Raw genomic sequence first — 144,179 nt, forward strand, 5'->3', positions numbered from 1 at the left:
CCCAGACTCTAAACCCCTCTACCCATCGAGGAGGGGTCTCTAATAAGAGACTCCCCATTTATAACTTGAGGAAAGGGGTTAGAAATAAGAGCACTGGGTTTATCATCCCCAGGCCACTGTCACTCACCGGAGTGTGAGTGCCTCCACTCTGGTACGTGGTTCTCCATCTTTCCCGCTCACACCTGTGTGGAACTGCGGCCGTCCGCCATCCTGTTGCACTGGGCATGCGCAGGTCCCTTTAACAACTACACCTGACCACTAATGTGATTGATGGATCAATCACCCCTCCCTACTTAAGGCACCTGCAGCCTTAGGTAGGGGCCTGATCTTGAAGTCTCACTCCCAGTGAACTTCTATAGGTGTGTGCAGTTTCCAAACTGCTTCCAGCTCTACTCCTGTGTGCAGTTTCCAAACTGCTTCCAGCTCTACTCCTGTGTGCAGTTTCCAAACTGCTTCCAGCTCTACTCCTGTGTGCAGTTTCCAAACTGCTTCCAGCTCTACTCCTGTGTGCAGTTTCCAAACTGCTTCCAGCTCTACTCATGTGTACAGTTTCCAAACTGCTTCCAGCTCTACTCGTGCTTCAGCTTCCACGCTGCTCCCTGCTCAACTCAGCGGCGGTTCCCATACCGCTACAACGCTTCACTTCTCAGCTTATTCCGGATCTACACAACTGGGTATGCTCTACTGACTATTAACTATTGCCTATTGCTCGCATACCAGTTGCATCCATTGTTGTTTGTTGCACAGGGTACAAGTACCCATATAGACTGTGTTACTGCATTGCTTCATTTAGGACAAGCTTTCACTCAAGCTACGATATCTCCTCACGCTACTACTTAGCGTTATTGTGCATATCTGCTGTGACCAGCTTCTCACTGCAAGGCATCTACTCCATACACACTATTTATTGTGGCTTCCATCCCTGCCTCACAAGACATTGCTCTACTCGCGCTGTTTCCATACAGCCACAGTTTGCCTTTCAACTTCACTCTCCTGCACCTGGACAAGTCCTCATTCCTTCTCACAGCAGTGGTACAACTTGCTGCACGCAGACCACTGACTTCCCTGCTACCTACCCGCACCTGGACAAGTCCTCCTATCACAGCGGTGGTACAACTTGCTATACGCAGACCACTGACTCTCCTATTACCTACCTACACCTGGACCAGACTCCTCACCATAGTGGTGGTACAACTTGCTGAACGCAGACCACCGACTACCCTGCTTCCTACCTGCACCAGTACTATTCTTCCCATCACTGCAGTGGTACAACTTGCTGTACGCAGACCACTGACTCCTCCTCTACCTACCATCACCTATCCACGTCCACTCCTCGTGTCTACATTATCTTCAGCCTCCAGTTTACTGCTCCAAGTCGCTGACTTTCCTCTAACCATAGCTGCAAGTCGCTGACTTCCTCAGACTATCTCTACTCTCCTGCTGTTGTGTCGCTCCAATCATTCACCTGCCTGCTTTGAGGTGCATGCCATAACCCCGCCTCTCTAGCAGAGTTCCATCTGGTGAAACTCGGGTAAGCAACTCCTAGTGCCCGTGGCAGCCACCCTCTCTCCTCGATATATAGGTCACAGTTCGATTAATTAGGTTCATCCGGTTCCCCCACAAAAGCTGGAAGAACACGGCATAAACCTTAGCCCATAAAGATTCCGGCAAAAGCACACATAGCTAACGTATAAGAAAACTGGCAGAAGGAAGGTTTTGATCAGATCTACCCTTTCCCTCAGAAACAACTTCCACCTCTTCCAGCTCTCTACTTTCTGGGCGGTTTCAACCAGTCTGGCTTTCCAATTTTGTTTGGCATAGTCACCAGGGCCGAATCGGATGCCTAAGATTTTGATCTCTTGGCTAGCCCGGGGGAGAGTATCCACCCCCATCCAGGAAACCTCGCTCTTCTCCTAGTTTACCTCAGAACCACTGGCCTTGGAGTACCCGTGTAATAGAGTTGCCACCTCTAATGCCTCTGCGAGACTCGACAAGACAACAGTGATGTCATCGGCGTAGGCCACGACCCTCAATGGATGACCTGGGTCCAGTCACACCCCCGCTGCAGTGCCTCCATCTAGCCTCTGGATGATGGAGTCAATGGCAAACACATACAGAAGGGGGCTCAGGGGGCAACCTTGCCTTACACCCGAATCGACCACGAAGGACGGACCCACCCAACCATGCACAAGAGGAAAGCTCTCTGCCTGCCTGTAGATTGTGTGAAGCCAATTAACCATCCACACTGGGAGCCCATACCTCAGAAGGACAGCCCACAGGTACTCGTGATTTACCCGGTCAAAAGCCTTCAACTGATCCAGCGCTAGCAAGTATTTCCCTAACTTCTCAGCATGGCAGCGCTCATTGACCCCAAAGATAGCAATAAATGTGCTATGGCCCTTCACCGTACAGTGCTGAGAGAGAGAAAGGATCTGGACGGAAATTGACATCAGCCTGTTGAACAGTATCTTTGCCAGAATCTTTCTGTCTGTATTAAGAAGAGCGATGGGGCGCCAATTCTCAATATGCGACGGGTCCTTCCCTTTGGATAACAAAATAAGGGCAGACAGCTTCATGGTGGGAGGGAGAATTCCTCTATCCAGGCTCTCATTAAACATATCCACAAGGCGGGGGATCAGAAGGTCCTTAAAGGTTTTAAAGAACTCGGAGGTCAAGCCATCAGCTCCTAGTGCTTTCTTCATAGACAAGCTGTCTATGGCCACTCTGACCTCATCTGCCGATATCTTATCACCCAGGGCATCAACTGAACCGCGAGAGTCTTAAAGTCCAGGTGTCTCCCTCAGAAACCGATACATTCTCTCTCTAATAAGTGACTTCTCAGACAAAAGAGTGGAGAAAAAGGACCGCACGACACAGAGAATGCTCTCATTATCCTTCCTAAGAGCACCCCCAGCATCGCGCAAGCCCCTCACCTCCTTAGCATCGATCGACTTCCTACAGCTCTGGTAAGGATCGGGCGAGTGGTACTTTCCGTAATCCCTCACCAGAACTAAGCCAGCAAACCAGTCGTACTTTAACTCCTTCATCTGGGCTTTCTCACATTTAAGTTCTTTCTGGCTACAAGGAAGAAGCTCCTAGTCCTCTTCTTACATACCTTCCACCACTCAGACCTACTCATCCAGCCTCCAGAAGTGACTCTTGAGATTCAAAGAAGTCTCGAAAAGACTGTCTGATCGCATCTTCTTCAATGAGCCTGGGGTTCAAGCGCCAAAGGCCCCTACCCTTCTGAGGGGTTTCTGAGGCATTCAAGGATGCACACAGGCAAATGTGATCGGAGAACTCCACAGGCTTCGTACTGACGCCAAAGTCGTCAAACTCTCCTTAACAAAAACCCCTATCTATCCTAGGCCCACAACTACCTTTAAAAAAAGTGAAACCAGTGAGGTCTGGGAAGTGACGAACGTGCACATCCACCAAACGTGCCTGTCTAACCATATTAACAAAAAAATTGGAATCATAGCCCAGAACAGTCTTGGAGCCTCCCCTGTCTTTGGGCCTAGTGACAGTGTTAAACTCACCTCCAAAGACTATCATCCGGGCTGTAAAGAGATACGGCTTGATCTCCCTAAAGAGGCACTTCCTGTCCCACCTATTCTGGGGATCATAAATATTAATTAACCTCAGGTTGTGCCCCCTCAGGTTAACATCGAGGATCATACACCTACCTACTTGTAGTTCTATAACTCACTGGAGAGTTATCCTGCCATTAAACATGACCACCAACCCACCGTACGGCTCGACCGCAAGAGGCCAGAAAGTGGGGCCGCACCTCTACTCCCGCTTCACTTTATGGAGATCCGCAAGCCGCCTCAACCTAGTCTCCTGCAAAAATAAAAAGTCAACCTCAAGCACGTTGAAAAAAATTAAAGGCCATATAACGAGCACGCTCGGACAATATAGATGCCACATTAATGGTGGCAAATCTAATGGGTTGGGAAACTACCATTCTGAGTTATAAGGTAACTGTCCAAGGCAGCATTTTGAAGGCTTATATAAGTATATAGAAATATGAACTGCCAAGGAAAATGCCTTCATAGTTCATATTTTAGGAAATCTGGGTGTCAATCCATACTGAGGAGCAGAAATCACATCAGGGTTGTGAATGACAGCTACGGGTGGTATCCGGGAACAGCTAAAATCACATATCTTTGAAAAAGGTATGTCACATTGTCAAAATTTCATCATGTTTGGTATGAAAAGATGGACAGAGTCATAGGGGGATTTATGAATGATTAAATTGGATCGATGTGACGCTCTACAGAAAAGTTAGATCACATAGTAGAATTGGTTAGTAAATCAGGCAACATGCAAATGGTGATTGAAAAAAGTGCCACAGGCCACAACCCCCTGGGGGTAGAAAGAGGTGTGGAAGTGTCTTTAAAAGGCTGAGACCACATTGATAAGCTGTCCATCTTTCTTGCCAATTTCCCATGGCACAGAGTAGGCAATTCATGTAAGCGACACTCTGAAGGTAACCACTTTTATTTTAAACTGTTTTGCTTCTGTATGTTATCTATTAATTGTTTATTAATTATTTTTTTATATCTGTATGCCCTGTACTTTTGTATATTAAATCTATAATTTAATATGTTGTGTCCTTGATACTCAAATCCATTAGCCTGTTAAGAAGAAAATAGCTGTCAAGTTAACCCTTTGAATGCCAGTGTGTGATTTGTTGATTCATATGATTAACAAGCTGTGTGTGCTTGCATTTACATTTACAAGCCGTGTGTGCCAGTGTGGGACAGTATATAGGGGTCCTATTGCACATATTCAATCGCTGGTGGCAAACCTGAAGTGTGTGAGGTGTGAGCACTGTTTGGGGCATTTCAGTAGGTCTATAACCTGTGTGATAGGTAAAGAAAGACTGCGGGCTGGAATTGTGTGACCTCATACAGCAAACACCCCCAAAGTCACGGCAGCTGGGAGCATGTTCGTGACATTGTCACTTGACAATAATTGACTGGAAATGACTGAAATTAATGTTATTGAGGTTCATAATAATGCAGGAACAAAAGAAGAGACAAATTATGTGATTTTAGCAAAAAACATAATGATTTTAGAAAAAAAATAGGGATCCAAAACCAAAGCCAAAACACGCGACGCGGTTTTGCCAAAACCAAAACACGAAGTTAATCCAGATCCAAAACAAAAATCAAATCACAGGGGTCAGTGAACATCTCTAGTTCCCCTTACTTAAAAGTACTATGCACTTTAACATAGGCATTAGCCGATGACGTAGAGGGATTACTATCATCATGACTGGTGCCAGCAGCTGCTTGGTGCTCCTGGTCTTCTGTGGACTGATGTGAATCCATTTTGATGACACAGTAGAATGTGACTGTAGACTTTTAAGAACACTGCCAGCCCTATTATTAGAATTTCTGTTTCAGCACTGAACATTGCCAACTCTCCTGTTTCTGGGTGAGCTATAACTCTAGAATGTCACTGGAGACTTTGAAGAACACTGCCACCCCTCCTCTTTCTGTTCTAGCTGTGACGCTGCCCAACCTCACTGGAGACTTCCAACAATCCTGTTATCCCTTCTGTGTCTCTCTGTGAAATGGCGCCGGATCTCCGTGGAGGGCGTTATTTATAGAATCCAAAACTCGCAAGATCCGGCGACGTGACAATGACGTTTTGCCTCATTTTCAGTTCTGAGGGCGCACGAAAGTACCAAGCCGGCTCAGCTCGGTACTCAGATCAGCTATGTTCAGGTGGGCTTGGTTTTCTGAAAACCGAGCCCGAGCATCTCTAATAAAAATAGATCTAAAAGCTTTCCACTCTATATCGATTCACCCCAATCACATATGCCTTTATACTTATTTCAGTGGACAATTACGGTTTTTGTTATCGACCCTTACATGATTCATGAAGCCTGTCTTGTCACATCTGCGACAGCAGAGCATCCAATGTATCATTTACAACATGCTATTAGTGAACTGAGACAACAATACCCTTTTGAGACACAGGAATTTAACCCTTTCTCTGTTAGAAATCCTGGGGTTCATTGTGAACATTACAAAGTCTGTACTGACCCCTTCCAAAACCATCACATTTCTTGGGTTTGACCTAAATGCCCATTCTTTTTCTCTAACAGTACCACCAGTAAAATGGCTAGACACAAAGGAATGCATTCTAAACACTTCAAAAAAAGTGGAGAGTGTCTCTCCGCACCTTATCTAGAATAATTGGGAAGATGAATTCAGTGCCCCCTGGCTTTCACTGAGTACCCTTGTTATGCAGAGTCACAAAGTCTCCCGAAAACTTTAATCCATGGCCACTATTCCTGGTCATACATCTCTCCAGGAAAGTAAAAAGAGACCTCCCTCTCTGCCCTTCCTAGATGCTCCTCCATTCATGACAATCACCATAGATGTGTCACTAACAGGTTGGGGAGGTTTCTCACAAGAAAAAGTGGTAAGGGGCACCTGATCAATGGAAGAATCCCGGTTGTTCATAAATGTACTGGAATTAGGAGCAGCGAAATTGGCTCTGAAAGCTCTAGTCCCCAGCCATTTAAAAGGGGTCTCTGTCCAGCTTGCTTGGGCAACACAACCGCAGTATAATGTATAATATATAAACAGAATGGGGGTAACCAAGTCAATATCCCTATGCAAAGAAGAATTAGAAGTCTGGGACTGGACAGTTCATATAATCCTGACTGCAATTTACAATCCAGGGGAACTGAACGAACTAGCAAATTCTTTATTCCGCAGAAGAACTTCCCTAGTCTCATTGGCACTGAAAAGACAAGTCTTTCAGAAAATAGTTTACATCTTTGGGAACCTCTTCACCAGCCCCATGAATGTTCAGATTCCATGTTTCGTATCTAGAATATGGATGGAGTATGGAGGACGAATGCAATGTCTTTCCCTTGCACGGATCTGACTTGCCCCTATGCATTTCCTCCCCCTGCCCTTCTCCTAAAAGTCCTACAGAAAATCAAGGTGGACCGGGTGCCTCAAATAGTGCGGTTGTACCCTTTATGGCCATCTAGAGTCTGGTTCCCGCTGATCAGCCAGTTACACGTAGGGCTGAACATTCGTCTAGGGTTATCCAAGGACTGCTTCCAGGGAACCCTAGATACACTTCCCCAATGTATGTGGATAGCAATATTACTAGGTTGTTCACAAACTTAGCCCTTGCATCTCCCCGTAATACTTTAATTAATGCCTCCTTAAGGTCTCGATTGAGAACTAGAATCAGCACAATTATTAAGGCGTTTGATCACTAGCAATCTCAAAGGAATCCCTCACACCAGGCATCATTACTCCATTTAGCATTGGACTTCTTAGCTTCTAAATACAAGTCAGGCCTAGCATCAGCTACCATCAGATCACACGGCTCTGCATTAGTCATCTTGATCCCAAACTTAACGAATAACAAACTATATCTCTGCTTATTACACGGTATATACATTTCAAGACCAATCTTACAAAAATACTTCCACACTTGGGATATTGAGCCTTTCGTCTCCCTCCTGACTTCATGGGAGACGGACTCCAACATTGGCTTTTTAACCCACAAGTTGGCATCTTTGTTGGGTCTAGCCATAACAGCTAGAGGAGCTGAAATGACCCTCATACACACCTCAGACCCATGGTTATCCCATACTCCTATATGGTATCACATCATTTTAAAAGGTTACTCTAAGACTTCTGCATTCAATAATCCCATTGTTAAATTTGATGTTATATATGACTCAGAGTCTAACCTTTGTGTGGTTCCCAGCTTTTCCTTTCTCCTGTTGAAACAGGCGGTGGATCAAATCATTGGCGCTTTAAATGCAACGTTTTCAGTTTGACCATTAGTAGTGGCGTGATTTGTCACTGTACATATTTGGGAAAGTCGCTGTTTACATCTGGAGGGGATTTAAACTGCCGGGTATACTGTCTGTCTATTATATGATAAGTGGATATTTTCTACTTGTTGCAGTTATAGTGATCGTGATTTTTATCGTTGTTCTAAACTGTGTCGATAAAGTGACTACCACCGCTATGTTTGTGTATTAATAATCTTTCCGTCTGTCATCCCTCTAGGCGCAGCAAGGGACCAAAAGAGGCCTGCCACGGTCCTTTGTTTTTCTTGATTTGATTCGGGACCCTTGTGTCTTGCTGAAGCAGGAGTGTAGCAGAAACTGGAGGCCTTGATAAAACTTCTGTTCATCTGGAATGCACTGAGCAGCACTAAGTGGATGGGGGCAGGGCTGCCAAGAGGAATTCAGGGCCCCGGTACAACAAATTTGTGGGGCCCCCCCTTATAGTTGAGCATGCAAAAAATTTTTTTCAAAGTTGTAGTTAGACATTTGGGGGCGTGGCTAACATCAAAATCACTAGGCACTCAATTCGCCGGAGCGTCACATATGTCCAAGCACTCCTGACTTTCAGGACATCTACCACCACAGTGTAGTATACAAAGAATGCAGTGTGTACACAAACAGTTCAGTCTTGGCCTGCACCTAACATTGGGCACAACACTCACCAAAAATTGGTATTGTCCCTACTAGAATCACAACATTTCACACACTCTGCTGCTCTCTCCTACCTGTTCTTCTCACTTTCTCCACCTGTGGCTGCTGGTTTCTTTAGTTGTGGCTTGTCTGGATCCTGGAATGTTGAAGGACCTATTTGGAAAAAAAAATGGCTACACTTAGAAAATTACAGCCAGCCCCGGCGTTAAATCAATAGCACCCACAATTAATAATTAGGCATTCCTCCAGCCCCAACATTAAAATAATAGTATTCACATTTAATAAATAAACCTATTCCCTTCCTGCAAACAGCAATACCTATTTCCCGCAACCATCACTGCCATTAAATAACTCATAGTCACATTTAATAAATAGACCTCATTCTCCCCAAACTCATCCCCACATTCAATAGCCCCCAAACCACCCCATCTTAAATTAAGTCCCCACTATTAAATTGCCTCCCCATCACCCTACAAACAAAATAGCACCCATTAATTTGCCACCATCTACCTCACACTCACTACATTGCAACAAGCCCCCTGTGCACATTACTGTGCCCCTTCATCACTACACTGTGCCCCCTTATGTTCACACTGCGCCCTCCATGCTGCTTCCCCTCCTTTTTATTCACTCTGTACATTTCTCCCACTTTTTTTTCATTCTGTACATCTCTCCCCACTTTTTTTTCATTCTGTACATCTCTCCCCACTTTTTTTTTCATTCTGTACATCTCTCCCCACTTTTTTTTCATTCTGTACATCTCTCCCCACTTTTTTTTTCATTCTGTACATCTTTCCCCACTTTTTTTTTCATTCTGTACATCTTTCCCCACTTTTTTTTTCATTCTGTACATCTTTCCCCACTTTTTTTTTCATTCTGTACATCTTTCCCCACTTTTTTTTTCATTCTGTACATCTTTCCCCACTTTTTTTTTCATTCTGTACATCTTTCCCCACTTTTTTTTTCATTCTGTACATCTTTCCCCACTTTTTTTTTCATTCTGTACATCTTTCCCCACTTTTTTTTTCATTCTGTACATCTCTCCCCCTTCTTTGTCACACTCTCCCTTTCTACTTTCCTTCCCTTGACTCTCTGTTCTTTACTTACTTGTTAGTTTCTTTCTTTTCTTCTGTGTTCTCTTCTTTCTTCTTGCTTGGTCCCCTCTGCGACGTTCCTCACTGACTGTCGGGCGTGACTTGATGACGTCACGCCCGACAGTCAGTGTGAAACGAGCAGAGAGGAGGGAGGGCGGCGCGATCAGGTGAATATGTAAATTTTTTTTTTTTTTAACTATCTAGCTCCCCCCACCAACGGACGGGTCGGACACCCCAAGCCCCCCCCTCCCCCTCCCCGGGAAAAAAAAAAAAAAAAAGAAGACAAAAATAAAAAAAAATTGCAATAAAGAAAAGTGTAAAAAATAAAATAAAATTCAGCGGTGGGGGCCCGGTCCGGGCCCCCTGGCATGGCCGGGCCCGGGTAAATAGTACCCGCTCCCCCCCCCTCTCGGCGGCCCTGGATGGGGGTCTAGGACCGGAGTATGCACCAGAGTTCAAAATTGGAATCCGCTGTAGCAACACTCTGGAACTGTACATAAGAATTCATCCTCGGCACCTGTAACTAGGCACATGAAACTGGAACTATTAAGAACTCAGGGCCTGATTCATTAAGGAAAGGAAAGCAAAAAAATTAGTAACTTTACACATGAGCAAAACCATATTGTATTGGAGGGGGGAGATAAATTTTAAATGTGGGGACAGATTTATAATTGAGGTAGGGTATTTCCTAGATCAACTTCAAATGTCAGCGTAAAACTAAAGCTATCAAGTATTTGTGCCAGTATTTTCCTTATGTGCAAAATAGTAAACTAGGTTGCACCCCTTACATTTTAACATGGTTTTGTCCAGGAGAAAACTTACACATTTTTTTGCCTTACTCTCCTTAATGAATCAGGACCAGAATGTGCAACACACTGAAACTCAGAACAGAATGAGCTGGAACTGGAGTCTGTGAGGCAGCCACAGACCTGGAACACACACACAGATACATAGAACAGGAGATGAGCACTAGAGACTCAGAACCAGCCCAGGCTACAAGACTGGAGATACTGGCAAAACCCTAAGCACTGCAGAATAAGCACTAGATCATCATCATCATCACCTATTTATTTATATAGCACCACTAATTCCGCAACGCTGTACAGAGAACTCATTCACATCAGTCCCTGCTCCATTGGAGCTTACAATCTAAATCCCCATAACTTACACACACAGACACACACACAGGCTGAGAGAAGCTAAGGGCAATTTAATGGCAGCCAATTAACCTATCAATGTGTTTTTGGAGTGTGGAAGGAAACCAGAGCACCCAGAGGAAACCCATGCAAACAGGAGGAGAGGATACAAACTCCACACAGATAAGGCCATGGTCGGAAATCGAAACCAGTGCTGTAAGGCAGCAGTTATAATCACTAAGCAACCATGCTGCCCAGATGAAGTTCTTGCTGAGGTATGAGCACTCTTAATGAATGTAGAATTCTTGCAAAAAGATGAACAGTTTAGAAAATGTAAAGTATTTGCAAAAAGTTAAACACTTGTGCAGGGTGTTTTGCAGAAGGATGTACATATTGCAATGCAGTGTAATCAGGAACAGTACTGGAAACAACTGGAGCCCAATGACAAACACCATCCTCAGGACTGAAAGTGTGTTATTCTGGCAATGAGTATATCTCAGTAGCAGGTTTAAATAGGGTGTTCCTAATAACAATTGGTTGCACAGATCATGTGGTCACGGCTGCTGAATCTGGTTGGGCTGGAAAGATCACCTGACTGAATCCAAGATGGCCACACCCATGCAGCAGAACAAACAATATGTGTTTGTTTACATTTGAAGGAGTCGTGCTCAGGAATGCTGCAGGGACCATGAGGGACCCGGATAGCTATGAGATGACAGAGGCAGACATGGTAAGTGTGACTGAGACCTGGACGTTTGACAAAGTCCCAGGCAGCCACCAATAAGGAACCAAAGTAATCTATTACCCGGCATTACTATTCTGTCCTAAAATTTGACGCCAAAGTAGTTTTTTTCAGTTTCTCTCTTTTCTCATTCTAGGCATATAAATCGTTACCATAAGTTGTCAGTTAAAGTGCAATAAATTGTTGTTTTGTTGGTTAAAGAACATATGTGTCTTTGATCTTCCTCCACAGTTTAAAGGTACCAGAACTGTCAGGATCAAAAGTTACCTTTTTTATTTACATTCTTCCTTTCTAGGACTGGTTTGTCACCAGTGAGCTTCTGAAAAATCTGACCAGCATTGCTCTGGCGCGCCCTAGTGACCGAGGGCATGCACATGACCTCCAGCAAAATTTTATTTACTGGAATACATTCAGATGGGTACATGTGTCCAAATATCTCTTCAGGTATTTCCTAAAAATCTCCTAAGATGTGCTATACCAAATACCCGGCAGATTACAACCTCAGTAACCGGCAAAATACAGCCCATGTGACTAACAGAAAACAGCCATAAATTACCAGCGTGATGCAGCCCAAGTAACCAGTAGATTACTTCCAAAATGACTACCAGATTGCACAAGTTAAATGGCCAACAGAATACAGCATTTATAAATAGGCATTGTTTTCGTTATACCCTGTATTTTGTCTGTGCCAGACTGTAGTGCTGTTCATTTGCGGGTTATTATTTAAATATTATTATCGCTGTTTGGTGCTACTGTTTTGTTACACAAAAAACTATTTATTTTTATTTTAGATATTTGCATGGGTGATTTTGAACATTGGATCGGTACCTGTTATGCCAACTATATGGTACACCATTAAACGCGGTATTATCACACTCCCATTACAGAAAGAGCCCAATCACCCATGTGTACAGCATTAAGGTAATACTGAGGCAATTTGTGTAATGTTGCTCTATATTTCTGAATAGAAAATTATTGTCTCAAACTTTGTTCCTTTGCTGACTCACTTTCTTTTTGTGTTCTCATCCAATTTCTGTTACAAGCTTGGTTATTAGAAACACTACATGTAAGGCAGATAGTACCTATGATTAATTTGTTGGAGTATTTCAGGTAGGTCAGAACTCAGTGTCAGCTTTGGAACCAAATCTTTGTTGTTTTTGAGTTTAATCATATTTAGACAGAATAGATGGTTTGGTTTTAATTACCCAGTTCACACCTACACGTCATCTGCTGAAATGAGTCTTGTGACAAATTGATGGCAGCTTTTATTTTTATTTAAAGACTATGTGACTATGTGTGAATAAAGTCTATGTGATTTTTGTGAGAGGGAATACAGACTAATTTACAAAGACAAAAGACAATGGTTCAAATATTTTAAAGACAAACCGTTTTTCCTTCCCTCTTGTTTTTCTTTTTCTATCTTTGTAAATTAAATAATGTGTGAAGATTGCATCTGATACATATAAACACCAAATAAAGGATTTACTTGTTGCACAATGGGAGGAATTCCAAGCATTGGCAAAAGCAAAGATCAATTCGATAGAAGTTCTCTTACAGGGGGATCATAGTCAAGATGAAGATTTGAGCCATGAAGGACACGGCTCGACTTCAGAGAGTAGTCTGGGAGTGTAATTAACACTGGAGTGTTGCTTTCAGAGGACTCTAATGCAAAATTGCTCACTCTCCCGCAATGTCCGGGAAACTCCCGACTCCCGGGAGAGCAGGCCATTTCTCTTACATCCCGCTCACTTCCTAGTGAAGTGGGCAGGATGAGGGCGTCCATAACGTGATTCACGGATGTCCCGGAGCCGAGAAAGTTAAAGTAAGCAAGTATGGTCTAATGGGGAATTCAGTTGGCTGAGGCAACGCTATGTGTCTCCATAACAGTTCGCAGAGACGCATTGCATCAGAGTTTTTACTAAAATTTCCTCTAATTTTCCCTCGCATCCCATAGTGAGCAGAACGAGAGGCTAAAGAGAAGATACCAGTTAAAGCAAGTCAAACTCACCAGCTTTTCAGAAGCGAGACAGGCTACTATCAGCAGACCTTGTGTAGAGCACTTTTTCTGTTTTAGATAATGAAGGAAATCTGGACAATTTTCTGTGTGGTGTGAAAAAAACCTGCAGGCCATACGCAGCTGCCCTGCAGTCACTGGGCATTATACTTAACCCCTGGACTGAAAAGTAAAGCCTTAAAAGCTTTTGCAGATTTTTAACCTGAAGAGAACAAGGATTAAGAGGGAGCGTGGCTTGGTAGTCTAATTGAGCAGAAATGATTTCTCACTGCATGTTCTTAGTGCTTGGCTTCATTTTCAGTGATCGGTACCTGCTCTCAAAGTCTCGCCCTTCCATCTAGAGAGACTCACGTTACTTGTCTGGACCCCAAGGACTCTGTGTCTTGGGTAGGGCCTCCACTCCCTCTACAGCCAGCACCCACTGGGTGCCATCTTTCCTGCCTGTAGCCCTCTGTTGACTGGCTCCATCCCATCTGAGGAGGACCTGCTCCGGAGCGCTCTACTTCCACTGCTTTGCCAGCCAGACTCTTCTCAATATAATTACGGTGAGTGTCTCTGAGGCATCCGCACTACTTGACCAGACTCCTGCTCCCGCTCCACTGGCTCCCTCTGCTCCCAGGTGGCAGCTCACATGCAGCCTCTTCAGCTGCTAAGACACCAGCTTTCAGTAATCCCCCTGAGCCTCTCTTGTGGAGTTTTCTTGGCCCTTGGCGCTCCCCCAATAATTGATTTACTCCAGGTGCCTCTGCCCAGGTTACTGAAACCATCTACACAGCAGGGGGTACTACATCTGCCTATATCCACACGGTCACTCTCATTGACTGAACAAAACTGTCCTTAATGTCACCCACATTTGATTGCTGCTCAGACCTCCACGGCCAGTTTATTTGCGACAGGCCTTATCACATCCTGCCTTATCCTGAACTGTGATCACCCTCGCCACCTGACTATGGTAGACTGACCCCCCCAGGGTCGGTTACTCGAAGCATCCTATGTTCGGCTACCTTTGTCCCTTAAATATTGGTACACACATACTGGGGACCCTCTGGGTTCACCAAGTGTGTCACACGTTGACTTCACTTCACTTTCTCAGAGCATGCTTGTTTGATTATTGTTTGTTTGTTGATTGCCCCTGGAGCAGCTATGTGGCCTCATTTTTAAAGATGGCTAAGTCCCAGGAGAATTTATTCTTCTTTTCACCAACTCAACTCTAATATTACAAACTTTGTTTGACTTCTCTCCTTAGTTGGGCATGCGCTATCACTCCCCCTTCTTGACCCACTCCAATATGGATTTTTCTCTCTCCACTCTATGAAACAGCCCTCACTAAGGTCACTAACAACATTCTCTTTGCTAAATCTAACAAACACCCCCCAAGACCCCCTCACCTACCCTCTCTCTCTTTCTGTTGATAACACTACCCTCTTCTCTGTTCCTCAAGTCTATTGCCTATGGGTCCTCCATGACTACTCCCTCTCCTTCAAACTTTAAGCATGATGGATGAGTGAGATCCTGCTGTCTCAGCTGGTATTCGCTAGAGTCACTCAGAGGCGCGGAGTCTAACAGAGTGGAAGGTATTCACTAAGGATCCCTGCAAGGAGATTTGGACTTAGCGGCTTCCACCCTGCAGGTCGCGGCCCCCAAGGGAAGTTCCCAGTGAGACAGAACAGAGAGGTAACTTTGAGAGGCAACTTGACACAGAGAAATAAGGCCCAATGAAGGGCAGGTACATGAGTCTCTAGTAGAACACTGGAGAGGAGGAGATGATGACCCAGGACAGGGCAATCCACAGAGAGGTAGCTAGGCAGAGGTCAGCGGTACACAGGATATGCAGCAGACGCTGAGCCGCAGCTATTACCACTAGGGAGTGGAACGGATCAGCGGAGGTCAGCGGTGCATGCAGGATAGGTAGCAGACGTTGATCACAGCAATTACCACTTACAAGTGGAACAGGTAGGCAGAGGTCAGCGGTACACAGGATATGCAGCAGACGATGAGCCGCAGCTATTACCACTAGGGAGTGAAACGGATCAGCGGAGGTCAGCAGTGCATGTAGGATAGGTAGCAGACGTTGATCACAGCGATTACCACTAACAAGTGGAACAGGTAAGCAGAGGTCAGCGGTACACAGGATATGCAGCAGACGATGCGCCACAGCTATTACCACTTGAAGATTGAACGGATCAGCAGAGGTCAGCGGTGCATGCGGGATAGGAAACGGGCGTTGATCACAGCGATTACCACTAACGAGTGGAACAGGTAGGCAGAGATCAGTGGTATACAAGATATGCAGCAGACGATGAACCACTGCTATTACCACTTGGGAGTGTAACGGGTCAGCGGTGCGTGCAGAATAGGTATCTGCGTTGATCACAATGAGGAGAAGGGAGCTGCTTCAGGCCAGGTGAAGACTCGAAGAACCAATGCTGAAAGGTGAGGGGAGGAGCCTTAGAAAGTAGTACTGACCAATGGCCAGATAGGCCAGGTAACACAGGTGGGGCAGTTGCACAGGCACAGACTGCTGCTGACAGGATAGCATGCACAATGGGGAGAATTAAGGTGAGGGCAGGTGTGCCGATCCTCAAGTGGAGATACCCGGAGGCCGGTATGTGACAGCTAGATTGGGTCTCCGTGGCCTACAGAATTAAATGTATACTTTTCACTCTCACCTACAAAGCTCTCAACCAATACCCCCCCTTGACATCTCCAACCTCATCTCTACCCACACTCCTTGCCACCCCGCCACCTCACTACCCCACACATATTACCTCTTCCCACTTACGCCTCTTGGACTTCACCTGGGCTGCTCCCCACTTGTGGAACAATCTCCCAAACATGATTAGGTAATCCTCTAGTCTCCAAAGTTCTGTCTTCCCACTTCCCTTTAGCATGTAAGTTCTTATGAGCAAGGCCCTCTTTCCTCGTGTTCTCCTTCTACTATTCCATCACCCAGTGTCCTGCGGCGGGTTGCTTCTGTAGCTGGAAGCAAGTGTTCATATGGTCTGCGACCATAATTTGATTGCCGTCAGTGAAGTTCGGATCATTGGTTTATCAAACAGTGAAGTTAAAGCTGAGATTGTGGAAGCTATATTTGATAGTCCTACGGGACGGTCACCTGCTTCCGACCCTGTTGCATCTGGTTGCTATGCAACTGCCGGGCCGGCGCTACGGTGCATGCGTGCGCCATTGCAAGGCAACGTGACGCTACCCTAGTTCCTGGCGGCGGCAGGTGACATAACCGACGCCGGTAACGCAATTAAGTGCACAGCTATATAAAGAGACCTCTGGCACCCTTAGTGTAACGATACTGGTGGTATTACTATTGACTTTTCAGACTGGAAATGGGACTCATACAGTTGGAAATGCAGCTGGCATTGATTGATAAATCTGCGGAACTTTTGAGGGTCCCCTCCAAACCGGGCTGGTGGGAGAGGGAGAGCAGCAGGGGATGGTGAAGTTACAGGCACTTGTGGTGACCCCTTCTCCAACTCTGAGATACGTTCCTCATGTTGAGACAGTCTAATTAGAAATTCCTGGAAACCACAATGTGTGTCACGGGTTTTTTGTGAGATAACTTGAAACTCTTGCTTAACCTGTGCCTCGAGAGTCACAAAACTGTCCTTCAGGAATTTCAGCTCTGCCTGGCATTCAATTAGCATGGTGGTTAAACTTGCCACGCGTCGCCTAATAGGTGTCAGGATTTCCCAGGTTTGACCACGGAGAGAGCGCAAGTGGTTAAAGTGGCTTTATTAAGAACATATAACAAACCGCCACGGATTGTGGCACAGATATACTGAAATGGGAAGACAGAGCAACAGTTCAATGGGATCAACAATTTAACAGAACTTGGTAATGCAGACTGGAGATGTCAACTTGGTAATGCAGACTGGAGAGGACAACTTGGTAATGCAGACTGGAGAGGACAACTTGGTAATGCAGACTGGAGAGGACAACTTGGTAATGCAGACTGGAGAGGACAACTTGGTAATGCAGACTGGAGAGGACAACTTGGTAATGCAGACTGGAACAAACAACTTAGTAATGCAGACTGGAGATGAACTTGGTAATGCAGACTGGAACTGATAACTTGGTAATGCAGACTGGAACAAACAACTTAGTAATGCAGACTGGAGATGACAACTTGGTAATGCAGACTGGAACAAACAACTTGGTAATGCAGACTGGAACAAAGCACATGGAAATGCAGACTTGAACAAACAACTTGATAATGCAGACTGGAACAAAGCACATGGAAATGCAGACTGGAACAAACAACTTGATAATGCAGACTGGAACAAAGCACATGGAAATGCTCACAGGAGTGACCTGATGATCTGGCCCAGACTGTTTGAAGCAGGCAGGTATAAATAGGCCTCATGCAGCTGAAACCACTCCCAGTGATCAAGGAGAATAATCAAGTAGCACAGTGGCCCCTTTAGTGGGCAGTGGTACTACAAGTGGAAAGCATAACAAATCCAATAGAGTCACTGCAGACAGCAGCTGCAGAGTGCAAGTCGTGACAGTACCCCCTCCTTAAAGGGCGGATTCCAGACGCCCAAATACTAGAAATGGTCAGAAAAGTCAGAGTCATAGTCCAGAATTGGGCATGTATTTGAGAAGTCTTCATGCAAGGACGGAAAGGGTATAGAAACCACGCCACAAGGGAGTTAAGATCCAGGAGAATCTTTCTTCTTCTTCCTCTTCTTCACTCTCTTTTTATGGTTTTTAGAGGGTTGCTGGAAATGGAGTGAAGAAAACGATAATCTCAAAGTGGGAGTAGCTGGAGATAGAACATGAGGCATAGATGAAGCACTGGGAGTGAGAAGCCTCAGAGGGGACAGCGCTGTGAGAAGCCTCAGAGCAGACAGCGCTGTGAGAAGCCTCAGAGCAGACAGCGCTGTGAGAAGCCTCAGAGCAGAGAGCGCTGTGAGAAGCCTCAGAGCAGACAGCGCTGTGAGAAGCCTCAGAGCAGACAGCACCAAGTGGTAACTCGGGCTGAACCGCATAGAGTGGCAACTCGGGCTGAACCGCATGGACAGGCAACTCGGGCTGAACCGCATAGAGTGGCAACTCGGGTTGAACCGCATAGAGTGGCAACTCGGGCTGAACCGCATAGAGTGGCAACTCGGGCTGAACCGCATAGAGTGGCAACTCGGGCTGAACCGCATAGAGTGGCAACTCTGGAGTGGGCTGGAGGGACAGGGCCCCCTCTGGAGCAGACTGTAAGGGCAGCGCCCCCTCTGGAGCAGACTGTAAGGGCAGCGCCCCCTCTGGAGCGGACTGTAAAGGCAGCGCCCCCTCTGGAGCAGACTGTAAAGGCAGCGCCCCCTCTGGAGAAGACTGTAAGGGCAGCGCCCCCTCTGGAGAAGACTGTAAGGGCAGCGCCCCCTCTGGAGAAGACTGTAAGGCCAGCGCCCCCTCTGGAGAAGACTGTAAGAGCAGCGCCCCCTCTGGAGAAGACTGTAAAGGCAGCGCCCCCTCTGGAGGAGTCTTTAAGGGCAGTGCCCCCTCTGGAGTAAACTTTAAGGGCAGCGCCCCCTCTGGAGCAAACTTTAAGGGCAGCGCTCCCTCTGAGCAAACTTTAAGGGCAGTGCCCCCTCTGGAGTAGTCTTTAAGGGCAGCGCCCCCTCTGGGTTGAACTGGGGAACCCGGGTTCTCATGGGCGCAGATAACGTGCCTGGAATGGAGACAGAAGCTTGTAATTCAGAGCTAGAGATAGAAGTTGAAGATGGTCGGAGTCTACGGAGCGGGCAATCCTGTAAAAAATGTACATCACTGGCACAGTAAAGACACAGTTTGTAGGTCCTCTTGCGCCATCGCTCCTCTTCGGTCAGGTGAGGGCATGGAGCACCTGAAAACCTGGAATTTGTTACAGGAGTATTGGAAGGTACTGCTTGCAGAGAGTCAAAGGCAGACAAATTTTGTAATGAAATGTTAGCAGCATAGTTAGACTCCTTACAGCAGGATGTATTAGGGGTGGAAACTGGAAGTTGCTTACGCACTTGGTTCAGCAAGGAAGATACTTGCGCTATTTGAGTGCGAAGTTGAAGAATGTCCTCTTGGAGCAACTGGAACAGGGAATTTTCGGAGGAAATAGCAGCCATGGTCTTAATGTTGAAAACGGAGTAGGTCACTTCCCTGGAAATCCTTTCCAAAAGAGATGAAAGCTGTGCAGCAGGCTTGAAGCAGGCAGGTATAAATAGGCCTCATGCAGCTGAAACCACTCCCAGTGATCAAGGAGAATAATCAAGTAGCATAGTGGCCCCTGTGGTGGGCAGTGGTACTACAAATGGAAAGCATAACAAATCCAATAGAGTCACTGCAGACAGCAGCTGCAGAGTGCAAGTCGTGACAATAGGTATATCTTTGGCGGGGTCCATTTCAAGGCTTGAGTATCCTGTAATGATACTGGTGGTATTACCCGAAGCCCAATAGCCGAGTAGATATCCAGAGAGTAGTCAGACGTTTGCCGGGTCAGTACACAAGCGGGTAGTCACAGATGCAAGGTAGAGTAGCAGGTAGCAGGAGCTGAACAAACAGAATACTCATACTCATATGTATGAACCAGGAAGTGCCATTTATAGGCCCAAACAGGAAACAGGATCCAAGATGGTTTCTCTTTGATTCCAAACTGGCCATCTTGGATAAGGGCAAATCTAAGGGTAAGTTTGCAAATACAGAGACCTCTAGTGGTCGGAGGTGCAAATGTCAAGGTAATTCTTTACACTTAGGGTGCCAGAGTATCGGGTCTTACCTCGGCTCCAGCGTTCCTGTGTATTGCTCTTGCTTCCTATTATTGACCCTTGGCTTGTTCCTGACTATTCCTTTGTTTGACCCCTGCTGTTATCTTCGTGGATTCTGACCTTGGCTTGTTCCTGATGTCTCTTCTGGATTAAGATTTGATACCGCTTAGTCTGCTTGGTTTGATCCGAATCGCCTGACCAAAAGTGGTTTAAAATTAAGATCAAAGAGTCTAGAAGATTGTTAGGTAGTAACACACCTAAATATTTAAAGTGGGAGGGGTGCCAAACAAAGGAAAAGGCATGTTTGAGACCATCCAACATAGGGGTGGGAGTTGACATATTGAGGGCTATTGATTTTGAAAAGTTAATTTTGAAATTTGAAAGGGTCCCAAAAAATTTATATTCCTTGACCAAATTTGGAATTGAAACTACTGGATTAGTGAATACTGCAAGCAGGTTGTCTGCAATTAGAGCAAGCTTATGTTCGGCATCACCAACCTGAACTCCAGAAATATCAGTGTTGGTCATAATGGCTTTGGCCAATGCCTCCATATATAAAATAAATATTAGAGGAGAAAGGGGACAACCCTGTCTGATGCCCTTATTATTGGAGCCGAAAAATCTCCAATTTTGATACGTGCAGTCGGACTACAGTATGGAGCTAAAATTCTATGGAGGCCTATTGGACCTAAGCCCAATCGTTCCAGAAGACTCCGCATAAATAACCGCTCAACAAGGTCAAAGGTTTTCTCTGCATCAGTGAACAATAATATAGTGGGCAGTGTTGAATGGGATTCCAAATATATCAGATCAATTACTTTGGTGGTGTTATCCCGAGCCTCTCAGCCCGAAACAAAACCCACTTGATCCGAGTGTATCAGGCCTGGTAATGAAGTTTTTAGTTGGTTAGCAATAAGCTTAGCATACAAAATGACATCTTCATTCAGCAAGGAGATAGGCCTATAGTTTGAGCACTGATATGAGTCTTTACCTTCTTTAGGGATCACTGTAATATATGCCTCTAGGGACTAAACACTTTTATTACCCCACATCCACCACCTAGGGGTGTGGGAAGAGCCCTAGTGCTTTTCAGCATAGGGCTGGGTACCCCTAGGAAGGTGTACTTTTTTTGGCGGACCCCAACTCCCTAGGGAATCCAGCCCGTACTTACCAGTCTGTGGCTGGTTAACATCATGGCAGGAGGACCCCATGCTGTGGGTTCCCCTGCTATAGTGTCACCAGCTCTGGCTAAGGTCCAAGATTTGGGGGGTTAACCATTTATTTGCTTGCAGGTCCACCGGCTGCCAACACAAGCTTTTAGGAGTTTTGGGATGGGGGTTAATTTTAACCTTTATTTCATTTTTTCTTATAATTGTTATAAGAAACTATAACAAATTGTTTTGTTCCGGCAGCTGTGTAGCAACCTGATACACTGGCATTGCTTGTTTAATGCAAAATTGTGACTGCTGACAGTAACAATGTCCACATTTTCAGCATGTAGGCATTATAAATCTGCATTTCCACCAACGGGAATGCGACTGCCACCAACTGTAGCAGAGTCTCAATGGCGTAGCAGACTGAGTGAAATAATCAATATATACACAAGTGTGTAGGGCAGGATACTTAAAAGATCATAATTGCTGGGTCACTGCTCAATACAATATGGTGGGGTCCTAGTTATACTACTTGCAAAATTAAAAAAATATATATATTTAAAGTGAGAAAACCCATCTAATCAGGCCACTGGGCCATATGTGACAGTGAGTCGTGCTTTAAAGTGATATTTTCATTTGTGGAAGATATGCACAGATTACTCCCGCCTTTAATTAATCTGCTTGCCTCCAGGTAGATCCAGACAGTCAAGTTAGTTTCAAAACAGTTTCAAAAGATACTAGCTAATGGGCTCATATATGAAGTTTGTTTAGGGATAGAAACTTTGGCACTATATATGACTTTTCTGCACCTTGTTACTGTAATATCTGTGCATTCAGCATCAAAGAACTAGCTTTGTACAACACTATTTAAAATAAAAACAACTTCATTCTATAGGTCACAGTTAAAATAATTAATTTAACATACCACTAGAGGGCAGACTTGGAACACTAAATTACATCTCACTTTCCTTGAATGTTTTCTACACAAATGAATCTTAAATGTGTAAATTATTTGTTTTGTTTTTTCACAGCAATGTTTTTCTGAATTTCACAAATCCTTCCAAAATGAAACGTTGACAAAATAAGTGACATTATAGAAAAACACAAAGGGCTGGAGTCATTAAGGAGAGCTAAGTATAAAAAAGCAGTAACTTTGCACCCGGGCAAAACCATGTTGCATTGAAGGGGGAGGTAGATTTAAAATGTCGGGGCAGATTTATAGTTGGGGTAGGACACGTCCTAGAGCAACTTTAAATTTCAGTGTAAAAGTAAAGCTATCAAGTATTTGTGTGCTACATGAAAAAACAGCCAAATATGTGCAAAATAATAAACTAATTTGCACCCCTTGCATTGTAACATGGTTTGTCCAGGATCAAACTTACTCCTTTTTTTTGCTTTGCTCTCCTTAATGACTCAGGCCCACAATCCTCACAATCTGTTCTTAGGCCTCAAATTCAATATAATTAGATAAAATTGCAATTATAATAAAAAAATATGAATAAGAACCATCAACAGAAAGATAGAAAACAGATAAAATGATTGGTAATCTACAGTAAAAACATACTGTATATCAGAGATTTACAGAATATGGTATAAAATTATTAATTCACTAAACTGAAGCACACCATTACAGGATTATAGCTATGCCCCAGCAGTGGATAAGAAGTCTGCAATGTATACTATCACCTCTGTTTGTATACTCCTCTCTCTCTTTTGCTCTCCACATCCATTCCCTTGCCCAAACCTGTCGCTTCCAACTACGCAACATCGCCCGCATCCGTCCCTTTCACAGGACGCCGCCAAAACTATCATCCACGCACTCATCATCTTCTGCCTCGATTATTGTAACCTCCTCCTCACTGGCATCCCCCACTCCCGTCTCTCCCCCCTCTGCTCTATACTCAATGCGGCCGCTAGACTCATCTTCCTCTCACGCCGCTCCTCCTCGGCCTCCCCACTCTGCCTCTCCCTACACTGGCTTCCCTTCCCCTAATCCTCTTCAAGCTCCTCACCACCACTTACAAGGCTCTCTCCCACTCTACCGCCCCCTACATCTCTAACCTCCTCTCCATTCACACTCCTGCCCGCTCCCTGCGCTCAGCCATTGATCGCCGCCTCTCCTCCACTCTCATCACCTCTTCCCACTCCAGAATCCAGGACTTTTCCCGGGCAGCCCCCCTTCACTGGAATGACCTCCCTCGCTCCATTCGTCTCTCTCCTACTCTGTGCTCCTTCAAACATGCACTGAAAACTCACCTCTTCCGTAAAGCCTACCAACCATCCACTTAACCACCTCTCCTCCTCCACTCGCTCTCCCGTCTCTTTTCTGGCTCCCCTTGTGCCTGTTCTGTCTAACCTCCCTTAGGATGTAAGCTCACAAGAGCAGGGCCGTCTTCCCTCCTGTCTCCCTACCTGTTCTTCTACTCCATGCTTATTGTATTACCCTGTGTGGAGCTTCTGAAGTATTGGTATTTTTGTTTATTGTTCTGTACTGTTTCACCCTGTATAGTCCACTGTTTGTACTGTGTACGGCGCTACGGATACCTTGTGGCGCCTAACAAATAAAAGATAATAATAATAATAATATACGACTGTGCATACCACATCATCAAGCACCAAGCAGTATTGAGGAACAGAAGAAGGGTTGCAGGCTTGAAAGATGTTGGGGGAAGACTAGCTTGACAGAGCAAAAGCTAAAACTAATCAAGCTTACTAAATACCAATCAAATGGAAGAAAGCTAATTTTCTATGGTGGTAAATAACAGACCAGCTCAGCTTATCTATATGGCAGAGAGGCTTTACAGACCAGCATGCCAACAGCCTGATACAGCCCTCTCCTAGTCAAGGTGTAATGAGTTTGCAATCTTCTTTGCTGAAAAAGTATCTTCCGATGGGGCTGGTACCCCAACAGTGCAGTCCTCTTTGACTAGCATTGACCCCATAGATGTATGAATCATTGTTAAAATTACCTTAGGTTTCCATCCCACCACTTGTGATCTAGACCTAGCCACAACAGACTTAATAGGATCTATGGATGTATTTGCCAAAATAGTACAAAGCTCTTTGCAGAGAGACATTTATCCTGAACCACTAATTTCACTCTTTTAAGAAAACATTTTTAGACTCAGACTGCATGACTAATTACAGACTGGTATCAAACCATCCATTTCTAGGGAAGGTTGTTGAGAAAGTATTGCAATCTGTAGGGGGCAGAGGAATGGAGGAATGTTCTTCCTGCAAATTTTATCTTTGTTTCCTTCTCACCGTCAGTAACCGACTGTTACTGACCACTCCTACTGGTGTCACTTTGCCACCAGACACTCGCCAAATGTGAATGCAAACTGCGCAATAGTAAGAGATTTCGGCTGTTACCACTGGGCTCCTTTGCGGCACCCAGAACCGTATATATTTTCTGGGTAGCTGGTGTAGTTGCTGTAATGCCTCTTTGTCATGGGCTGTTTATAAAGTCATGGCCAAACATTCTGAGAATGACACAAGTATTGGTTTTCACAAAGTTTACTGCTTCAATGACCTTAGACCTTTTTGTAGGATGTTGCTATGGTATACTGAAGTAAAATTACAAGCATTTCATAGGTGTCAAAGGCTTTTGTTGACAATTACACTAAGTTTATGCAAAAATCAATATTTGCAGTGTCGACCCTTCTTTTTGATGACCTCTGCAATTTGCTCTGGCATGCTGTCAATCAACTTTTGGGCCACATACTGACTGATGGACGCCCATTCTTGCCTAATCAAAGCTTGGAGTTTGTCAGAATTTGTGGGGGGGGGGGTTTGTCCACCCGCCTCTTGAGGATTGACCACAAGTTCTCAATGAGATTAAGGTCTGGGGAGTTTCCTGGCCATGGACCCAAAATTTAGAAGTTTTGATCCCCGAGTCAATTAGTTATCACTTTTGCCTTATGGCAAGGTGCTCCGTCATACTGGAAAAGGCATTGCTCGTCACCAAACTGTTCTTGGATTGTTGGAAAAAGTTGCTTTTGGAGGATGTTTTGGTACCATTCTTTATTCATGACTGCGTTCTTAGGCAAAATTGAGAGTGAGCCCACTCCCTTCGCTGAGAAGCAACCCCACACATGAATGGTTTCAGGATGCTTTACTGTTGGCAAGACACAGGACTGATGGTAGTATTTCCAGATGCCCCAAACAATCTGAAAAGGGGATTCATCAGAGAAAATGACTTTACCCCAGTCTCTCAGTTGTCCAATCCCTGTACCTTTTGCAGAATATCAGTCTGTCCCTGATGTTTTTCCTGGAGATAAGTGGCTTCTTTGCTGGTCTTCTTGACACCAGTCCATCCTCCAAAAGCCTACGCCTCATGCAGATATATCTACACCTGCCTGCTGCCATTCCTAAGCAAACTCTACATTGGTGGTGCCCCGATCCCGCAGCTGAATCAAGTTTAGGGGACAGTCCTGGCACTTGCTGGACATTCTTGGGTGCCCTGAAGCCTTCTTCACAACTATTGAACCTCTCTCATTGAAGTTCTTGATGATCCGATAAATGGTTGATTTAGGTGCAATCTTACTAGCAGCAATATCCTTTGTCTGTGAAGCCCTTTTTGTGCAAAGCAATGATGACTGCACGTGTTTCTTTGCAGGTAACCATGGTTAACAGAAGAAGAACAATGATTACAAGCACCACCCTCCATTTAAAGCTTCCAGCCTGTTATTCTAAATTAATCAGCATGACAGAGTGATCTCCAGCCTTATCCTTGTCAACATTCTCACCTGTGTTAACGAGAGAATCACTGACCTGATGTCAGCTGGTCCTTTTCTGGCAGGGCTGAAATGCAGTGAAAATGTTGTTTTTGGGATAAAGTTTGTCATGGCAAAGAGGAAATTAATTGCAATTCATCTGATCACTCTTCATGACATTCTGGAGTATATAGAAATTGCCATCATAAAAACGGAGGCAGCAGACTTTGTGAAAAATAATATTTGTGTCATTCTCAAAACTTTTGGCCATGACTGTAATCTATATATAAACCTCCTGACCACTTACTTATGGATCAGGACTGCCGGGGAACAGATTAGAGTGTAAGCTCTTATCTGTTGGTCACAGAACACAGCAGGTAATAGTCGATCGCAGAATCTTCAAGCAGTGATGGTTTATTGCTCAAGAGTCCTGACAAGGACTTTTACATACCAGTTTGTGGTAGTGGTGATCATCCAGAAGTTCAGATGGAAAATGATATATTACATGGTGTGAGGAAACAGGGTGCTACTGGACTGAGAACTTTGTATTCATCACCCGTTTCTCACATTTTAATGTACTTTTTAATCCTTGGCCCAGTCTAAGTATATACACCATAGCATCGGTGTATTATGTGTATTATTATTTCATGTTATTAGGTACATTTTGCCCATACTATTACCTGCAATATTGTGTGTAGTATAAATATAAAGAATATTGTCATACTGTGTGCAAATAACAGAACAGCAGCATTCATTTTGCTTGTGCTAGCTAAAGTAATTACCATTTGTCTCCAATGTCCATTGTTATGAGGGGCAGCTGAGATTTGGTTTGTAATCAGAACAATGTCTGAGTTAACTAGTTGGCAGCCCATGTTAATTAGCTAGGTCAACAGGTAACCTGAGAGGTAATGAGGTTAGAACTTCTAAATGATATGCAATGTGCCTCCACAGTAATATATTGGTTGAAATAGCATGGAGAAATGTATCAATATGTATCAATATAAATGTAATTGTATCAAAAGGTATCACAGACTTATATTGTGTAACACTGCTGATATAATGTGTCAATAGTCTTATTGTTTCATGTAAGCGTGCAGTGTCATTCCTTGATGTACTATTGTAACCTCATGTGTAGTGTATCCAGCCAAAACCGCTAATTGAGTAAAGCCATTCTATTGTATAATCAAGATAACAGGGACAGTATGTCTAGCAGCTAAAGTGTTGACTGGGAGACCCCTTCTGTAAAGGGGAGGTTTAAGACATTTAACCCTACTTCCTGTATAAATAGAAAATAATATAGGGAGAGGAGAATGCCAGGGGAGCTATTCTAGTTTGGAGGATCCTAGTGTACAAGACATCAGCGAAAAGGACTCTGGGCCAGGCATCATGGTGCCGCTGGAGGAAACCCTACCAGGACAGGGGCGGTGTGAGCCAGTAACCCAGGCTGGGGGACACCTTAACTGTTTTGCTAATCGGTAGTGGTAATATTGAGGGAGGATAAGACCCTGAAAGAGACAGAGATTATTACTTTGGAGTGCTGACTGCAAGAGGCTGCTGGAGGATACATGATACCATTTACCCTGTAACTTGTGAACATCTCGTGGTGTGCTGTCATAATAAAGTCTTATTTTGGATATATTCTGGTCTACCCGAGTGATGGAATCCCACAGAGTGTAACTGCCACCCCAGCTAAGGGTGGTATCCTCACACATGGTAAGACAGAGATCCTTTTTATAAAGATTCTGACACACATGTTGTCAGGGGGTAGCCTAGCACCCTGATCCGACAGGCACCGAAACGTCTGACATTACATCAGATAATTTAACATGAGGATGTGATATTTCTCTAGACATGGAGTTAAAACAATTTAACATAAATCTGTGATTTCCTAAACTTTCCATTAGCATTATTCATGTAGTTCATCTATCTTGCATTTAAGACTTTAACTTTCACATCAACCTGTGACTTCCTCAGATTTGCTGTGTACGTTGTTTAGAAGGTATCCTGTCTCTTTAATTAACAGGCAGAAGAGGGTTTGTTTGTCGAAGAAAGTAAATATCTGGATTTTATAATGTATACATTTTAAATTTTGTTTTGCCAGCATGAAAGTGTTGAATGTGATTTACCCTAGACATTATCAAGGTTTGCCCCAATATACTTCCCTGACCCCTGGTTATATTAATGCAAATAAAAACAGAAGAAAAAAACATAAACTATGTATTAACAATGTATTAAATGTACTCCACCAAAATGGTTTATCAAAATTTATTTGAACTGCTTAAAAGTAAATAAAAAAGTTTTGCTAATAGTTACATTTTGTGTGTGTTTGATGAATGTAAATAAAGTGTGTATTAAAGTTTTTAAAAGAAAAAGGTGTACCCCCCCATCCCCCCAAACTGCTTAACCAAGCCTAGTGCTGCCATCCTAGGCTGGTACTAGCACAATATGGAGGACAAAAAGCAGAGGGTACCCCCCTATTTTTACTATTACCAGCACTAGCCTTTGTCAGCCTAGGCTGGTGGCACTATAGCAGGGAAACCCACAGCATGGGGTTCCCCTGACTTAATGCCAAACCAGCCCCAGGCTGGTCAGCGTGGGACTGGAATCTCTAGATTGTTCAGGTCTGCAAAAAAAAAAATAGATACCCCACCTCTCCCTAGGTGAACCCAGCCTTGCTGATAGCACTAGGGCTCTTCCCACACCTCTGCATTTTTGGTTCGCTACAAGATGCAGGATGGCCAGGCTGCTATTAAGTGTCTGGGCATGCTGGCGCTTGTAGTGCTACAAGCACCAGCACACCCATGGCTTCTAGGGCATGCTGGCACTTGCAGAACCACAAGTGCCAGCACGCCTTGGCACTGAGGGCCCGCTGGGACCTGTAGTGCACCAAGAAAAAATGTAAATAAAACACAAGGGTAAAAAGAATTTTATTTGAAATAAAACCACCCCTATACAACCCTCATTTATCCTTGTTATCAGTCACCTACTTCCAGTGTCTTCATCTGTAATAGATCCATAGTTACTTTGCAAAATAAAAAAGCCTGGTAAACTAGCTACTAAGAGCTCCACTGCAAAGTGAGCTCTTAAACATTAATGGTAATGTTATAACTTGCGGTTTTTCCGCAGCTGGCAATACAAATGCATAGCGTACTCAAACATACATGTGCCCATGAAGTACCTAGTGGACCGAGACACACACAGACAGATGCAGTGGTACGCCACGCCAGTTTTATCGTTGCGTAAACAGGGGCGCACGCAGGATTTTTAAGGGGGAGCTCCTGCTTCTTTGACAGCGCCGCGGCTGCTGTATAGTACAGTGCCGCTATGTAGGGACACTGTTCTTCGCGGACTGGAGGGGTTTCTGGAGAACCAGAAACTTCCCCCTGCGTGCGCCCCTTGTAAATGACTTTACTACTGAATTCATCAAGCAACGTATCTTAAAATCTGCTCCATGTTGAATTCTGGCGTGCGCAGAGCCAAATTACGTGCGTTGTAGGACAAACACACATTGTGCTCAGTATGAATTTCTTCATTGAGTTTAATATCCTTATATTTTACAATATGGGCTACATCATGTGGTGTCCAAAATTATCAATTTCAAACTTATTTGGCACTTTAAACCCTTCACTGGTGTCAATTAATTTGAAATAGGAAACTAGGACACCCAGGTGACTTATAGTTTTCAATAATTACAACACCATTCTTACCACTTGGATGGTAAATGCATAATATATCTGTGTCCTACCAGATTAGTTCTGATAATGTGGGTGCTGAATTTTGGGTAAATGCGAATATCAAGTTGCAAATTTACTCGGACAAAATCGGGGACCATCTGGGAAAACTGAACACATATGACCCATACACATGTAGTAGTTCCTCATATTTAGGTGTGTTATGCCTGCACTGACAGCTGGGGATTTGGTTGAATTGTTCTCGTTCAAAACCAGGGAATCAGCATAGTCTATATGGAAGACTCTAGTATGTATGTGTTTCTCTTTCAGCCACAATGCAATATGTTCTAAACATAAAAAAATCTCTTATAGCATAACTTTGTTAATATTATTTACCATACCACAACCTATTCCATCATATACAATTTCACTGTGATGTAACACAAGTGGGATGGTGTCTTACTTGATTAACAGACAGCATCAAACGGCACATAAACCATCAGCAAAATACAACTAAAAACGATAAGCATATAAGAATATATAATTTCCCTCACATTCTCATTTGTCTTCATCTTCCTTTACCTTAAATCAATTCTATTACTTCTATATTTTCTTGACTCAGGGCCAATCCAAGGCAGGGGAGGGCAGCTGCAGTATCCAGCTCTTTAAATTATATTCTAACAGTGCTAATTGCCTGAGCAATTACTGGCTGATGGTGCTCTGTTTACTTTCCTGCACTAAACTTCAAATGGCAGCTGGAGTTCATTGGAGGTCAGGAAACATTTCTATGAGTCAACAACCACAAATATCCCGAGCAGGGCCACCAAGAGATATTTTGACCTGATACAACAACTTCTTGGGGGCCCCTCCATAGCTGATAAGGAGAGCTGTTGTATGCCGCCACTCCGCCTAACTGGACGTGGTTGTTACGGCTAACGGTCTTATCATAAACCAGTAGAACAAGATGGAGAGGTCTTCACCTATAGCATCCGCCTTTCCTGTAGAGCTCGTAATGCTCACAGGTACTCGGATGCCCCAAGGTCTTATACTTAAAGTAGTACAGGTTTATGAACGTACCGTAGCTCAGAGGAGCGAGGTGCAGAAACAGGCTGAGGTCTAGGTCCGAAGCAGATACCTTGGTCAGAATCAGGCAAGGTGTCAGGGCTGGCAACAAACGAGGAGGATCCAGAAACAAAGCAACAGGCAAGAATCACACAGAAACTAGGTACTATAACCGGCAGGATACCAGCCTGGGGTAAATCAGCCTCAGGGGCTGGTTAATTAATTTGTATTCCTAATTGTTGTGCACGCCCCCGGCTGCCTTTAATGCCTGGACGCGGCGCTACAAGTTTACAGCGTCCCGACCCAACGGTCGGGCCAAAAACAGGAAGTGACGTCCTGGTCGTCATGGAGACGGGCACAGTGAGTCGAGGCGCCTTGAGGCACCGCCTCAACTCTTGACAGTGGTCACATAATGTTAGGGGCATGGCTGCGCCTCTTTGAGCATGGTATATTACATATAAATACTATGTTGTTATCTTCTACCTGTTATTGCAATTTTCAAAACCTAATACTTGATTCTTGTCTGGATGCTGGAATGTTGGGGCCTGATTGAAAAATATATATTGTGAATATATAATGTGATGCTAACACCCGGCAGAAGACAGACACAACCACTTCTTACTTGGATAACTATGTTTTTATTGTTCACATCACAAAGAACCCAGCATTCATTTGTCAAGATGTCAGCAGGTGCCCTAACTTTGACTAAACACAGTCCTCCTGCCTGGTCACAGCCTAATAGCTGGTATTGGTTGCACAGCTCAAAACAACAACACCGGTTTAAATACAATAATCTCCACCCTTTGGTCTAATTGCCTCATTAAACCCTGTCCTCAACCTGTGTATGTTCAACCTAGGAGTCTCACTCTACAAGAATGTAACCCTGTTTACTGCCTGTATCTGCAGTATCTTTGGGATTTTACCTATCCCATTGCAGAAGAGCTGTGGCAAACAACTATAGATGCTCAGGCTCGGTTCCCCGAGAACTGAACACACCCGAACTTAGCACATCCGAGTACTTTTGCGCTTTTTCGGAATTGAAAACGAGGCAAAACGTCATTGTTACATCGTCGGATCTCGGATCTCGCAAGTTTTGAAATCTATAAGTACCGCCCTCCACGGCGATCTAGTGCCATTTCACAGAGGAACACAGAAGGGGAAGCACAGTCTGTAGAGCAGTTGGGCAGCATCATAGAAAGAATAGAAAGAGGAGGGGGTAGCAGTGTTTAACAAAGTCTACAGTGACATTCAGAAGAGCTCCATTGCTCCATTGCCAATTGTCATTGCTGAAATACAAATGCTAGGGCTGGCAGGCTTGGTGTAATTCTGCAGTCACATTCTACTGTGTTATATAGGTAACACACAAAGATTTCAGCTCCTGCAATCTACACTGTCATCATATTCACCCTCATCATTGTGTACATCATCCTCAAACAATACTAATTCATCCCAGCTGGAATCCACCATCATAGAAGTCTCTGTACTTTGATGTAATTGCCGATAATGGCCCCCTCATGGAATTTGTAGTTGATTTTATGGCAGAGCTGTCATGATTTTTGGGCAATTCTTTTTAGACTAGACCAAATGTCAAAATGTTGTGCTGACTCATCTGCATCACCACTGGGTGTCTTGGGAAAGCTTAGTTTTTTCCTGGAAGCAGTTGGCAGAGAAACTGAAGGAGGAGATGTCATTGTGTCATGTACCACTTGAGCTGTCAGCCTCCTGACCAAGAGCTCATTGCATCTCTTGTGATCTGAAACAGTGGGAAATAAAGACATAGCTCTTAAACCTACGATCAAGCACAGTTGGCAAAATGTAGTGATCCGATTTCAAGATGTTGATAACTCTTGGATCCTGGGGAAGCGAATTAAATAATTAATCTACAATTACAATATAGTTAGCGGATTTGTTTTGTTTCCTTTTCTCCTTCAATTTCTCTAGCTGCTTCTCAAAAAGTCTAATTAGGGGGAATCACTTGACTCAAGCTAACATTGTCTGCACTTTCTTCACAGGTGACTACTTCGCTGGACTAAAGAATATTCCCCCTCAAATTATATTCTTCTTGCAGCTGCTGCATTCTCCTACATGCTGTTGCACAATCCTGAAAATGACCCTAAATATTTCAGGACACAGACAGCATCTCCTGCATGTCATTGTCATTTTTAAAAAAGTTCTGTACCACCAAGTTGATTGTGTGAGCAAAACAGGAAATGTGATGGAATTCCCCCCGCTGTAATGCTCTAATAATATTGGTGGCATTATCAGAAATCACATATCTCCAGGAGAGTCCAAGCAGGATAAGCTATGTTGCAATGAGATCCCTTACTTTTTCAAGCAGGTTGTCAGCGGTATTACCTCTGACAAGCACCTTGTCTCGTCTCTGATAACCACCTCTCACTCCTGCCTTCAAGACTTCTCCCATGCTGCTTCCCACACATGGAATTCCCTACCACGCTTAATCAGACTTTCCCACAGCCTTCAAATCTTTAGATGCTCTTTGAAAACTCATCTCTTTTTTAGAGGTGTCCTTATCATCGATAACACTATTCACACTAATGCACCTTCACAACTATCCCAATCTCCACTCTGAGCCACACTAGCTCCTCTTGTTTATTAAAGTAATTCTATCGTTTTCAAATAAGCATTGCCCAAGCAATTGTATTGTGTTTCCAAAGCACAAAGTAATTTATTTTAGCAGATGTAAAATTTAACAATTCAATACATGATTATAATACAGTACAGCCAATACCAAAAGATACATACATACCGCTGCGCTCGCTTGCGCTAGTACCAGCGTACAGTACTTCACTTCAGAATACTGTGGTCAGAAAAGACTGAGGCCAGTGACAGTTAGAGCTGTATTATATACACTCAGTGTTACAGTGAAATCAATGCAGATGTGTGCCTTGCTTCTATTGGTCCAGGTATCTGGAAGGTCCAGAGTGCTGCAGGTCATAGGTCAGTTCAAACCAAAATATCCAAAGGTGGGGGTCATCTCTCCAGTGGTTGTGCTCTGACTTTCCCGCAAAGAATCCAGTTACAACTAGTCTATTAGCATTTTATAGTCAGTATTTCTACAAACATTCATTCCCTAACATCGCTAACTAGAGTATGCAATGTATGTTCTCTTCGGCGAAGCAACCGGACAACTGCTGATGAATAGGGGATTAAAATGATACGGCAAAACAATATAAACCAATATACTTTCGTTCATCCAATTATACGACTTCGACATGTTTCAGCTGTGCCCATTTCCCTTTAGAATGTAAGCTCTATAATGAGCAGGGTCCTCCATACCCTTTGTTTTCATGTCTCCATTCATTTTGTCTGCCTTGTCTGTTCTTGTTTTACGTATGTCTTGTTTTATGTATGTCCTTGTCTTCCCTATTGTATGGCGCTGTGGAGCACTGTGGTGCCTTACAAATCTACGATAATAATAATAATAATAATAATATGCCTCTTAGTGAAGCAGATGATACACAGAGTAGCCTGCCTCAGAAAAATGTGACGTATTCAGGTACATGCTGCTGCTGTTCCTGCTGGTGAAGGCGAATCACCAATCCAGTGGGCTGTCACAGTCATATAATCTTTAGTTTGCCCAGTTCCACTTGTCCACATATCTGTGGTTAAGTGTACAGTGGTAGAATGGCATTTTGTAGCCCAATAATTAAATTTTTACGAACCATCTGGTAGAGGTGAGGAATAGCTTTTCTAGTAAAATGGTGTCGTGATAGAAGTTGGTAACGGAGACACAAAACCTCAAGTAATTGTCTAACACCAGCTGCATTAATAGTGGATATTGAACGCAGATCTAATACTTGCATAGTCGTCATGGCGTCTATGATCCGCTTTGCGACTTGGTGACAGCTTTCAATCTTGCTAAGGATTGTTTAACAGTCAATTGTTGTAAACTACTAGTACACAAAATAATTCCACACAAAAGAGGTGGATTTTTTGGTCTTATGCCCAGGCATGACAATGGCCTTCTTCTTATCACTGACAAGAACTGCTGCAGTCTTTGTTTGAAAATATATGAAAATAATTAGAGATGAGCGCACTCGGATTTCTGAAATCTGAGCCCACCCGAACGTTGCCGTTCCGAGTCGGATCCGAGACAGATCCGGGTATTGGCGCCAAATTCAAATCTGAAACTGAGGCTCTGACTCATAATCCCGTTGTCGGATCTCGCGATACTCGGATCCTATAAATTCCCCGCTAGTCACCGCCATCTTCACTCGGGCATTGATCAGGGTAGAGGGAGGGTGTGTTAGGTGGTCCTCTGTCCTGGTAGATCTTGTGCTGTGCTGTTTAGTTCTGTGCTGTGCTGTGTTCTGCAGTATCAGTCCAGTGGTGCTGTGTGCTGTGCTCTGTCCTTCTGAGGTCAGTGGTGCTGCTGGGTCCTGTGCTGTGTCCTGTTCAGTCCAGTGGTGCTGTGTCCTGTGCTCTGTGCTTCTAAGGGCATAGTTATTTCCCCAATATTCCCCTGTGTTTAAAAAAATAAAAAAAAGTTATTTAAAAAAATACCAAAAACTAATTTAATTTTTTTTTAATTACCACAAAATTTGCACAACCAATCCTGCAGTATAAGCCCATTGGTACTGCAATATTACCAAGTTCACACATTCAGCAGTAAAAGTCCAGTGGTACTGCAATATTACAAAGTTCACACATTCTGCAGTATCAGTCCAGTGGTGCTGTGTCCTGTGCTCTGTCCTGCTGAGTTCAGTAGTGCTGCTGGGTCCTGTGCTGTGTCCTGTTCAGTCCAGTGGTGCTGTGTCCTGTGCTCTGTGCTTCTAAGGGCATAGTTATTTCCCCATTATTCCCAAGTTTTTAAAAAATAAAAAAAAAGTTATAAAAAATATTAAAATAAAAAATTTAAAAAAAAAAGTAATTATAACCAAATTTGCAAAACCAATCCAGCAGTATAAGTCCATTGGTACTGCAATATTACCAAGTTCACACATTCTGCAGTATCTTGTGCTACATATAATGGAGACCAAAAATTTGGAGGTTAAAGTAGGGAAAGATCAAGACCCACTTCCTCCTAATGCTGAAGCTGCTGCCACTAGTCATGACATAGACGATGAAATGCCATCAACGTCGTCTTCCAAGCCCGATGCCCAATCTCGTAGTACCGGGCATGTAAAATCCAAAAAGCCCAAGTTAAGAAAAAGTAGCAAAAAGAGAAACTTAAAATCATCTGAGGAGAAACGTAAAGTTGCCAATATGCCATTTACGACACGGAGTGGCAAGGAACGGCTTAGGCCCTGGCCCGTGTTCATGACTAGTGGTTCAGCTTCATCCACGGATCTTATCCCTCCTCCTCCTCCCCCCCCCCTCCAAAAAATTGAAGAGAGTTATGCTGTCAGCAACAAAACAGCAAACAACTCTGCCTTCTAAAGAGAAATTATCACAAATCCTCAAGGCGAGTCCAAGGGTGTTGGTGGTTGCGAAGCCTGACCTTCCCATCACTGTACGGGAAGAGGTGGCTCCTTCCACCATTTGCAGCACGCCCTCTGCATATGCTGGAAGGATCACCCGCAGTCCAATTACAGATTTGGCTAATGAAGGTGTCAATGTTGTACACCGGGATGAGGATATTGATGTAGCTGGCGCTGAGGAGGATGTTGATGATTATGATGCAGACAGATAGCAAATTGCCTTTCTCAATTTCTATTTATATTCTAGAGTATATAACGGCTGAATAGTTTTCTATTTTACTCCTAGTGGAGAGGGGATCTGATGCAGACAATTCATTGTTAATTATTTATTAGTAATAATAGTTTATTACTAATTATAGAAATCCAAATAATCACTATTTGTGCAGTACCAAAAAAGAGGAACTGCCATTTCTATTACTAACTTTTTTCTTTCTATATTAAAAAAAAAAATAACTGCCATTTATATTACTAGGTTAATTTTTTGTGCAGTCACAAAAAAGAGGAAGTGCGCCCTTAACAGTTAACAGCTATGTTGGTTTTAGACGTCCATCCGGTGTCCGCCATCTGTTTTGTTTAATTGAGCCCAGTTGAATTTTTTTTAAATTATATTGTGGCGGTACCAAATTGGGTACCGGGGCCACTCCACTACGCAGTCAAGATACTTGTTTGGTGGAATTCAGATCAATTGTTTTTTTTTTATATTGTGGGGACCAACTATGTTTAGATTAGTACGCCAAAGTTCCCTGAGTGCAAATGTGGTTGAAGACCGTAACAGTTAACATGTATGTTGGTTTTTTGGAAGTCCATCCGGTGTCCGCCATCTGTTTTGTGGAAATGAGACCGGTTGAAGGTTTTTTTAATTATATTGTGGGGACCACTCCACTACGCAGTCCAGGTACATTTATTGGTGCGAATCATACAAGTTGATGGTTTTCTTATTATATATATTTTGGTGACCCACTCCTCTACGCAGTCCAGATACATTTATTGCTGCGAATCATACAAGTTCAGGGTTTTTAATATATATTATTGTGGTGACCCACTCCTCTACGCAGTCCAGGTACATTTATTGGTGCGAATCATACAAGTTGATGGTTTTCTTATTATATATATATTGTGGTGACCCACTCCTCTACGCAGTCCAGATACATTTATTGCTGCGAATCATACAAGTTCAGGGTTTTTAATATATATTGTGGTGAACCACTCCTCTACGCAGTCCAGGTACTTTATTCGGTGCGATTCATACCAGTTGATGGTTTTCTTATTATATTGTGGGGACCACTCCACTACGCAGTCCAGAAAGATACCTCGTTGCAACGTTTTGGACTAATAACTATATTTTGAGGTGTTCAGAATACACTGTAAACTAGTGGAAATGCTTGTTATTGAATGTTATTGAGGTTAATAATAGCGTAGGAGTGAAAATAAGCCCAAAAACTTGATTTTTAAACTTTTTATGTTTTTTTCAAAAAAAATCCGAATCCAAAACCTTAAATCCGAACCGAGACCTTTCGTCAAGTGTTTTGCGAGACAAATCCGAACCCCAAAAATAATGAAAATCCAGATCCAAAACACAAAACACGAGACCTCAAAAGTCGCCGGTGCACATCCCTAAAAATAATATTGTGACCTGTGAGGAGGTCAAAATGTACTGCAAATGAGTTGAAATTAGTGTTATTGAGGTTAATTATAATGTAGGATCAAAAAAAGAACAAAATTATGTGATTTTAGTATATTTTAGAAATTTTTCTAAAAAATACAGATCCAAAACCAAAACCAAAACACGAAGCTAATCCAGATCCAAAACCAAAACCAGTTCACGGGGGTCATTGAGCATCTCTAGAAAGAATCCTCTATGTCACAATAGGTGGATGAAATATAGAAAGCCGAGTAATAAGTGAACATAGTACATAAAACAGATCATGCAGTATAAAATAAATTATAATATAACATATATTTATTACACACAAAAGAAATATTGACTAAAATTGTCTATGTGTCACATGGAGAGTAATTTCAGACCAGGCGCACACATACACCATAGGCAATACCCCTATAGGCGCTAAACAGATAAAAGAAAGATACCTATTGGAAGCAGCTGTCACATAGGATAGTGGTAATATACCAATAAATAGACAAATAGGATAAAGTGTATAGTGACTGCGCTAGTAATAATTATTAAGTATAAATAGTCGCATTCCCACTCACAATAAACCATAAATTATTTATTCTTAAAAATTTATATATAAAGATAAATTTAGATTTAAAAACCTTGATAAAAGAAACACAATTGCATGAACCATATAAATAAAGTGTTAATTACTGGAATGGCGTGCAGTAAACATGACCTGGTCTGATGGTATATTCAGAAATAAAACAGTCTCTGTTTACTTTCACCTCAGTTTTGCTCAGTTTGCACACCACTCCAGTAATTAACACTTCATTTATATGGTTCATGCAATTGTGTTTCTTTTATCAAGGTTTTTAAATCTAAATTTATCTTTATTTATTACACACAGTCTGCATAAGCTCCCATTGAAGATCTGTGTTTACTGGATGACAAGCAGGGGAGGGCTGATAACTTTTGGGGGGCAAACACAAGATAGAAACCCAGGATCTTCTACCAATATGCCAGCAGCAGAAAGATGGTAGGGGCCAACAAATAGTGGATGTGGTGCCTCTGAAGGGGCATGACCAACAGCCAGAGAGGAAGTAAGGTCCGCCCATGGCGAACATCGCTAGCGCCACAATGTAGTACATAAAGAAAATTATTAAAATCAGAAGATTGTGCTTGTCTGTTGCCTGTTCAGTTATGTAGTCTTGGACATGGTTGTGCCTTTGTTTATCCACATTCCCTCTGATCGTCAGCGATGTGGTAAGAAGTGGTAAGAATGGAGAAATGGAAGACGAAGGGAGAGGTGGGAGAAAGTGCAGAGCAAAAGGAAAAGTGAATTGTGAGGGGCAAAGGGAAAATGTGGATGGTGAGGGCAAATGGTAGAAGACAGGTATTATAAAAGGGGTAAAGAGAGAAAAACACACAAGGGGGCAACAAAGAGAGACAAATTAGGAGACAGAGGTATACATGCAAAATTAGAAACACACACAAAGTGCCGACAGAGGCAGGAAGAGAGAGAGACTGGCACAGACAGGATGGACAGAGAGGCTGTAGAAGGCAGGGGAAGGGTAGATAGGCTGGCACAGATGAGAAGTGCAGAGAGGGTAGCACAAATTATAAGGGCAGAGAGGCTGGTGCAGGCAGGGGAAGGGTGGAGAGGCTGGCGTAGATGGGAAAGGGATAGAGGCTGGTGCAGACAGGAAGGGCAGAGGCTAGCACAGCCAGGGGAAGGGCAGAGAGGCTTGGGTCAGACAGGAAGGGCAGAGGCTGGTGCAAGCAGAGGAAGGGGAGAGAGGCTGGCACAGATGGGATAGGTGAAAGGCTGGTGCAGACAAGTGAAGGGCAGAGAGGCTGGTGCAGACAGGAAGGGCAGAGAGGCTTGTGCATGCAGGGAAAGGGCAGATATGCTGGCACAAATGGGTAGGGTAGTGAGACTGGTGCATACAGGGGAAGGACAGTGACACTGGTGCAGATAGGAAGAGCAGAGGTTGGCACAAAGAGGGGATGAACAGCAAGGTAGACAGGAAGGGCAGAGACTGGTGCAACCAGGGGAAGGGGAGAGAGGCTGACACAAATGGGAAAGGTGAGAAACTGGAGCAGACAAGGGAAGGATAGTGAGACTTGTGCAGCCTGGAAGGCAGTGAGGCTGACACAGAAAGGTGAAAGGCAAAGAGGCTGGCACAGATGGGAAGGAGATAGAGGCTGGTGCAGATAGGAAGGGCAGAGAGGCTTGTGCATGCAGGAGAAGGGCAGAGATGCGGACACAGGTGGGTAGGGTAGTGAGCCTGGCACATACAGGTGAAGAGCAGTGAGTACGATGCAGTATGGAGGACAGTGAGCTGGCACAGACAGGGGAAGGGCAGAGAGGCTGGTGCAGACAGGAAGGGAAGATGCTGGCACAAAGAGGGGATGGACAGCGAGGGATCTTGCCTTAATATATATAAAAAATTCAAAATCCTTCTAATCTGAAAAGATCTGCAATTACAATTTGATACAAAAGGAACCCAATTATTTCCCTTAATCTTATTATCTCATTTTTCATCAAAAGTAGAAAACCTCTTTGATTTAGGTAGCAACTCTATTTAAATTATTAATTGAAGTCAAAGCTTCCTTCAGTAGGCGTTATATTATTATATAGAGATGGTCTGGCACCCATATAATTGAAATATCTAATTGCACTGCACCAACTACAAAGAGACTTTCTAATTAAAAAAAAAAACTGCATGTGCAGGAAACCCTGGTAATTTGCACCCATGCCCAGGAGCTACCCAAGGAAAGAAGGAGGTGCACTGTGTAACCTGTGGGCCTCACACTACACACTGGGACAGGGAGTTACATAAGGAAGGTGCAAACTAAGCTTATATGGTTTTATATATTTCAATTTAGAATATAGTTTTTTTTTTAATTTAATATAAAAGAAATGTAGGTTGTGAATAGGAAGATAAATTATTATAAATTGGATATGTTAATCCTCTCCGTTTATAAATTTATGTTTCTAAGGGAGATTGTTCTAATGGCCCTAAACATTACTACTAATAACCAAAAACTACTGGTGCATAGGTGATTAATTAAAGAGAGGGTGTTTCCATTTACAAGGGATTAATATATAAGGAAGCTTGAGGATGTATTCTGCTATGTTCTGAAAAAGTTCTTCTGTAACGAAATGCACCAGCGGGTTATAGAAGAAGGAGAATATATCACCACTAAACAGACTATATTTGCTCAGTTAATTTTTTCAAACAAGTTGATTGAGAAATTAAACTTTTAAACTAAGAACTGAAGCACACTTGTGTCCAGAGCGGAGAAGACGTCTGTATATGGTTGGCCACCTGAACTGATTACTGAGAGGACTTAGTCACTGATTCATTTGATATTGCTGTCCCAGGATCTGGGTAATGAAAGAAGCAGGTTAAGACTTAAGGATATGAGAAAACTGTTTTGTAGTATGTGGTGATGACACAGTTTGGTGTGTACTCCGATGAATACGGAGTGATTATGTTTTATAGGGGAATGCTCTTTATCCTGGCGGAGAATAGAGTGACCACGTTATATAGGAGACTGTATTTGGGTATGGTCATTTAAATTCTACTTTCTCAGTATTTGGAGAAGCGCTTTACTTGTTGGAAGAACATTTAAATATTATACTGTGCATTCGAATTATCTTTATATGCTCCACAGGTTACAGTGCTATTCCCAGACAAGAGAGCGTTTAGTTATTAGAACTTAGTGGGTATTATTTTAATGGTAGAAACTATTGAATATATATATATTCATTAAGATGTTTTTTGATGATTATTTATATGTTTGTATTTTTATTATATGTTTTTTAAATAAAATGATGTATGTTAGTATGTAAACTAACTGCAGCATCCTTACTCTGCCATTTATGTTTGGTTGAATTAACAGACTTTATCGAGCGCTATCTTAAGGTAGAAGAGATAATATTGTCTTGAGCTATTAAGAAATGCAAAGTCACATTTTCAATATATGTAATGTAATTAAATACAGACATAAATACAAAACACAAATTAAATCAAAAGTGTGATGTCAGTAGTGAGAGAGACTAAAGTATGTCTCTATTGTGCCAGTAATATAAACTTTATACAAGACTGTTCTCTCCACAGACCACAACAGCCTATAGAACCGTCTTCCATTTATACCCCTTCTCATTCTGGATTTGTTTGCACTTCACTTCCCATTCCCACAGTACAGTCTGTTCTGCTCCCTGGGATGAGGCCTAGCCCACCAGTTCCAGTCACCTGTCCTTAGGCGCCAATTTGAGTCACCTGTCCTTAGGCGTCAGCTCCAGCCGCCTGTCCTGAGGCGCCAGTTCCATCTGCCTGTTTCGAGGTGCCTGTTCAGCCCACCTGTCTTGAGACGCCAGTCTCTGTTGCAAGTCCAGAGGTGACAATTCCAGTCTCCTCTCTCAAGGCGCCATTTTCTGCCGCTAGTACAGAGGTGCCAGTTCTAGTTGCCTATCTGGAGGTGCCAGTTTCGTCCACCAGTCCAGAGGTGCCAGCTCCTACCTCCAGTCCAGAGGTGCCAGCTCCTGCCTCCAGTTCCGAGGTGCTAGTCTCTGCCTTCAGCTCTGAGGTGCCAGTCTCTCCCTCCAGTTCCGAGTTGCCAGTCTCTCCCTCCAGTTCCGAGTTGCCAGTCTCTCCCTCCAGTTCCGAGGTGCCATCCTCTGCCTCCAGTTCTGAGGTTCCAGTCTCTGCCTCCAGTTCTGAGGTGCCAGTCTCTTTCGCAAGTTCCCAGTTGCCATCCAGTTTTGAGGTGCCAGCCTCAGCCCCCAGTTCCGAGGTGTCTGCCTCTGCCCCCAGTTCCGGGTGCCAGCCTCTGCCTCCTGTTCCAAGGTGCCATCATCTGCCTCCTGTTCCGAGGTGCCATCCTCTGCCTCCAGTTCTGGGTGCCAGCCTCTGCCTCCTGTTACGGGTGCCAGCTTCTTCCTCCTGTTCCGAGGTGCCAGCCTCTGCCTCCTCTTTTGAGTTGCCATCCAGTTCCGAGGTGCCAGCCTCTGCCTCCTGTTTTAAAATACCAGCTTCTAACACCAGTTCCGAGTTGCTATCCAGTTCCGAGGTTCCATTCTTTGTCTCCTGTTCCGAGGTGCCAACCTCTGGCTCTTGTTCCGAGTCTCCAGGCTCTTCCTTTCCGTTCGTGGATGAGGACTTCTCTTCCGGATCCCCATTGTAGATTATAATTCTGATGAATTTAGCCACTTTTGGTAATACAGGCGCCTGGAATCCACCCTAAAGGTACAGTCAGGATCTGCCTGCAGCCCTCTGCATTGCATGCTGCTTATTGGCAGCTCCTGCCTCCAGGACTTTGGACTTGCAGTTTATTGTATTATCTGCAGTACCTCTATTCATCAGAGGTAGTGCTATTTTGCCTTCCTTTTCTTCACTAGGGGTTAACTTGCTGCACCAATTATCTCCTGCACCTGGGTGTTCTTTAGTTATACCTGCCTCTCTCCCTCTCCTGTGCTGGTCATTGTTGTTTTGTTTCCTTCCCCTTTGGTTTGTTGCCTGGTTCCCCTGTGCTCTCTGACTTCACATCACTACTCCAGATTTCTCTTCATCTAACCATTCCTCCTGCATCTGCAGTATTCCTTGCAACCAGTATCATGTCATCTCATATGTTCCTGTGCAGTTTCAGCATTATTTGGTTTGTACTATTTATCTGTATTTTGATCAATAAACACCTATATTCTTTATCACATCCTGGGCTCCATAACTGTGACTTACTTTGAAGCATGATAGTTACAGGATACTGTGTGTTCCGCCATAATAATGATACAATGCCTTTGATTTTATTAGTAACTATTCTCATTAATTACTGGGATAGAATGCAATTTGTGACTTTTTTGCTATTTTAGTCACGTCATCTCAGATGTACTTATTTTACACAAACTTTTTAAACATTCGCCTTGTACCACGCCAGCCTTAAACTAAGAATCCCAGTTGTTATGCGTATTGGGAACCACTGCATTTCGCCATGCTGGAGGAAATTTGTTTTTGTAAGAAAGAAAGAAATGAAATCTCATGCTAATTAACGTTCAGCTGTGAGTGACCAGCACATCTTTTTAGCCTGTATGCACAGGAGTTGTTCTTAGTCTTTCATTCTGTGTCTTAGAGAGATAGAATTTAGGATTGATTTTGTTAAGTATAAATTGCATTAAACCCAAGTTTAGAGAATATATTACATCCTGATGATGATTGGGTGCATTTGGTATAAAGAAAGGAGGCAGTGGCAAGGCAGGGCCTGCCAGTCCCCAGCAACACGACAGGGCGGCATAGGATGTCCATCGTGTCTTCTCTTGTTACCTGCAAGAGAAGAGAATCCAGGGACACACCAGTAGGACTTAACCAGTCTATACATACCATCCTTGTGTAAATGAGTCAGACCATGGATGCTTCTGCCATTGCTGGTAGGTAAGCCTTTTTGGGGCAACTGGTCTACCTTTACCATTTCCTCACACACCATTGGTATCTTGTACAGATTTCTTCGACTTCTAGAGGGCCACTTCCTGGGATATCAAAACTTTTACATTTTGATTAATTTTTAATCAATAATTAACTGAAACAGCATCAAATTCATGTTCTGTAAAGAAATGTTAGTTAGTTCTTACTACATTTTGTGCAACGTCAACTGCCCTTATCTTTCTTTTTTTGAAACTATTTATTTTGAGAATTAGCACTGATATACAGACAGGGATCAACAATTAGTACATTGCAAAAACAGGCATACATAGTTAAAAATGCAAAGAGAAACATTTGAGCAGAATAATAAAACATATTGTCACAGGTAGAAACAAAGGAAAACAATTGTTGCACCAATTGTAAAAACTGTAGAACATTTTCCAAGAATATGAGGTGGGAGGCGAGGCCGGGAGGAAAGGACACTGGTGATCGTTGGAGGAAAATAGAGTGCAGGGGGAAGTACTCCATATTGTCTCGGGGAGGGGCACATTCCGAGGGTGAGACAACAAAAGAGCCACTCGCCAATGGGGGCACACTTAAATGGAGGGGCTGGTGAGGGAGTGAAGGGGTTACAGGTAGAGCCACGGAGCCCAAATCTGCTGGAATTTATTGTCCTTATAGTGTAAATGGTGTGTGATCTGTTCCATCTGGGCAATAAGCCAGATATAGGAGCATAGGGCCGACATAGTGGGGGGCTCAGTCGGTTTCCATGACTTGGCCACCAAGCACCACGCTTCATCTGCTCTTTTCTTACCCAGCGTAATAGGATCCATTTTACTTATGTGAGCATGACACTTAATCACTGCTATTTGTAATGGCAACTAAATAGCATGTAACAACTTCTTTACATGTTCAACGTGTGCTATCGGAGTACCTGCTGCAGTTAGAAAGTGTCAGAATCACTAGGTGGAATTGATGATACCTGCCAGCAGTTGGCGCTACTGAGTCGCGGAGTCTAACATGCCCCTGGTTTTCACCAGGAACCCCCGCAAGGAGGTATGGACTTCGCTGCAGGGGACGTGCAGGTAGCGGCCCTCAGTATCAGTCAGCTGGCGAGGTAACAATTGAGGCAGCGGTGATAGCCCACCAGGATGCAGGATGGAAGAGAAGTCAGCAAGCCAGGTCAAAACCAGAGGAATAGATATAGCCAAATCAGAAGCAGGAGAATGGTCAGGAAGCCGGGTCAATACCAAATATCACCCTAAGCCAGAATCAGGAACCAAAGGAGAAGTCAGGAACAAGCCGGGGTCAGAATCCAAATAACAGCAACACAGGAACAAATGCTGGAGCAAGGCTGAAGACCAAATACTCTGGCACTAGACATGTGTCAGAGGCTGCCTTATATACCCTAAGGTGCCTCCTGATAGGGTTAGGGAGATTTTGGCGGTAAGACATGCTGGCTGCAGACATGTGAGCAGAGATAGCGTCCCGCTGCTAGGCAACAGGACGTGGTTGCTTGGAAGTTGCAGGCGTCCGTCTCCTGCACCAAGTGTCAGTGCGGAGACGGCGCCTGACAGAAAGTCTCTAAGCTGCCACAATGCATCAAATACATACCTACTCTCTGTATAGATGTTTACTCTTTTACCTTGTGCTAACACCCACACTCTTGTGAGTGCTACTATCTCCACTATCTGTGCAGAATGTGGGGGTCCTAGCAGAACCGTAACTAGGGCTGTGCGAGAGGGGTGACCGCCCAGGGCGCAATACAGAAGAGGGGCGCAGTTTATGAATAATTTAGGTTAATTTGGTTAAAATTGAGGGCTGGGGGGGCGGCAGTTTTCCTTCCTGTCCCAGGCGCTAAAAGTTATGGCTCTGGGTCCTAGAGCCTTTATTTCACAAATATCATCAGGAGACTGGGGAATTGTGTATAGGATATGCAGTGGTAACAGACCACTGCATATCCTATACATAATTCCCCAGTTTCAGTTTGCCTATGGCAACCACCATTTGGGTAGAAAGTGAGATCTGCTTCTGGTGAAGGTATATCTTTAATGTCAGATGTAGCAGTAAAAGTTTGTTCCAAAAATTTCAAACAGTCATGACTGGGAATTAAATTAGCTGGATTCATTTTACCTATCAATACTATCCTCATTAAGGATTGTCAAATGATAATATGAAGGAGAGCCATAAAAGCTAATTACCGTTTTATAATTCTGGCAGCAGAGACATGTCATGTTTGTGCCAAGTTCATCAAGACCAAAACAGCATATGGTACATAAAGGGTTAATTCATAATTAAGCATTAGATCCTCTGCCTTATCCACCAATAATGCTGCAGCTACAGCTACACTTAAACAGGTTAACAATGAACAGACAACTGTGTCTAATTGGGCATTATAATAACCAACAGGACTTTGATTGTCACCAAGTAGCTGTGTTAAACAGAAAGGTATGCACTTGTAATTTATTTAGTGGCAAGTGCATATGCAGAATAACTTGCACTCTTTCCAAGCAAAGGATGTCTCAGTTCTTGGGTCAAGTAATGACCCAAATACTTAACCTGAGTCTGGCAAGGTTGCAATTTATTTCTGGATACCAGGTGGACAATTTGATACATGAATGTTAACAGCAAACTGATATCTGCAAGGACTGTAAATAAGCAGAACACAAAAGTAAGTTATCAATATATTGGATCAATACAGAACTTATTTGCAGAAGAAAAGACTCAGGACAATCAGACAATAAAATTAATGTCTCAACATCTGCAGCTTCTGAAACATCTTAACTCAGTATATTACAGGTAATATCATCAGATAATATCGTTATGGAAAAGAATATTGCTGCTGCTGCAAAACTGATGCCAGAAATCTGCACATGTGATTTTTCTAAATCCATTGTTAATTCTTACTGGTTGTAATCTGAGGACACACAGGCATAGATAGCACTATGATTGAGAGTTTTGGGGGACAGGTAAGGACCTGAAACAAAATTGTGGCTGACTATGCCCCCACTGGAGATATGGGCAGGGAGATACCCCCTCTTCCTCTGACTCACGCTCTCCCTAAAGAATGACAATTATAAGACTAATGACCTTCTTGTGCACATGCGAAACAAAGAACAGCCATTTTGAGGTGTTGTTCAATACTAAATGGGGTATTATAATTCCTAGGCATAGCCTGTTTCTGTAAAGTTTTAATTTAACAGTTAATAACTTATGCTTCAAACCTTCCCTTATCTTGCCAATGTTAACATCATGATTGTGAGGAAACCAGGGTTGGAACCTTAGTTCTCTAAATACCCAGCCCTCTAGGTTCACAGGTCACACAGGTAAGGAAGCAGGAAAGAGATATTAGCCCCTTTTATTAAACAAAGTGTACACGCTCAGTAAAATACAACAGTGCGGCACAAGGAGAAATGTGGTCCCCACCACATATAACAAGTGTCAATAAATCACCAGTGCAAGTGAAAACTCCCCAAAAAAGTCCTCAGCAGGTTACCGCTCAGCGCAGAATCCTAGCAAGACACAAATTCCTGCCAAAACAAAAAAGACAGTTGTCAGCGCTTATCCTTAACAATGTATATCTGTGTGTATCTAGCAAAATTAAAACATGAGGTATTAGTTCATATCTTAATCAAAACATTTAAGCCTGCATCCCAGTGTCAAGGGCACCTCCTTATATGCAGGTCCTACACTGACCTATATGCTTTAAGCTCCATTAAACTGCAGTTAAAATCAGATGCACTCCCCTCCCAGGTATAGGGGAGGCAAGTTATTGCCAAGGCAAATTCCTGTCAATAAAGTCAATAGATGACAATCCAAGTGGGCCAGAGGTTCTGGTCTGTAAGGTGGGTCTGTGTATCTTGAAGATCCCAGCTGCTCGGCCAACTCTCCACCAGCTTGGTGGGACTAAAATTTCCTACTGATGTAGGCTCACCAATTCCCCAGAATCTACAAGTGTCTCCTGATTTGATACATGAATCAGTCCTATAGGACTGTCTGAAGAAGCTCCTGCTTCAGAAATCTTTTCTGACCCCGAGAGAATACGGTTATTCTCAATCACTCCAAGTCCTTGCTCTTCCAAGATTCTCCAACAACAACCCCTCCAGGGGTCCCTTTTTTCTCTTCCCTAAAGTCATCCGATCCTTACTCAACCCTCGCAGCCTTGGTCCCTTTTTATTGGTGGTTTATAGCGTCTACCCTTCTACCAAAACTACAACAGCCATTTGCCTATGCTCTGCAATGTCCACAACATCTGCTATAATGTGACATTTCAATCGCAGCCCTCGCACAGTAATCATCAGCAGATTCACTATTCTTGTGTTTAATCGTGAAAAGTTTCTACCAATCAACTCTCAGACACCCTCAGCTGCACAAAGATATTAGTGATATTAGTCTCAGTAGCAGCATCATTCACGTACGGCAATTTATCATCCACTGACTTTTTCATCAGACAGTGAATGCTCACCTAAAAGTTCCAACAGTTTTTCTCCCATTCCTGTGTTCCAGTGGTTTATTCTCTTCTCTTGGGTTTATAACAAAACTTTGTGAAAAAATAAAAGTTTACTGTAATTATCATGGCATTTTTTCAGTGAATAATCTTTCATTCCTCACAGTTCTGGACACAGAAAAGCATTAATCTATTTATGGCATACTTACCTACTTTCTTCAGTTCCCTTCCGGGAGCCAGCCAGTGGAGGGGGGCGTGAGGGGGCGGGGCGGCCGAACTCGCGTCATTTCGGCCCCGCCCCCTGTGACATCATGACGCAAATTGCGTCATTTGACAGCGGGGGGCAGGGCCAAATGCCACGATTCACCGGCAATCGCGGCATTTGGGATCTAATTCTGCCCACTTCACTAGGAAGTGGGGCATTTCCTAGTGAAGTGCGCAGAATTCGGGAGATTGCCACAGTCCGGGAGACTCTCGCAAAATGCGGGAGTCTTCTGGATATTTCGGGAGAGTTGGCAAGTATGATATGGTGTATCTACATAGTAGGAGCTTTTCTGAGCCTCCGTCTGTGGTAGGGGGCCGACTGGGATGAGGCATGTCTTCCCTCATGCTTCCAAGGGTCCTGGAGGATGGAGCTGCTGCTCATTCAGTTGCGGAACCTTACATGACAGGCAGCACGGATCTGTCCAATGACAGGAGCAGTAAGCATGTGATTACCCCCCTTCACTTGTCACTCACATGGCGTGCTGCACATAACACTGGAGAACAAAGAGAGAGAAGTGAGGAGCAGGAAGGGGAAGGACAGATCAACCACAAGGAAGCAAACCAATGTCGGGGGTCAACCACAATTAGGCTCAATTAACGTCGGTTCTCTTGCTTAAATTTTTTTTATTTTGAAACAGAAAAAAAAGTATTTTCAGAACAAACCGTTTTAAATGGCCTCATGACCAGCCAGCCTCCCAGTGAAGCCTATGAGCAATCCGTCCCATCATCTATTAGCATCTAACCATACATATTTGGTGGCCCTATAAAGGTTAGAAGCTAGAAAATAAACTTTGTAATTTCTGCCCCTTAAATTATATTTCATATGGTATTCTATCAACAGAAAGAATAGACTGCGTAATAAAATAGGTCTTCCTGGTGTAAATGATGCACTGTGTGTATATGAATGTGAAAATTGGTCTAACATTGAATGTATAAAATACCATTGGTCATTAAGGGGTTAAACTAGGTTGTGAGCCATTTATAGTCTAATCATTTCCAATACAGTCCCGAAATAGTAGCCTTCATCTGTGGATATAGCTCTTTCAACAGTCAATATTGCCATTAAATAAGAGCTGTGCTTGGGGTTATGCTCAGGCTAAGTGATGTCCATTAAACAGAATGTTTGTTGTCTGTGCACATCAAGATGTAATGTAAGATATGAATACAGTGCACAGTTAAATAGATTATTAAATTGCATTAACGGCAATAGCAGTGAAAGAAAAATTCTGCTTGTCATTTCCTAGCAATTACTTCAATGTTAAAAGCATGGAGATGGTATGTACTTACTATATGTTGTTTAAGACTGAGGTATGATGACAATGGTCTTCCACTTCCTAATGGCTTCAGCAATACAGCAATACATGTTTGCCAGAAATATTGTAATTAATGCTGCAACCTTTCTCTTTTTATGCGATTCATTTTTATTTTCTTTAACATTATTACACTTAATTGCATACTGTATTCCTGTTCTATTTTAAAGCTGCAGTACAGATTACATTCTGGTTATTGTCCTTCCATACATACCTTTAAATATAATGGACAGTGGTGGAGATATCCAGTGCAAGCAGAAAAATGCAAGACAAAATTCATCCATTTTAGCAGTTAGAACCTGCAGAGACACGTGGCTGCTGTGAGAAGCTATAGTCATAACTCCCAACATTGCTGCACTTCAAATTGGGGCATACAGCTAAGGGGGAATTGGCCACATGACATATCCATATGTACGCCAGAGACAGGGGGAAGAGAGTCACGGCAGTGCCCGCGGCTGTAGCGGTCCCTATTATGCACCTGCACGCTTCCTCTGCACCGATTGTGATTTACATATCTCTGATTGTCCATTTGCTTACTGTCTACTACAATGTTATCATAAATAAAAATAAAAAAGATGCATAAAAAAATGAATGAACAGTTGTCCTTGATGGGTCAATATGTGCTCAGTCCAATCAGAAACTAGCTACTGAGTTAATTTATTCTGTTTGCTGCTCTGTATGACACAAATTGTGTGTTTGTTTTTTATTTCCTACTTTGGACTACTTCAAGATGAAGATTACCTATGGCTTTATGGGTTTAATAAATAGGTAAGTAAGTGGTCTGGGGCTTTTCTTATTACTGCTGTTGTAGACCCATGGTATGTTTATTACTTGTAATTTCTCAAGAGCAGCAAGTTCTGGTAGCCAAAGGTTTTTTTGTGCTTGTAGGTCCACATGCTCCAGCATGTCAAAGCAGTAAGTGGCTGCCAGGGTTTGCTGGGATTTGTAGTTTCACAATAATTTGTAATCTATTATTTTACTTAAATCTATTACCTTGGCACCCATAGTACCAGGGGTACCAAAAAAAGGCCCAGTGCTCATAAACATGGGTCTGGTTGTCTTTAGGAGTAGGGATGTAAACAATCATTTTATCTGTAGGCACAATCTCCCTACATGTTTAAGCCTAGTGTAGAAGAAGCTGGGTCTGGAGCATGCTACCAGAGGTGGATCCCTCTTATAGTGTGGCCAGTTTAACTTGTCAAGCCAGGTGCTTGTTACCACTTAAGCAGGGGGACCTCATGAGGGGCAGGAGCGGCAAATCGCGTCATTTTTTGTCGCGGGGGTGGGGACAAAATGACGCGAATCGCGTCATTTTGAGGAGCAGATGCCATTTGCGGAATATTTGCCTGCTCTCCCGGGGGACCTACCCGAATTTCGGGAGTCTCCCGGACATTCCGGGAGAGTTGGCAAGTGTGGGTATGTTGTCTATAGCAACCAATCAGATTCTAGCTATCATTTTGTAGAAGGTACTAAATAAATGAAAGCTAGAATCTGATTGGTTGCTATAGGCAACATCCCCACTTTTTCAAACCCGCAGCTTAGTAAATCTAGCCCCAGGTCTTTTTGAGGACTCCGTCCCCATAAATATGTCCTCTCCACCTTTTATTTAAACATCTTGTCCCACAAAACAAAATGTTGTTTGCATGTAGGCATAAAATGTAGCACACGATTGCACTTCAATGCGTTTAGTTTTCAACATCCAGCTCCTCCTATCAGAATATGGAAAATTTTGCATCCCAATATATACTGCTATATTGGCCTACAAATCCATAATGGACAGGTTTGCAAAGAAATAGGTATAGGATGTCACAAATCATTATTTGGTCTGTAGGCCCGCAGACCCTTATTAGCTGGGATTATCTGCAATGTTAGGTATTACACATATTGGCCACAGAGTGCTCATCATCAATGGCAAGTGAACTAATCACTCACAATGTACAAGATTATTATTGTGGTATTGTGAAGGTGGCTTAATAAATAAACGGCTGCAATGATGTATTCACTCGTAAACGCCAAACTCCTCTAGCATAACTCTTTAGCAGATGGTAAAGCTTTCTCTTCATCTCATCTGACTCCTGCACGGTACTTCTAAATTTAACAGCCGTTACATGCCAGCTGATTGTGGTGGGGACAGTAGTCCACAGCCACAGGCCACAGTCTTTGCAAATTGTTCAGTTCACTCGGTAGCAGGCATGCAGATGGACGATTACAGATCCTCAGGACTTCCATCATGCTGCACCATGCAGCGCTATCCCCCCCCCACCCCCCTCACGGTCTGGGAGTCTTGTCAAGAAGGCTACTCCATGCGTTACCTGGTAGGAGCTCTCAGGCTCTCACTGTCTTTCTCCCTGTGTCTGCTGTTGTTTCTGGGGTATCCCTGAAGGTGAGGACCCCCCTGCTGGTATCTTGCTATTTTCTCAAACTACTGGGAGTCTCACAATGACTGGGGTTCTTTCCCCCTTTTACCTCACAGGCCCTCGTGGTAGCCACCATGCACCCGTCCCCGATACTTTGGGGTGAGCCCTAGGCCATGGGGAACCTTCCCTGGTGTCTTATAATAACGATAGGTATGAACTTCGCATTATTAGGAGGCACCAGAAGAGGTGTCTCCTAATAATCTAACTGGCCTCCAGTGACACCCAATGCTCACCCCAACCTTTTCCATTGGGGTCCTGTTTTTAACTAACATGGTCCTCTATCCACATTTTACCCCTGCAGGGGCTATTATAAATTTATGCCTCGCACTATGATCTACGCAGCCCACTTTTTCCAGATGACTGGAGAGCCTGGGGCCTCCTCATCACGTGGGAAGCCTGAATCTTTTATATATTCATGCTCCCACGTCACTGGCCATCAGTGGTTCTCAGTGATATTGCGCCACACTGCTTGGCCATGCCCCCTCGCCATGCTGCAGCATCGCGAGGCCCGAGTCTTATTCACCACAGTGTACATACACAATGTGTATGTGTTACAATATTAAAGGTTAACTCCTCTTTCACCTTACACCGTATATAGTAAAAAATCCACTAAAGTGCTCCTAGCTTTTAAAGACAGATTTTGTGTTTCCAGGCACTAGGAACCCCCCACTCCTGGGTTTTATACCCTGCATCCATCTGTGTTGTAATAAAAACAGTCAGTAATAATAAAAACGTTGTGTTATGTAAGGAGGCAAAATACCATTTAGTTTCAGAACAGTTCATGTTGTTTATGTTTTTTGTTTGTAATGAATTTGTTTATTAGGGAAATAATACACTAAGTAGGATGCTGTGGAAAATCTGATCTGCATTATTAGCTGTTGTGCAGCCAAGCATTTTTAGCAAAAACACATTTTTAATGGAAGTAAGATATGTTTTGTCAATGATCAGTGGATAAGCAAGGTCAGTAGTATAGCTGATAGAGATATAAAATGTGTTATCAGTATGAAAAAGTCTTAGGGGTAAATTTACTAAACTGCAGGTTTGAAAAAGTGGAGATGTTACCTATAGCAACCAATCAGATTATAGTTATCATTTATTTAATACATTCTACAAAAGGCCAGTGAGAATGTGATTGGTTGCTATAGGCAACATCTCCACTTTTTCAAACTCGCAGTTTAGTAAATATACCCCTTAGTGGTAGTTTAATGGATAAATTGAGTGATGGACAGAAAAAAAAATCAATTTCCTAAATAAAGTGCACTTGGAAGGTGCACAAATATAGGTCTGCTTTCACCACTTCTGAGGATGAAAAGAAGAGAAATCTTTGTTGAGAGAAATATGCTCTGTGCTCCCACCTTCCCATTAAACAGGAAGCTCCCCCTAAATGCACTCCCCTGATTCCTTGAATTCCATTTAAATAATCTTTCCTAAATGGCAAAAGTTCCAGGAATCCTGATATTAAAGAAGGGCGGAACCTCTACAGTGACATTCCAACCGTCATATGTGCAACAAGTTAATAGTCTTGTGATAAGAAGAAATGGTCTGCAATGTAACAATTTGGTTTGCCATGCCTACTTTGTAATGATGCCTTACAGGACTGTGGTTCCACAACTGAAGAAATATCAGACAGTGATGACTCTGTGACAAATACACAACAGCACCATTTCGGTTTATTTTACAGTAACAATTTTATCAAAATGTGTATCCATGTGTACATTCATGGAAAATAAAAAAGTCAGATATTTTGAATACAAAAATAAGTATTTAATACACTTTTTTCCTTTTTGATAAAAAGTGCCACTTTTAAGTCACTTTTTGGTATCAAGAAACATAAACTATGAATTAAATTAAAACACTGGCAAGATCAAATGTTTGCTTTTGCCCCACGTGTAGACATTATAATTGCTTAAAGAGATAACAGAAGTAAATACATGTCATAACGATGTAGGCGTTATCTCTAAAGTGCAAAACATATATATATATATATATATATATATATATATATATACACATGTTTAAACAGTACACAATACATACAAGAAAGAAATTATGTCAAGGTATATAGGGAATGTTTGTCAACAGGGGATTTTTTTTCAGTTTCTTTATTGCTTAAGGAACATATTTTCTTCATTAAAACCCCCCCACTAAAATAGATCAAATAAAACATAACCAAACTCATGCATGAAACTACTCTAAACCAGCCTTAGGCAACATACTTAACTTGTTTGTTAAATTGTAACACGCTGCATTCTTTACCTGGAGAGTGACCTACACACTACACTGTGGTAAAACAGGCCGTAATGTCCACCTTTAAATAAATGAAGATATTCACTGGCACTATAAATTGGCCCAATATTGCCTCTCATTGGCCACAAAACAACCACCCTGCCTGAAAAAAAAGCTGATCAGATCATTTCCAGACATGACTTGCAGGCTACCACTATCTGCCTATGTGTGCAATCATCTATAAGTGCATTTACAGGCCCCATTTAATGTGTTCGCTAGGCCCGGGCGCCAAACAGCCAGATCTGTCCAGTTTGGGCACATTTGTAACATATCCGGAGTGCTTGTTAGTGACAGGGCCTTCTTGCACACCGTTGCCAAATTCTGTCTAAAATCCTTTTGCTCTAAGGGTTATTTTATACAATACATAGTATATTAAAGCCTGTATAGTAAGTGTGTTGTATTCTCCCTTCTAATTTTTGATCTAGCACAAGTCAAAAGTGAACTCAACCTTTGCTTTAGACTAAATTAATAACCTATTTGACACCTTTACGTGGTTAGGGAAACCTTTCACTACTGTGTATCATGCACCCAAAGTCACTGGATTGCAAATCTTTATCACAAATAACACTCTGTGCTGAGGATCAAAAAACCAGTGATTCAGGCTCCATAACACAGAATGGAAGGTGGTTCATATAGTTCATTCCCAGCAATTCAAATGGTTTCCCATACCAAATAGGAAAACATTGAGCAGCCAGGAACAATAATGAGTTTAGATAGCCAACAAAAAGTGCCACGTAAGTGGTTGCTCACAATGTCTAAGAATTCTAAAAAAGAAAAAAGGTTGGGTTAATCTTTAACTTGGCTTAGGTTAGCAACAACTCTTAGTCATAGGAGAATGCTACTAGGTTGTAGCAAATGTGTACATCCTTTCACATCTGCAAAGACAAGTGTACACATATCTGGCAGAGCCGGATTACATATTATGCACCTAGGGCCAAAGGGCACTGAGGAGCCTGGATTACTACAATAGTGTTATGTGCTTTTTTATGTCAAGCAGTTGGGCAGAGTAGACCGCAAAACCATTGTATTGCCTAGGGCCACAGGGGTCTTATTCTCTGCTTTGAACTCTGAGCATGTTAGCATGTACATTTGTTTGTTTCCTTATAGGAAAATCCAAGAGTTGTAGAGTGATAATATTACATGAATGATAAAAATAGAAAAATGTTAAATAATAGTTAAATTAAACATGTACATATACGACAGTATGTTTATATTAAGGTTTTTGTCACCCTGCCACTTCCAGTAGTTTCTTCTTGTATAACAAGAACAAACTTGGGAGTAGATCACATAAGATAGGCCTTTACTTTTCATTCGTACTAATCATAAAACAAACAAAACTTATTTACAGTTGCAATGAATATAGCCAGATAAAGTTTAGCTATTCTCATCACACATAGCAATTTATTTCGTTAATTAGTAAAATATTTGCTTTTACTTCGAAAGTACCACAAAAATATGAAACTTTGGATTCTTACTGTCAAAAACACCCATTTCTGAATGATTCCATGTATGATCACACAGGGAAAGGGACGTTGTCTATCAACACAGAAAGCAACACAAGGACTTCAAATAGCCTGCTCCTCGTAGCAGTGACTCCTGGTGAATACAGTTCCGAGAACTGCAACTAAAATGATTACCATATGTACAATAGGTTAAGTAAAAGGCCATACTTGGTAATATATTTTAGGCTCAAAACAGGGCCTTTTTAAGGTTCAGTTGCTTGTGCCATGTACAGATTTTAAGACCAAAGATATTTTAGACATGAATACCAAACAGTCTCTTTGCTTTCTTTTCAATTCTTCTCCTGTCCCTGAAACTAGGTGGCTACATTTGTGGAGTAAAGGATTTTTTGAAGAAACTATACCCCACCTGGACACTCATTGTTTGACCACTACTCTGACTGGTTACTAACCAAAGATTAATAAGCAGTAAATTAAGCTAGTTGGTCATTTGTGGATTAATAATACTACATTGTACAACTGCCAGTTCTGAGAACTGTATTATATTAAGCACTCCTGTGGGGTCCAAAACACGCACCAATTTCTAAAGGGAACTGCTGTTCTCATCCGGATAGGAATCAACAATTACGTATGTAGTATAACCGGAGAAGAAACACACAGAACACTACATAATGAGATGTGTATCCCGTACACAACAACAATCAAAGATACAACATTTGGTCCACTTTATTAATCACACTTGCATCTTCTTTAAAATAAAACTCCTTTGGTTAGAGAATGTTTATCTTGAACAGTTTTTTCCTGCATGACTTCTTTCAGGTGGACTTTTCATTGTCCTCCCCTGTTTTCTGAACCCTTGAATATGTTTTACATGAAAATTTGAAGCAACTGGGGGGACATGAGATGGGCCAGGAGAAGGAGCATGGAATACACGCCTGAACGTTCTTCTCGAAGAAGAAAAACAAAGGAAACCACCACGTTCGGGAAAGCAGATTAGTTGGGGATGAAGTCTTCAATGCCTGAAAAACAGGTTAAGACAGTATTATTACCTGCACAAGAAAATTAGAAAAACATTTCTATATACATATTATGTTATTACAGTCAAATTAAACATGGACAGACAAATTCACAAAACAGTGTTATCTGTATCCGTAAATGTCCTGTTAAAAATGACTATAGTCAAATTCGGAAACACTGCAGACTACCTTTGTGAATTTGGAGAGAACGTTTTTAAATTTGAAATCTAACATTCTAGCATTAATTGTATGGCATTTAAATTTTAATGGCGTTAAATCTGGAGGCACTGAGTTAATCCAAGTAAAATGTTATAAACACCATTTTTATCGAACTCCACTTGTGTTAATTTAGCCCTGTATTTATACCGATGTACTGGTGGAAGAAGTGTACTTGAGGCAAATGTTTGACATTTGTTGCTTGTGGAGCGAAGCCCATTCAGGCACTTCAAACACATATTATATTTATTAGGCAGATGTTATACAACACAACACAGTGGATTTTCTCCAGGCAAGCGTGCCAAATTGCATCGTTCCGTAGACCTAGCATATCTCAATTCAAGCAGGAATCTCACTATTTAATTAATACACAAGGAAGATCTGGGCCAAGCTAAAGGGGGAACTTTGTTAAACTATTTATAGAGGGGAAGGATTGTTATGCATTTGACCACTAGTTAGCTGGCTCAAATGGCATCCTAGGCAAGTTACTTTAATCCCAATTCAGAGAGTAAAATCACAGCCTTTCATATCGGTTAAGGCAACTTACTTACCCTATTATGGTAAATATAATGGATGGTTTAGAACAACCAATGTAATTTCACTTATACTATTGGCAAGTAGCTGAAGGACCATTGACCATTGATAGTAGCTAAATAAAGACTTATTTTTTTTTACTTACTTTTTCATTAGCCATGGCGTGATACCACCAGAAGAGTCTAGTGGTTATAAAGTAGGCAACAATGACATCCACAGTGTAGTGTTCATGTGCAACTAAAATGCAAATCACTCCCGCAGCACTCAGCAGCCAGCAGACTAGGTGATAGCCCCAAAAGTGACGTGGGGAATCTGCAAGAGAAAATATCCATGAAAACCTCCATGTCTAAAAGTTGTAAGATCTTTTATTTTTACACAGTAATAGATGATTTCAGAAATCACGTGCAAAGTGTACAAAAACTGGATGAGCATACGCTCCAGTAATTTACAACTGAAACAAGACATAATAAAGTAGGAGGAAAAATAAACACTAGACTTAATTTAGAACATTGCTTTCATATTGTACAGAGAACCTGGTATGTATCCAGATCTTATGATCAGCCAAGATTTAATGCATTAATGATGTAATATCACCAGACAATGTTTTCTTCCAATACTGGGTGTTTGCTACACATTTAAAGTAACTATATTTATGTTAAGTTGAGAGGAGAGTTCATACACATGAACTATTCAAGTAATGCAAATTAATGCTGTAAGCCAAGCTGTGAACCATGTTAAATCCACATGTATGGACTCCGCTCTTAGTATATGGAATAATAAATGCCTGTTTGCTCATTCAATGCAAAATCAATGGAGTGGAGGTCATGTAAGTAGCAAGCGCCTGTGTGTGTAGCCTTTCAGTAAAACATAACACAGGTGTCCATGCACATCTTCCTGTATGTCCTGTTGCCTGTGAGCTGGGAAGGACTATCACAAATTCTCCATATAAAACAGCCATCCTCAGTGCTATGCAACTCCATATAAACAAGGGTTAACTTAAGGCCTGGAAACAAAAAAAATGCTCATTATTGTACTGTAGGTCATAATGACCCTTTTCTTTGCTTTAAACTATTGTATACCACAAATTAATATTTCATAATATTTTATTGTGTCACAGCATTTTAGTTTCTTTCAGATTCACCTCTTTACAGGAAAGCATTAAGATGCAGTGGCAGGAGTCATTGTTGGGTGGTAGTGGTGGAGTAAGGTTAACCTTGGCCAAGGGCAGTACTGAAGTCATGTGTCCCCAGTCCACATACTTTTATCATCCACTGAAACTATCATCATTCTCTAATATAACCACCAGATCATTTGCATTAAAGCACAAAACAAACCACTTACCCCTGTACTAATACTACAAATTATTTTTTGAGGGGGATGTGCTAATATTGCAAACTATTATTGAGGGGGGTGTATACAATTATACAAATATACAACTATACAATTATTGAAATGGGGAAGTACTAACACTACACAGTTGTTGTTTTTTTTGGGGGGAAGGGGGTACTAACACACTATTATTGGAGTGGGGGAGCACTAACACTACACATTATTAGGGTGGGAGAGTACTAATACTACACACTATTATTTAACACTACACTATACACTATTATTGGAATGGAAGAGTATTAGCACTGCACTACACACTATTATTGGGATAGGGAAAAACTAGTACTACACAGTATTATTAGGGTGGGGGAGTACTAACGCTACACTACACACGATTATTGGGATGGAGGAGTATTAACACTACGCACTATTATTGGGATGAGGTACTAACACTACACTACACACTATTATTGGGATGGGTGAGTACTAACACTATACTATGCACTATTACTGGGATGAGAGAGTACTAACACTACACTACACACTATTATTTGGATGGGGAGTACTAACACTGCACACTATTATTGGGATGGGGGAGTACTAACACTACAAACTATTATTGGGATGAGGGAGTACTAACACTACACACTATTATTTGGATGGGGAGTACTAACACTACACACTATTATTGGGATGGAGGAGTACTAACACTACACACTATTATTGGGGTGGGGGAGTACTAACACTACACACTATTATTGGGATGGGGGAGTACTAACACTACACACTATTATTGGGATGGGGGAGTACTAACACTACACACTATTATTGGAATGGGGGAGTACTAACACTACACACTATTATTGGAATGGGGGAGTACTAACATTACATACTATTGGAATGGGGGAGTACTAACACTACACACTATTATTGGAATGGGGGAGTACTAACACTACATACTATTGGAATGGGGGAGTACTAACACTACACACTATTATTGGGATGGGTGAGTACTAACACTACACACTATTATTGGGATGGGTGAGTACTAACACTACACATTATTATTGGAATGGGGGAGTACTAACACTATACTATGCACTATTATTTGGATGAGAGAGTACTAACACTACACTACACACTATTATTGGGATGGGTGAGTACTAACACTACACACTATTTTTGGAATGAGGGAGTACTAACACTACACACTATTATTGGGATGGTGGAGTACTAACACTACACACTATTATTTGGATGGGGAGTACAAACACTACATACTATTATTGGGATGGAGGAGTACTAACACTACATACTATTATTGGGATGAGGGAGTACTAACACTACACACTATTATTTGGATGGGGAGTACTAACACTACACACTATTATTGGGATGGAGGAGTACTAACACTACACACTATTATTGGAATGGGGGAGTACTAACACTACACACTATTATTGGAATGGGGGAGTACTAACACTACATACTATTATTGGAATGGGGGAGTACTAACACTACACACTAATATTGGGATGGGTGAGTACTAACACTACACACTATTATTGGGATGGGTGAGTACTAACACTACACATTATTATTGGAATGGGGGAGTACTAACACTACACACTATTATTGGGATGGGTGAGTACTAACACTAAACACTATTATTGGAATGGGGGAGTACTAACACTACACACTATTATTGGAATGGGGAGTACTAACACTAGACACTATTATTAGGATGGGGAGAACTAACACTACACACTATTATTGGGATGGGGGTATGTAATGATGTTACACACTATTGTTGGGGTGGATGTACTAATATTATACACTTTTATTGGGGGAAATGTATTAATATTACACACTATTATTGGGGGATGTACTAAAACTACACACTATTATTATGGGAGGGTTGTAGTAATCCTAAACACTTATTGGGGGAGGGGGGAACGTATTAATATTACACACTGTTATTGAAGGGAGTAATGAATTAATACTAAACACCATTATTGGACAGGGGGAGGAGATGAATTAATACTACATACTATTATTGGTGTGGATGGGGTGTACTAATACTGAACACTATTTTTGGGGGTGGATGCAGCCGGACTGGCCCACCAGTGTACCTGGTGCACCCCATTGGCAATTAACCAATCAGTATGCTTGGGACTATGGGAGAATATACAAACTCCATACTAGTTGGAATCTAATTCATGACCACCAGTGGTTAATTTATGGTAGAGTAGATAGGAGAAAGCACCTTCTGCAAAAGAACAAAACCCCACCCCCCTTCAAAATATTGCATTACAGCTTAGGTTGCAAAGTTGAATTTGAAAGAAACACAAGAGTTCTGGTACAATGTCCAATGGACAGACAAGACCAAAGCGGAATTGTTTGTACGCGCAAATACATAAGCCCATATTTAGCAGAAACAAAGCATAACCAGAAGAGCCTCGTACCATCAACCATGGAGGGTCCTTAAGAAAGCTATGTATAAATGAATGCCCTTTACAAGTAATGAACTGAAGCTGTGTCCTTAAATAAAGATGTGAGAGATGGATAAACTCATACAGAAAATGATTACCTCATGTAATTGCTACTAAAGGTTGTGGCTGTCCTACATGCTATTGAATCATAAGGTACACTTACTTTTCACACATAGCTTCTTCAAGCTGGTTTATTTATTTGTCACATGAGAATAGATTTATCAAACTTTAGGGCACCGTGAGGACTAGACGCTTGTTATTTTTGCCCTCATATGTAAAAACACAGGTTTGAAAGATGGTAACGTTTTAATCACATGACTCTAGGTAGCACTGTTCAGAAAACTGCTGACCATACTAATCTTTTTTTAGGCTGTTACTGAACATCATGTCATCTCCATGTCTGTAGTATAACATTCAGAAATTTAAGAGACCTCATTTCATCACATCTCTACATTCTCTGTTTCTCTTAAAAGTGAATAAAAAACATTTTGTTTCATTAATGATATGGATATTTACCTGCTTTATATGCATTCATATTTAGCAGATTGAAACCCTTTATACTGACATTTTATAATGTAAGCTTTCCATTGGAGATCAAATAAGATTACATATATTAATTCAAATTGTCTGTGCATTGAGGGAAATGAGAGCTTTCCAGTTAGAGGCATAGGGAACAGGCACCAGTGTAAAGCTAGGTACACACTACAGAATATTCCTGATCAGCATACTGATACGTGTGTACACACTATACATGTTTCAGATCTGTGCTCTTCATTTGACATAACCTTCGGCTGAAATGATTGTGACTCTGCACACTCTATGGAGATCTGCCTACACTGCTGGTCGTGACTTCATACACGCTTTAGAATTTGCCCGATATCGTTCCATCGTTTATAAAGATTTTTAGTCAGTGTGGAAAATCAAATCAAACGATACGATGTGCTTTGGAGCAATAAAACATGATCGCGGGAGCGTACACATTAATGCGATACTAGAACTAACAGTTGCTTATCGTGTGATTGGTAGAATAATCGGTTTAAAAACCTGTAGTGTGTACTCAGCTTAAGTGGGAGTTAGAAGTATTACAGAGCAATTACACTGTACATTTCACCAGTTGCTTTAAATTTTATTTTTAATTTATTTTGGCTGGGTTACTTATTGAACCCTCTATCACAGGTGCCCTTTGAGAAGCCCAGGCTTGTAGATTTGCTCAGCGGGGAGGACAATTGTATCAACTTATTTACAAAATAAAACAGGGGAATATGCAAGATCATGCAATGTGAAGGCTTGCAGTAAATAGCAGACAGGAGTGTTCTTGAAAATAGCCTCCTTCCATACAAGAAAATGTACTTTTTAAGGCTTTTCCTTTGTAAAGTAGCACTGGTATGGATTTGCTTGAACATGAGTAAAGTATTTTTTTGGTAGGTGTTCAATACTCTTTAGTGACATAGTAAGATAGGTTAATACTGTACTGGAGTGGAATGCTACTTCACCGGGCCCCATAGCAAAATGAACCTGGACCTACGATCTGCTCTAACAAGAGCAAGGCAGTGGCCTCTTCTGACCATGCCCTGGTCTGGCTCATGTGCAGTGACCTAACTGGAGCTAGTGCATGCTCAGTAGAAGCCACCACTCTATCTCCTGAGAGCAGAGCTGGGCCTCAGAAGGGTGACCCGGCATCACCTGCCCCTCCACCCCACCTACAAAGTCCCCACCACTGTTCTGTAGCGTACATATCTGGTTGCAGGGATTACAATTTTGAAGGAAATGAAACCGGGCTCCACATAATCATGCTTGCTGGTAAATTACCAATTGCCCTTTTGAGCTTATTAGATGCTGAATAATGAATATGACATTATCTGCATGTTAATCTCATATCATAGACACCCCCACCAAATTTACCTAAAATTAGAAACCTACAGGTGATATTACCCGGCATCTTCCAGCAGTTTTGTGAACGCTGAAATGATTACAATACAGAGCCATTTCTCTCTTTTAGACTACATGGCCTATAAAAAGAAATCATTATCTCATTTTACATCCTGAATTTTGTAGCAGTGATGATAAGTGACTTGGCTTGCAAACTAATATTCTTCTAATGGTACAGGATGCAGCATAAATGGTGTTCTGGTTTTTAGAAATAGAGTTTTGAAGGAAATCAGATACAATCATTGCTCTGATGATTTTTTCAACCATTATTATTAGCACCAGTTTTCAAAAGGGTACTACTGCTTATGTGTGTGCTACAATGTAAAACATTGTCACTATATAAATTTGTGTTGTATTTTGCAGTGGACCTACTGCTTCTTACCAGTAGTTTTCCATTAGAAGAAGAACTTTTTGTATTATAGGTGTGAGGAAACAGGGTGCTACTGGACTGAGAACTTTGTAATCATCACCTGTTTCTTACGGTTTAATGTACTTTTTAATCCTTGTCCCAGTCTAAGAATATACACCAGAGCATTGGTGTATTATGTGTATTATTTCATGTTATTAGGTACATTTTGCCCTTGCTATTACCTGCAATATTGGGAAATGTATCAATATAAATGTTATTGTATCAAAACAGACTTATATTGTGTAACATTGCTGATACAATGTGTCAAAAGTCTTATTGTTTCATGTAAGCGTGCAGTGTCATATCCTGGTGTAATATTGTAACCCCATATCACTGTCAATAACACAACAGTTTTCTCAGTCTCCTAAACCCACTGCCTTGGTGTCACACTTGACACCATCCTCTGCTTTATACCTTTGATCCAGACTCTCTCCCAGTCCTGTCGACTCCACCTTAAAAACATTGCCAGAATACGCCCTTTTCTTACTCAACATGCTACCAAAACTCTTATCCATTCTCTCATCATCTCCTGTCTTGATTAATGCAACCTCTTGCTATCTGGCATTCCTGACACCCATATATCCACACTTCAATACATCCTAAATGCTGCTGCAAAACTGATCTTCCTCTCTCACCGCTTCACATCTACTGAATTTGCAAAACCCTACACTGGCTCCCCGTGTCCTCCAGAATCTGATTCAAATTACTCACCCTTACCTAAAAAACCCTCAAAAACACCAATAATTCATACATCTCAAATCTCATATCAAAACTCTTCCTCCCGCCCTCTTAGATCTACCTCTGACCTGCACCTTGTCTGGTCTTTGGGAACCACCATCTCTTTCTTAAAGCTTACCTTATACCTGATGACACTAATGCACCCTCATTGCTGTCCCAATCTCCACTCTGAGCCACATTAGCACCTCTTGTTTCAGCTGTGCCCTTTTCCACTTAGAATGTAACCTCTTTGATGAGTAGGGCCCTCCATACCCTTTGTTTTTATGTCTGCAATTATTTTGTCTACCTCATATTTCCCTGTTTTATGTATGTCCTGTTTTTCCTACTGTATGGGGCTGGGGAGCTCTGTGGTGGCTTACAAATCTATGTTATTATTATTATTAATAATAATAATAATAATAATAATAATAATAATAATATTTGTGTTGTGTGCAGCACATGTTGAAAAAAGCAGAGATCAAACATAATAGGGGTCATTAACAAAAATGTGGACCTGCGTCATACATAGGCAAAGAAAGGGGCATTACAGATTTTCTCTCCCATAAAACGACCTCCTCTTTACGGGTGCTCTGGAAGTGCAGGTGACTGAGAGTTTTCCTCTGCTTTTAGTGGGACACAGTTTGCATAAATCAGATGCGATTTATACAGGTGCAGAACTGGGGGGATGGGCAGTGGGTGATGAGAGAGAGGACTGCGCTTAATTCATCCTATGCCATTGGTATTTTCTGCTTTCTTTTGGTTTTTATGGTCTTCATGGTTTTTGAATACAACTACCCATCAACTGTGGGATAAAAATACAAAAGGTGTATTTCCCTTTGCCTCTGAATATTAACCACCAAAACCAATAGTATGAATAAAAAAAATAAAGGGTCACAATGACAATAATGCTACCCTATATATACATCAACTTACATTCTTTAATAAATAAGTAGGTGAGAGTGAGTATGACCGTGTGACCACTGAACAGGAAGTCTCCACATAAGATATGAGATCCAGTAATAGTCAGGCCGCCTCCTGTTATTAATCGCAGGATCCTTTGTGCTTTAGCGTAAGAATCTCCATTCACCTAAAATAAAAGAAAGCACTATTAGAAAAGGATACACCTTCCCAACATGTAGCATCAATGTTAAAATTATTAATAGAATATTAATGGCTATAAAACAAACCTCTAGACTGGGGTGTGCCAACTATTCTGCAGCCTTGTCGGACAGAGGGATTATTGTGTTATAACATCATTCTTAAACAAAGTGTTGAAATGTTAAGTCCACAGCTATGTTCAATCATAATCTTAACTTCTCTGCCCTAATATAAATAAATCTGACACCTATTTTGCGTCCAGTTAGTCAACCGTTTCCTAGTTCCAAGACTGTTTTTTTTACTATTTGCTGCACTATATGGGCTGTAATTTATAAATAAAAAAACCTTTTAAAAGAGCAACACTGATTGTGTACTTAGTTTGTTTAATTTATACTCAATGAAACAAAAAAAACAATTCTGCAAATAAACTTCTAAAACACAAAACATTCTCTAGCACAAACTATGCAATGGTACTTGAATGTGAAGAATTGCTTGTCATTACTGGAAGGGACATTGCAGCTCTCAGCAGGGGCGTCGAGAGTCGGGGGAGCAGGTACAAAGTTCTGGGTCCTGGGCCTGACTGTGTTTTGGAAGGAGCCAACCCAGGTTGGCCACACCCCCTTTGGCGGCTATGGAAAGGGCCCCATAAAGTTGCTGTATGGGGGCCTGAAATGCCTCTTGGCGGCTCTGGTCCTCAGAATATGCCTGGTATCACCTATCTATCATCTGCCCGTGGTTTTTAAATAACTAGCATGAAATGGTGTTCACATCATCTGCCCAACGCTAACGGTAGGCAGATTAAGGGCTAGATTTACTAAGCTGCGGGTTTGAAAAAGTGGGGATGTTGCCTATAGCAACCAATCAGATTCTAGCTCTCATTTTGTAGAAAGTACTAAATAAATGAAAGCTAGAATCTGATTGGTTGCTATAGGCAACATCCCCACTTTTAAACCCGCAGTTTAGTAAATCTAGCCCTAAATGTCTACAGCTATGGGTTGCATTCTCAGACTGCATTATTAAAGATCACATTTTTTGCATCAGAAAATCCAACATATTTAATATAAATAATCTTATAATCCTGAACTCATTATGGCTCAGTCAAGCTGCTTGTATAAACAAATGCATCAAGCCAATTAATACGTTGAAACTAATTAGTATAAACAGACAGAAGTTAAATGTATTAAAACATGGTGATTAAATATAAAGTTTCTGTTCCAATTTTTTTATCCAATAAATTTTCTACGCAAAGTAAATCCTCACTTTATTGCACAAGGTTCATATATTGGCTGCTAGTTATTTACATTCCAAAACTTATTAAGGCTCTGCTCTATACCAAATCTCTGGTATATCTGAGTGATGACGGAATGCATTTCGACAAACTAAGTAAGAGATTCCCAACAGAGTTTACCCTTACCACTCCCTGCACTCCGGCTGCATACCTACTCATAGGGCTAGATTTGCTAAGCGGCGGGTTTGAAAAAGTGGAGATGTTGCCTATGGCAACCAATCAGGTTTTAGCTTTCATTTATTTAGTGCATTCTACAAAATGACTGCTAGAATCTGATTGGTTGCCATAGGCAACATCTCCACTTTTTCAAACCCGCAGTTTAGTAAATATATCCCATAGTCTTAATTTAAAAATCTGGGACACAATCAGCCAGGCCCCCTTTACCTAAACAGGATCATGACTGGTCTGCTAAATTTGGGACTGTTTGGGGAAAACACATTGCTTATCTGAAGGAGCCCTCAAAGTTAAGTCAGAAAGCTATAGCCAGATACCTTGTGAGTTCCTGATACTGGATTGCAAATTGGTATATTTATATATATTGCAATTATGTTAATGTAATTTGAAAAAAAAACTTGTGTAATGTATATTTAGTGGCTAAAAATGTCTCCTTTATTTATTAACCAAGCGACTTGAAGGCATAGAAACAATGACAGCCATTATTCTGAGACAAATGCTGGTTGCCCGGGTCAGTGACGCACACTAACTGACCCTTCAGTATTAGCACCTGGTAAGGGGTAGGGTACATAATTGCAACGGAGCTAATGTCAGCACTTAACCTCCATCGCAATTATGACCGCCACCATCTTAAACAGTATGTGCAGTAGCTTTAATCCATATTTAGATACACATAGATGGATAGTCATCTTTTAGTTGGAGTATATGAATTATTACAAACAAAAGTGTGGAGTAACTTTTACAATTGTGAAGTCTTACCTTTGGGGCACATTGAAAGTGCATTCCAGGCACAGGGAGAGTTGTAACGTACATTGTAATACATCTGTACAGGTACAAAGTTCCGATAATAAAAAAATACCTGCGACCCACAATTGATCTGTAAATGAAAGAGATAAAAGCTTTTTACAGTTTTGTTTGATGATTTACATCTGAGTTGCCTGTACATAAGCAATTTATACTAGTACAATTCTATGCAATTACTTGGAAAACAAACTTAAGGGCTAAGGGTGAGTTTGTTTCATAAAACACAAATATAAATTGATGTATCTATTGCACATATATTTGAATTATTTATAGAATAAAATTGTGTATTCAATTATATTAATGACAGGACTGGACGCTTAACTATAGGTACTGAATTCTTTTTCAAAATAATTTGAACACTGAATGGTACACAGCTCTAAAATGTATGTAGCCAAGGTAGAAATATAGATAAATATGGCACTCAATGTATAATAATTAAAGTATTTCCAAATTACATTATCACTAATTAAGCATACCCAGATCAGGTAGGATCTAGGAACATTATTTGTCAAGACAATAAGTAGAATTCTGCTCAACACGTCAATAAAACATGTGTTGTTTCAATGTGATTTTGATGTGTTCAGCAGTCCACCATTCAATCACTTCCATTGAACATCTATCATTAGCTTAGGATTTTAGTTTAGTTAATGCTTTTGAAAAACCTATGTATGATGATTTTGCATAATGAATTTACTGCATACCTAAATAAATGTTGACCTTTACACAATTTTTCTTATTGGTACCTACTTATATCTGAGGAAAAGCCATTGGATGAACCAAATTCCAACCAGAATCATTCCATTTATCTCGGATACAGAAAAGGCCCATGTTATTCGATCAATGTAGTCAAAGAACTTGTCAGGCAAGGGTGGGCTCACCTCCTTAGGAGGGACTCTTTCATGTACGACTGTGATCATAACTGTGGTGAGGACCAAGTTAAAGAGTGCATAAACAAAGGCAATGCCAGTCTTCCACCATTCTAAGGGAAATTTAGCTTTAGAGTCTTCGGGCATAGTAATTTTAATATAGTCTGGATATTTCTTTGCTCCTTTTCGCAAACCATTTGGCAGACTTTTGGATTTTGTCTTGACATGTTTGTCATTTCCACTGTTTGATGTAACAGATCTTGGAAAGCCGTTTTGTGTTTGACTACGTGGAGCTTCCGTGTGTTCTTCAATGTTTGTAGTCTCAATAGCATCCATTTGAGCAACACTCCTTCACAAGAGTAATTTCCTTGTTAAAAATATATTGTTTATTTTGTTTCTAATGACTTGGCTGACAAATTCCAAAATTCATTTCTTTGAGTTTCGCGATCCTTCTCTACAAGCTTGCGATAATATCATCTGCAAATGGAAAAGAAAAATAAATGTTCACTGCATCAGTTCCTAAGGTTATGACACCAACTATGTTGAATATAGCTATTTTGAGCATGGTTCTCATTCCAATCTCCTGCATAGATGAATGTTAATATCATGTAATCACTATAACTCCTTTTATGCACTGTGCACACAGCTGCTTTTATTTCCATCTCTCCTCCGTTTAGCTTCTTTTGACAGGGGAACAGAGGAGAGCCGGATATTCGCACAGGGATAATTAATCTCCATGGAGTAATGTACTGACCATGCACATAGACATGTTACTGAAGCAGATACTGATGAAGGAACAGGCATGGATTAACATTGAGCATATTCTTCTTTTCCTCATCCCTGCTCTAATATGAGCTGAAGTATAACACCAGTGTGCACGTCCATTACTCCATAGAAGTCAATGATCTCTGTTTTTAATTCCATCTCCCATTCATTCTGTTTTTTTGTGACAGGGTAACAGAGGAGAGACAGATATCTGCACAGCCATGTGCATAGTACATAAAGGAAATTATCATGATTAGTGGTCCTTTAACATGAGTGTAAGATACCTTCCTTGACTAATGTACAATTAAATATATGTGATAGACTGCGATAGTACTGTTTCCCTAGTAATCAAATTACTGAAAATGGTACAATACTGGCTTAGCTACTAAGGGAAATGTTTAAACAAAACAACACACAGAGATAAATAGCCTAAGCTTGTTCAGCAACTACAGAACATATGCTGATTCTTAATAACTACATTATCAATGTAATGCCTTTAATGTACCACACAAAATTAGAGGTTTGTTTAGGATTAGACTGCAGCAACATTCATTATGTATTGCTGCAAATCGCAGTGATATATAATGCAATACCGCAGCGATTTACCACTGCTCTGGGAGGCCCGGGGAAGACCCCCCCCCCCTCCTACACAAAGACTTTTTATGGTTCACCAGCCGCCTATGTCATACACTGGTGGCGAATAGAGACGCACATAACTCTGTGACACAGGAGGGATCCAGTGAAGTCATAGTGGCTTCATCTGGATCCTTGAAAATGACAAACAACGCTATCCTGAGATAATCCTTAATAAATTGGATAACTTTATAGTCCCCATATTGACATATGGGGTCTGCGTTCAGCAATGTTAAATGGGATTTGAACTCTCTAAATTATGTGAAGGCCATTTTATGGAGAAATCTGCTGTTTGTCCAAGGGACAAGGAACTATTTCTTACACATGCATAATAAAGTAGATCAGCAAGTAAAATGTTACAGTACCAGGTGTTCAAGGTTGTTGCATTGTCTTATTTAAAGTGAAGGTGTCATGACTAGATCGTCTAACAAATTATAATTTTATTGCATATAGTATAGACCTGACCCTATTAGTTTATTATAGAAAGGTACCTGGGTATAATCTGCAAATTGAAGAGTTGCTTCCCAAAACATATGAAGAAAATAAGCTGCAACTATGGTTCAATTATACACTAGGTAATTAATCCAGAACTCAACTGCATGCCCATGGTTGCTAATTCTTCATGATCAGTGAGTATAAGGCCTGGGCCACAGCATCTCTATCCAGCTGGCAGATAACTGACCCAAACTACAGTTTACAATTTCCATCTACTGCCCACTATGCCCCCTCGCATCTGACATGAGAGATGACTGCATTGGTGCTGTGTTTGTGCCATATATGTGGGGCTGTATGGTTATATTCCCAGAAACATAGCAGTAATCACACTAGGGGGGGTATTAAATTGTTTCTTTTAACGCGCTAAAACCAAAAAAAAACGAGCGCTCTAAAAAAACTTCATATTATATGGTAATTTTGCGCGCGTAAACAGTTAATACGGTACTTACTCGCTGCCAGAGGGCTGAATTTCAGCTCGCTGCTTAGGGAGCTGCGAGATGAAATTTAGCAAGTAATTACCGTATTAACGGTAATATTTTTAGAGCGCTCGTTTTTTTTGGTTTTAGCGCGTTAAAAGAAACAATTGAATACCCCCCTAGGAGGGGGCCAGTGGGTATACTGTAGCAATATCATTAGAAAAGTAACAATATTAGATGGTGCAGCCACTAGTTCTGGGGAGAAAATGGCTTGTTAGGTTATAAATAACACATCCAAGCATTACTAAAAAAAACGTCAGCAGTCAATCTTGGGAACTATGCAAAAACTGTGTGATTCTATATAGATACTATATAAAGCTACCAATTGACACCACCCATCTGTCATTCCAGAAAGCCACAAAAGAGCCCTGCCTACCATGACTATGTGCTGGGAGACACAGGTATATATAATGAACAGAGACAGGCAGAGAGCGGCGAAGACATATACTGTGTCCGTGGGATCAACATTATCATTGCAGGGGGGGCAGGGGGCATTTATGTCCCCCTGTACGCACCTCCTTAATTTTAATTGGCTGACTTTTCTCCATCCTTAGATTGGCCTTTGAAAAACACACATCCCTATGTGATTGGAGCAGTTTTAATGCAGGAACTATTGCTAGATGAAAAACACTACGGTAAATCAACCTGCTATTAGTATATGTCATGCATAAAGACATTAGACCAAATGAGCTTTGTTGCATAAGGCGTTTGTCACCAGGATAATCTACTCAGTAAGTATTTTCTGCTATACAAATGACACCCATTGGTTATTGGTTATTATTTTACTTTTGTATTTATAAACTGCAAAAAAAGAGAATACTAATACTATTTTTTACCTATCGATTTGAATTATATTGTGTTATGAACTATTCAATAATTGTTCCAGTTTAGAACTATGGGCTGACAAATTTTAGAAAAAATTGTTGATTGGCTCCCTGATCTGCTTTTATAATGACATCATATTGTTCCCCTCCGTTTATGTAAAAGAAAAACATGACTGTGAAAAGCAGTGTGTTATATTAAATCTGATTGGCTCCTTTTAACGCTGTGTATTTTTCCAGAGACTACTCTTTGGTCAGTTAGTATGATCACTCTTGTTTCCAGCAGTTTTCATTGGATAATTGCTATGTAACATTTTGTTGTCCAATTGGCTGTTACTCTAACCTAGCACTCTTTAAATTTTAAATGCTAAGTTCCATGTCACCCCCCTGATTAAGTCCCTTTGAGACGAAACATGTTGGTATGTGGCTTGGTGTTCTGAATCTCACTTCGTTTGGTCCACAATAATTGAATAAATGGAGTAAAAACACGATGGCTCATGTTCCCAGGTTGTCATTGGTTGGTGTTTTCGACTGAGAATTGCAGATGCAAGGCACTCTCTAAGAATGGAGAAAGATCACATCTATCATTTAAACTAGAACAGCAAAGTGTATTTAGACTAAAAGTCCAATAAATTTCACATTGTGCTAATTTTAAAAATCTATCACCCCCCTCTTGCATTTAATGTTACATGTTCGATGACCTTAAATTTAACTCTTGAAGGATTTGAATTATGATATAATTTAAACAGACAAGATACACCATGGGCTAGATTTACTAAGCTGCGGGTTTGAAAAAGTGGGGATGTTGTCTATAGCAACCAATCAGAGTCTAGCTGTCATTTTGTAGAAGGTACTAAATAAATGAAAGCTAGAATCTGATTGGTTGCTATTGGCAACATCCCCACTTTTTTAAACCCGCAGCTTAGTAAATCTAGCCCCATGACTATCAAAACTCTTTGTATACTCCAAACAAGTACCAGTATTCTGTTTCAATATTCTCTGGTCTTCCTATGTATTTTTTCACACAACCACATTCCAAAAGATATATTACATAAGATATTAAAATGAATATGGCTGTTGTATTACCATCATTTATAAATATTTTATTATCCTTATGAAATAATTTACATACTTTGAAGTGATTACAGGTAAAAAGCCTTTAGTATTATTTTCAACAAATTATGTTTAACATTTGTGGAAGCACTTAAATGACTTGTCGAAAAAAACATTTTCAAGGTTCTTAAAAGCATCTGTAGTTCATCAGTAATATGTTTACTCAGAATCAGGACCAGTTTGAGAATGTGCCATTTTTGTAAAGAATCTGTTTAATATTCTCTCAGATTTGTTAAAGGGTGTTCCAAAATGACAGAAAATATTGTTTTCTTCTTTCATGTATTATAGCAACAGAATTTTTCATTCAAGTTTTTTGGTTCTAGCTGAACTTTTCTCCAGTAAATTAATAGAATAATAATATAATTATTTACTCTATTTGAAATAAAATATGTTATTTATTTGGGAGTTTAGGGATATTCTAGAAAATAGTCCTATTCTCCCACTCGAAGATCACAAAGTTTTTGCCAATTTATTTTTGTCTCAACATGCAGAGAACACTGGCAATTGTAAAGCTTTACTGACGCATAGATCTCCTCCACAACATTCTCCATAAATTGTCAGTGTACAGATTTCATTAATACCGAGAGTAACAGTGCCGGCATATATGTGTAGAGCATAAAATGTACCTGCTCAGGTAATGCCTTGTTAATCTGCCAGGTGCATGTAGGCAGCTGGTAATATATGACAATAAATCAGGTAGCCTGTAACTAAATTGTTGATCGGTGGGCAGTTTTTTTGTTTACCTCTCATTTTATCTCCCAAATAAGTAAAGCTGGATTTACCCTTTTTATTATTATGATTGGGCACATAGATATTTAGTTTTGTAATTCATGAATGTCTCAACCTGCATTAATATGACTGACATGTCGTTAATGATAACCATTCTATACTTGACAGCGAAATTTAACACACTACAGCATTCTATTTCTGACCACACAAACAGGCCTTAATGCGTTGAAGAATTGATTCAACTGAATGCCTTGGACTATGTCCAATTTGGCCACTTACTTTGGAGGTCAAATTGGCCGCTGATCCTCTTCCTAATATTTGGCCTTCAAGGTAAGCTGCAGGAGTGGCACGTGTGCAGCAAGTGTGTGAATTGTGAGGTCTATATGACTTTCTGTGATGGAGGATGGCAGAAATACTAATTCAACTTTACTTTTTATCAAAGCTGCAGACCTCCACATACAGATATGTAATGCCACTTATACTGATTGTTAGAATGCTTTACTATATAAATAAAATTGTATGTTACACCAACAGTATATATGTCTTTAGTGTCTATAAGATTCTATACATATGGGGGAATTCACTCAACACGGAGTTAATTCTATTACCATTAATAGTCATTTTAACCCCGATTTCTGCTCAAGGCTCTCTGAGCAGCGAGCAAAAACCAGCGTTAAAGATTACTGTATATAATAGTAATAATTATTAGAATAGGTAATAGTGCGCAGGCCACGTTACTTTCAGCAGTAACGCGGCCAATTGAATTCCTCCCATAGAATGCATAGAATGTTTTCTTTACTGTCATTTTGTTTTCGAGAACAAAAACAATCTTCTTATTCCAAATAATCAACACACAAACCAAAAATCACCACAACAAAATTCTAATATAGCATGCATGTTTTTGCAAGTATTGTGCTTTGACCTAAAATAACATAATACTTTACATTTTTTCAACTCTCTCCATTCGAGGCTATCTACCCTATTCAGCCCAAGCTGCATGTGAAATAGTTTGGGTAGTGTGCATGATGAGCTCTCCTCTACACAACAATGATATGAAGTAGCCCAGTGTTGGCTAACCTGTGACACTCCAGGTGTTGTGAAACTACAAGTTCCAGCATGCTTTTCCAATATATAGCAGCGTATTACTGGAAGGGTATGCTGGGACTTGTAGTTTCACAACACCTGGAGAATCACAGGTTAGCCAACACTGAAGTAGCCGGACTCTCACATCTTCAAAGTGCTGCCTGGCTGTCCTTGCCTCCATATTTTGCGCTATATGTGAAAGCACACTATAGTACTATACTACAGTTTATGTACTAACTATTGTTGGGGGGGGGGAGGTGGGTAGCAATGCAAAGTCTAGTGCTATGCTTTTCTAAGCAAGACTGCCATCAGAAACTGTGGTGCCCAGTATAAATGAAACACAGGGCCCATTCCCAGCCTGACCCCCATCTCACTGGGCTTAGTGGACACAGGCATGGTGCTTGCAGCAAGCGCATGCTATGCCCCTACCCTGTTGGTGGACTGTGCTGTTCTCTTCTACGTATTATTGCAGCTTTCACAACCTGATTCTGGTTTCTTGTCTGGATCCTGGAATGTTGGGGCCTGTTTGTAAAATGTGTAGGTATTTGAATTACAAAGAGCCAATCAGTAAGTGAACACAATACATAACACAGATCACCCAGTTTATAATACATACAACCAATGTTCAAAAGGGCTGCACATTAGCCTTAATTTTGAATATGAAAAAGCATCCCAAAAACGAGTTTGGCACATCCACATCTCTCCTCCCAAAATGCCCCACATACCCCACTCTTGTTCGAAAATTCATCCACGTGCCACTCAGACCTCTAACATGGTCCAAAATAGCTCAACATGTCCTCAGACCCCCACTTGCCACAAAATGCACCATCATGCATGTGTCCACAAATGCCCCTCAGACCTCCCCATATGTCCTCCACACCTCTGCCACATGCTCACCAGACATCCATTTATGTCAACTAGACTTCCTCACATGCCCTTTACACCTCCCCTCATGCCCTTTACATGCCATTCAGAACTACCCACATGCCCCACAGACACACCTCATGCCCCATAGACCACACCTCACGTCCCTTACATGCCCAGCAGATATCATCACATGCCCCATACATGCTCCTCAGAACTCCCCACAAGACCCTTAAATACACCAATTCAGACCACCCCACATTCCATTTACAAGCCTATGTGGCAGTCAGGCCTCACAGACTGCCACACATGTCAGCCACTCAAACTTTTCAAAATAGAGATTGATTACAGCTTGCTTCTTCCTTGCCTTACTATATAGCGGTGCGAGGGTGCATGTGACATCAGGTCACACCATCACTTAACTGAGACACAGACGTGGTGTGGTGTGAACGGGGCGACTGTAGCTGGCTTTCCCCCGCTAGGCTGCTCATTTACAAAGAAGTGAGAGAAGCTCACTGCCGCCGAGAGCAGCGGAACCCCTGGTGAGTCCAGACCCGTTACAGTAGTCTCCCCCGTACCTCCCTGATGGTGGCCATGCTTCTAAGCTCCACTTGGGCTTTTAGTTCCATCACAGCGCTGGGTCCTCCTAGACTGCAGAGCACTATAGCAGCCACATGAGCTGCCAAGGTGCTAGTTATGTCCCTGTTTGGCACATAAAATTGAGCCAGAGACAGATGGCCAACATTTTGGAGATGTGAGTGTCTAGATTTGTCAAATTAGAGAGTGTAAGGTAAACAGTCACCCTACGCTCCCCCCTGCTATTTTACATTGGGTTTAGTGCTGAAAAGAATAGATAGAATTAATTGGCCCAAACTTTACCTATAATAGGACTATAAGGGAGGGAGAATTTTTTTTTATTCAATGGTAATTACCTTATAACACCTTTATTCTGACACAGTCATTCTTTTAACAGAGGGGACATCTAAAATTTAGCCCATCTCATCCCTTAATACAAAACAGTTACAGTAGGGTTCTCTTATAAATATTACATTTAGGTGCAAAATTTGCCCTTAGTCATAACAGCCAGACACGTGCCTTCATTTTCTTAACTGCACTACAAAGGAAAAAGCTAATTGATGATAGGTTGATATGGTTCAGTGCACATTTTGAACCTAAATGCAATGTAAGTAAATGCGCCCTATTGTCACCTAAATTCCTATCTGATCGACCAACTAGATAGAAACCACTAGTTTAATTGCAGGGAAGACTTTATTATTTTTTCTAGTTATATATATAATAATTAATAATTATTGATGTTCATTTTATTTACTTATATGTTTTTACTTATTTTCATCCTTACTTTACATGTTATTTTTTATTTTTATATTTTAGAAAGAGTCTGTAAAAATGAATTGCAGTTTATTGATAGTCCTCACATACTACATATAATATATTATCTTATATTAAATTATCTTAAATATAGAATAAAGATGTATGGTTCCCTTTGACCCAAAATGCCGTGATAGGATATATACCTCGATATTCATTTCAGGCTACATATATAGGAATTATTTTCAAAACATGTGGCAACCTTAGCCCTCCTTATACCATCATTAGAATTGGTCATAAGCGCAGATGTTATTAGACATTTCTGGTGCATACAACCTGTGTTACACTCAGAGACAGCGGAGCATATATAGTAAGCCCATCTTACCTGGGCGACCCACCAGCCTGTCTGCACTGGTCCTTGTACCACTTTAAATCAGAAGCTCTTGCACTGTATATAACAAAGCAGGTATAGGATCAAGCGTGGGGGTAAGCAGTGAAGCTACTTCCGAGCAACCGCTGTAAGGGGCGCAAGCTAGATCTACTACACTCTAAAGCTGGGTACACACTACAGAAATTGCGACCAACTTTTTATGCCGAGCAATTTTACATGCGATTGATGGTCCCATCGCTCGGTCCATGGACTGCATACACACTAGCCTTGTTTAGGACAATAAAGGGAAGAGCGGGCGTCCCTTTAGCGACTTTTTACAGCCATGTTGTCGTGAGCAATGACTGTTATTTCATACTCACTGTTGTGGATCGGTCGGAAGTTTATACACACTACACAGCGGAAACAAGATTGGAACGAAAATATTAAATGGTACGACCAACCAAATGAGGCGACAATCGTCCATTTGGGCAGACTTTCGACCATCGTGTCACTATACACACTGACCCGACTTTTGAACGAGCGGTCGTATGTCGGCTGATTGAGCCGATTATTGGATGAAAACCGTGTAGTGTGTACCCAGCTAAAGGGAGTGTGGGTGTTTTAGAACATACTGCTACAATATGATCATTCCATATGCCAGAAAGTTATGAAAGCTGCAGTTACAAAAGCATTGCACAACTGAACTAGTATCTTAGGTAAAATTACATTTCTCCAAATAGGACAACAAAAGCATTATGATGTGAAAGTCCCCAACAGTCACCCCTTTTCCCTACCATGGAGAGAAAAACAAATAAAAAATCTTGATGCTGTGAAATGAAGTTACACCTATATAGGAGAATAGGCTACTGGTAAATACCATTATACTGTACATGGCAGTCCTCTGAGCATACTTCCCAACTGTCCCGATTTCATACGGACTATTCTGCTATCCTGGGAAGTTGGTAGGTTAGTCCCCACCAAATCCATGCATGATAATTTTTAGGAGAAGGGGATTGGAGGCTGCCTAGCGCTTGCAATGTGATGTGGCCACATGCCTCTTTCGGAGGAGCTGTGGCTGTTGTTGAGAGCTACGGTTTGAGTGAATGCTTTACTCACTGAAGCTTTAGAGGATGAGATGGCCTTATGTTGTGACAGAGTTTCAATATACAGATTATTTGACTTTGTTAGAGCTCATCAGTGCATGATATTGTTACTATGGGGCAGCTTAAAAATCTCCCCAGCTCAGCTGATTGTTTCAATTAGGTTGTCTATGTACAGCTTCAAATGCTGTGCATCAAATGTTATCCTGCACTGATATCCGGCCCTAGCATGGGCAAAAACGCCTATCAATAGGTTGAAATTCTGTTTAAGAAAATCAATGTCATGCTCTAAATACCCAGTGGGCAAAGCACTGACTGGCTGTACAGCTTAACTGCCCCAACTGCTCTCATTGTTTCAGCAAGATCTTCTGAAATAAATGAAGGATTAATCATTGTATTAGCATGCCTTAGCTGACTACACAACAAATCCTCTGCCTTTATATAAATGTAGCAGAGAAATTAAAAACAAAAAATCAACACTTACAGTGTACTGGTAATTCCCTTCTTCACATCAGCTAAGGCTAAATTGTTTGTCTGGCTCCATCTTTTCCCACCAGAGTTTTAAAGTAAACACCAAATTATACTAATGGAACATTATCCCAGTTCAATGTTCAGAAATACAATCATGGGGGGGGTTCTACTTCCCAGCAATTGAAATCGCCACATTTGTGCCCACATTTTCTTTCTCAATTAGCAAGAGAAATATTTCACTTTTCAATGTTGCAACCACATCATGTAAAATCATAAACTACACAGAATGAATGCACAAAAAATCTAAAAAAGTATATTAGCCAACCTCTCAATAAATACATTTGGTAAAATCTCAAGCATATATATGCCAGCAAATTGCTATATCTATGTAGTTATTTCGTTTTACATACAGAGAGCCTGATTCATGTTTGGACACAAGTCCCTTTGCCGTATCTTGCATGAGCTCCGTGCATGCTTTGAAATGGATCATATGTCAATGAACACAGTTGCATGTAATTCATGTCTGACCGCAAGCAACACTTATGACATGCAGGGTGGAACGAGGGATAGAAAGGGCAGATGAACGTAGGCAATGTACAGTAAGGGCGTACCACCGCCAGTTCAAGCCCTACACTTCTCTAAAGTACAGGTTTTTCTTTTTAGCCGTATAATTTTCACCAGCTACAATGCAGGTGTAAGTACAGACTGATAGTGATGACTGTCACGATATTAGCGTTTGCATTAAAAACTACACGCATGCTTGATACTAGTTAGCAAAGAAAATGTGTATGCAAGGACGACTGACTATATAAACACACTTTATGTACATTACGCATTAAAAGCATCATGATTTTTGTATCTAATGTAACAAAAAAATTAAAATCCATATTTTATTAATGATTATAATGTTAAGAATTGTTCATTTATTTTAGAATTCATTTTTTTAAGTGCTTTGATATGCCTTTTAATAAACAGACTCTTGTGCATATACTGCAGTCTGTTGTGTGTATCTACATACAGCAAGTACAGTTGGGGCAGAGCGCAATTATACCCAGATTAAAATCAAAAACTATCTTGAGATCCGCTTGTCTTTGAATATGGTCGGAACTACGCTTAAGTTCCATGCTCTTTTTTTAAAATTCATGTTTCATGCAGAATGCGTGCACACATGAATCAGGTCTAGAGTCCTTAGTTGTCATTTTACCGTCATACATATCTAAATATACTCTGCATGAAATGTACTGTTACAATTTAATCTGTGTTATGCTAGATTCACACATGTCGCTGGCAATATAAGTAAATTGACACAATACTGGAACATGTACCCAAAAACAAGTGCAAGGTCAGAGATTGACAAGGTCAGCAATTTAAAGTTATCAAATGATTTATTTTCATGAATGGCAGTAAATCTGATCAGTAGATGACTACTCTCTGCCTGTGTGTAGAGTAATTTCCTGACTTCATTATCTTAACTACTTCACCATATGACCTGGCCACTCTCTTCAGGATCGCACAGAGGATTTTTAAGGGGGGAAGGGGGTTCCCCTCCACCCCCAAAAAAAAATGACTATACATTAGTTACGTGCATGAGTATATTTACTATCAAACTATCAACCTGCAAAGAAGTTCACTGAGCGCCAATTGTAGAAAGGTGGAGAAAGGGAATAAGGGATTGCAATAATGAAATTCTGTTTGGCGTTTATAAAGCCCATCAAAAGTACATATGTGAAGTTTGTCTTCGCAAAATCAGTTATATCATCCTTTTCTACTTTGTCCTGGGGATCAAGGAATATGAGACACTTGAGCTGATAAAAGAATATTACACTGAAAAACAGTAAAATATCATCCTTTAAAGAATAAATGAGAATTTAGTAGAGGAAAGGCATGTGCAACGCTATGGGCTTTTTAAATCATGCAAGCAATTAGCAGCAGAGAGAAATGCTGCATTGGACCATTGGAGCCTTCAGGGAATACCACTGGATGGGAAGTAACTATTCTCTTAGCTTTGAGTAGAATGATGCTTTAAAATATATTTTCTGAATATATTGATTGTCCACCCATTTCTGATGGATGTTATTTCTCGATGAGACCAAGAAAACATTCTTCTACCTTTTCTGACAATATGGCCCCTGTATTGATGTCAAATAGATGGATTTAATTTTACCTAAGCCAATACATAGATAAATAACAAGAGTAGTAAACAATTGGCTACACCAAAGAATGGTTAAACAGTATAAATTGGGGGAGTACACAAAAAAGGGAGTATCAGAAGGTAAAAGGAATGGGCAAACTAATGAACATGACCAAACTGCACATGTTTCAGGATACTATGGTAGCTAACTTTGCAGATTTTACTGAACATCTCTATGGGGTGTGAGGCATAACCCACAATGTTACATCACAGCAGAGTGCATACTAGAGGCATTCCACTGCACATCACGACCAATTAGGTTGGCCCAATAGAGCTGAATACTGATGTAATTAAAATTATGCTTTTAAGCTTAAAAGTGGAAATGTTAAACAGTGCAAATTTAGTTTTGCTTAAATTATATATTTAGGTGAATGGTTTCATAACTATAAGAAGTACAGCAATCTATACCTCAAATATATCAAGAGCTTATAACTAGCCACCAAAGTTCATATACATAGTATGAACAGCAATGGGGAAAAGAGATGGTTTTGGTATATTCCAATAGATATAGAAAAACTGGGAGAAGAAACCAAGGTAAGTTTTACGAGAGAAACTTGCTTGGTTCCTCTGTAAAGGAGCATGGTAAAATTAAGAAGACTCCTTGAAAACCCAAATGTTATAAGGATCCAAACAAGAAAGGCAGCCTAGGTAATAAAAAGCCTTCTCTAAATCTCTGTATCAAAGTTTAAGATCAGTATTTTGTCCCCAGTCCAATAAGAACATATAAATCAACAGTGCGCTTCATGTTTTGCATCTCATATTGTCTAAAATCGTAATGCCTGTCAACAATGGAAAAAACTATCTGGCTTTTGTCAAAGAGGCTGGGCAATATCGGACCTAGGGGTCTATTTATGATCAAGGAGCAACAGCAGCATTAAAAGACTTCATATCACTGCTATTTACCATAACATTTCTGCCGGGGCAGTTAAGTTTTACTCAGCTCAACCTCGATACAAACTGGCAGCTGTACTCGTTGCCAGACAGTCTTGAGTCTATCTATGCATGTATATGACCTGGCTTGCCAGCTCGCACATGCGCACTGGAGCTGGTAGTCTGGACTTTGGTTTCCAGATCCACTTTTGTTAAAAAAAATAAGAAAAATGAAACCGAGCATTCCCATTCAAAGAAAGAATGTTTTATTTAAATAAACAAAGACTTTCTTCAAGTATTCTACCCTGCTCTGGCCGCCCTGATATGATGATAAGAGGAAAGAGTTGGTACTTGTATCGTTGCTGTCATAGTAAATAGGCTTCTCCATGAAATCCCTGGCAAAACCCATCACTGACTATAGCTAACAGTGACCGGGAGTACTCCTGTTTCTGCCAGAGAAGGGGCTTTTCTTCCTATCATAAATAGGCTACCTAATTTTTAAGCTAAAATCTCATTAGGACTTTGTATGAGGCATATTACCTTAGATAACCTCATAACATCTCCACTGTCATTCAGACTGATTTCATTATATAACCATATAAAATCTTCTCTGTCACTGCAACACCTTTACCAAGTGGAGTCCTGTTATAAATAACACATCCGTCTTGTTTTTCCATATTGTGCCAGATAAACCTTAATTTAATTGGATCGAAATTGATGGTGACTATAACAACCATATCAAGAGCTAGGTGAAACTCCCTAATGCCTTCAAACACAGGTCAGTCTCATAGGACAGATGCTGGCATCGTCTGACTCCCCTCCTTTTCTCATCAAATAGGAACAAAATCACAATGTGGAAAGTGTTGTATCACACTGTTCTCAAGCGTACTCAAGCCCTTTACCGACAATGTACAGCTCTTTATTTGTAAGCGTGTCCAATCCAAACCAATCACATATTGATAGTGGCAGACCTGTGGCATTTGAATATATAATCGTGAAACTATGAAACTGGTGGTCTTAGAACACAGTGACCTCCTTAATGCTGAGACTGATCTGTAGCCAATCACACACTAGAAGATGCAGTATCATCACCAGCATCAGCTATTTATATAGCGCTACTAATTCCGCATCGCTGTACAGAGAACTCACTCACATCAGTCCCTGCCCCATTGGAGCTTACAGTCTAAATTCCCTAATATACACACAGACAGAGAGAAACATAGACTAGGGTCAATTTAATAGCCTCCAATTAACCTACTAGTATGTTTTTGGAGTGTGGGAGCACCTGATGGAAACCCACGCAAACACAGGGAGAACATACAAACTCCACACAGATAAGGCCATGGTCGGGAATCGAACTTAGGACCCCAGTGCTGTGAGGCAGAAGTGCTAACCACTAAGCCACCATGCTGCCCCGACTTTTTGCAGTAGCAAAAAGTCTTCTACTAAAAAAAAAGTCTTCTATATATATATGCACTTTGTTGCAGACCAAGTACACTCCTTCATGGCAACAGAATTCCCTGATTGCAGTGGACTCTTTCAGCGGGATAGCATGCCCTGTCACACTGTAAAAATTGTTCAGTAGTGGTTTGAGGAACATGACAAAGAGTTCAAGGTATTGACTTGGCCTCCAAATTCCCCAGATCTCAATCTGATCAAGCGTTTATGGGAGTCTGAAGCTTGGAGGCCCGCCTAGCAACTTACAGGACTTAAAGAATCTTCTGCTAAAGTCCTGGTGCCAGATACAACAGGACACCGTGTTTTGGCGGTACATAAGGGACCTACACAATATTAGGCAGGTGGGTTTTAATGTCGCCGTTTAGTATATATATATATATATATATATATATATATATATATACATACACACACACATATATATATACACACATATATATATATACACACACACACACATATATATATACACACATATATATATACACACACACACACACACATATATATATACACACATATATATATATACACACACACACACATATATATACACACATATATATGTGTGTGTGTGTGTTTTACTTTCTCTCCATACGTTGTTGATATGAGGTATGTGGGTGTTTTTCTTTTTTTGAAATTGCAGGAGACAAGTGTGTGTGATGGAGTGAGAAGCACATTACATAGTTACCTATTAACAGAACCTAATCACATTCTTCTGGAATGATTCACCCTTTTCTGCTATTTAGAACTTTCATTTTTTTACATGTCCACAATATAAACATCAAGGTTCTCAATGTATTGAAATAGAAGGTAATATAATGAACTTACTGTAACACATATGCTTTCTGCAACTATGATATGTATACCTCCCAAATTATTGGATCTCTTGGGATTACCCCACTTTTTGTGGTGCTACCGAGTTTTCCCGCCCGACAAATGCTAAGTACTGTCATTGTACTGGCCAGCAATATGTCTTCTCTCCTTTGGAATGTTTATCTGGGTGCCTAGCAACCAAGACCTTACATTAAGATATGTCTGAGTGCCTGTATTCTGCCACACTGATTGCCAGATTCTCTATCAGGTACGAGATTGGCAACTGAATGATAACCAAAGTGCTTTACCTATATGAATTCAAAGACATTCTGCTGCAACCACTGTCATTAATCCAATTCTCTATTAATTTGCAGCTTTTTAAATGAGTTTGGTGGGCTTAATGTTAACTCATAACATTTTATATTAATCTGAGAATTATACATAACTCTAGGATGTTTTATGTTAATTTGGGAATTATTGTATGATTTTGCAATGTTTACATTCATTTTGGGGTTGCTTAACTGGTGCAGTTGACAAGCTACTAGTATATGTTCTCTAGTCATGTTGTTAGTTGCTAGGGAATTGACAAGCCACCTTCTCATAAATAAATATTGTTCAGTTCATTAACTGAAGACCTAAATAGGCAAAAAAAAAGTATACAAGTAAATTAATTGAAGATAAAAATTATTATTTGCTTTTCAGAAGTGTAACTGGATTTTAGGTTAATAAAAATATATTGTTTCAGATAAACAAGGCCACAAAAAAAAATGAATCTAGGTGAGAAATGATGCTTTGGCTGTTTTGCTTTTGTTTTGTTTTTTTCTTTGGCTAATAAGGAATAAAGACAGACAGGCATTTGTTGTTTGTAAGAAATAGTCAGTAAGTAAATATTGAAATGCTTCTTCAAATAGATACAGATATAAGATAAGGAGCTGAGACAGGTTATCGTACACAGTTCTCTTTCAGCAATTTCCATACCAAGCAATGTGGCTAATATCATCGGTATACATGACATGCCGGCCAGTGTTTCTGTGTCAACACATCCAAAAAGATTTCAGTAACCAAATTAGACCTTTTATTATATTCACCAATATTCAAAATCCAGTAACTCAAATAAACTCCAAAATCAGATATCAAATAGTTTACACATTCCTGGTATCTGTACAAATTGTAGCACATAACTGTCGTTTCTAGACAGGATGGATGCAACCTATTGAAAACAAATTAGCAGTGGTAATTTTAAAGCCACAGTACAAACATATACAGACATTCAGAGGTGCTTGGAATAAATGTACCCACTTTAGGGGGTACTAAGGATGAATTGATACACTATAGGTGGGGGTTGGTAAATATTTACAATGACAAGGGGGTGCATGATGCAAAACAGTTCACAACCCTGCCTTACACAAACTATTATAAAAGGTTATTTTAGTGTAGTATACTATACAAGCTGGATACTGTTACTTCATTCATTATTCTATCCACAAGGCAAAAACAGTCCTGGGCAGCATAAAAATATTATTTTGTTATTTAACTTTGTAAATCCACCTTTCATTCATTACAGGCACACCCCTGGTGCTAGAGAAAGAAGTGTAGACCTGTCATTGCAACATTAAATCACTGCATTTGTGCCCAATATAGTAAAGCAAAACACACTTTTATCTTTTATAGTAGGGTTCAAAAAAAATGCCACAGGCGTTTCATCTTTATAAGTGCTATAATTATCCTTACCCAATGCTGTGTTTGATGAGGGCGTACTTTTACATTTCTAGAATGTACAAATGTCATTGGAGCCAATATCATCAATGCACAGTTGTTTATATTCTATGGGTACACACATCTATAGGGTCCAATCTGTATGGTCACCAAAAACTTGGTTAATGGTATACTGGTGGTATATCATCATCATTTATTTATATAGCGCCAACATATTCCGTAGCGCTTTACAATTGGGGACAAACATAATAAACTAATAAACAAACTGGGTAAAACAGACAAAGAGGTGAGAAGGCCCTGCTCGCAAGCTTACAATCTATGGTATAGCTCTTAGCCAAATCATATCTTTTTTAGGCAAATTGTTCTTCACCAGTAGGCTGCAGTGACTACTAGTACTGCACGGTGGCTAAGTCGTTAGCACTTCTGCCTTACAGCACTTGGGTCATGAGTTCAATTCCCGACCATGGCCTTATCTGTGAGGAGTTTGTATGTTCTCCCTGTGTTTGCGTGGGTTTCCTCCAGGTGCTCTGGTTTCCTCCCACACTCCAAAACACAGTGGTAGGTTAATTGGCTGCTAACAAATTGACCCTAGTCTGTCTGTGTGTGTTAGGGAATTTAGACTGTAAGTCCCAATGGGGCAGGACTGATGTGAGTTCTCTGTACAGCGCTGCGGAATTTGTGGCGCTATATAAATAAATGGTGATAATAATAAATACTGTGTCTCTATACTCACAAATTATGATAACATGAAAAATAATACCCTGATTTACCAGTGTATATGTGTATGTGTTAGCATTGTTCGAGAAGCCCAAAAGATGCAGTTACTAACAGAATGTATTACATATATGATAATCAGTGGACCCAACCAAAACAGAATCTGGAATCCTACTCAGGGTCCTGTTGCACACATTCAGCACTTCTTCACCAATGACACGTATAACCCAGTAGCATTTGAAGAGATGACAGGTATTAGTCACTACATATTTTACTGTGCTCTTCATCCATTTCTTGATATTAAATATATTCTTTTAGTTTTACTCAGTAAATGACTGTTTGTTTCAACTTCTTTCCAATCTCCATACAAATAATATGCATTTGCTCTTCATTCCTCTGCCAATCTTACTTGTAGATGCAAAGATCGGAACAGTGCCTAGAACCACACAATGGTAAATTGGGGACAACTCTGCCTTATTACTCATTCTGACACAGTAAGGCAGAATCTCGATGTTATATTATTTTAAGACTTTGATCAGCAGTAACATTGTTAAGGTACGTGCTAACACTGCAGCTACTCATAAGTGCTGTCAATATCCCTGAAGGCATGATCAGCATTCACGGGAAAGGACTACAGTAGATAAAAGTGTAGGGTGACAGCTTGGATCACTGGCCAAGAGTTAAAAGTCTATTAGGCCTACTCAGATCTAGTATAGTACTAATTGTATAGGTCATCAATAAACATTTTGTTATGTAGACAACCAGGCATTTTTTTTACAAAAATCTGAGGACAAAATAAAAATAAATTGAAAAAATAGGCATTAACTCTGCAAAAATGTGTCTTGTAAAACCAGTTACACAAATAAATACCAGAAATGGCTTCTTAGCCAATGCATTCTTCCTGCAATACAAATTACAAGAGCAAATCCCACTATTATGCATTGTTTTTAACAGTTTGAGGTTTCCCGGAAATTAACAATTTTTTTATTTTTTTATAAAGATCCCTCCTGGTTTTAGAATTCCACTTCTACAATGTTTGTTCTGCCTATGTATACTTTCACTTACAAGATGCATAAATAGAAAACCAGCAGCTAGTTAAATGGCCCTGCGCTCTGGTGCAAAATATAAAATATGCAAGATCTCTGATTGGACTGTAGGATATACGCCCACAGATTCTAATTGGACATTTATGTGTATTTACATCTAGATGTGTTTGGTGTCAGGCCAGCCCTCCGACTGATCTGTAAATTCATCTGAATGTCTGAATGTTGATAAAGAACTGTTTTATTAAATCGATGATACACATTTATTGCGCTGATTTTAGCTGCCCAAATAATTGTGTTTTTTATGCACTATCGAGCGTTCCTTTTTTATTGTTGTTTCAGAAACCAATTAACATATGAGAATTCAGGTATTTGCTTACAGGGGAGGCAGCAGACCACTTAAGGGTCTTAGTGCATTTGGAGGATTTCCATTCATGAGAAGATACTTAAGCAGCTGTACACTGAAGTACATATTCACTATTTTCACTGCATGCAAACAAGTTGGATGAGAAATGAAATGCACTATAATTTAAAATTTGTGTTGTCCAAACACCCTTATTGAAATTGCAGGTGTTTGTGCTGTAGAGCCTGAAATCAATTTAAATAATGTCAGACCTCATAACACAGCTCATCACTCAAATAACACCATAAGATATATTTACTAAACTGCGTGTTTGAAAAAGTAGAGATGTTGCCTATAGCAACCAATCAGATTCTAGCTTTCATTTATTTAGTGCATTCTACAAAATGACAGATAGAATCTGATAGGTTGCTATAGGCAACATCTCCACTTTTTCAAACACGCAGTTTAGTAAATATACCCCCATGCCTGTTGTGAAGCATGGTGGTGGCAATGTAATGCTTTGGAGTCGCTTCTCTTTAACTGGGACAGGGGATCAAGTGAGGATAGAGTGCATAACAAATAGCTCCAAATATCAAGATATTTTGGTACAAACCCTGCTGGCCTCTGAAGCTAAATATGAAAAGGAATGTCACCTTCCAACATGATAACGATCCAAATCACATGTCCAAATCAACCAAGGATTGGCTTCAGAAAATGAAGATCAAAGTTTTGTAATAGCCCAGTCAGAGCCCAGGGGGTAAATGTATTAAATGTAAATGTATTATAGGCAAGTTTTGCCTTTAAAAACATTGTCGTTTTAAATTTTCCCTGCAAAGTCACAGAATATAGGTGATTAGCAAAATCCACAGTTTAATACATTTACCCCAGAACTCAAACCCATTGAAACCCTGTGGAATGATGTACAGAGGGCTGTGCCGTCGTACCTTTGCAATTTGATGGACCTTGAGCTTTTTGCAAGAAAGAAAGATAGAATTGTAAAATATAGGTGTGTGAGGTTGATAGAGAACTATTCAAAAAGGACTGAAGTTTACAATCTAAATTCCCTAGCAGACACACAGACAGGTACAGACTAGGGTTCATTTTGTCAGCTGCCTATTAACCTACTAGTGTGTTTTTGAAGTGTGAGAGGAAACTGGTACACCCTGGGGAAACCCACAGAAATGCAGGGAGAACATACAAACTCCACACAGATAAGACCCTGATCAGGAATCAAACTCATCACCCCTGTGCTGTCAGGTAGAAGTGTTAATCACCGAGCCACCCGGTACAAGTATGTGTGTAAAAGATTCTTTACCTTGACAGAGCTTAAGAAGTTTCAACCTGTATTTACATTTGTTGTTGCCTAGCTGAAGTTTTTATACTCTATTATCATCCATTTCTGATGTGACCTCTTTTAAAATTCTGATAACATATCTGCTGTGTGCTAGAAAATAACTACATGCACAATCACAACTTTTATCCATACTTGCCAACTCTCCTGGAATGTCCGGGAGACTCCCACATTTCGTGTGAGTCTCCCGGACTCCCGGGAGAGTGTGACAATCTCCCTGATCTGCTCACTTCCTAGTGAAGTGGGCAGAATTAGGTCCAAAATGCCGCGATTCACCGGGAATCTTTTTTCCCGTATTATACTTGCCATAAGTTGGCAAGTATGCTTTTATCTCAAATATCTTTAGTTTTGATAGCTACTGAAACTTTCACATACATTTTAATGCTGTTAGTAGTTCTTTCATTTTACCATCTTTGGATCTATAGCTTTTGTGTGCTATTTAGTTCCTGGTAGATAGGCAATCTATTTTTAGATCATTCATATGCCCATGTTACCCATACTTGCCAACTCTCCCGGAATGTCCGGGAGACTCCCGCATTTTGAGAGCATCTCCCGGACTCCCGGGCGAGTGTGGCAAAATCCCGGATCTGCCCACTTCCTAGTGAAGTGGGCAGAATTAGGTCACAAACGCCGCGATTCCTGGTGAATCGCGGCGTTTAGCCCCGCCCCCTCTGTCAAATGACGCATTTTGCGTCATGGGGGCGGGTCCAAAATGACACGGATTTTGGAGGCCCGCCCCCCCATGACGCCCACCTCCCCCGCAGGCTCCCGGATACCAACATTGTAAAGTTGGTAAGTATGATGTTACCCCTGTGATGCATCATGATAGATCAGGCTCAGCTCATAGCCGCATGCCTATTTTGGCTAATTCAGCTCTGCAGGTACCCTCCCAAAGCAGCATAATACTTGCCAACGAAGCAGTGTGTGGTAGACAACTGCAGCTTTGATCTCCAAAAGCAGACTACATGCATCTAACATTTCCTCTGACAAACATTCAGAACCTCAATGTGTCTTATGTACAAATTAGAACTAAAACTAGACTGTTAGTAAATTCAGCCATTTCACATAACCATTGTAATTATCATGAGTCAATATTGTAATTTAATGTATTTAGCCACATCGTAGACGAACCACAATTACAGTTCTCAAAAGAAAACACAGCTTTGGCTATACTGCTTATAATATAGCCCAGGGAACCTAAACTATAAATTATAATGTGAATGTCTGTACTTTGCATCCTGACCACCTGATCATTGTGTAGGAACATAAAAGACTGAATAGCAACCAATGACAAGGACAAAAATAAACTTCAAAGGACAGTGACAGCTCTGACACCAAAACCATTCATTTGACATATAAACTTCAGTTTATATATGTACTGTACACGCCTGATCTAACGCGACAGGAATAAAGTTAGAATGGGTGATGATGACAAGACATGTCTAAGAGGAGGCAACTGAATCACATGAAAAGAGACTTGTGGTGGAGGAGAAGGCAGAAGTATAGAGGAAAAAAATATAACTAGACACATTTAGAAAGAAGCATCTTGTTAATGATACTACATACCAAAAGAAGAAAACTGTTGGAAAAAAGTCAATAATAAAAGGAACAAAACACACACACAAAAAATTCTGCGAAGGGGCAATTTCAATACCAGAATTCAATATTTTTTGTCAATTCTACAATACTGAAAGCTTGTGATGAGAAAGTATCATGCATTGCCTGTGGCTGGACATAATGTCCTGTACAGTGTGGCAGATGAAAAAAGTGTTGTTAGAGCAGTAGGCACTGCTCAAGTACTTAAACTTCAGTGCAGGAATACATCTAAATTAAATATTTCATACATCACATTTGCTGGGATAGGTGGGTGTCATAACGGAGAAGGTGTAAAGCCTACATATACATTGGTCCTGCATTCTCTGGCGCCCCCGCCCACCTCCCTGACGGTGGGCGCCAGTGGGAGAGCAGTACACACCGACCACTCCATAAAGAAATAAATGTTGTCAGACAGCCTGCCCCAGTAGTGTGGTGACCTCCTGCTACACTTACTGCGTTCTGCCTCAACATTATCAATATACTGGTACATTATCAATTTGCTTCCGTGACAAAAGAAGGACAACGTCTTTCAGAAGATTTCTTACGTAAACACTTTCCCTGGTTAAGAGATGAAGACCATAGATAGAGCTAATTAGTGCATGGGGGTGATTGGATGGTAAGAGTGCAAAAGAAAAATGGTATGGCAGGACAGGTAACTTCACCATATTAATTAGAAATGTTATTATTGAGCATATTATTGCTCACTTGCCCACTTTTACTTTCTTGCCTCCGGGAAATCCCGGAGGGAAAGTGAAGAACAAGTCTGGAGGGAGTCGTGAATCAAGTCATTTTTGCCAGCCCCGTGATTGCTTCATTTCACAGCATCCAAACCCTGCCCATGCGGGAGAGTAGCCTGCTCTCCCGGGAGACCTTCCCAGAATTCGGGAGTCTCCCGGGAGAGCAGGCTTCTGGGAGAGTGGGCAAGTATGTATTGGAGATTCTTGAACTTGATTCAAACCAGTTCATCAAATTGGCTCTAAACTTTAAAAAATTGCAAAAAAAACTCTCAAACTTTAGATAGACTAAAGAATTTGGTCTTAAATTCGAGCAAAGCAAACATATTTGATCATGTTCAAGCTGGTACAAGTTTACATGGATACACTTTATAGTATTTATAATGGTTTTCCAAATGGTGAATTTTGAACCTCAAAAAAGTAATGTACAAATTATGCAAATTAAAAAAGTTTCACAATGCTATAAAATTAAGTAATTTAATGGTCTATTTATCATGATCCGTTCAAAATGAAGAATTTCCATCGCTGCTTATTGCTGGCTATCGTCATCCTGAGATGACAGCAGTGATAAGAGGTACTTGATAAATAGGGATAGCATGGGGAAGCTTTGCCAGAGGCCCCATTCAATACCAAACCAGAAGGATTTAATAATGAGCCGCGTTACTTAAATTATCCTCATGCAAAAAGAGCTGTTTTCGCAGGAGTTAAGACTTGATAAGTTGACCCCTTAAGCTCAAACAGGCAACGTTATAGTTAATTTTTACACCTTGATTTAATGTTGTACGGCAAACTTGAACTACAAAGACCAACTCCAAATCGAACCTGTCCAAAATGATTGTACAGTCAACTAATTCAAGACCCTCATCTGAGCAGATAATGAGCATCTCTAGATATCATGGATAACATAGCAGATAGTTCCCACTATACCCGTTATCAATTTACATCCATAGGGTCTTTTGGACAAAGTAAGAAAGAAGTAAAACTTTGGTATTACTGGGAGATATGTTAAGGAGGCTTTGGATAACTTTGTGCACATACCCTACTGCAACTTTTACTGAATATATTTTCTTTTTAGTTTTTTTCTGAGCTTTTCAGACATGTTTTTCAACAATAAACAATAGTTGTTTATATCCATTGTCCGGGAATATAACACAAAGTAGCTGTTTGCTGTCACAGGGCAACAAAAATAAACAATGTTGTCTGATGATATAAATACATGGCTGTAAAGCAGAGAAATGAGGCAGAAAGATGCAGCAATTATTTGGTTACAGGATGGCAGGTAAAATTCAATAAAGTAAATATTAAGATGGTAAATCCCCTGTAATATAAGGCAAATGTACCAGTGCTTATTGCTCTGATTTGTAAACAGACCAGTTTCAGCAGTGATGGACAATTGTAACACTTCGAGGGTTACATATTACCCATAATCTCAGCAATAAGTTAAAACAATAGATTAAATCAGAGGCACCAAATAACCTTAGAATATATCCCCCATACACTCCAAATCATTCTTTAGATTTCCCCACATGCCACTCGAACCCCCAACTTGCCCCAAAACATCCCTCAGATCCCTCACATTGCCCACTCACTCCAAATACCCCCATATACCCCAAAATGCCAACCATGTCTCCCACTTTCTCTCAGCTTTTCCACTCACTTATTTAACAAGAGCTGGTTTTGCAGGTGAAGCTTGTTGGGACATAGAGCAGAGAAGAAAACCTGGGGCAGATGGCCCAGTACAAATGTAACAGGCCTTCTTCTCTCACCCCCAACCTACCAGGAGCAGCTGCTGGTTGGAAAGGGAGCAGTCACATCCCTTAATTCACTGCAGGGGATCCTGTCCCCTAATAAATCTCTTTGGGGCAAGTCTGTTTGAGCCCCATCTTGCAGTTAGGCCTCTTACTGCTTTATTTCCTGTATGCCCCTGATGACGGCACTGCCGACGAGTCATAATTTAGGAAGGAGCTGGGGGCCGCAGGTGAGGGCTAGGTGGGACCCATGTTGCCCATCATTCAGTCATTCAGAGATCTGCTGTAGGGAATAATTGCAATATAGTATTTACTGGCACATAACATGCAGGGAGATAGACAGAAGCCATCTACAATGATTCACATGGTTGGATGATGATGGTTGGCCAGATAGATATATTGGTGCATCCTTGACTCCCCAATTGGGGAACCAGTGATCAGGACAAATTATTAGGTCTGACTATGAATTGACAGCACAACAATTTTAAGAGTTTGGCTTATAATGATAATTATCTCCTGATTATAATATATATATATATATATATATATATATATATATATATATATATATATATATATAGATAGATAGATATTAGGCAAAACATGGAAGCAGCAGAATGCCAAATCAAACTGCCCTCAACATAGTATAACGACAGAGCATCATGCCTTTACCTTTTTACAGAACATGTAATCACCTGGTGGTAAACAGATTATGGGCCATAGGTAGCCACAGAAAGTAAAAGGATATAGAGTTAACTGCAAGTGTAAGGGTTAGACAATACACGTTTGATAGTGACCCTGTCTACATCCACAAGAAATTACATTATGTCATTTAAAGATACGGTTAGATTGTAGCAAGTGTGGATGGCACATAGGTTGGCGTTGCTGTCTCACAGTACTGTTATCACGGGCCCGATTCTGACTAAGGCACTATCTGTCTGGAGCCTGCAGAAGGATGCATATTGACTTCTGATACATAAGTCCATGTTTTTGTGGTACATAAAATAACTGTAGGCTCCTTTGCTGCTGAAAAGTATAGGACTGGTTAAACATTCTCTGTAAAGCACAGTATAATATGAAAATACAGCACTTGGTTCCCAGAGTCAGGATTACATCAAGTGGGAGAAAAGCACCTTTATTGTAGGCGGTTTTGAAATTGGTTGCATTACATTTAAAAGAATACACAATAAAGATAACATTAATCCATATGCTGTGTTCCAGACTCCCTGAACCAAGCGAGGACATCTAGCCCAGTTATCATGCAATGAACACTTTAAAGCACAGCGATCTATTTAAGAAGTGGTAAAGATCTAAAAAGCTTCTGTAAATGCTGGCAAATGGCTCTTTCACTGCTTGTTGTTATTTATCAAAGGGTTAACATCAAAGAAATAATAGATTTCTCTGGCATTAACCTAATTATCGGAGCTTACCACTGTACTCATATAGACCTCTATGGGGACAGCAGCCATCGGCATTTACTGGTCTTTTGTATGGGATCCAGCAGAAGTCTCTCTGGCTTCACTGGATCTGTCACCAGCTCTTTCTCCTTTCCCCAGCAATGTTAGGCTGCCGGCGAAGAGGAAAAATATTTTCTTCAAGATGAGGTTCAGAGCTGGGGCTCCCAGAGCAGCCCAGACATAGTAAATTGCAGCAGTTTCATTATGCATCGCTGTAAGACGCAGCGATGCAATTTGATTGTCACCGCACAGTATTAATAAATAGACCCCATAATCAGAGACATGTATACAAAGCTGCTGAGCTGGTAAACTAATGTGAAAAATGATTAATGTACGGTATGACATATTTATTATAATAGACTATGTATTTTCTCCTCTCTCACCTTTCTTGCCCATCTGAGAATATCTTGCGCAGTTCTAAGTAGTATGTGAGGATAGTCAGAAACATCCTGCGATTCACATACAACTACTATGGTATCTACGCTATGGGCTTGTACACACAGGTGTTACGTTTCTAAGTGGCCTATCTATGAAACTAAAAAGTGTGTTCAATACCTGAAAACGTGATTAACCTCAAAATTCTTATTGCCATCACTGCATCGCAGTAGATATCATAGATATCTGCTGCTTCGCATATCTCTTCGTTTTACTGAGTAGTCCCCATAACAGTGTATAGGCACTGCTCAGTATCCCTATTTAAGTTTAATAAAAAGAAATGTATAAATTTTTTAGCAAATTAATGTACGCCAGGGCGTACATTATCATAATTGAAAAGTTTCCGTGCTGTCAGCTCTGCTCCGAAGAGCAGAGCTGGACAGCGCATGTGTGGAGGGATCACATGATCCCTCCCTGTCACTCACCGCTCTCTCTCTGCAACTGTATAGTGCTGAGATGTTTGTGCGCATGCCCGAGGTTTTCAGCCAGCGCATGCTCACTGGAGTGAGACGAGTATCCCCATGGATCGCATACTTCTTCGGAAGTGAAGAGACAGTGGTATGTTTTCCACTTCACAGGAACAGCAGTTTTTCGGAACTGCTGTTCCTGTGTTGCTTTTTTCATAAATATGATAAATAGTTCAATCCTTATCAATGTAATAAGGATTGAAAACTATTTTTTATTTTATGCGGTGGTTGATAAATGTGTCCCTAATTCTGTTATTTGTGCATTTGAAATGCATCTTAGCGCATTTGCCTGAAAAATACATGGGAGTTTTTACATGCATTACAAATGTTTTGAACTACTTTGCATTATTTGAATGGAGCATGTTCTATTTACTGCCATCTGCTAGAGTCCATCAAATCACCTTACAAACACAGATGAACACTTGACGTGTCTGACCTTTCTTTAAATCAAGCAATCAATGCACATTTACAGTGTGATCCCAAAACGCTTGATTAAAATTATAAAAGGTGCCCAGAAATGCTGACTAAACACATTGTAAACATCTTATAAAAAAGGTCATGCATGCAATGCTTTCAAATGTGTCCTAGTGCATAACTTGTTTGGGTGCACATTTTCGCCCATGTGTATATACCCTAATAATCATTCACTTATGTTTTTTATATAGTACAGTCCCGAAACTCCAGTTACAGTTCATTAGCTATTCTGTTTGAACAGCAAATCAATATGTTATCATCATTTACACATAACCAGGAATGACAGAAAAAAAGTGTATTTTAATGGAACCACAGAGATTACACTGCATAACTTCCAAAATGTATAAACTATGTCCAGGGACACTGTGCACTGGCTCGATGTATTTATCTATGTCACACTTGGGGCTAGATTTACTAAACTGTGGGTTTGAAAAAGTGGAAATGTTGCCTATAGCAACCAATCAGATTCTAGCTGTCATTTTGTAGAAAGTACTAAATAAATGAAAGCTAGAATCCGATTGGTTGCTATAGGCAACATCCACACTTTTTCAAACCCGCAGTTTAGTAAATATACCCCTTGGTGTGCTCTATATAAGTATGGGGCACTACATTCCCAACCATATCATGAAAAGTGCACATGATTATAAAATGCTGTACAGCACACTGAATGAGAACAGATAGTGTGAAGATTATTTACTAATAGCAATCAAATGTATAATGTATAATCATTATAGGCATAGCATCTAGACATTGCTGGAAAATAAATCAGACTTTTGCTTTTGGCTAACCAGCACAAAACAGATAAATACTAATAGCTGATTGGTAGCTGTGGTTTTAGTGCCGATTTGAACCTTGAACAATGCTAGTACATAACCCTCTAAGAATTGCACCTACCATGTGAAATCAGAGAAGCCATGAAGCTGTCAGTCTCTAATAGGGAATTTGTCACAAAAACTAATCTTCAAATTAGAACAGTTCAGTGGCGCACGCATGGGGGGTTTCTGGATCTCCAGAAACCCCTCCCCTCCGCTAAAGAAGTGCCCCTGTACTATCCAGCAGCCGCGGTGCTGTCAAAGAAGCGTCCGCGGCGGTGCTGTATACAGCACCGCCATGGACGCTCCTTTGACAGCGCCGCAGCTGCTGGATAGTACAAGCGCATGCGCAGCAGCTATCGTTTTTTTTTTTCCCCCCCCTTAAAAATCCTGCGTGCGCCTCTGCAGTTGGCATGTATACTATGACACATGGCTCCTAGAAATGTATACCTCTCAGAAAGACAAACGTACTGACACTCCCTTGCCTTTAACAATATAGTAAGATAAACAGTCCAAATCTTCCTGACCACAGATGGGCATGGCAGATTCATAATGTATTTCTTTTCTAAAGAGATTAGTTTTTCATCTCTACACTTCAGAACAGTAAAAGCACAACAATTCCCACATACCACCATCTCTCTATTGATCCTTGCCATAAGAGGAGGCAGACAGTCTATATTAAGGAACAATTTGGACAGTACAATAGTGGTTCAGTTCCTCTCAGAAATGTAACTGGTTTCTTACCTGCTCGCAGCTATAATCAAGCTGATGATCCATCAAAAGTGACCATTTGACTTTTAAGGAAACAAAATTCACTAATATAAAATGTGAATATTTTCCCTAATTTTTTGTAAGTGTACAGAAAAATATATGGGTAATGGTAACTGTCAAAAGTGTTGATAAGGAAGGACACTGACGCAATGCTTGCTCAGTAGTGATCAACGACTTTAACGTAGTGATAGGCAACCGGACACATGGGGCTGCCCTCTAACCTTCAAAATGGTTGCATATCACCCTTAATCTCAGTTATAATAACAAAACATTAATCAACAAGAGACACCTATGTGTAATAACATATCAGCAGGCAGATTCATTTAAGACAAACATGGGTTACAAGTTATCCCAAACAAATCTGACATCAACGTAGAAAGGAGCAGGTGAAGGCCCGGAAGCCCACCAGTGAAGGCCCGGAAGCCCACCAGTGAAGGCCCGGAAGCCCACCAGTGGAGGCCCGGAAGCCCACCAGTGAAGGTCCGGAGGGACGCATGCAGCCTTTTGTTGCCAATTACTGCTCTAATGCAGGTGGATCTTGTGGTAAATTATTATTGGAAATACCGAATTTGTTCTGCCAAGTTTAACTTTTTTGACAAAGCATCTCTGGACATGGGAGTACAACACTAGTGATACAAAAATGTCAGGCCCTCACTACTAAATTAATGTTGTAATGGACATTTTTGTAAACAGAGAACAATCCTGCTTGACCTCCTTGCCACTTACCCCCAATTCCTCCTCCATTACCACAATGTTATTCAGTGACATTAAGGCATATCCTTATTAAAATATTATGGGGCCTATTTATTAATGATTTTTTGCATTAAATTCCCCCCCAAAAAAATGCATTTTTAGGGGACCGACACATATTTAAGGAGTGTGCACATTTATTATCAGTGCATTACAGCAGATATCAAAAATATCTGCTGCTTTGCATTTTTTTTCTAAATACAGAGCAGTCCCCATAGATGTCTATGCGGATTGCTATATAATGCAATTTAAGTTCTGAAAAGGTATTTACACATATGGTAATGTGAACCAGCTCACTCTGACACTCATTACCATATGTGTAATTTTTCATATCTGCTCTATGGGGAGAGCATTAAGGTAGAGGGATCTTTGGATCCCTCACTGCATCTTACTGCTCTCCCCTCCGGTCTATCACAAAGGTGGTCACTTTGTGATAGTGACCATAGGAAAGATAGGAGAGGGGTCTTCACAAGAACAGCAGTTTTTTGTGACTATTGTTCCTGTTGAAGATTGTTAATAAATATGCACGATATTTCAATCGTGCATATTATGCGGTGATATATAAATAGGAGCCTATGTGACAGAACTATATCCTTTTAATGTGAAGAACTTATGAGGAATGCACACATTGAGAATAACTAAAGATATGTGTAGTAAAAATTTTTTTTTTATATAAAGCATTCCCATTATACATGTAAATTTGTACTCAAATGCTTAATTGACATGGTTTACACACTGAAAAACAGCCTTATAAAACACAGCAAAAAACAAACCATCCCCAAAAGAAAAAAAAGTATATATTCTATGCATATGACCTACTAAGTGAACAAAACAGTGCAGCAACTGACTGTGATATCTTTATTTGTACAGTCACATTGACACTCCCAGCCAAGCACTGACACATACCAGAACTGATATACACACAAGAGTTTGCTCTGCAGGCAAGATCCTGCAGCTGCACAATATCCATTGTTTTAAAATGTTAGGGTACCTTATCCAGTGAAAGCTGCACATATTATCAACCTGACCTTTTCATTGCCGGGACATCTTGATCTGGACAATTGGGTAACGTTTGTATAGCCTTTTTAGCATTATATATATATATATATATATATATATATATATATATATATATATATATAATGCTAAAAAGGCTATACAAACGTTACCCAATTGTGTGTGTATATATATATATATATATATATATATATATATATATATATATATATATATATATATATATATATTACACAATACAGAAGAGCAGTGAAAACTATGTGAAGACATGTCAGGGACAACAGGTGTGTCAAGGTGGGACATGCATTGAGTGTGTCAGTCAACTGTCGCTTAGGAGCAAATTACACCTTTGCCATAAGAATCTACAGGCATAATTCACTGTCAGTATGCAGCACGTTTGCATTTTTCTACATGTTCTTGTGGCACTACCATAGTCTACCGGGAAAGTATAAAAGTGCTATATATAATATATCATCAAGGAGACTGTAACAAAGATAAAGATATAAAAATCTTTACAACCACTAGACTAGGATTATCATTACACATATTAACTGTTCTCTGAATTGCTCTCTTACAATCAGTATGTGATCAGTAGATGACTGACAAATACACACCTCATCCTCCACAGTACAAAGACTGTCACCAAGATGTATATTCATAGATAGAGATAATAAATTGATTTGTCAAACACAAACAGAAGAACTCACTAGGTACTTCCAGAAGAGGGGCTGGCTGGGCTGGGAGGCAGAGGGGGATCTGCCCCCATGGGCTACCTTGGGCTGGGTCACAAGGATATCTGCATTTTTTTTTTCCTTTAAAATATTCCTAATACGCTGTTGAGCCGCTGAGTTCTCCCAGGCTAAAATCTGGCATCCAGTCCCTGTTCCAGAATATAGGCGTTATTATATAAAGCATTGCTTTACATAACTGAGACCAACTCTTGATGACTCCTCATAGCTGCATGATTTACAAGTGATAAGTCCAAAGCCCTATTGTCATAGGCTAACAGTACAGTTATATCCAGTTGTTTGCCCCGTTACATAACATAATCAAGTCTCAGTATAAATGGACTTGGCACACACCCCCTCCTATAGCTGCCCTATAGAAAGTTTCCCCCTATCTTCTCTCTGCCACCCTGTAGCACTGTGCCAGTGCTGGGGCCAGCGGATGGCATTGCTGGGGCCAGCGGATGGAAGGTGTACACTCACCTGTCAGAGCTGTGTCAGGATCCCGGCGGGCAGACACACCGCTCCCCTGTGCTGCTGTGTCTGTGACTGTGTTTACAGTAGTCTTCATGATCCCTGCCCGACCCCTTCTGTCTCCAGTCTCACCGATCTCCTCCTCTTCTCCTCCTACAACCGCCAGACATCACTCGGTCCTCTCCCTCTGGCACACACTCCTCACTCTTACCCGCCCACTCCATTTCCAAACACTGACTCACTGCTCGCTTCATCCGTCAGGCTGTGAGACCTGTCCGCCGCCCGCCCAGCTATCAGCAGCTATCAGGGGTGGAGATGTGGGAGAGGGGGGTATGAGGAGTGTCTGTCTGCTGGGCTCCGGACCATGGCTTACTTTATATTACTGGGTGCTATAATACGTCTTAAACGTAACTATTAAAAAAACAAAAGCTGAGCCATACTAATATATACATCAAGTGTTTCCAGTCTGAGAAGGGAACAAGTGGAGAAAGGCAAATTTGGACCCCCCCCCCCCTCTCCTCCAGGGACTCACCGTCCATCACTACAGCAGACATTTGAGAAGTATAGGCAATGGCTATGCTGACAACCTTGTCATTTAACGATCAGTTTCAACTCAATGGGGTAATATAACAACCATAGCCTGATTAAGAATCCATGGGCCCTAGGCAAAACACTTGTATGAACCACTTTCTCCCCTACCCCCCCCCCCCCCCCCCTTCATTTGTTCAACAACACACATTAGCACAGATTAGCGTAATCAAGGCCCCTCCATACCCTTTATATATATACTATATATATATATATATATATATATATATATATATATATATATATATATGTATACTTTTACAGGTCTATTTAATAAGTAGTGTAATCTAACTAAAGTATACTTTCGTCATTCCAACGCAATTTGGAGTATTCCTCAAATTTATGAATGTTGCATCACTTTGCATTCCATTTCGTTTTTATGAGCAGTCAGCATAAAATAGTATGGTGACTGCTCCCTAACGCAATCTTAACAAGTTTAGAAAAAAAGATTTTTTCGGAAACTTATTAGGTTAATATACGCCATCCGTACATCATCCGAAATGAAGTCTTCACGTCACTTTCATTTATGTCCAGCTCAGGGGCGGATCGAGGCAATTGCTCTACCGGAGCGATTTTAGGGGGGGTGATTTAGGCCCTGCCCCCTTTCTGATTTCTAAGGCTGCCGGCGGTTGCACAGTATGTGAAGGTCCGCTCAGTAGTGACAGTGTGCTGCCCGGCTGCTCTGATTGTGTTTAAAACACAATCAGAGCAGCCGGGCAGCACACTGTCACTGCCGAACGGACCTGCACAGTGTGCAGCTGTCGGCAGCAAGCCCCTGCTAGGGGGGGCGATTGCCCTGATCGCCACTGGTCCAGCTCTGCTAAGAAGCGCAGAGCTGTACAGCGCATGTGCGGAGGGATCATGTGATCCCTCCCTTTCACATGGTTTTTGTTTGTCTCATTGACCACTGGAGGGTTCCTGTGCACAGGCCCAAGAATTTCAATCGGCATATGCGCACAGGAAGAATAAAGAAGGGATGAAGAAATCCAGAGACAAGCGCACTGCGAGGATGATGTGGTAAGTATTTTTTTTTCACAGAAACAGCAGTTTATCGGAACTGCTGTTCCTCTGTTGGTTTTTTCATAAATATGAGAAATAGTTCAATCCTTATCAATGTGATAAGGATTGAAAACTATTTTTCATTTTTTGCGTTCTTTGTTAAATAGGCCCATAGTGTTAGACTGGGGTATGAATGGCACATAATGAGATGCATAGCCAGTCACTAGAGGGTACAGAAGGAAAGAAGAATAAATGCTCATGTTACCCATCCCATGTGAGGCCACTCTCCAACCCCTTCCCACACATATGAAATACAAAGGCAATGCTGAATGCACTATATTAGTTGTACGAAACTCACTATTCACGAATAGAGCAGTGTGAAGCGGGACATATGCCTTCAGTCCCAGTCACCAGATCTTCACTTCATCTGCTGGAACGGAAGGAGGTTCTTTTGTTTTCCGGGGATACAAAAGACAATTAAACATGTCTTCCTTCTCAGGCTTTTGTTATGAGTTACAGTTATATCTGCCTTGGCTATCGCTATTCATTATTGTAGTTTTATGATTGATACACTTACACATCATTTAAATGTTATTTTATCATATTTAATAAAGGGTAATATGCAAGATTCTCTATTTACATTTTTTTAGACGTTTTTTGTAAACCTGATCCTATGAGTTGCATTGAGGGAACTATAGGAACGATTGGAGGAGATTGTTGGTATATTCTCTAAGGCTGTTTAAACAGTTCCATAAGTGAGTGTAATCACTTTGGGCTGTTATAAAAGAGTTCAACATAGACCCGCCACCCCTCTTGAACTCACCTGGTGGAATCGGTATTTATTCTTTGGAAAAAACATCTGTGTGATTTTAAAGCCTATCTATTATGGGATGACTATCACACCCTTTCAAATCATTTTTCTCCCCATTGTCATATATTTTCACGCTAGAAGACAAAGAGGGTCAAAACAAAGAAAAAGAGTTTTGGAAGAAATAGAGACTTATTTAACGTAAATGGACATCCGTTCCTTGGGATCTTGTGTTTGTTTATAGTGGTTCTGATTTATTAAGGCATGCAAAACGAACATAAATTGCATTTTTTTGTAAAAGGCATATAATTCGGGTATATGCACGTCCATATTCAATTATTAGCGGATCTGAAGAAATGTGTATTGTTGAATACGGGTCTAGTTTGCTCTGCTTTGCCTGACACTACACTGCAGGATACGTCTAATACATATGTGAAATATAAAGTCCCAAAAGAATGCAGAGAAAACAAAAGTATTCAATTATTGTCACCTGTTAATTAATGATAAACATTAAATTACTTTTTTTCCTCCCATAAAATACATTTATTGTACATGCGCTTGAGCTTGGCACACCCTTACTGTATATTCACTATGCCCGTTCCCCTCCCCATTCCGCCCATGAAATCATAGGCTGTCGTAAGTGCCCTTTGCGTTTGAAGAGGAATTGGATGTTGCTGCGTTCACTGGTGTATAGTTTGTTTCTGGGCATGAGCAGAGTGATTTTACGCAAAATACGGCACATATCGGCATTTACATTCCTTAATGAATCAGGCTCAATGTGTGCATTTCAGTGCCTGTACTCCTATTTAAACATTGGGTATATGGTTTGTAATTTATCTGGGTGTATTGGTGGAACCCTTAAGCAGTGAATTGGGCGGCAGACTAATAAGAGCACTATGTACACTTCAATATATGTTTATATCTTCCAAATAACCCCTGTGCAGGACATTCACCCAAATTGGGAATGCCCCACCAGAATCAGGAAAGTTGGCAGACTTTCCTGCTCTCTACTACCTGTTCTTGCAGACTTCTCTACTGCTGCTGGTGTTTTAAGTCCAGTTACTGGATCCTGGAATGTTGGGTTCCTGTTTGGAAAAAAGATAGGTACATGAAATATGGAAAGTCTAGCAATGAGTGAGGCCTCTATGCCTCACTCTTCATTTAGCCCTAAAGTTAAATCAGTAGCACAATGTTGAATAAATAGGCTTCCCTACCTTCAACTAACTCTGTCATTAAATTAATAGTATTCACCCTTAATAAATAGACCTATTTCCCCACAACCTGCCCTGACATTAACTTAATAGTATTCACATTTAATAAATAAACCAATTTTCCACCCAGACAACTATTTAATAATTAGCCTTCCTTCCTCCCAAACTTCTCCCACATTAACCCACCAATAAATTAATATAAAAAATATCTCCCACTCACAGTTAAATGAAAGCCCTCCTTCTCCCCCACGCTTACATTCCTCTCCACACTCAATCCCTCAAGCTCTGAATTAGTAAACTTGGGATTCTTCTCTGCTTCTTCAGTGGCTCCTCAAGGCTCTTCTTCATTTTGTGACATATGCCCATGGCCATGTGATAGACGAGGTAATCCTTAGCCGCTATCTGCTCCTTCCCACATGTACAGGGCTCTGACTATGTACAGGCTGACATGCCCCCAGCATTAGCTCCAATAGAGGCTCAGAACACACTGTTCTGACACAGCTTCACATGTAACTTAGTACCAGGGCAGTAGTTACTGGGAGTGGTGGGGGGCCCCAGGAGGTGGCACCACTACCTTTTAGCAAGGGGCAGAGCAGCCAGGCAGTGGGCCTACCAGGGATTTCCCCAGTACCTCAGTGGACCAGTCCATCCCTGCCCACTTGGCCCTAGGCGGGAGGTTTCCTAACTGATAATTAAACTTTAATAGCAACAGAGAATCGTGTATTAAATTACCGTATATACTCGAGTATAAGTCGACCCGAATATAAGCCGAGGCACCTAATTTTACTACATAAAACTGGGAAAACTTATTGACTCGAGTATAAGCCTAGGGTGGAAAAGAGCGCTAAATTAAAAACCTAAATGAAAATGATAGGTTCAATCTATGAAATCATTTCTAGCTAGAGGACAAGGAACATTCATAAATGATTATGAAATCATTGGGTACAAACTAACTTAAATAAAGAGAGAGAGAGAGAGAGAGAGAGAGAGAGAGAGACTGACTTTCAATGCATACTGTGCATATGATAGCAATATCTAGTGTCTCCAAACCTATGTAGCCGAACTGCATTATCTGCTTACCTGTCAGCCGCCGGGAGGGAACATCAGTATAGTGAGCTGCCGCTGCTGAGATCAGGACAGATGAATGGAGAAGGCAGTGTCCCAAAAGATGGCGCTATGCCGTTATTCCTGACTACAGGTGGAAGCGGACGTAGGGTGAGATTTTTTGTTACCTACCCGGCAGTGGAACGCATATGCGTTCCAACAACAGGAAGTTCGGCATTTGGAACGCAAGTTTGCGTTCCAAATGCCGAACTTCCTGTTGTTGGAACGCATATGCAGAAGTTGACAGCCAGGGACCGGACACCAGGTAAGTTCACCCGTGTATAAGCCGAGTGCCCTTTTTCAGCATACAAAAGTATGCTGAAAAACTCGGCTTATACACGAGTATATACGGTATGTCTAATGGACTGCAGATATTATTTACGAATAAGGAAATACATTGAGGTAAAGCTAAAGGCCATTTCTTACAATTTTGTGACATAATACCCATGTGTTTACACAGTCAATCCTGTCTTCATGGACATATGCTTAGATTAAAGTATATTTTTGCTTCTTGGGGGACCATAGATGGACAGGGGTGTACCAAGCAGAATAAAGCAATAATGGCCCTGATCAGAGATGTTTGAACATGCCATGGATCAATTCTCAAACCGATTTAACTTACCGATAATTTTTTTTAAAAAAATATTATAGAATTTCTAGAAATTTTGATTAATTTTAAAAAAAAAATCAAAGAAAGTTGAATAGGTTCCACGATGATTAAGCTTAAAGTTATATATTTATTTATTTTTGCAAAACGTAATTGCAAACTTCGAACAACACTATCACTTTAACTATTTAATAAAAAATTACTAGAATTTCTTATCACTGCCTGCATTTTTTTTTATTATATCATGTTTGTTTATGCCTTAATAAAATGAAGACACATCACATCATTATACTACTACTACTCAAATGCTTGCAATAAAAATGAATATATAGTTAACTAACATTGTATAAAATTGCATTCCATTAATTCATTAATTAAGATGTAGTAGGCTTTAATGGCATGGCAGCATTTTAAGAAATGTTTCCATGTCCCCTGAAATTCTGGAGGTCAGCCAATATGCCACTGCGTTACAGGTGGCTGAATGTCAAATAGCTTTGTCTTTTGATGGTTTCTTTGTCTTTAAATTACCTCCTAAACTATTCATGCTTACTGTCCATTTGATAGATTACGCATTTTACTTTTACTTCAGACCTTAAATTTGTCAGTGAATTCCCAACATAATTTAATGATAATATTTTATTTATGGAACCTGTGAAACAACAACTGTTTGATTCACTCAAGACTGGATGCTGTTACATTCATGTACATGTTATTTTAAAACATAAACTTTGTTACAAAGAAGGAATATTTAATTTCCTGAAAATGTAAAATGTAGAAATAATAATTTTTTAGTGAAAGTTATGGAATTTCTACTCCGACAACAATGGGTACAAGAAAAAAACATTTTCCTTAGTAAAACGTGGTGAGATTGGTGTTTGAGCTTTGCAATCTGCTAAAAGTATTCTAAAAGTTTAGATGGATTAATGGCAATCCCTGGTGGGACATCAAAAAAATCTGGCCAGGGATGGCTCAATGGACAAAGCCGGGAAAGCATTCTCCTTAAACCCTGAGCTCTGAGAAGCCCATTGACCAGTATGCAATGTGATGTTTTTGTTAGGGCTGATAGAAAATATCATAAACTCTTAGAACAGGCAGGAGAGGTCTTCACCTATAGCAGCCGCCTTTCCTGTAGAGCTGTACGCACTCACAGGTACTCAGATGCCCCCAGGTCTTAACTCAGAGTAGTACAAGTTTATAATATTACTGCAGTGCAGGCGAGGGCCTGATGGTAGAAGGTAGCGGAGTCCAGAAACAGGCCAAGGTCAGAGGGGCAACAGTAGGCAGCAGAGTGAAGTCCAGGCAAGGGTCAGGGCTGGCAGATAGAAACGTATTCGGAGAACAGGCAGAGGTCAGGGTCACAGGCAATCCAACAAAGTCCAGAAGCAAGCCAGGGGTCATACACAAAGAATCAAGAAAAATAGCACAGGAGCAGAGCAAAGGAGCAGGTCAGCAACCAGAGACTGAAAGCTATAACCGGCAGTGAGGCTCAGTCCTCACTGCCTTAAATAGTGATATGGCCCAATGAAAATGCAGGGTGCTCAGCTGCAATACTCAGCCCAGATGGCTGATGCAATCTTCCCCAATCAGCCATAGGAGGCTGAACTCACACAGACCTGCGATCACTCTTGCCGGGAGAGGCGGCAGAGGGGACCAAGCTTTCCGATTGTTGCCCAGGCAACCGGGACAAAGAAGGTGGAAGTGACATCCCCTTCTTCATGGTGACACCCGAAGCAGTCAGAAGCGAGCCGCGGCGGCCGGCAGTGGAGCCACGGCTCGTGACAGTTTTACAAGGAAAGTTAAGTACGCCACCTATGAGCTTCACTGAAATGCTAAGATGTTTGACAGGTAGTTATTAACAAGTAGTTTTTCTTGTGTTCAAGAAGTCATTGAAGGTCACTCTATTGATCTCAGTGATTTTTACTTGCCTAGCGCAAGTAAGAACATGAGTGTGTATGCTGACTTTGAAAACAATGGGTTCTACTGTCAGAGCCATTTACATGCACTTTACTAAAATAAAAACGGCTAGTACATGCATGCAATTTAATGCCAGGCCTATGGGGTTTTAAAAGAGTTTGTAAAATCTTCCCAACAAACTAATCAAAACAGTGTGGATTTCAATGTTATCTAACAAAATAGAAGAATGGCAGCTGCTGTCCAATGTGGTCTTCTGTTAGACAACACCAGAGAGAGCTGCTTGGATATTACAATCTTTAGGTACATCTTGCCCAAATAACAGTAGTACCCCTTGGAGCTGAGACTCTCATCTTTCATCTTAGTTGCAGGTATGATAAACATATGAAAAATTATTAATTAAACAGGTAACAGGTAAATTGGGTTCATGGAAGCAGTTCAAGCTTAGAATCAAAAGATTTGTCCATCACACACTATTGGATGATCTTCATGGCAAAAATTATTGTCTGCTTAGGAACCATTAGTTTCCCAATTCTTCAATTTAAAATGATGGACCTGGTTCATTAAGGAACGTAAATGCCAATATGTGCTGTATTTAGCATGAAATTGCTCTACGCATGCCCCAAAACGGACTAATCGCCAGTGAATGCAAGTCTATGTAATTAATCTTTGAGTGGAAAGGACTCTTCTCACAGTGGCGCAATGGGGAGTGGAAGGGGCCTATACACGTAGTCATTGTACAGTAAGGCCGTCACAAGCAGTGTCCAATTCAAGCTTTGGGTATCTCTAAAGTACATGTTTCCATTTGCACCAGCTACAAGTCAGCTGTAAGTGCAGATTGATAGTGATGATATTGTACATATGTATGCTAGAACATGTGTTTGAAATCAAGAGCAACTGTAAAAATGCATTTTATGTACAGTAGACATTAATAACATAAACATATCATTGCAAAAAAAAACTTTTTCATGTTTTTCGTTAATGCATATAAAGGTGACAATAAAACAAGGACATATTTCATACATTTTCCTAGATAATGAAAGGATGGCTTCAGATTTACTATTCGATTCATTTTCATATAAACAAAGAAAAAAATAATAATGCAAAGTGCAAATTTACTATAATAATTATTGAAATTATTTGTCTCACATCAGAAGAGAGTTTCCAGAGCTGTGCTGTGCTTTGGCAGGCCTATAAACTATTTGTATATGATTTAAGTAAAACAAATAGTGTGTAAGATAATCTAAATATGTAACATACTCTTGGCACATATTTGGCACACATTTTCTCTGCTGTCCAATAGTTTGCAATGAGTATCATGGTTTAAGCTTTTATAGGGATTCTGGTGTAAATGAAAGGAGTGTTTTTTATATTTATGGTTTCCCCAAATGTTAATCTTCCTGATTATGTTTAAGCAAAAAAAAAAAAAGAAAATCGAGGGATAACTAATCTTTCTTCACAAATTATTACTAATACAGATTCGGACCAGAATTAGTTTTATTTCTTCTATTTTTATGTCTAGGAAAAATAATGAACTTGAATGCATATATAAATAAAATAAAGAATTACAGGCAGACTCGATCTAAAGAGGTAAAAGTCCTAGGGGTAAATGTATCAAGCTGTGATTTTCTGGCGGGATTGAAAAGTGGAGATGTTGCCTATAGCAACCAATCTGTTTTTATTTATTTAGTACATTCTACAAAATGATAGCTAGAATGTGATTGGTTGCTATAGGCAACATCTTCACCTTTCAAACCCGCCAGAAAACTCGCAGCTTGATACATATACCCCCTGGAGTAATTATGCACACGCTGTTCCTCGCATGGAGAGATGCCAAGCCACAAGTAAATTAACACAAACCAAAAGAGGGGGAATGCAGAGTGTACATGCAAGAAAAGCTGAAAAAGGTTCAACCAGGACACACAAAAACCAAATGCAACATTCCCAAGGTCAATCAACCAATTTTATTTAAAATGCTGTTAGAACATATAATAAAAATGATGATCCAAGATTAAATTGATATCAGTATGCTTCCTTATATCTATTTGTGAACATAATTGTGCTTCTTAAAGAGTACAAGTCATTGATAACATCAATTCTGTTATATTTATCCATATAAATGCATAACAGTCACAGCCCTTATAATAAGGAGCCAAACAAGATCTCAATAATGACCGCACCAAATATATATCGTATAATATGGGACTTGCATAACCATATCTATTGTTCACTCCGATGAATGCATCAGGTAAATGGAACAAAAAGTATCTGTACTCCTTCTTGAATGAATGTGATTTCAATGTAATTGCAAATTAGTAATAGTTACCAAACTAAAAAAAAGATGGAGATCCCTGATTCCCATTCATTATACGAGTTATGAGTTATTTCAAAATGCAGCCGCTTATATATTTATCACCAAAATTGACTCATGCCGCTAGTCCTGACATCAACTGGTTGCAAACAGCAGGGCGGCAAATACTCTGGATCCAAATGACAAATCTTGAGGCGTTTCTCTGGCTATATGCCAGTTTCTGATGGACTGTCTACTTTCTAACTCACACCATGACACTGACCATGTTACATCCAGCTCTGTACTCAAAAGACACATTGACCTACAGGTTGTTCTATCCCCACCCATTTCAAACTGGACACATACAGATGTGTAGCAGATGAAAACTTAATTACGAAACAACATTCTGGCCCTAATCATACGCGCATTAAAAAAAAATCTAGGTTAACCTTGAGCATTCTCTTGCAAAAAAAAAGGTGGCAACCCTAAGGTGGCTAATGTCAGAATGTCAATGGATTTTTTTACCCTGTCCTGGCACTACATTTGTGGTAACAAGGTACAACCCAAGGTATCAGGTGGCCAAAACATACTGACTACTAAGGCCTGTAGCACCTTTTTCAGGAAGGAAAAGGCAGTAACAGTTGTATTCAAGAAGACAATCCCTTCAAGCTGGTGGCAGACATGATCAGGGCTGGCCAAGCCAATAACGTGGATAATGGGACATGCCTCTACTTTACTCTAGCAGGATACTTTGAAAACAACAGAAACTAGTCTTGAGAAAAACAGAAGCTTCATAAGGGTGAGGCTTCTACACATAGCGCTTCTGAGCTATGCCGCATGCAGGGAATGAGCTATGTCGCATGCAGGGAATGAGCTATGCCGCATGCAGGGAATGAGCTATGCCGCATGCATAGAATGAGCTATGCTGCATGAAGGGAATGAGCTATGCCGCATGAAGGGAATGAGCTAAGCCGCAGGAAGGGAATGAGCTATGCCGCATGAAGGCAATGAGCTATGTCGCATGCAGGGAATGAGCTATGCCGCACGAAGGGAATGAGCTATGCCGCATGAAGGGAATGAGCTATGCCGCATGAAGGGAATGAGCTAAGCCGCAGGAAGGGAATGAGCTATGCCGCATGAAGGCAATGAGCTATGTCGCATGCAGGGAATGAGCTATGCCGCATGCAGGGAATGAGCTATGTCGCATGCATGGAATGAGCTATGCCGCATGCATAGAATGAGCTATGCCGCATGAAGGGAATGAGCTATGCCGCATGAAGGGAATGAGCTAAGCCGCAGGAAGGGAATGAGCTATGCCGCATGAAGGCAATGAGCTATGTCGCATGCAGGGAATGAGCTATGCCGCATGCAGGGAATGAGCTATGCCGCATGAAGGGAATGAGCTATGCCGCATGCAGGGAATGAGCTATGCCGCATGCATAGAATGAGCTATGCCGCATGAAGGGAATGAGCTATGCCGCAGGATGGGAATGAGCTATGCCGCATGCAGGGAATGAGCTAAAGGGTTTTTTTTACGTATGTCTCAGGAACTTTGGTTTCAAATGACCAGTCTGACTTGAAGCTAACTATAGTAGAGCTGTGAGGTCTAACGCAAAGTATATACCGGATAACGATATCCATAATACAGCGGGTTACTGAGCTCACCAATTCTAGAATACAGTGGATGGCTATGGGTACCAGGAATACATTGGATGGCTGCGGGTACCAGGAATACAGCAGATGGCTAACAGATACCAGGAATAGATTGATGTCTGTCAGACACTGGAATACAATGGATGGCTGCAGGTACCAGGAATACATTGGATGGCTGAGGGTAACTGGAATACAGCAGATGGCTAACAGATACCAGGAATACATTGATGTCTGTCAGACACTGGAATACAGTGGATGGCTGCAGGTACCAGGAACAGAGCACATGGAATACAGACATATACTAGGAATACGGCAGATGGCTGACAGATACCAGGAATACAGAGATAGCTGGCAGACACAGGAATATAGCAAAGTAAATGAAATAACCAGGAACACACTGGAGTAGATGGAATCATCAGGAACATACTTGAGCAAAAATAATAACCAGGAATACACTTGAATAGGAGCCAGGAGCCCCATCTTGAAGCCAGAACTTCTTTATGTAATATGAGTCAAATAGGGGCATAGAGGCTGAGAAAATGAGAGGAGAAGAGCCTGTTCATATAGAATGTGCAGCATGCCCAAAGATCTAAGATGGTGTCTGCTATATCTCTACGGAGCCTGCATTGCTACCTGGGAGACCCATAAAAGCATACCGTACCCTGAAAGGTCTGACGTGTAACAGTACCCCCACTCATAAGGGTGATCTCGGGACATAGGGTATAAATAGTACCATTAATTTGTGTTTGTAAATTAATGCCATTCTTAATTTCAATCAGGATGAGTCTGTTAATTTGAAATACCGTTCACTCATAAAAAGGATATTTTCCCATTTTATATAAGTGAATAGTTAGTTACCTGTTTGTTACGATTAACAAAAATGCATTAGTATATCAAATTAAATTGGTCACTCCCTGTAGGCTTCTATTCTATTTATTTTTGATCCAGAAGAAAGCATTATATGCATATTAGTCAATATCCAGTTTCCCCTCCAGATTAATTCCACCTTTGGTTATGATTACATAGTATCATATTATATCAGTTATAATCTTGTAGATTGTGTAGCTAAAACAATATAAACAAACCCATATCTGTTGTATTTCCAATGTCAAGAGATGTCCTATTTAACCATTGTATTGCTCTTTTTAAGTGGAATTTATTTCTCAATGATATTTTAATATGCTATAGGGGAAAATACATTCTACGATCCTGCCTCTTTTGAATTTCAGTATAACTCTGTTATATTAGAAAATGATTAAGAATTACATAGAGTTTAGTTTAAAATATATGTTCACTTTTTGTTTGTTTTTTTGGTATGTTTCTTTTAATTGTACAATAATAAATAGGTCTGTAGAGAAATGTGTGTATATTGTATGCAATTATAGGTATAGCCATGACTAATTTGATAAAGGACTCAGTTACATAATCTTCATTGGGACATTCCATAAAACAGACACCAATAGGTTAAGCTCAGAATGGACTATATTAGATTGCTGACAGAGCATTTTTATTTTAAGCTTTTAACATTAAAGTCTATATTTAGCTGCCTCTCGGAGCCTCTAATAGTGACAAATAATATATCAGCTCAGAGTTCTCATTCTCATGAAAAATAATGGTATTTATAAAGGTTGAAGCTGAAGATACAGCATCAGCAGTTTCAGTACAACGTTCTGTGATGCTAGCCTACATATTAGCTATGTTTCAGTGTGTCAGAAATACAGTTCTCTATACACATGATCACCCTCTCAAATGCACATCAGGAACTTTGGCCTTGAAAATATATGTGGCATATAAAATGGGGGAAAGCTGTCATATTCAGCAATTGTTTCTTTGCTACATTCTAATGGACCAGTCACCTACACCCAGTACAGTATGTAACCTGTAATTAACTAGGAACCAGTGACATTTCTGAGATGGCAAGCAGACAACAGATTACTACTACCACTGTTAGTGGCATGAAAGAGACCTAGTTTTGTACAGCATAGTGTGCACCACTGCTTCATGGCTGAAATGGCTCCTTATGTACTGGCATTTAGACATATTCTCTTAGAGTGGCTGTGTTAGTATTATTGCCCATATACATATGTGTAGATATTAATGCTGCTCAGGATCTATGTAGAGTTTAGGTCTGGCTCTGTTTTGTAGATTCAAGCTCTGAATTATCCATGCTTAAAGCATAGAAAGGGGCATGGTCATACAGTGTGGAGTACCTCTGAGATCCTATTCACTAATTACCCAGGCTCCCCTCAGTCCCATTCAGATCTGCAAGAGCTCCATGGATTTTCAGCAAATAACTGGAAAGCTGGAGGGTAGATACTTCTTTTGCATCCCCCCTGTCTATCAGGGACACCCAGCTTTAGGAGCTGATTAGTACTATTACAGAGCTGCTGGTTTTCCTATTACAGTGATAATCATCCCATGATAGCCAGTGCTGATGCTGGCTGTAGAATTTTAGGAGGTCACGCTGCCACTTCAAACTGTTATTAAAGCAATGCCAGCATTGGGGTCTGTGATCAATTAGGAGCATTCCCTGCATTTCCCAGTGGACAGTGCTGCCTACCCATAATCACCATTCCCAGGGTCCAGTGCTGCCTACCAATAATCACAGTTCCCAGTGTCCAATGCTGCCTACCGATAATCACAGTTCCCAGTGTCCAATGCTGCCTACCGATAATCACAGTTCCCAGTGTCCAATGCTGCCTACCAATAATCACAGTTCCCAGGGTCCAATGCTGCCTACCAATAATCACAGTTCCCAGTGTTAGTGCTGCCTACCAATAATCACAGTTCCCAGTGTCCAATGCTGCCTACCAATAATCACAGTTCCCAGGGTCCAGTGCTGCCTACCAATAATCACAGTTCCCAGTGTCCAATGCTGCCTACCAATAATCACAGTTCCCAGGGTCCAGTGCTGCCTACCAATAATCACAGTTCCCAGTGTCCAATGCTGCCTACCAATAATCACAGTTCCCAGTGTCCAATGCTGCCTACCAATAATCACAGTTCCCAGTGTCCAATGCTGCCTACCAATAATCACAGTTCCCAGTGTCCAATGCTGCCTACCAATAATCACAGTTCCCAGTGTCCAGTGCTGCCTACCAATAATCACAGTTCCCAGTGTCCAGTGCTGCCTACCAATAATCACAGTTCCCAGTGTCCAATGCTGCCTACCAATAATCACAGTTCCCAGTGTCCAATGCTGCCTACCAATAATCACAGTTCCCAGTGTCCAATGCTGCCTACCAATAATCACAGTTCCCAGTGTCCAGTGCTGCCTACCAATAATCACAGTTCCCAGTGTCCAGTGCTGCCTACCAATAATCACAGTTCCCAGTGACCAATGCTGCCAAAACAGTATCAAGAAAATTACTATTAGTAGCTGCCAGCACTGGCCCAATATGATAATCTTTATTACTCAAAATTACCCAGAATATTATATATAGTAACACCAAATATTACACTGCTATAAAATGATTCCCTGTAATGTCCAGCATTAACCAGCAGAGACAAACATATTGTTCTCTGTAGTGACCAATAGTGTTTAGAATATTATCCTCATTCGTTCCCATCATTACTCAGCAATGCCTAGAATATTGTAAATAGCAGTGTCCAGAATACTATCCACAATATTGCCCGATATTATCTTAATATTATCCCCAGTAGTGCCTAGCACTACCAACATTATTGTTATTATTATTATTATTACCATTTATTTATATAGCGCACCTAATTCCGCAGCGCTGTACAGAGAACTCACTCACATCAGTCCCTGCCCTATTGGGGCTTACAGTCCCTCTTAAGCGTATTTAAAGATAACACTATGAAATTATATGTCACTGGTAAATAAAGGAAAGAAGCAACAATCATTAACAAGCTAAATTATTGCACAGTGTAGTCAGTTAGCATTACAAATCTTGAGATGAAATCACCAATGCAGGAAAAGGTCATACATGTCTGATACTACATAGTACCTATTTCCAGACACACAAGAAGGAGAAAATAGTTGATGAGACAAGCAAAAAACCTCCCTAACAAACTCAATATTGAAATCTGATGTTCTCTTAATCTTAGCAGGAATTGCAGGGGTGAAGCGGAGCAAGAGACAGACTCAGTTATGAGGTAAGTGGTGTGAATATGTGCATGTTAATCTGAGTGTGGATGGCCAGCAGTCCATAAACTTTGGGGGTAAGTATGTGGAGGTTTGGCTGGAGGTCACACAACCAAACAAGGGTTTTTATGAAGGCTAATTCATTCCCTACTGGGCCTTCATAATTTTGCATGTAGGATTACTCTAATGGGTAGAACTTTTTTTGCAGGAGTTTTGCAGCAGTTGTGGCAAAGACCCATCATTTTATTAAAAAAAGATATCAGAGAGGACTAGAGAGATTGGATATCATTCCTTGAAAATTTTAATGTGGTTTGTATGTGGGTGAACCCATCGACGGACTCTGCTTTCTCTGATTCTCGCTGCTCCCTGAGCAGCGAACAGAAAGCCAGGTTTAAATTACCGTGATAACGGTAATAGTTTTAGCGCAGCGGTACTTCGGGGGAAATTGAATTACCCCCTAAGGCTTGTCCTGGCTATAGGTTTGGAAATAAACATAGTCTTTATATATGGTTTAAATGGCATTCAAATATACAATTCACATTACTTAACCAAATGCAATTATAAACAGAGAACAGCAGGTAAAATAGGAATTCACAATAACATTAACAATGCAGTAGATATATATTAAACTCTGTCTATCAATAAAGACCTTACTTTACTAAGCACTCTAATAGAACTATTCAATATTGAAACTTCTTTAGGATGATGTACAAATATAGGGTGAAAATTATGCAGTTTCTTTCTCTCAAGTTGTTTGTCAGTGAGATTAATGTGCCGTCAGCCAGGTGGACAAGTGAACCAAGTCCTGAGCTGGTTAATTGAGGATTAATACTATATATATATATATATATATATATATATATATATTTGTCTTTAGATTACTTTAAAGAATTCTGTGCGTAGTGTGGACTTTTGCAGGTAATGACTCACGTTCTCTTACCACCCAGAATGAAGGTCCTTTCCGTTTGCATACAGCTATACATTTCATAGTCTCTGTTTATCAGCCTTCTGGTTCTCTAAGCTACCCTGTCATAAATCTTCGCTCTGTCCCAGCTCTATAGTTTCTCTTATCTTATCCAACTCTCTCTGTCACACTCTGTTTTCCCAGGCAGAAAAACTAACTCCTACTTTATGTAGTTCTTCTCTTTCCCTCCAAAGTCCTGAAGCATGGTGGCAACTGTAGTTTTTCACTCCAAATACCACATACATGGTTGCAATAAATATATATATATATATATATATATATATATATATATATATATATATATAAAATCAAACAGAGAGGGGCGCTTCCATAGTGCATTATCATACTTTATTGGTAAAAGACAACAGTGATATCTCTCTTTCTCTTTTATGTTTTGTAAAGCCTCATCCTAATCATATTATATTGTCATTGTATTAGATTGCATGCCTGGTAAATCATACAAAATGTTCTATCTGTAGCTAACTGCCACTTGATTGGGTTGCTGAAAAGCAGAACATCATTAATCACTTCTCTGTGTACTTGAAAAAGCAGTAAACAACTTTGTATGTGGATATTGGCTATTATAGTATAGGGCAGCGGTGGCCAACCTGTGGCTCTAGAGTCACATGTGGCTCTTTGAGCTTTGAAATGTGGCTCCTGGCCGGGAGCATCAATGAACTATAATTGTCCAGACACAGATTGGAAGATTGGAAAACATTTAGCTGCTTGACTGAGCGAGAACAGCCACATCTTGTGACCTCCCCTGAACAATGCAGGGGGGTCACAGCGTCACAGTCAATCCAATGAGAAGGAGGCCCCTTACTTGCCCTCTGCTTGGGCAAGTAAGGGGCACGTGAGATCTGATGGCATGTAAGGATATGTGATGACATTTGGGGAGATCTGATGGAATGTGTATAGGTCTGTTGGCATGAAGGGAGGTTTGATTTGCATTTAAGGGGCATATGTGGACATCTGATGGAATGTATGGGGAATTTGGGTAGATTCAATGGCATGTGGGGAAGTTGATGGGCATGCAAGTTCATGTGGGGAGGTCTAATGTCATGTATGAGAAATGTGGGGAGAACTGATGGCATGTGGGGAGGCTGATAGCCATGTAAGGGACATGTGGGGATGTCTGATGGCATGCAGAGAGGCTGATGGGCATGTAAGGGGCATGTGGGAAGGTGTAATGGGCATGTGGTGAAATGTGGTGGCAGGTGGGGAGGTCTGATGGGCATGTAAGGGACATGTAGGAAGGTCTCTTGTCAATTGTGGAGGTCTGATGAGCATGTGAGTATATCTTAAGGGCTTTTCTGAGGCATGTGGGTATATTTAATGGCATGTGGAGTTCTGATGACATATGGGAAGGCTGATGTGTATGTAAGAGCAATGTGGGGAGACCTGATCACATTTGGGGTGATCCAATGGACATGTAAAAAGATCAGAGGGATTGTGGATGCAGTAGCAGTGTGAGCTACTGTGAAGAGACTATAAGTAGCCCTTTGAACTCTACTCCGCTGTGCAGTGAAAAGCTGTGCTGATATTATGATTATTCTGAACATTTTGGAACTGTTGGATATTATCTTTTTTGATTATCTATTTTGTTAAGTATATGTGTATGGTATGTATGCACTTGTTTATACTGGGTGTATGTATATGCACACACATATAAAAAGTAAAGTTTGCTCTTTGCAGTACCTATAGATATTCTGACTGGTTGGCCACCCCTGGCATAGGGCTTGGTTACGCGTATCCACAGGGCAGTATTTTAACATGAAAAGAAAAAGTTACATTAAGTAACGCTCATGCACTTATTTCTTCTGTTTTGATTACACTTATTATTGCTGCCCTTGAGAACAATACACACGTCAGAAATAGACATACTTCTCAACAATTCCAATTTTCCAGGAATAGTCATGAAAAGAGATGTGCTCTTGTAATAAGTGGGTGGGGCCTTTCAAAATGGGTTCGGTTGGATCTGAATGGGGCATGGCCTAACTTGTCCCTATTTTCCAATCGAGAATGTTGGCAGACATGTATTGAGGTAAATTAACCTATGCCTGAATCACATTGCCTGTACTTTTCTAATATATATATGTGAAATTCTACATGACCTATAAATAGCTTTTTGAATGGAGATTAAGAGCCTGATTTAGCATTGAGCATTAGTCCATTTGCTCTACTTAAAAACGCAAACTTAGGTAAAATTTGTCACACTCCACATTCACAAAGTTTCTTGAACATGCATTTTGAGTTGGGCGTATCTTATACGTGCCTCCACTTGCTATTGGTGAAGCTGTTCAAGGGCATTCATGTGTAAGTTGAGTACAATATGCGTGAGATACATTCAGCTCAATATGCAGCTGCAGAAACATAAGTGTGTGGACACATTTTTGCGTGTATGCAAAAGTTGCAATTTTACATTTAACTCAAAATCAGGCCTTAAATATGCAAATATTACATTTTCTGTGATAGCTCACCACGCAGGTGTCAGATTAGGTTTTCCTTCTTATCAGGACTGCATTTCTAATTAGCCAAAAGAGACATGTCAACAGTATCTTATTTATTTATACTTATGCTTGCTGGAAAACAAAGTCATCTCCAAATCAACACCACACAACCAATGGTATTGTAAAACAAAAGAAGAGACCTACCGGGATGTTTACCAACATTCTAACTTCCAAAATAGAAACAATGCCACAATGTATTCAAATCCTGAAATTGATAACTCCATGCCCATTTAATATTAAACACCCCAAATGTATTGACACTCAGCAAATTAATGTAAAACACCTCCAAATCAATGCAAAAGGTCAACCAGGGCACTTAAAAGCAGAGGGGCAGGCTGGACCAAAGATGGATATATGAGAGTGGAGGTGTGCATCTAACTAATCACATGCTAGTATCTTCAGGCTCAAAAGGCCCCAATGTGCATCAAAGAGCAGCTTTAAACGTAGGATTGTAGCTAAAATACGTTTAATCTTATGCCTATTAAATTTAACTTTACATCCTAAATAACAGAAGATATTCACAGTCTTTTTTTCACAATATATGATTCGCACAACAAAAATTTGAAACACGTATTGTTAAAGATATATGCAAACTTTCATTTGAAATATTTTCCCTTTAAATTACTATTCAACACCTCCCAAATTACATGAAAGCTTTCACCAAATTATTATGAATTTCCAAACAATCCTAAATAATATTAAGCTACAAAATCATTCCTAAAATATTACATTTATATCATACAAGGTAAGGCTACCTTTGAAAGTGAATGCCATGCCCAGAAAATTAATTTATAGTGTTAAACATTATTCTAAAAATCCCTATTTAATCTAATTCCACCAGATATTTAAGTCCAAAATTAATCTAAACGCTTTAGGGCCAATTGCAGAGTTTAACTTATATTGTATAGTGTAAATGCAGTACAACAGTATAAGGTGTGGCTCCCATAATTTGTAGTTAAATCTCCAAGCGGCACATGTGAAATGAAGAAAAGACACCCCACACATTATTTTATGCAGATTTGAATCTCTTTAAATTAAAATAATATAATGGAGAAAAACTATTTTGTTAAAAAACTGGCCATCCCAATTATGTTCACAGATAGATCCTTCGTAATAAATATGACCTCAGTGCAAAGAACACCTTGATTTGTTGAAGGTGAAGTCGGCTTTTTTTTAAATATGAGTTTGATCTTGTCATTTGCGTAGCCTAAGTTCCATTGTGTGACTTGGGCTACGCAAATCACGTTGAATATATCAGTGTACACACTTATCATTTACTGTATTAGCCATGAGGAAATAAACAGGCTTATTAAAGGCAGCGCCGGTGCTAGGGTTCACGGCGCCCTAGGCAAAATTTCGCCGCCCCCGAACCCCGCGAACACACAAAAAAAAAAAGGAGAGTTTACTTACCTTTTCTCTAGCTGATCCGCGCCTTCTTCACGCAGAGGCGGAGTGTTGCATTCTGGGAGGTGAGGGGGGCGCGGGGAAAGAACTTTATTCACACTGTCTGTCTGCCAGACAGTGTGATACTTCACAGATGCCCCGCGGACACTGAAAAACAGCGGCGGCGGGGCCCTCTCCTGAGCCACTGACTAGATTAGAAAATCTAGTCAGCGGCGCCCTGCAGGTCCCGGCGCCTTAGGCAACTGCCTAAGGTTGCCTAATGGGAGCGCCGGGCCTGATTAAAGGTCAACATTTTTCCATTGCCTTCGCTTTTTCTTATTATATTTCATGATTTGTTGCAATTGTCTACGGAATTAATCTCTTTTCACTTGAAGAACCTAACCAGGAGCCAAGAAGCTATCTGTAGGGCATAGGACAAAGCCATTTTTAAATGTAACCAGACTATTTTATTGTTTAAAGATAGATTCCTTTTCAAATTGCAGTTACATCAGAACAGATCTCTGTTTTCTTTGCCCTCTAACATGAAATGTCTGTAAAAGTCTGGTATATTGTCTGACTCACCAAATAATCCATAAAATAACTGTCCAATCCAATAATATTTGTGGCTTTTGCTTACATGTTCTTTAATAATAATGCAAAGCTTTTTATGTGGAGTCAGAACTATTGAATTTTTTGGCTTATTTTTTTTGTATGTACAAGAAGAAATTTCCTGTAGATGGCATTGACAATATATTTATTATCTCCAGTACTAAAATGATATAAAATGCTTTCATTCCATTTCCTTAACCCCCCCTCTATTATTATTATTATTATTAGCCTTTATTTATAGGGTGCCAAAAAATTTCTGCAGCGCGGTACAGAGACAGACAAAAGACCATACAGGGTAGATACAGTACTGAACATTAAACAAATACTACCAGGAATTCAACACTCCAAACATAGCTTGCACAGTGACGTAGGAGCTGAAGAATAGGTAGAGAAACAAAAGGGAACAGGGCCCTGCTCATAAGAGCTTACATCCTAGAGGGAGGGTAAACAGACAGGAGGCACAAAGTGAGTTAGAGGAGGGGATCGAGCGCAAGAGAGGGGGGAGAGAGAGGGTAAGGTAGTCAAGTATGGATAGAAGATTATGTGGTTGGTAGGCTTTGAGTATTGAGTGCCCGTTTGAAGGAGCCCATATTAGGGACAGTCTGAGAGAGCGAGGGAGGTCATTCCAATGGAGAGGGGCAGCCCAGAAGGATTTTTGGATTCTGGAGTGGGATGAGGTGATCAGAATCTGCCTGCAGCCTTCTGCTTTGCACTGCCTTCTGAACTTTGGACTTGTTATATTATGTTTATCTGGAAGTACCTCTGTTCACCAGAAGTCCTGCTATTGTGCCTTTTTCCTTTGTTATTACTAGGGGTTAACCTGTGTCACTAATTACCTCTTGCACCTGGGTGTTCCCTATTTATACCTGCTTCTCTCCTTCTCCTGTGCTGGTCATTGTTGTTTATTTGCTTTACTTATGGTTTGTTTTCCCTGGTGCTTCTGTGCTCTTGGACTCCACATCCTGCTGCTACACAACTGCTCCGGATAGCTCTCTATCTTCCATTGTACCTGCGTCTGCAGTATTCACTGTGCAGTTTCAGCTATATTGGGTTCGTACCATTTACCTGTATTTGCTGAGCAATAAACACCTTTATGCCTCTTAAAATCCTTGGCTCCATTGCTGTGATTTACTTTGAAGCGTGACAGTATGACCAGCCACAAAGACGGCTTTGGAGCCATGTGAAAGATCCTTTTTCAGATTTTCTCCTGGGACTCTTTCTGCAATTGCATTTTGTTTCCTCTTGCAACATGTCAGCCTCACAAATTACTGAACTACCTTTGCTACAGACTCTGCAAGCAGACATAATTTTACTACACTCTCAGTTGGCTCAATTTTCTGCCTTAATTATGGACCCACTTCGGAGACTGTCAGATTTTGTCTATACCAGTTCTGATGCTGTTGATTTGTCTCATCCAACCTTTTCTGCTGAATTAGTGCAAACATCATATCTTAATAGTGCTACTACAAATTTACTGTTTACCAAGAACTATGCTGTAACAAACTCCATGTTCACAGGTGGTCCATGCCCTCATCCCACTGAAGAGGAGTGGCAGTGCAAAAGAGCTAATAAATTATGTCTTACAAGACTGTCCTCTCCGAAGACCACGACAGCCTACAGAACCGTCTTGTGTTTATTCCCCTCCTCATTCTGGATTTGTTTGCACTTCACTTCCCGTTCCCACAATACAGCTTGTTCTGCTCCCTGGGATTTGGCCTTGCCTTCCAGTTCCAGCTGCATGTCCTGAGGCACCAGTTTCAGCTGCCTGTCCTGAGGCACCAGTTCCAGCTGTCTGTCTCGAGATGCCAGTTTTGGCCACCAGTTCAGAGGTACCAATTCCAGCTGCCTGTCTCAATGTGCCAGGTTTGGCTGCCAGTCCAGAGGTGCCAGTTCCAGCTTCCTGTCTCGAGGTGCCAATTTTGACCACCAGTCCAGAGGTGCCAGTTCCAACTGCCCAGATCAAGGTGCTAGTCTTTGTCGCCTGTCTTGAGGTGCCAGTTCCAGTTGTCTGTCTCAAGGTGCCAGTCTCTGCCACCTGTCTCGAGGTGCCAGTTTTGGTCGCCAGTCCAGGGGCATCAGTTTCAGCTGCTTGTCTTGAGGCACCAGTTCTAGCCACTTGTCTCGAGGTGCCAGTTTCGGCCGACAGTCCAGAGGTGCCAGTTCCAGTTGCCTTTCTCGAGGCACCAGTCTCTGCTGCCAGTCTAGAGGTGCCAGCAATGGCACTGGTGTCTCTCATTTCTTCGGGGGAGCCACCCCTCTCGGAGGTAGGTATCCTTGCGTCAAGTCTGTCAAAGGCTTGGTGAGTTTAGAGAAGTCAGGTATAAACCTCCGATAGTACTCACAGAAACCTAGAAAAGACCAGAGCTCTCCCAAGTTTGTGGGACGTGGCCACTCTAGCATGGCTTCAAGCCTAGCTGGATATGTGACCACTCCCTCTCTAGCACATATATTAAAAATTAAAGTGCTTAGGTGACGTGATTGAACCCATATGTGAGAAAAACAATTGTGATTAAAAATTACAGATTGACTGCAATAGCTTTGTTACAACTTCTATTCGTTAATTAATCAAGTATAATTATACATTAGTAATATCTCTGTTTGAATCATCTCATGTGAAACAGGAGTCAAAACTCTTGTGCCTCAGCCCTACTCTCACCTTGCTTGCCTCTCTCTTCACTTTCCACACATTGGATGGATGGTGAGACTCCATGGGTATTTTTCTCCCTCTGCTTCACAGCACCACTGAGCTACATGCCTGAAGATGTTTGCATATGTGCCTATGATGAACACCCTTACTGTATATTGCCTACTTGAATCCACCCATTTTCCTTCCTGATATCATAGGCTCTAGTAAGTGTCATTTGTGCTTGAAAATAACATGGACATGACTGCGTACTGTTGCATATCATCCAGTTCTGAGCATGCGCAGAGTGATTTTGTGGACGATACTCACAAAATCGGCAGATATGTTCCTTAATGACTCAGGCCTGGTATGGTGTCACTGGGCAATACCAAGGGACACAAATCCTGGAAAGTGGAGACATACAAGTAAGAGTAACTGTGGTCAGTGGTCAGAGGAAAGGTAGGGAAAAAGTAGGGGCTGCAGTCCAAACTGCAGATTCTAAGTCCAGGATCAGTGCACTACCATTGATAAACTGCATGTTACTTAATTAAGCTGAATTCATATCTTTAAAATCCCATTGTTTTTGCTCAAATACTCTCCTCAAATCCTTTTTTTCAATATTTTAGGGTACATATATGGCTATTTATAATTAGATGTTGTTACCAGCTCCAAAAAGTGGTTCCAGAGGAATTATATAAATGTGTTATGTAGGAGAAATAAACAAGATGTAAATACAATCAATCAATAAATAAACAAACCAATATATCCTGTGGCCTAAGACTTGAAATTCATCATTATTTTGATACTAACATTGCTTGATTTATTATATGTCTGTATATTGATTTGTGACAATGAATTGTAAAACATTCTAAATAATGCATAGAGTTTCACTTCCAAGAGAATATAATTCTGAACATTTAGAATTTCTGCAGCCATTTACATTGTAGAAGGGTAGAAGAGCCTTTAATATATGATTAAAGTATAGTACATGATTTTTTATCTCTTGAGTGAGAAGAGCCACATTTATTTTTTTTACTGAAGCTTGGTAAAATCAGTCCCTTAGTTAGTTATAGGGATGGCATGTTTTCTACCAATTATACATGTTATGTCATGGTTATAAATTTTAACAGCCATTTTGCTTTATACATTGCAATTACTGAAAATGTCATGACATCCTACTGGCTGCAACCCACTCAACCTATGCTGAAAAGGGGTATAACATTACAATTTGCAGGGAAAGCATTGTGTCAGGATCTGCCTGCAGTCTTCTGCATTGCATGCTGCTTTGCATTGGCAACTCCTGCCTTCTGGACTTTACACTTGTTATATTATGTTTATCTGGCAGTACCTTTGTTCACCAGAAGTGCTGCTATTGTGCCACTTTCCTTTGTTATTACTAAGGGTTAACCTGTGTCACTAATTATCTCCTGCACCTGGGTGTTCCCTATTTATACCTGCCTCTCTCCCTCTCCTATACAGGTAATTGTTGTTTCTTTGCCTTCTTTATGGTTCATTTTCCCTGGTTCTTCTGTGCTCTCAGACTCCACATCCTGCTGCTACACAAATGCACCAAATATCTCTCTACCTTCCATTGTACCTGCATCTGCAGTATTCACTGTGCAGTTTCAGCAATATTGGGTTTGTACCATTTACCTATATTTGCTGAGCAATAAACACCTTTATGCTTCTTAACATCCCTGGCTCCATTGCTGGGATTTACTTTGAAGCGTGACACATTTAGTGCACACACACATACAACTAGACTGTGAAATTTTTCCAGTGTAGTAGTTCTAGTGTAGTTGTATGTGTTTTTTTACCCCGTAAATGCATGCTTGGCACTTCAAGCACGCACTAACGGGGTGTTTCCTATTGCCCAGAAACAAGGTGGCTGATCCCGATGGAGGAGGGGCAGCCACGAGAAGCACAGAGATATAGCAAAATGATTTCAACAGCAGACCATTTTAGAAATTTCTCAGTTTTATAATTAGGTCATTAAATGGACATCTCTCTGACTGGCTGAGAGGAAACAGGTGATTGGATCCAAGATGGCGGCCCCCAGGCATTGGCCTTGGAGGGATCCCAGGAGTGTAGACAGACTGGACAGCACTCTGCCAGGAGACCTGAGACTGGCAGCGCCTGCGGACCGCAGGGACAACCGGGAAAGACAATGGAGGGGCATAGATTTAGTTTTGGGAGAGTGGTGAAAAAATGGATTAGGTATCACTATTTCTTCTGTCTTGTTCGAAACAGCAGGGCATAATTGTGCGCTTTGTTACAAGAAAAATAAGTGTGCCTGATAAATAACCCATATGATAAGTTTAATCATCGCAGAAATAAACAAAATAAAACATCTCTCAACATCTCAAGAGATATATGGTTAGGGAAATGTGTTTAGTTGCACAAAAGTGTCTCTACCAACGAACTCAGACTTTTTAAACAAAAAGAAGCTGTTATTTGTCAGCAGCGTATTTGAAAATAACAAATGCCTAGCCCCTATTCAGGGCACTGCCTCACTACTTTGAACAGCTTTACCAACACTCTGCCTCTATCTGCAGCCTCTGTTTTGTCTGCCTCCTACGGGTCCCAGTCTGTCATCACCCTGCTCAGTTGTGCTCTCAGGCTCCCTGCCTCTTGCAATCCTTCGTGGGCCAGCATCCCGGCCGTCGTCATGACAACCAGGACGTCACTTCCGGCTTGTCCTGGCCGTTGCCAAGGCAATGGTCAGGACGCTCTTTCTGTGTAGCGCCACATCCCAGCATCCAAGGCAGCCGGGCGCGTGCGCAAATTAGGGATGAGCCAGGTGGCTAATCACTCTCCCCTGTGCCTCAGTCAATTTCATTGGCCAATGCTAGTATAAAAGGCAGGAAGGGGCAATCCTCCCTGCAAGTTATAGTCCCTGCTTCTTAGCAAACTTTCCTTCTGTGTTGCTGTTCCTGATATTCCCTCTCCTCAGTTGCCGACTTTTGCCTGGATTTTGACGCTGATTGATAGCCTGTGACCTTGACCCCTGCTTGAATTAGACGCTGCTGATTTGCCTGTGACCCTGACCCCTTTGCTTGGACTTAGACACTGCCATATTGCCTGTGACCTTTTGACCCCTGGCCTGGATCTAGACAATACTGTTTCCCGGCTACCCTTAAAACCTTTGCCGGGATCTTCACTCCACCTCTGTGTGAACACCTGTGCTACGTTCTCAGATATCAGCTCCCACTACTAGAGTAAAAGACCTGGGGGCATCAGAGTACCTGTGAGCGCATCTAGCTCTACGGGAAAAGCAGATCCTATAGGAGAAGACCTCTGAAGCGGTTCTAGGAGTGGATGCCTGGGGCGTGAGCCGTAACAATAAGTATATACTTTATAAGTGTCAATATTCCCTTAATAAACAATCAGGAGAGAGGTGTTATAACGTATCTTTATATGCTTAGCAGTGGGATTCTCCTTGGATTAGGTATACCAGTTTGGACCACCATGTTGAGCATCAGAGTCAGTCCAACTGGTGGACATGAGCAGGCTTTGATTTTTGTTGGACCTTCGTAGGCCCCATTTGCTGTTCTACACCAGACAATCCCCATATTGTCATAGATCTACATAGTTAAATCTACATCACATCCCATCTGTCTGAATTAAAAATGTATTCTACCAGTAGTTTAAAATGCTTACCAAATTTTTAAGCATATGCCTGCCAATATAGCAGCCCTTCGTATCTCCAGGACCAATAGAGATGTGTTAAAAAAGAAGTAAAAAAAAAAAGGGGAAAGCCTGCTGCCTCTGCAGTTCTGCTCCGAAAACTCTGGCATCAAATTTTCCAGAAACCCCTGCCTGAACTTCGGTGATGTATAAGAGGACCCACCAAGGCAACTTACTCTCCTTTTGTAACTTATGTTTATAGTAGTTTTCATTTTAAATCCCATGATGACTGAACATGATCAATTATTGATTAGAATGTTTACTTATTACAACTCAGGAAAAAATAAATAATGACTTGAAATGCTACTTATATCAGGAAATGTAAATTTTCCCTCTAATGGTCTGCTCAGTGTATCTAAACATGCAAAAAATCAACATGTGTGTTATACATAATTTAGTGAGAAATCTACTAACATTTGCAAATCAAGGAAGAAAGAAAATACACTGTCTGTTGGACAAACATGAGTAATGGTGTAGATTTTAACATGGAAATGTATTTTTTACAAATCATGTTATATGCTCTTCTCCATATTAAATTGTGCTAGACTCACTACTACTATATAACATTGCACCTTTTACCATGACATGATTTTGCTACTTTTATCCTGTAAAATCAATCAAGTTGATTTAATCTTTATTCATTATTGTGTATCAGTATTGTGCCAGGTCTGCAAACAAGTCAATACTGAATACTAATTTAAATCAGGGGTTAATTTGTGCTGGGACACAGCAATTTTGGCATCTAACACTTCACTTGTCTGGAGCGCTGACTGGCACCAGAAAAGGCCCAGGTAAGGCTGATCTTAATGTATAGAAAATGGGGTCAGCCTGGACTAGTTAAGGAGGCTGGTTTACTGACTCGTAGCCATGTGTAGAAAACGTATAAAAGAAGAGCTAGTAGCACATGTAAAAAGTATAAACACTACATTCTTGTGGTACATGTATGCACTTAAAGTATTAGCTTCCAAAATTAATGTAATTCATTAGATTGATCCTTGTAAACAATTTCTGGGGAGAATAACTAAACCCTGCAAAATACTTAACAGACTGCTTACCATCAATAATGGCCACACTTTATAAGCTGTGTAATAAGAGGAAACCTGGTATTGGCCATCTGAGAATATTCTAATTATGGACTGTAGAATAGGAGGAAACCTGATGTTGGCAATCTAAGATTATTCTATTTATAAGCTGTGAAATAGGAGGAAACCTGATGTGGGCCATCTAAGAGTATTTGCTTATGAGCTGTGTAAGTAGGAAGAAGCCTGATGTGGGCCATATGAGAATATTCTACTACAAGGAGTATGTACACATCCCAAGTAATTAGCACTCCAAGTTGGAAGACAATACAAAGGAAGGTGTCTTAGTAGGATATAGAGAGCACAGTAAAACATATAGTATACTTAATCCTAAAACTTGCAATGTGACTGTATGCCATAGTATGTATTTTTATGAATCAAAAAAGAGAAAATTTCACTGTGAGTGTTAAAACAGATCACAAGACTAATACCTGCTTGCAGACGCTCATTCAAGACTTATGTCAAACATCGGGATCTTAGCCCCACTTACCTGGTCCAGCTATGTCACTTCATGGCCATCCGTGCCCCTCTTGGCCACTTATGGAACTCCTGAGTCCTAAGGTCATTATCTATAAATATAAATTCTGACTCATGGGTGTGGCCATCTTGGATTACATCATATGATCCATTGTAAAAAAACAGTCTCCAGCAACTCATGTCACATGATTCAATCAGCCTATCAGTGCACAGGCCACCCTATTTAAACCAGTAACTTCTGGTTGCACATTGGCAGAACAACTCTCATCTGTTAGGTGAAGGTCTCCTTCCTCTGATTCAGTTTCTGACTGCAGTATCTCCTACCAGCATTATCAAGTGCTCTATTCCTGATTTCTGTATCTTCTTCCAAGTGCCTTTGGTCTTGTCCACAGCATCCCTCCCCTGCATCCATCTTACACACTTCGCTGTGAGTTCAGTCTTCTGTTGATTGCTTCATCTGGTGCCACTTCTGAGTCTCCTGTGGTTCATTCCAGCTCTTAGTTCCTTGTAGTGGGCTCCAGGTCTGCGCGTCTGTGTTCAGGTCTCACTCCTGAGTGTTCTGTGAATGGTTCCAGTTCTGAGTTGCTGCTGTAGATTCCAGTCCTGAGTTCTGTGGTACAGACCCCAGTTCTGACTTTCGTGTCTTGGGCCACCAGCACTCACAGAAGCCAGGTCATTTTTGAGAGTAAGGCCCAGATGAGCAAAAACTTCCTCAAGGCCCCCACCTTCAACTTTTCATTTACTAAGTCAGCTAAGCTAATTGTAGATGCATAGACCTAAAAATATCACAAAACCTGATCAACAGCAGAAGGTCATTAGGTAAATCCAAATAGAAAATTAGGGTATTTTACAGTGTCAGATATCACCATCGGACTGAGCCAATAGTGTCCTTTCAGATCCGTGTTTGGTTAAATCTAACAGAGATCCATCCAAGAGTCCGGACCAGCTTGTGTAAGAGTGCCACTGGTAGAATTACTCTCATTTTATGTTACTTTTTGTTTTTTTAAAACAAAATATTTTATTAATTTTTGCAAGTCAATATATAAAATACATACCATACAATAAATGTTATTGACAGAGTGAATTAACAATAAAGAAGGAAATAAACATTGACGGAAGCTCTGATTTGTTAGAAGAAAGCATGTATGTTACTACAGCAGAGACAAGTATTTTAAGGGAGACAAATAGTGTAGGGGATTAATGACAGGGAAATGAGGGAGGTTTTTATATTTGGAATGATAAAGTAATGTTGAGGAATGAATGCAGTGATATTCAGGAATGCAGAAGGATATGTAGGTAATGTGTATGAATTGCTCTCATTTTATACTAGTGTTTGCTCTTTTTTTGCTTTTGTTTTTCATTTGAATTGTGATCATTGCATCATTACACCAATTAAGGAATAAGACAAATGTTTTTTTAGGTTTGATTAAACAGGCTAAGTGCAGGAAGAACAGAAAAATTGTATCATTTAACGATCATAATTGCTTTTTATGGAGTTTGATAAATAGACCCCGTCATCAAAGTCTTTACTGAGATGGACAAAAATTCCTGTTTTACAGAAACTGGTCTGCTCAATTCAACACAGAATGTAGAAGAGGTGGAACTGAATTAACTTGTTTTATTTTTCAGCCTATAATAGCTATAACATTGTACTGTATCCAAATGTATCAAATTGTAATTTGCAATAAACATGGAATTCAGCAGCAATAGCTGGTAATAAAAAAATATTTTACAACACTCCTGGTTCATGCTGTTATAAAAAAGCATATTGTAAAGCAGGAATATTTTCTTTAAGACGAATATAGGTATGGCTTAGGGAAATGTTTACACAAACTGTTTTGGGTGGGGTGGAGGACATTTACCTCTCTATACTTTATGTTCAGTGCGTGCTTATTTTGTATAAGTTAGTTACTAATTTCTCCTGACCAGTTGCTAAGTATATCATAGATGACATATAATACACGACAAGACCATGACTGGCCTTGTCTTGTGGTCAGGAGCCACTACATCTGGTCACACTTACGGCCCCTAGTAAATAGCATGACTCTTTTTAGTATTTGCAATTACAGCCTGTGGAACAACTGTGTGGGCAGAGTGTTGCTGATGTGTCCCAGCTATAGCACTAGAAATCAGTGCCAGCGTCTAGCGGGACATAGAACCCTTTAATTGCCAGTAGGGCAGGAGTTCTATTCATTTGTTTTTTTCCTTTGCTATAAATCAAGTGACAATGTAGAATGTTAATACAGTCACTTTTTCTAATCAAATTTATATTGACAAATGTCTGAAGTCATTTTAAAGATTATCAAAATGACACAAGTCAATAGCTAAATTTATGTCAACATTTATCTTGGAAATTTGTGAATACAGTATGAAGTAGTTCAGTCTTTACAATTGTTTTTTTTATAGTTAAATCTGGAATTATGTCATTTTTTATTTTTTTCTAATTTTTAATTCATTAAAATGAAATATAAAGACAAGCCATGTTCGTGTGAATTTGACCCAGTATCTTATTCACTAAATTTATTCTCCATTAATATTACAGGGAAGTGTGCATATTTAAACTATGCCTGACAAAGAGACTGAATACTCCTGAAAGTTTGTAACTGACATCTATCTCGTTAGCCAATAAAGGGTACCATGTTAATTGTTGAAGACAACAATATTAAAGATTTAGGGGTATATTAACTAAACTGCGGGTTGGAAAAACTGGAGATCTTGCCTATAGCAACCAATCAGATTCTAGTTATCATTTATTTAGTACATTCTAAAAAAATGACAGCTAGAATCTGATTGGTTGCTACAGGCAACATCTCCACTTTTTCAAACACGCAGTTCAGTAAATATACCCCTTAGACTTATTTTTATAGACATAAAATCTGTCTCACAACAACTTATTATATGATAAAAGAAAGAACTGTTGCTGAAAGAATTCCTCAAGTACTGCCAAATTTAGTAAATTACGTTTTCAATCAGATGATACATTAAGATTCGTGTGTCCACCTTGGTGAATCGCTAATCACCTCATCTAGTTTTAAAAAAAAATGTGCTTTTGTGGAGTGGATATGGCTGTTCACCCTTCCATATGTGCGCTCTGTACCCCTTTATCTGATTTTAATAATTTAGCTTCTCAAAATGAAATGTTGTTTTTGCATACATCTGTAAAATTGACAAGACATGTTACAGACAAAGTGGAGCACATGGCCAAAAGGGACTTGGTCCAAGAAAGTAGCAAAAGACTTTTCACAAAAGACTTTATGGGGGAAATTCAAGTGCTAGCGATGACCTGCAGGACATTCCCAATAGGTCTGGCTGCGCTCATTATCAGGTACTACAGTATTCAAACATCATGAATTTTCCTGCACACTTCTATATGACTGTTCAGAATTCCCCGCTAGGTATCTATATACTCAGCATTTGTGATCACAATAGAATACAACACTTTATGCTGAAGAGTTTTTCTATTTTATCCTAATTACATCTTCCTTATCTTTGCTTGCACCTGCCATTATATACTTACTTGAATTTTGCTTTAGTTGAGACCATACTTGCCAACGGGAGACTCTCGCATTTGGGAGAGTCTCCCGGACTCCTGGGAGAGTATGGCAATCTCCCGAATCTGCCCACTTCCTAGTGATGTGGGCAGAATTTGGTCCAAAATGCTGCATTCTCCGGGAATCGCAGCATTTGGCCCCGCCCCACAGTGTAAAATGACGCGTTTGCGTCATTACATCGCCAGGGGCGGATCTAAAATGATGACATTTTGGCGCCCCGCTCCCCTCACGCCCACCTCCCCCGGCAGGCTCCTGGAAGCCAACTTTAGAAATTTGGCAAGTATGGTTGAGACACTCCTCAATTTATAGGTAAATTAGCAGCATATAAGGATATTTCTAATTCTCCTTAGATGGAGTTATTATAACCCACCCAAGACATATTATAACCCCCCAAGACACATTATAACCTCCCTAAGGCACATTATGACACCCCCCTCAGCCTACTGTACTTACTAATGCTGCTGACAGAAAACTTCCTGCAGAGTGAGCAGGGAAGCTGACATTTTGTGATATTTTGTAATCTTGTGAGATTAGGAGCTCCTGGCTTGCTCTGCAGGCTGCTGGTCGGTGTATGATGATATACACTGTCATTAAACACTGTCTGTGGACACCCCCCCCCCCTCCTCCTCCTCTTCTTACAAAAAAAAAAAAGTACTTTAATTTTTTTTATTTAACTATAGAGCTCCAGTGGACCCCAGGCTCAGGTAATATGTACCCCCCCTAATTATAGTAAATACAAAACAAGATTACGTGCTATCACTTAATGTCTTTGTATTTTATTAAATAGTGTTAAAATGCATGAAAGAGTATGGATTAAATTAATTTAGATCTATCGAAATCCTTAAAGCTTCAGAGTCTAGGCGGTCACCGGCCATTCAGTTACATTTATCATATCACCGATTCTAATTTAAGCACTCGGTGGAACTAAATCAGAGTTTATGTACTTGATTTGGGCTTTTGGTTAACTTTTTTAATACATAACTATTATTTATGAGTGGGCAAGGGACATGTGCGGTCAGTTAAATACAAAGCTAATTTGCAAAAAGAATAGTTTTTATTAACACAGTTTTACTTACTAATGTATAATGGACATGAATCTATCTCACAGAGCCTATTGTCTCAATAGACAATAGGCTCTGTGCAGTGACAATACGGGAGGCATTGTTTAATTATTATTACTTTAGCCTTTTAATCCCAAAGGGATTAGGAAAAGCCTTCAGCACATATACAGGTTCTTGAAACTATATTCAGAAGTGGTCCTGGTGTATACCTGCCAGCATTACAGATCCATGAATTGTGGCAGAGGGCGTGGCCATATCATGATAGGGGCATGGACATGTCACGATTGGAATGTGGCCATGTTCCTGGGGTGTGCCTACACAGCTCATGAAGAACTGAGCTTCCCCTTGTACCAGTCCCTTCCTAACACCCATTCTTTGCCATGTGCCCCTGTGGCAGGTGCACGCGGCACCTTGTCACCACTGCTCTGCTATGCAGTAGAGGACATGTCTCCCAACATTTCTACCGCAGGACAAACATATCTGTGGAAAAAATGGATGGTCAGAGTCTACAAATCTTGACTGCCCGCCATGGTTGGAGTGGGGGGTGCCCATACAGTGCTCATCAATGACCAGACTGGTGAAAATGGAGGTTGGTTATTAAACAGTCTAGTATTTTAGCTTAAATACCCCTGTATGAGCAGCACTGGAGAAGTAACCACAGGCCTAGATAATATTTTAAATAAAACCTTAACTACCTCTGCTGCATCCAAACTCCAATTGTATTTAAAATTCTGTTCCTTATTTAACTGTTTGTTATATATTAAGCACACCTCTATATGAAAGCAAATATTATATCCAACTAGTTTTGAACAAGGACAGGAAGCAATCAGAGAAACAAGCAAGTGTACAACTGACAATGGTAACAGTTTTACTGATTTTACAGATCTGTGGATGCTGTTTTGCATGTGCACAGTACATCAACAACACAGCAGAAAATCTCTGAAAGCCTACTTATTATATTACATTAGAGCTCCCTCTAGTGCATTTTGGGAGGAAAACATTTTCAAAATACGTATAACCACTTTTTTTATACAAGCTTTCTTTATTGAGAAATGGTAACAATATAACTGGTGGCAGAAACTTTAGTTTGAGATTTATAAATATGACACATATGACAAAAACGTTAATACTGTAATTTTCTCGCTGGATTTCAGCTTGCAGCTCCCTGAGCCGCGAGCTGAAATCCAGCTAACTACTACCGTAATAACGGTAGTAGTTTTTACGCGGCGGCTAATTATCCTTTCAAACTGGTTTTGCAAGCATAGAAAAGTGAAAGATAGGATTTTGGGCTTCTTCAATGTCTGTTGATAATGGCGTAGGTAAATCAGCATGGGTTTCCTCTCTAACTTTTGCTCTCCTTAACTATGGCATTCCCATAGTGCAATAGCAAGGTAAAAATACATTTTGCATATTGGTCCAGCCAGATTGCAAAGGTAAAAAGTGAGTTTGCATGCTATGTAATTCAGTCACACAGCAATATTGGTCTGGGGTCAATGAAACACAAATACTCTCACAAATACACCATGCTAAATATATAGCAAATAAGACAAAGCAGGTATTAAAATGTTTTTCTTAATAATTTGCCCCATTCGAATGATATATATACAATTTTCAGGGTATCCTAGTACTATATAATTCATAAAACATCATAGTATACGATACAGATTGCATCATAATGACAAACATACAATACAGAAAACCTCTCAGAGACCTCACTGCTATAACATCAAATGTATTTTCACATGTTGTAGCCGCCAGACTATTGCGTTTCAGGTGGAGGAAAGAGGGAAGAGTTCCCTCATGTGGGTTTTGGGCTTTAATCGTGTCTGTTGATCTTGGTGTTGGCGGGTCTGCAATCAATCCCAGGGTTACCTTTGCTATCCTACTATATGGCACATGACCCAAAAGCAATAGCATCAAATACAACTTCACGTGTTGAAACCATTAGGCTCTTATATCTTAGGTGGAGAAAAGTGGTGGCCCATTATTATGTCCCCAAACTGTGGTAGTATCCGATTTTACACATGGAAATGCTTCTGTACAACAAATCAACTGTCAGGTGCCGTCCTAACAATTCTAAAATGTAACATTTTAGAATCATTAAAAACATGTAAACTATGCCTACTATCTACTACAGCTTCAATGAACCCTTGCCCGCTTGGACATATGGAGCCATCTTACTGGGGTACAAATGCTCCCTAGCAGTTTGAAACACAGATCACATTGCTGTCACCTGCGTCCTGCACATAAGATTTTATGATGTCCTAGACATGGTTGGAGAATGCCTGACCCCAAAAAGAGGTTCCACCCTCCCAATGCTTTCTGTACCTCTTCTTGGGGGCAAGGATCCTTTCAAACATAAATAACACAAGATTTATAACATAACAGTGAACACTTATAAGCCCTGATTTATTCCTGAATGCGACTTGTACGTAAATTGTTTTTTAAAAAGAGCACGGAACGTGTGCATGGTTACGACTATTCAAATCCGAGCATATCTTAAGATACGTTCCGATTTGAATCTGGGTGCAAGTACCCTCAGCCTAAACAGTACTTGCAATTCATAGACACACAGAACAGACTGCATTATATACACGTGCATAAGTAGAATAGAAGCTCACATTGAATGCATAACAATTTTATCTGATCTGATCAAGATAATATAACAACTCTTAACAATATAATGATTTATATCTATATATGTTCAAATATCAAATCTTTTTTGTACAATTTTTTACATTAATGGCATACTATTAAAATGCATTTTATGTACAGTACACCTTGAAATCATTTTTATATCGTATTTGCATATAGTTAGCTAAAAAATACAATGTAATAAGATATATGAAAAAAGGTTTTAAAAAATAATTAATTTGCTGTCATTTTCATTAGAAAAGATGTTTTAATTAAATAAATATTTTTTTTCTGCGAATATCCTTTATTATTGCCATCTTGAGATGGCTATAGTGAAAGGAGTATTGCGGCATCACATGTATAGAGGGAATCCTTGTTAAATAGGCTTCCTATGCAAAGCAAAACTCGGCAAATTAATAGAGCGCTGTGTGTTTATTTTGCTGTACTTTTTACAGGTGCACTATAGATCCCAGTGGGTCCTGGTTGCCAAGGTATGCTGACACTTATAGTTTTTTAGCTGTGGCAGCCATGGCATGTTTGCACATAAAATAAACAAATAAATGTTTCCATGTGAAGATAGATCAATCATGAAGATACATCATCCATATATCAAACCTGGACACATTGTCCTCTTCACTGAGTAAATCCAACATTTTATTTTTCAGATTTTTGTACACAAGTATTGCTTGTGCTTCATTGAAGGCTAATTGCTCCTGCTTCATGTTGTGATGTACATTCACACCAACAACTTGCTGTAGACTATCATAGTTCTACCGGCACCAGCATACCCTATCAGTTTATGGCTGCCAGGGCTTGTCCTGACCAGTAGTGCCACATACAAAAATGCTTATTTTACCATTTTTATCAATTATTTAGAATTATTGCTATCCCAGCACCCATCAGCAGCGGTGTCGAGAGGAGCCCCAGTGCTATCAGCATAGGGTTGTTTTTTCCTAGGGGGGTGCATGTTGTGGAGGCCCAATTCCCCTGGAGAATTCAACCCCATGCTGAGCAGGCTGGGGCTGTGTCACATTATGAGAAGGGGACTCCAGACTGAAGATTATAATGCTATAGTGAGTCTCGCACAACCTGTCACAGACTGGTGCTGGTTTCAGCTTTTGCGGGGGAATTCCAAACTGTTTTCCCCCAGCAATTTCCGCAACCACCTATACTTATGAGCGCTGGTGCTTAGATCACTGTTTATTGATGAGGCGGCACACTATTTTTATTCAGTTATACCTTTTTGTTAACAGTAAAACACCATTTATCATCATCAAGTTGATGAATGGTATCTTCATTATGCCCCCTTCATGATGCGTTTTAAACATATCTTCATGCAAACGTATTTACATGTTTTTTATGATATGCACATATTGTAAGACATGTACAACTCAAAATAAACGTGTAGATGTACTTTTTTTCCCCAAATGCATGTTACGCCTGCTCTTTGGACAACTCTAACAGAGCCTCTCTGAGCATATATTGTTGAGGCCACATCTATACACTGTAATTGCATCTATAATATATCTTGAAATAAGTGCAACTAAAGATATACACATAAGACATTGAGTTCGCTTCACAAAATTGTAGTCAACCAGGCCCTAATTGTCTTAAATTTGACACTAAAATTACATGTTATCTTAGAAATATGTTTAAGTTGTAGAGCTTTGATTCTAAGTTAACAAGTTTGATTATAATATTCAGATTAAAGAAATATATAGCATACCTGGATACAATTTCCTCTTCACTGCGAAGCGAACATCCACCAGATAATTTTTCAGGTTTTTGTAGTTTTGCTTGTGATCCTGATTGAAGGCTCCTGATTTTTCTGATTACTGATTAGTCTTCTTCAGTTTTCTTGCTTTCCATAGAAATGCCATTTTGAATAACGCTGAACCAAGCAAATCACTTACTGAGTAGAAAGTGTCTGGGTGCACTAGACTGGTAGCATCACCCATAAACTAGCTGGGCTGACATCACAATGATTAACCTCACAGTTGGTAACCATGGAAACCCAACAGCTAAACTTTTATGTAACCTGCTCAATGGTGTAATGTATGTTCACCCCTAAAGACTTCTCACACTGTAGAATATCATATCTGTGCCAGTTATCAACATGTGCTCAGTTCGAAAATATAGTGTACTAGTTATATAGAAACAATTATATAGAAATGATATAGAGCCTTGCAAAAACATTTACACATATTTTGTAATTGCAAGCAAGGGTGTTTGTAGGCTAGGGATAGTACAGTGTGTAACATTTCTACTTCAGGTACATAGTATAGATTCTGTTCAATTATTTAGGACACCTGTTCCTCTCTTGTTAACCCTGCTTCAGGCAGGATGTGTTAACAAGAGAAGAAAGGGTTCAGGCATTTGACTATAACCAATTAAGGAAGCAGTTGCCAGCCCTAAAAAACAACAACTTTCTTTAGACCCAGACTGTATGACTAGCTGCACACATCCAACATAATTCATACAAACCATAAAGGGTTATCAAGCATCAATTAAAGTCTTAATAAAAAAAAGTTCAAATGACTTTCAAATAACAAAAGCAATTTCAAAGAATTAATTGAATCCCCGTTGTGCTAAGGTCTGTAATACAAATATTCAAAAGATCTCCTTTCCAGAGAGATTATTAGCCAAATCATCAGCTCTATCCCTGTAAAAGGACCTGTGGTTATGCCCTAAATGCACACACTATGCTCTTGTCTGTTCTCAGATACACTCGTATCTCAGCTGTACTTCACAATATATATTTGTTATAAGTAACCAATACTCACAACATATGTATGTATTCAAATCAAGTACTTTACTGATAACACAGAAAACCCTACATTCACAGTTCACACATATATCATAACAATGTTCAACATAACATAGTATATCAATATAAACTTAACCCTAGGTTCACCACCTTTATTCCTTACATTATCCTTGCACTATTTTCTTTACATATGTATCTTTAATAAAAATTAGGATTTATAAAATTGATTTAACTATCACAGATATCAGACAATAACTACACCGTTATATTTCTATAAATAGTTAAACCAACATTACAAACACATAGCTATTTTAGATATATATTATTATCAATGATACTTATCAAATCCGTGTATCCTGGATCCAATTCTTTGTCTGCAATGTAGGGAACGTTCCTGTAGTATAGAATCCTTTTCTGTAGCATAGTGTATATTTTCTGTAGTATAGTGTATTCCTATTCTTTTCTGTAGTGTAATATATATATTCTGTAGTGTAGTGTATCCCTATAGAATAGTGTATTCCTATAGTTCTGTAGTTTAGTGTATGTTTTCTGTAGTGTAGTGTATGCTTGTTGTCCAGGGGGCAGTCAGGCAGCAGAGAGAGCGAGGGGGAGTCCCAGGTCTGGCTTTTAAAGTCCAGACCTGGAAACTCCCAGCCTTCCCACTGGCAAGTGTGTGTGGTGATTCACCACACACACGTGGATGCCGTGTGTGGGCCAGGAGTGATGATGTCATCACCCATGGCATCTTTCCCCACTGTGTGTGTGCCGACTTGAGTGGGGTTCCTTGGTGTGACTGCAGTAGGAGTGGCCATGCAAATGTCTGGGATTCCCATTATGATTCTATGTAACATGCTTTGACACTGAATGCAAAGTGAACTTATTTTTGATGTATCTAATGTGCTCTTGAATTCTAAGGGGTCGATTCAATAACTTGCAAAGTCCCTTAAGTGCCTTGCACAAGGCATTCATGCTCGCTGTACTGGCAATTTCGGTACAGAAATCCATATTTGCATCTCTATGAGGTTATAAGGAGAGATACATCACATATAGTCTGGAAATGGATGGAAAGAATTTGTTTCCGATTCTGAAAAATGGATTAATTTCTTCTCACTGGTCCAAGGTCTACATGTGTACCATCCCCATGTGAAAATTGAGCAATGGAGTAAAATTTCTGTTTTATCAGCAAAAGGGATTCCTCATCCAATGATAAATTAATAAACCGCTTTATGCATGACAGGTGTTACCCAATTTATTACCCAACTAAAAGCAGACTGGACATTCCTTCCACCACAGCTACTGTGATCTGAAATGAGCCAGACGCACAGAAATGTAACACAAACAACAATATAGTCAGTGGTGGTTTCCATAGATATTAAAAGCAGATAAAAAAATGTAAAATATAAAAATTACTGGTAGGAATCCTGGCATGCTTGATTTCCACAATACAGGATTAAAAGTAAATCAGTTTCAAGACAGAGTAAATTTAAAAGTGTTAATTGCAGTACACTAACTATATGCAATCACATAAGCAGAGACGTTTGTTGACATTTGTTTTGCTAGTGTGACACTTGTTTGCCATTAGGTATAATGGAAAAAGTAACATACCTCTTTATAACTACAGTGGTGTATTAGTATGCTTACAAATAGTAAAAAAAAATCTCACTAAATCCTATAATATAAAGGAGCAATTAAGGAATCACTATCACCTGGAGAACTGAATCCGTATTCATTCACAGAAGTGACTAACCCATCATCAGTGTTAATTTGCACCTGCCCTTCAGCAGAAACAAGAGATATAGCTAGTGAGGTCTGCCTCAGCACGCAATTACAGGTCCTTGCTGCTTTCGGCCTATATTAAGCTGCCCTTTTCCCGCCTTGTTACTCCTGTCCATGTGGAAGGAGCCGCAAGTATGAAATCTGCATACGGACATATGCCTTTTTTGTGGTAATGCACAAAACAGATTTGCATACTTTACGTTACACAAACTGCAATCTCTGTCCTAAACATTACCATAAAGCAATGGCACAATTAAAGTGCATAGAATGGAATTCCATCACTGTTATAAATTCAGGGTTTAAGGGTAACTTCAGATAAAATGTTTATCTGACATTCACACTCCTCCACTTTACTAAAACCTGGCATGGCAGCCCCATTTTTGGATGAACTCACCCCAGCAGTGCTACAATGCTTTTTAAAGCCATTGACAACTGCAAACAGTTGTGGCAGTTTCTAACAAAGGAGATGATTCCTGGCATGAGTCCACCTCATAACCGCCTGTAGGTTGGAGAGGTAATGTTGGGGAAAAAATATATTTTACATGGAGTCACACAATTTCATTACAGTTTCTAGCTCAATGTTGAAATTCTGCATGCAACTTTGATTCAGGGGAGTTTAACATACTGTACAAGTTACAGCTACAGGTTTTAGTATAATTTATGCATAGTTTCCATGAGCATTCTACATCCATCATGTCTGATCCTTCTTTATTGCAAACAGGAACGTTCAATGTGCAGTATGTTAATATGAAGTTACAAGCAGAAGCATTATGATAAGTCTAGGTTTACTGTTTGTAAACAAATGTTACCTCTGCACACTTGGATTGTTTATTGTTGTGGTTAATTGAACTTTCAGTGAAACATGTAGTTTGCTTATTTTTGCAGTCTATAGGGGCCATTGGGACTGATGTAGAGTCGGATGTAATTTATACCAAAAGTATGCAACTTGTGTAGTATGCAGAGTTGTTAATTTCTTAAGAAAAGTGTGAGTCTGAATAGTATGCAAATTGAGTATATTTGAATATGATCCTCTTAAAGCGTATAATACTCTCTAAGGGTATCTTGCAGTAGTTTTTAAAACAATAAAGAAAAAAGAAAAAAACCAACTCTCCTTCTTCATAGATAAGACCTGCTATTCTGCTGCTGGCATACTAGACGAAAAGCGTGGGGTCCTAACGAAATTGCCAGCATCATCATCACCATCATCACCATTTTTTTATATAGCGCCACAAATTCCGCAGCGCTGTACAGAGAACTCACTCACATCAGTCCCTGCCCCATTGGAGCTTACAGTCTAAATTCCCTAATGACACACACACACACACACACACACACAGACTAGGGTCAATTTTGTTAGCAGCCAATTAAGCTACCAGTATGTTTTTGAAGTGTGGGAGGCAACAAGGAGCACCCGGAGGAAACCCACTCAAACACAGGGAGAACATACAAACTCCACACAGATAAGGCCATGGTCAGGAATTGAACTCATGACCCCAGTGCTGTAAGGCAGAAGTGCTAACCAATATGCCACCATGCACTAGGTAATGCCAGCAAGGGTTGATGACACTATTGGGTGATTAGAAAAGGGATATCAATCTAAATGGTGGCACAGTTGGAACAAATACAAACATACAAAATGCATCATACAGTTAAATTTTCAATAGGACATATCTCACTAAACAGAATGTATTCCCCTACAGGCCTACTATTCTAACAGACAACAGGACACACCCAAACTAAACCTGCTTGTCTGTCAGGAATAACTACTCTTTTAATAGAGTCAAATTACACAAAGAGCAATGAACAAATAGAATATAAATGAACTGACAATCTAGAAATAGATTTAAATTAAACACATTGAATTGGTAGAACTTTTAAAGATCTTATAATAGATCACTTGTACAACACAAGGGGCTGGATGACAACTCAGTCAGTAAATGCTACAATATAAACGTCCATTGCACATGTAATAAACTTGAAAAAAGAATCTGAAGAGCACCACACTTACACTTGCAACAATATTGGCTCTTCGTCAATATAAACCAAATAATACTTTCCCAATTATAGCGTTGGGTACACAAGATATTTGCATGCCTCTAATACTTCTGTAGTGGTTAGCTTCAACAATCCTTCACAACAATAACAGCTGAATAGAGTTGTTTGTGTCTTGAACTGGTGTAGTTAGGAAATACTACAGTTCATATTTCAAGAA

The 144,179-nt window shown here is 40.6% G+C and overlaps 1 protein-coding gene across 1 annotated transcript; it reads right to left on the reverse strand.

The window, feature by feature from the left end:
• Positions 1 to 54,391: 54,391 nt before the first annotated feature.
• On the reverse strand, positions 54,392 to 101,857 carry SGMS2 (sphingomyelin synthase 2). The gene is made up of 6 exons (XM_075200747.1): positions 101,577 to 101,857; positions 69,238 to 69,833; positions 68,446 to 68,563; positions 66,060 to 66,213; positions 58,396 to 58,562; positions 54,392 to 57,503 (listed from the first exon to the last, which is right to left on the reverse strand). Exons 2-6 carry the CDS (start codon positions 69,690 to 69,692, stop codon positions 57,300 to 57,302), a joined length of 1,098 nt encoding a protein of 365 aa, XP_075056848.1. The 5' UTR covers positions 69,693 to 69,833; positions 101,577 to 101,857; the 3' UTR covers positions 54,392 to 57,299.
• Positions 101,858 to 144,179: the final 42,322 nt, after the last annotated feature.

The sequence above is a fragment of the Mixophyes fleayi genome, chromosome 1 (genome assembly GCF_038048845.1).
Source record: "Mixophyes fleayi isolate aMixFle1 chromosome 1, aMixFle1.hap1, whole genome shotgun sequence".
NCBI lineage: Eukaryota > Metazoa > Chordata > Amphibia > Anura > Limnodynastidae > Mixophyes > Mixophyes fleayi.

Excerpts from the sequence above, each read along its gene's own strand:
- SGMS2 (XM_075200747.1), bottom strand. The coding sequence starts at position 69,692 with ATGGATGCTATTGAGACTACAAACATTGAAGAACACACGGAAGCTCCA. Across the intron at positions 58,563-66,059 it reads CTACTTATTTATTAAAGAAT|ATTCCCCACGTCACTTTTGG; the intron begins GTAAGTTGATGT and ends TTTCTCTTGCAG. Across the intron at positions 57,504-58,395 it reads ACGCCATGGCTAATGAAAAA|GCATTGAAGACTTCATCCCC; the intron begins GTAAGTAAAAAA and ends CCTGTTTTTCAG.